This window comes from Chiloscyllium punctatum, chromosome 27 (assembly GCF_047496795.1).
Source record: "Chiloscyllium punctatum isolate Juve2018m chromosome 27, sChiPun1.3, whole genome shotgun sequence".
Classification (NCBI taxonomy): Eukaryota; Metazoa; Chordata; class Chondrichthyes; order Orectolobiformes; family Hemiscylliidae; genus Chiloscyllium; species Chiloscyllium punctatum.
This window is the reverse complement of record NC_092765.1, coordinates 78,663,802-78,807,980: the sequence shown is the minus strand read 5'-3', so window position 1 is coordinate 78,807,980 and position 144,179 is coordinate 78,663,802. Positions and strand designations below refer to the sequence as shown.

The 144,179-nt window shown below is 42.5% G+C and overlaps 2 long non-coding RNA genes across 6 annotated transcripts; one reads left to right on the top strand and one right to left on the bottom strand.

Annotated features, from left to right (window-relative positions):
• Nucleotides 1-42,688: 42,688 nt before the first annotated feature.
• Nucleotides 42,689-89,980, bottom strand: LOC140453323 (uncharacterized). 5 transcript variants are annotated; one of them, XR_011952361.1, is made up of 3 exons: nt 89,881-89,974; nt 61,547-61,642; nt 42,689-43,229 (listed from the first exon to the last, which is right to left on the bottom strand). It is a non-coding gene; the product is annotated as an uncharacterized lncRNA (long non-coding RNA). The 5 variants fall into 5 exon arrangements; XR_011952362.1 differs by lacking the exon at nt 61,547-61,642 and having other exon boundaries at nt 89,881-89,980; XR_011952359.1 differs by lacking the exons at nt 61,547-61,642; nt 89,881-89,974 and adding an exon at nt 89,440-89,553.
• A 1,207-nt stretch (nt 89,981-91,187) lies between these two features.
• LOC140453722 (uncharacterized) lies at nt 91,188-125,849 on the top strand. The gene is made up of 3 exons (XR_011952472.1): nt 91,188-91,306; nt 109,915-110,049; nt 125,792-125,849. It is a non-coding gene; the product is annotated as an uncharacterized lncRNA (long non-coding RNA).
• Nucleotides 125,850-144,179: the final 18,330 nt, after the last annotated feature.

The window sequence follows — 144,179 nt, the reverse complement described above, 5'->3', positions numbered from 1 at the left end:
CCATGACCTTGGCAGAGTGGGAGGGGGATTTGAAATGTTGGGCCACGGGGCGGTGTGGTAAGGCTGCACTGAGTGTTGCTTGGCTCAATGAGAGTGTTTTGGAGTTGGGTGTAAACAGAGTGAGGTGAGACAGGGAGAAGGTGAAGCTGAAACACCGTTTTAGTTCAGGCCGTTCAGAAATTCACAGTCCCAATTGGAACAGCCAGTTTTTAAGTGATACCTGCGGAGTATTAGTTAACAGTTTTTAAAATACTTTTCCTGAGGGCAGTTGAGAGTTAACCACATTGCTGTGGGTCTGGAGTCACATGTAGGCCAGACTAGGTGAGGATGACCGTTTCCTTCCCTACAGGACATTAGTGAACCAGATGGGTTTTCTAACAATCAACAATAGTTTCATCGTCATCATTCGCCTTTTCACTCTAGATTGTATTGAATTCCGATGCTGCCGTCAGCCATGTTGGGATTCTAACCCAAATCCTCGGAACATTGCACATATCACATATCTGGCAGGAATACCATTAAGCCATTGCCTCCCTTTTTAGCAATGTTTAAAAGAAAGTTCCATCATTCTACGTGTACAATGTGAGATAAAATACTGCAACGTCCATGTGTCAGCCTCTCCAAAAGGTCAATCAACAGAAATTTGTTTGGGGGCGAAATATTTCACTTTTTTGGGCCAGTTTATTAAACAAAAATGAATCTAAATAAAAATCTTAAGCCACAGACAAGTAGTTTCTGAAGCCGGAGGGGGATTACAGAGACAGGGAGGGTTGTGGGGCCAGAGGGGGATTGCTGTCCAAACATCACTGTGGTGTACATGGACTGCAGCATTTCAGGGAGGCGGTTAACCACCACTTTCTCCAAGACAAGTAAAGGTGGCCAATAAATACTGGTCTGGGCAGCAAAGGCAACCCCAGTGAATAAAACCAAGCAGTGACTTCTCTGAGCTGACTTGCTGTGAATTTAAAAACCTCTCTGGAAATGGAGTGGGCAGAGAAGAGAAACAGAGACATTTCACAGCTGCCCTCAGAGAGACCTCACCCTTGGAAGTACTCAGAGCCGGGGATCAGCTCAGTGAGTTTCAGTCTCTTCAAATATCAATCTTAGTCAGTTTTATTCTATTAAATCTACAGTAGTGAGTAAGGTGAGGATTTCTTTTTAATGTCTTAGGGTCTCTTGATTAAATGTTTAAGATATGAAACGTAAGCATTAAGTTATTATCGGGCAGTATTTTTTGAGCAGTTAGACTGTGCCTTTGTCTTGGTCTGTAGATTGTTAAGGCGGAGAGATGGCCTGTTGCAGAGTGGCGTGCTGTTCCTGTCGGATGTGGGAGATTAGGGAGACTTTCAATGATCCTGATGATTGTCTGCAGCAAGTGTGATTGCAAATCCTATTGGAACGCATGGATTGGTGGAGGAGTGATTAAAGGCCGTGAGGAATTGTCAGGAGCCAGGGGGTGTGATAGGTGGCAGTGTAAGGAATGCAGGATACTGCAGATACAGTCAGGTAGATGGGTTACCTCCAGGAAAGCTAGGAGGGGTAGGTCGGTACTGCAGGAGTGTCCTGTGGCTATCGCCATCTCGGACAAGTATACTGTTTTGGAAAATGTAGGTGGTAATAGACTTTCAGGGGAAAATAGCACTGACAGTCAAGTTACTGGTACTGAGACTGGCTTCTAACATAATGTGAGATATATCCAGTTCCACGCGATCGATGGTGAAAGGGGACTCTCTAATCAGAGGCACAGTCTGCCATTTCTGCAGCTGACAGTGAGACATCAGAATGGGTGGTGCTGCCCTGGTACCAGTGTCAAGGATGTCTCACAGAGGGAGAAGAATATTCTCAAAAGGGAAAATAAGTAGTGGGAAGTCATTGTACATTGGTACCAATGGCATATGAAGGGGAAAGATTGGGGTCCTGACGAGCAGGGAGATTTGCTAGTGCCACTCGGGAGGCATTAAAGCAGTGAGGGAGTCGGGGTAATCCTAAAGAGATAGTGAGCAAAGAGGTGAGCCTGAGGCTGGTAGTGTTCACGGGTTAGACTGTCAAGGCAGGCAAGAGGTGCGACGGACCAGTCGCACTGCATTTATTTCAGTGCAAGAGACCTGGCAGGTCAGGCAGGTGGGCTCGGGGTATGGTTTTGAACATGACAGCAATATTACAGCAATTACAGAGGCATCACTCAGGGATGGATAGGACTAGCAGCTTAATATTCCAGGGTATAGATGGGATAGCAAGGATAGAAAGGGGCCAACAGAGCAGGGAGAGAGGTGTTTTTGATTAGGGAGAACATTATGGCTTGGCTTCGGGAGAATATTCCTGGGAGTACATCCAGGCAAGTTACTTGGTTGGTACTGAGCAATAAGAAAGGGATGACGATCTTACTGGGATTGTATTATAGATTCTCTCCCAATCGTCAGCGGGGAATTGAGACACAATTTTACCAGGAGACCTCAGTTATCTGTAAGAATAATAATGATGCAATGATAAGGGGTTTTAACTTTGCCAACATGGTCTCGGAGTGCTTTAGTGTTAAGGCCTTGGATGGAAAGGTATTTGTTCAGTGTGTACAAGAACATTTCTGATTCAGATTGTAGGATGTACGTACTAGAGAAGGAACAAAACCTGGCCTGTTTTCTTTATTCATTCACAGGATGAGGCTGTCACTGGCTCGGCCAGCATTTATTGCTGCGTTTACTCAGAGGGCAGTTAAGACACAACCACGTTGCTCTAGGTCTGGAGTCCCATGCAGACCAGACCAGGTAAGGATGGCATTTTCCTTCCCGAAAGGTCATGAGTGAACCACATTGGTTTTTCCAACAATTGACAATGGATTCCTTGTCGTCACTAGATTAGTTTTTCCAGATATTTGTTGAATTCACGTACCAAAATCTGCCGTGATGGGATTCAAATCCGGGTCCCCAGAACGTTATCTGGGTCTCTGGATTAACTGTCTAGCGATAATTTCACTCCGTCATCACTGCCTCTTAGGAGATGAGGCAGGGTGAGTGACCGAGGTATCAGTGGGGCAGCGCATCAGCACCAAAGATCCCATAGTATTGTGGCTCAGTGGTTAGCGCTGCTTACTCAGCACCAGGGACCTGGGTTGGATTCCAGCCTCGGGCAACTGTCTGTGTTCAAGTTGGCACATTCTCCCCAGTGTCTATAAGGGTTTCCTTCGGGTGTTCCAGTTTCCTCCCACAGTCCAAAGATGTGTAGGTTCGTTGGATGAAACATGTTAAATTTCCCATAGTGTCTAGATGCAGTATGAGGTTTTGGGATGTGCAGGCAAATCTCTGCCTGATGTGAAAAGATCCTTTTGGGGTCTTGGACAGAGGTCAGAGGGAGGTGTGGCCGCACTTTTTACATTCCCGTGGCGGTAAGGGAGGGTCAAGGGTGTGGAGCGAGTGTTGGTGGGAGGGTGTGGACCGAACAAGGAAGGCGCAGCGGGAATGGTCTGTGCGGAACACAGATAGGGGTTGGAGAGGGAAATATGTCTCTGGTGGTGGGGTCTGACTTTAGGTAGTAGAAATAACAGAGGTTAATGTGCTGTATCTGGAGATTAGTGGGGTGGAAGGTGAAGACCGCAGGGTTATATTCTTTATTGTGGCTGGATGGCTGGGGTAAAGGCGGAGGTGCAGGAAGTGAAGGGTATGTGTTGGAGGGCATTGTTGATCAAGTCAGAGGAAAATTACGGTCCGTGAAGTAGGCCTTTCTGGGATGTCCTGGAGTAGGATTCAAAGAGATTAAACAAATATATCACAGACAAAAGATTAAGTGGATCAGAGAATAAGACCCCTTAAAGGTCAACAATGCTGTCTATGGAACCACAGGGGGTGCGAAAGATATGCAAATATTTCATGTCATTTTTACTGGAGAAGTATATGGAAGCTCGAGAGTTTGGAGAAATAAACAGTGATAACTTGAAAAGTGTCCGTGTTACAGGGGAGGTGGTACTGGATGTCTTAAATCGCATCAAGGTGGATAAAGCCCTGGAACCTGATCAGGTGTATCGTGGAACTTTCTGGAAATCTAGGGAAGTGATTGTTGGGCCTCTCCTGATTTAGTTTTATCGTTGATAGCGACAGGTGAGGTGCCATTATTTTTAAAAAGTGGTAAAGAGAGGCCATGGAACAAGAGAACAGCGAGCCTGAAGTCAGTGGCAGGCAAATTGTTGGAAGAGATTCTGAGGGACAGGATATCCATCTATTTGGAAAGGTAAGGAATGACAGGGAGAGTCAATGTGGTTTTGTACATGCACAATGGTATCTCACTAACTTGAGTGAGTGTTTTGAAGTGACAAAGAAAATTGATTAGCCAGGCAGTGAACGTTGATTATATGGACATTCAACAAGGTTCCACAAAGCAGACTGGTTAGCAGGGTTAGATAACATAGAATGCAGGGAGAGCATGCCATTACAAAACTGCCTTGAAGGTAGGAGACAGAGGATGATGATGGAGGGTTGCTTTGTGGACTGGAGGCCTGTGAGCAGCAATGTGCTGCAAGAATGGATATTGGGCCGTTAAATAAATGACTTGGATGTGAATATATGAGCTATGGTCAGTAGGTTCACAGAAGACACCAAAATTGGAAGTGTAGTGGACAGTGAAGAAGGTTAGTTCAGAATACAACAGGATCTTGATCAGATGGGCCATTGGAGCAAGGAATGGCAGACGGAGTTCAATTTAGATAAATGCGAGCTGTTGTATTTTGGAAAGGCAAATCAGGGCAGGACTTATACACTTAATGGTAAAGTCCTGGGGAACGTTGCTGAACAAAGGGACTTTGGAATACAAGTTCATAGTTCCTTGAAAGTAGAGTCACAGGTAGGCAGGGGAGTGAATGCAGCATTTGGTACGCTCCCCGTTACTAGTCAATGCATTGAATGCAGCTGTTGTGATGTCATATTGTGGCTGGACAGGGCACTGATTAAGGCCCTTCTGGAATTCTGTTTTCAGTTCCAATCTCCCTGTTCTTGGAATAATGTTGACAAACTTGAAAGGGTTCAGAAAACATTTGCAAGGACTTTGCCAGGATTGATCGGTTTGAGCTATTGGGAAAGGCTGAATAGGCTGGGATTATTTTCCCTGGAGGGTTGGAGACTGAGATTTGATCTTATAAAATCATGAAGGGCATGGATAAGGTGAGCAGTCAGGGACTTTTCGGTGGGTCCAGAGCTAGACGGTACAGGCTTAAGGTGAGAGGGAAAAGATTTAAAAGGGATCTAAGGGGCATCTTGTTCATGTTGAGGGCATTGCAAGTACGGAATGAACTGCCAGAGGAAGGGGTGGAGGCTAGTACAATTGCAGCATTTAAAAGGCATTTGATTGGGTACATGAAGAGGAAGGTTTTAGAGAGATCAGGGTGAACCGCTGGTAAATGGGACTCCATTAATGCTCTCCGTTATTGGTCAATGCATTGAATACAGAAGGTGGGACGCCATATTATGGCTGGACAGGACGTTGATTAATCCACTTCTGGAATTTTCAGTTTGAACTTCCCTGTTATGGGAAGGATGTTGTGAAACTTGAAAAGATTTGGACAAGATTTACAAAAACGTTGCCAGGATTGGAGGATTTGGGCTACAGGGAAAGGCTGAATCGGCTGGGGCCTAATTTCTCTGGAGAGTCAAAGACTGAGAGGTAACTTCATGGAAATTTATAATATCACGAGGGGCATAGATAAGGTGAGCAGCCCGGGTACTATTTCCTCAGGTTAGGTGGGTACAAAACTAGAGCACATGGGTTTACGTTGAGGGCAAAGATTTAAAACGGATCTATGTGGCAATGTTTTCAAGCTGAGTGTGGTGTGTGTATGGGAGGGACTACCAGAAGTAGTGGAGGCTGATAACATCACAACATTTAAAAGGCTTACAGTTGGGTATATGAATAGGAAGGGTTTTGATGGATACAGGTCAATAGATGGTAAATGGGATTCCATTAGTTTAGGATTCCTTGTTGGCACGGATGAATTGGACCGAAGGTCTGTTTCTTTGATCTTAATAAATTAAGATGCATTCCTCTATTTTGTGGAGAGCTAGCTGAAGCACAGATAATTATCCTTGGAGCTGAGAAGGTGAAGCAGTGTTTCGATCTGGTGCAGATATGGTTCCAAGGTCTTGAATTTGCAGAAGAGAGAGGAATTGTTAACAATTTTTAGTAACTACTTTCAAGTAATTGGCAAATAATACAAGGGAAAAATATGAAAACTATTTTACTCAGTAAGTTCTGAGCATCTGGAACAGTCTGAATGCCACAGATTCAGCAGGTATGCTGAAACAGACTTGGAATTTTACATTTCAAGGAAAGATTTGGGGGGGGCTATGGGCACATGGGAGGGGTATTGGAACAGATTTGCAGCATCTCCAGATGGAGAGAGTACAGCCACAATGGGCTGAATAGCCCCCAGGCCCTGTGCTCTGTGATACTGCCCCATTCACAGTGAATGATGAAGCTCATCCCAGGGCAGAGAGAGGGATTAGCCCTCCACTCTCATCACAATGGGGCCCAGCTGATTGACGGCAGCTCCAGACAAATGGGAGGAGAGTCTGTGTGGTCCTGCAGCCAATGGGATTGCATGAGGGGTGTGGCCAGCAAGACAACACATATCCTTGAGCTGTGCAGGTGCAGTGTCACTCTTTGGGGTTGGGAGAGACAGCAGAGACTGGGATAGAGGCTGTTGGACCTGAATTATAAGCTCCCGGTAAATTAAAACCAAAAGAACCGCGGGAGATGTAAATGAGAAACAACAACCAGGAGGTTCTGGAAAAGCTCAGCAGGTCTGGCAGCATCTGTGAAGAGAAATCAGAGTTAAAGTTTAAGATCCAGTGTCCCTTCCACAGAACAGATGTTACTGAGAAAAAGTCAGTTTATGTGCAGAAGATAGTGTGGGGGGAACATAAAAGGAGTAAAGGATAGGTGGGGATAGAGTGAGAAGAACGGTTGGATAAAGGAGTGGATAACGATCTGGCTGGGGGGGTGACTATCTGTTAATGGAGACTGTTAGTGGCTAACCATAGGTATTGTGTAATGGCAGGCTGTGAGAACAAGGCCTGGTGTGTGGGGTAGGGGGCTACGACATGAGGTTGTTAACCTATGGTTAGCCACTAACTGTCTCCATTGTAAGCTGTTGCCCACCTATATCACTCCATGATTGGAGTTGCCGAGGACACAAATCTTTGGAATATCCTCCCTAACTCCCTCTCTCCGCCTTAAAGCTGTATCTAAAAATCTTTCTCTTTAATCAATGTTTCCCTCATTCGTGAAGTATTTTAGGAGATTTGTCAATGTGAAAGGCTCCATACAATGCAGGTAGTTGTTGTTATTGTCTTACATCAGGAGAAACCGGGATGAGCCCTCTCTCTGAGACCTGATGAACAACAGCAAAAGCAGGAAGCACTGAGCATGCTCCAGCCCACAATGGGCCACGGATTATTGATGTCAGCGCAAGACCAATAAGAGTGGGGGAAAGGAGGCTATAGGTGCTCGTTGGTCCTTCAACCAATTGGAGTGAATGAGGGGCGGGACTATACTCAACCAATTGATAAACTTCACTGACAGCATAGTGTGGCCAAGGCATTGGAAATGTGTGAAGGTGAAGGGCAGGGGAAAGGAAAGATATATTGACCAGGAAGAGAAGGAAATTTTCACGATATGGGATGAGAGGTTTTACAGAACTTAGTGCACATTGTAAAACACAAATTTGAAAATCCCAAATTCTGCACCATTTTCCCTCCCTATAATGCATTTTGCACTCCCTGAAATACCAAATGTGTGTTTCTCCCTCCACAGCTACCAGTGATCAGTGCCAAGCCCCATTGCCTGTGGAGAAGGTGATGTTTGACTTCCTTGTATAGCTGCAGTTCGTGTGGTGAAGGTGCTCCCACAATGTGTTTGGGTAAGAGCTGTTATAGATTATTCACTCAGCGACAGTGAAGAGTTGACAATGTGTCTACAAATCAACGACAGTTTGTTTTTTTTATCATGTTTATAATTCCACAGAAATACTACTGAGAGCTTCTGACATAAGGCCACAGATGGGGGTATTAGGTCAGGTGATCAAAAGAATTGCCAAATAAACAGGTTTTCAGGAATATCTTAAAGGAGGAAAGCAGGTCTGAGGGGGTTCGGGTGGGAATTACAGACCGTGTTGCCTTGGCAACAGTCGAAACAGCCAGACAGGTGAAGCAAGGAATAAACACATCGTTGGGAGTCTGAAAGAAAATGAGTTGTCGGGGTCTCACAGGTTGCGTGGTGCAGGGGGACAGGGATGTTCACAGCCTGGAATTTCATCAAGGGAGAGAATTTTAAATTGTTGCTTGTTCATAGGAGCCCTTTGATGGATCAACAAGTTTTGGTACAAGTGAGCACTTGGGCAGTAGGGTTTTAGTTAATCTTTAGATTACATGTAAGTTGAATGTGGGAGGCTGGCCAGGAGTGTGTTTGGATAATGAAGTCTGGAGATAACACAGGGACAAGTATTTCAGTAAATGGGCTGAGACTAGGGTAGAGTTGGGTGATGTCACTAATGTAGGAACAGTGCTTTTGGAGTTGGGCTGCTCCTCCTCCTCATCACTCCCCCTCCCCAATTCACAGATATTGTTCCTTGTTCTATCTGTCTGTCTTTTCTGGTTATGTCCTTCTCTCCCATTCTGCTACAAACTAATATTTGACCCCACCGTTGTTGGAAAAACCTGCTCCATCCCGACTCTCCCTTTCCTTTCTGAATTCCTTGTATATTGTGTCCCTTTAGGATCTCTCCTTGGTCCCTCCTGTTTCTCACCGACATACTGCCAGGAGGGGACATCATCCAAATGCACCGTGTTAGGTTTCACATGTACACTGACAATGCCCAGCTCTCCCTCCCCATCATCCCTCTCCATTACTCAGTTATCAAACTGCTCATCACACTCCCATTACGCGATTGGCTGCAATTTCCTGCAACAGAACGTTGCAATGGTTAAACCCATTGCCTTCAGTTGCTATTACAAATTACTTTCCCTTACTGCTGTGCCCCTCCCTCTCGCTGGGAAGTATCTGAGGCAGAACTACACTCTTCACAATATTGTTGTCATATCTGACCCCAAGGTGACCTTCTGATCAGACATCTACGCAATCACAAACACCAGGAATTCCAATCTCTTAAAATGTTGCTTGTCTCCACCTCACACCAGCTCCATTGCTACTGAAATCCCTGACCTGTGTCGGTGTTGCCTTAAACTTGACGAATCCAAAACAGAACCCGTGATTCCACGACTATCCCAAAATTGTTTCCAGACTCCCTCATGATGGGAAACATCCTCTCAGTGTTTACCCTGTCAAACTCCTTAAGAATCCTACATGTTACAATGAGATCCCCTCTCATTCTTCCCAAATCCAGTGAGTAGAATCCCAACTTCTTCAGCCTTTTCTTAAAAGATAATCCCTGCAAACCAGGGTTCATCCCAGTCAATTTTCTGTGAAATGCCTCTGATGGAATGATGTATTTCCTTAATTAAAGGGACCAAAACTTCTGTCATTACTCCAGATGTGGTCTCACTCGCACTTTATAAAGTTCATCTCAGGTATATACTCCAAACAACTCCCTTTAAACTTGCACAGATGTTGTTGGAAATGCTCAGCAGGTCATGCAACATCTGTGAAGAAAAATCAGTTAAAGTTTCGGGTCTGGTCACCCTTCCTCAGATACGTTAACTCTAATTTCTTTTCACAGATGCTGCTAGACCTGCTGAGCTTTTCCAGAAACTTCTGTTTCTCTTCCGGGTTTACAGCACCTTCAGTTGGTTCGGTTTTCATATCCTTTAAACTTGCCATCTTTCTTCTAGAATTTGTCATTTCCACCTTGGAAAAAAGATTCACATTTGTTTGGTCTCCCCTACCCTGGGAAAAAAGAAACCCTGACTAGTCACCCTATCATTGCTGCTCATAATTTTATAAAGTTCGATAAAGCCACCTAAAGTGTAGAGTGTTGCAGGGAAATAGCCTCAGCCTATTCAGACTCTCCCTATGGTTCAAATGTTCCAATACTGGCAACACCCTGGAAAAACCTTTCTGAACTCTTGCAAGTTTCCCAACATCTTTCCTGTAACAGGGAGAATGGAATTGAAAGCAGTCTGGGCATTCCAAAAGTGGCCGAGCCAATAAACTGTACAACCGAACCATGATCTCCCAACTCCTATCCTCAATGCACTGCCCAATAACAGCGAGCATACCGCACACCATCTTCACCGACCTGTCTACCTTCAACCACACTTTCAAGGAACTATCAACCCACACTGCATGGTCTGTTTGTCTGTCAACACTTCCCAGGAACTTGTCACTAAGAGGTTGAGTCCTATTCTGGTAACATCTTTCTGAAATCGGGCAGACCACAATTGAATGCAATATTCTAAAACTGGCCTCAGCAATGCCCTACTCAGCCACAACGTGACCTCCTCATCCCTTTACTCAGTGACAGAATCCCTACAGTGTGGAAGCAGGCCTTTCGGCCCATGAGACCATACCAACCATCGGAATAGCATTCCACCCTAACTCTGTAACCTACCATTACCAAAGCTAATCCAGCTAACCTGCATGGCTTTGGATTTGTGGGAGGAAATTAAGAGCACCCAGAGGAAGCGAACGCAGACACACAGGGAGAATGTGCAAACACCACACAGACAGTTGAATTGTATCGAATCAGCTCATTCCATTCAATGTTAGTGTCCTTAATGCCACGTTCAGCACCTGATCTCCTTGAAACTCTACTTTCCAAGAACTATACAGTTGTTCTGAGCCCTTCAGAGGGAATTAGGGTCAGGAGGAGAAAACAGGAAGAGGATTGAGTTTTAGATATATAAAATAATTCTCCATCTTTCCCCCCCATCTCCCATGCTCTGTCTGTCTCATTCTCCCCGTCGCCCTGTCTCCACCCCCCCCCCCCCACCCCGGTCTGTTCCGCCTTTCTGTCAGCCGTTCCCCCTGTCTGTTCCCCTCCTCTCTAATCCCACTTTCTGTCCCCACCCGTCTCTGTGCCACCCCTCTCTGTTTCCCCCCTCTCTTTCCCCATCCATTTCGGTCCCACCCTCTGTCTGCCTACCCTCCATCCCAGTCCCCTAGTTCTGTACTCCCTCCCCCACTGCAGGGCAAATATCTTGTCTATTTACTGTATCCATGCCCAGCCTGATTTTAAAAATCTCTTTCGGGACACCACACAGCCTCTGACGCTCCAAGGAAAACAGTCTATCCAACCCTGGCAACGTGCTATAATTCTTTTCTGATCTCTTTTAAACTTTAGGAACATCCATCTGATAGGAAGGAGAACAGGATTATATGGAATATTGATTCAGCAACTTTTGCAATGTCCTGTACAGCCGCAATATGACCTCCCAACCCCTATACTCAATGCTCTGACCAATAAAGACAAGCAGACCAACTGCCGCCTTCACTATCCTATCTACTTGCTTGTCTACTGTCAAGGAACTATGAACCTGCACTCCAAGGACACTTTGTTTAGCAGCACTCCCCAGGAACTTACTATTAACTGTATAAGTCCTGCTAAAGTTTTCTTTTCCAAAATGCAACAGCTCGCATTTTTCTAAACTGAACTCCTCAGTCCATTCACCCATCTGATCCAGATCCTCTTGTACTCTGAGGTAATCTTTTTCACTGTCTACTCCATCTCCCATTTTGGTGTCATCTGCAAACTTACTTACAATACCTCTTATGTTCACATCCAAATCATGGATATAAATGGCGAAAAGTAGTGGATCCAGCACCGATCCTTGTGAGACTCCACTGATCACAGGCCTCCACCCTCTGCCTTCGACCTTGGGGCCAGTTCTGTACTCCATGCGATCTAACCTTGCTGACCAGTCTTCCATGAGGAACCTTGTTAAACACATTACTGAAGTCCATGCTCTGACCTTAGCAATCCTCTTTGTTACTTCTTCAAAAAAACTGATTCAAATTCATGAGATACGATTTCCCATGCACAAAGCTATTATTAGTATCCAGCATTTAACTCTGTACATTGGGGTCTGCGTTGCCCAGTTATACGTGTTAATATTCTGGATGAAGTTCAAGTACACCAGCATTTTGTCAGTGAGTCTGTATTGAGTCCTGTTAATGTCACCAATACAGGTGAGTTCCTTTTGAAAAGCAGTCCCTGTATCCCTTACCCACCAGGAAATAGTGTAAGTGTCCTTACCTCTGGACGAAGAGGATGAGGCTCAGAGTTGAGTGGCAGCATCTTTGAAGAGGCTGATTAGTAAACCTGCCCAAGCCACCAGGCCATACTGTATCCCAGCTGTCCCTGCCTGAGCCTCCAAACAGAACCTTCCTGTAGTTTCTCTCCTGTCAGACTCTCCCATTGCTCAGTTTGTCCAGGATCCCCTCCTGCTGCTGCACTGATCCTGTCCCTCACTGACCTGTCCATCCCCCAGTGTCCTCCACATTCGTTCACTGCTCACAATCCCATTGTCCCTGTCCTCCCGCCACGCCCCCTCCACTCTATAGAGACGGCTCAGTGGTTAGCACTGCTGCCTCACAGCACCAGGTACCCAGGTTCAATTCCGGCCACGGGCGACTGTCTGTGTGGAGATTGCGCATTCTCCCCGTGTCTAAGCGGGTTTCCTTGGGGTGCTCCGGTTTCCTCCCACAATCCAAAGATGTGCAGGGCAGGTGAATTGTTCATTCTGAATTGCCCATAGTATTAGTTACATTAGTAAAGGGGAATGTGTCGGTATGGACTTGTTTGGCCGAAGGGCCTGTTTCCATACTTTAGGGATTCTGATATATTGGGCAGCAGCTGCTGTCAATCACTGGACTCCTGTATGATCGGGAGCACATGCTGTAGGAGGGGAGACAAGTGCACGGGCACAGTGCTGGCAACTGTGGGAGTATGCGCAGTACAGGTCAGTGCCTGGGAAGGAGGCTGTGGGTGTGAGGGACTAATCTATCATTAGCAGCTTCATCCCTCTGGGAGCAGGACCCAGAGGAATGGCCCCTTTCTTGCTACCCTGACATGTGATCAGACTATCAGTGGTGCAGCATTTTGCAGAAAGTTATCAGAACTCTTTTGTGAAGATTCAGGGTTGTTATGGAAAGCGAGAAGGATGGGCCTGCAATTAGAATTCTAATTTGGCTCATTTTAGTAAGATGGGTCTTGGCCAGAGTGTGCAGGAAGCAGTGTATGCAGGATGGTTCTCATCAGGAGCTAGGAAACTGAATTAGAAGATAGAGTGTGTGAGAACTGGGTGTGGAGGAAAGGAGTGGGAGGATTGGTTTGGATTTCAGCTTACAGAAGTGAAACATTGTGAGACTGAGGTTTAAAGCTTTGGGGGAACAAGGAAACTGTAGTTTAATACTACAATTGTCTTATGAATTTCCATCCTGTATTAACAATGTAACTTGTGTGTTCTGTATGGTACTGAAAGGGTGGAGGAGAAATTCAAATTGAACTTCATGTTCAGATCTGACAGTTACTTGATCCGTGTTGATCTGAATATCATTGACCTTTTCATCTGGAAGGAAAGGTATGCATTCTGTCCGTGGGCGAATATTTCAAATGTCAGTGTGACTATAAAAGTACTGAGACACAGCCAAGTCCATGTCAACATGGTGAGTGTGGAGAGAGGTTTCATTTGTTTTTGAAAGTCTGGAAAATCATGGCACATTTCCCAGGAACAATTAAGCCACAACTTTGCTTTGTAGAAGGACAAGTCTTTAATTAACCATACAACCAGAAAGACACAAGGATACCTGCACCATGGGAAACACTATGAAAACGGGATTGTTGTAAAGGAGTTCATTCTCGATCATGGATTGTAATCCATTGGCGTTGTCACGTCGGTTCCAGCGCTGTGGGGAAATACTGGAAATATGATGAATGTAATGTAGGTTTCAGTTATTAAACTGTAAAAAGTGCAGAACAATTTACAAGGATGTTGCCAGGGCTCAGGGGTCTGACTTATAGGGAGAGGTTGGACAAGTGAGGACTTTATGTTTAGAGCAGAGGAAACTGAGGGCGTCCTTTTTTTAGCAGTGTATAAGACCATGAGAGGCATGGATAAGGTGAATGCACTCAGTCTTTTTCCCAGGAACTCAAGGATTGGACGGCTTGATTGGATCAGTTTAAGGTTAGAGGAGAAAGAATAAAAGGGAAGCTGAGGGGCAACTGTTTTACACAGAGGGTGGTATGTATATGGAATGAGCTGCCAGTGGAAGTGGTCCAGGCAGGAACACTCTCAACAGGTAAAAGGCATTTAGAGAAATACATGGATAGGAAAGGGTCAGAAGCAAATGGGCCAAGTGCAGAAAAATGGGGTGAGCGTGGATGGACATTCTGATCAGCATGGGCCAGTTTGGGCGAAAGGGCCTTTCTCTGCTGTAGGATTCTACAACTCTAAATGTACTTGCTATTTCTCCCACTTACTCTGTTGGTATCCTGGGACTGTATCCCCTGCGATGTCCACATGGAGACCATTGGAGGCATGGAGACCATTGATCCATACCACATGCTCCTTCTCCAAGGACACTCTGCTGTGTAGCCTTTATCCTCAATCATAGAATAGAATCCCAGCAGTATGGCAGGAGAGCATTGGTCCATCAAACCCCACCAACCATCCGAAGAGCATCCCACCTGGAGCACTCCATCCCTGTAACACTGCATTTCCCATGGCTGATCCACCGAGTCTGCATAATCCTGTACACTGTGGACAATTTTGCACAACTGAACCACCTAACCAACAAATCTTTGAACTGTGGGAGGAAACCAGAGCACCTGGAGGGGGCCCACACTATCATAGGAGAATGTGCAAACTCCACACAGGCTGTTGACCAAGGCTGGACTCCAACCTTGTACCTGGTGCTGTGAAGCAGCCGTGCTACAGTCACAATTGAAATCAAAACAGATGATCACTGCTCATTGGCACATTGCTGTTTGTGGAGACTTACAGCCCAGAGAGACATCCTGAGATTCAGAAAGTGACAATATAAAATCAGTCAACTCCTGCCGAGTTAATGTGATGAACAACAACATCAATACTCCAACAGTGCCATCAGACCTCGTACCTACTCTATCATTTACGATTTTTAACCCATGAAAAGTTTGTTACCAGCTTCGATGAGAGCCATAATGCTCTGACCACTGTGACGGAGCCAGTGCAAGTCAGTTCTCATAGTTATCAAGAGATTGAATCTAAACAGGATGCCCCACAACAGGAAGTGCTCTGACACTCAATGCCCGTAAGTCAAGGTCATTTTTCTAATACCACTCACGTCTGGCAATACCATTTGAAGACATTTTATACAGTAACCTTTCAGTCTCAATTGTCAGTTCCAGTCCATGAAGCAGCCAGTAACATGCACCAGTGAATTGAATTCGAACAGCAGCATTGCCCTGGCAGGAGAGATTGAGGAGCTTGAAGCTGTCTTCTCTGGAGAATCTAAACATGAAACACTTCAAATGAACAAAAATCTTCAAGAGCTCGAGAGGATAGATACAGGAAGGATGTGCTCCTAGGCTGGTGTGCCTGGAATATAATAAACACTAACTAAGGTATCTTTACCCAGCATCCCCTTTAGCTGCATCAATGTTTAATATTTATTTGCTGCTTTAATTACACTCCCAGTTTTAACTGCTGTCATGTTGATGACTGTGCAAATGTATAAAATATCATTTAATCCATTCCAAAACCTCTCTGTACCTGTGTCTCGCTTGTGTTCACCGAGAGACTCATTCAATCTGACCTCTTTATAAACCTTGCCCTGATATTTCCTTAGAGGGCTCAGATGAAATATTCACTGAATTGTTCCTGTGCAAAAAGAGGCTGATTGGCTCATCAGCTCTCCAAAGGATCACCTCACTGAATGCCATTCTTTCTGCCTTTACCCCATAAACCTTCCCATTCATCCTCTTCCAAGAACACCGGCGAGTTCACAAGTAACCACGGCGATTGGATTTGTTTTGTTTGTTCGTGGGATCATGGCATCACTTGCTGGGGCAGCATTTATCATCCATTCTCACGGCCCAAGAGATGGTTCAGAGTCAACCACGTTATTCAGTGTTTACATTCACATGTAGGCTGGACCAGGTCAGAATTAACAGTTTCTCAGACCCAATGACATGAAGAGTTGATTTCTAGCCTATTATCTTATTTCTGAAATGACAATGAATAATTTTTGCAGTTGAATTAAAAGTGAAAGACCAAAATGGGTTTTATTCTGATTGACCACGTCCTCCTATTTTCTCTGTTGTTATTGACGGTCTCATTCCCCTCGCACCAGAACCTGTTCCAGGGAGTGTTACAGAAAAGGCAGAATGATCAGCTGCAGGTGGTCACCTGACCGATCACTGGACCCAAAGGTTCACTCCACAGATGCTGCCAGATCTGCTTATTTTTTCCAGCAATTTCTGTTTTTGTTCCTGATTTCCCAGCATTTGCAGATGTTTTGTTTTTGAATATTAATCTTGTCTGTTGCAGAGGAGTTTATTGATGAGTTTGGAGAGTTTTGAACATTGCAACTTCGGCCACAAATCAGCCATGATCCATTGAATGGCAGAGCAGGGTTGAAGGGCTGAATGACTTCCTCCTGTTCCAATGAAAGTTATCCATCTGCAGCTTGTGGTAACATTTCCCCTCAATGCTCACTTAACCTCCATGTCTAACACACTGTTACCGACTGAACAAACCTCCTGTGTTTGAACTAAACCTGCTCATGTTCAGTGGTTCCCTCTCCCGCCACCCGGATTTAACTCTCATCATGGAATGCTGTCTTGTATTACTGCGGAAATGCCCACAAGGACTCATCCTGGAGTCTGTGTCCCCTGGGATCCAAAAGTCCTGTTTATTTCCTTCTTCCTATTTCATTCTAGCGTTGAACTCTCGGTTTCAATCCATCCTCCTGTCATGCTCTTCAACGTGCCCATGTGGGTGGGCAAGAGGCAGCTGGCACCTGAGATTGAATCTGCATCCCCCCACAATCAGGGATTTGTGAAAACACTCAGACAATGACATATCCATCCGATTGTTGACTCAGACAGATCGGCAGAAAGAAAGATGCACATTTAGATAGCACCTTTGATAACCTGGGGCAATGATCATGCTTCAACCCAATGATTTCAACCTCAAATCTCTGAAAACACAGACACAAAACTTCCTATTTGTACCAGGTTGTCTCTCAGAAACATCTTTTCTGAAGAAAAGAATTTTAAGCTGTTCAGCCTTTCCTGGTGATTATAACCACTATGTTTCTGTCAGATTTGTGACTGAACCTTTATTTTCCTGTTGTGAGTGATGCTAGTAGCAGAAACAGTTCCTGACTTGTGAGGGGTTTCGGTTGGAGTGTTTATATTTACACATTCATTCCCACCCTCCCATACAGTGTGAAATTGATGTAAAACAGAAAGAAAGGATTGAGTGAGCACCCACAGAAACACAAAAGGCAGCATGTGTCCCTGAGTTGAATGAACCTGGACTTAGGAAAATGTGACAACAATCACAACTAGTTAGAATTACAGAATCCCTTAGGCGCACAAAGAAACTATTTGGTCCATCGCATCTGCAATGACTTGCTGTCCCACCCTACCTCCATAACCCCACATTTACCATGGCTAACCCAACCCATCTAACCTACACATTACAGGCCATGTTAGCACGGCCAATCCATCAAACCTGCACATCTGTGGGAGGGTCATATATTATGTTTAAGTGCTCAGGATTGTGGATGAAGGCTCACGAATACTTGGCTCTGACGCAAATCCTCTTTTTTTTCAAAATAAAATCCGGGAGAAACTGCAGCCAGAAAGATTTCCGATTATCTCCTGAGGAAGAGAATTCAAAACTCGTGCCACTGACCCAGGGGGCGCAGTGAAGTCACAGAGATCTGGGAACCATCAGAAATGTAACATGTTGTGAGCAAGGTGGGGGTGAGACAAGGACAAAAAGACAGTCTGTCACACGGGGGAAGGCAGGAGACATTAAATTGCAGAAATTGTAGTCCCTCAAGGCCATGGGGAATGGAGTTAGGGCTGGGAAAGAAACAAGGAAACAAGGTGAGCAAGAAATACATTGAAAAACAGATTATAACAACATAGAGGGCAGAGTACGTAGTCTGAAATTGTTGCTCTCATTGGTGAGTACAGAATGCTGTAAAGCCTGGCTCATTCTATTACAGCTAACACATGCAGGACAGGCCAAGTGGCCTCGATCTGTGCTGTAATTCTCTGATAAATTTATTCTGACTTTTGGAATTCAGGTCGGATGATGTTCATAAATTCTCAAATTGGACTGGAGTTTAATATTCTGGAGAAATGTTAAATACATCACAATGATCCCATTCTGCAGACTTTATTCCGCAGCCCTGCATTTTCCAGCATCTCAGTTACATCCATGTCCTTTTCTTCTAATGTGATGCTGGTTACTCCCTCTGCCACCCATCAGTGAGTTCCTGCTCCCCACCATCTCCGAGTGAAATAAATTCTCTCTTCCCCTTCTTTCTGGGAATTAGTTTCAATCTAAATCCTCCAGTTTCTGATCTCTCAGTTAATGAATAGCTCCTTCCTATCCACTCGATCTGGATTCCTCAGCATTTTATCACTTCAATTAAATTTCAGCTCATCCTCCTCGGAAATCATCCACAGCCTATCCAATCTTTCCTCAGAGCAGAAATTTTCCAGTTGTCGAAACATTCTGATCAATCTCCTCTGTACCCTCTCTGGTGTGATCACATCAACCCTGGAATGTGGGGATCAGAAACGTGGGCAGTACTTTAACCGCAGTCAAACGAGTGTTCCTGACATTTCCCATGTCACCTCCGTGTTCTTGTGGTTGTCCCTCACACAAGAAGTGTCCTGGTTTTCCCACATGGAACTGGATGTGCACTCCATGGGGCTGGGATTCCCTACCATGTGCTTATTTGTTAACTAATCCTAAATTAACTTCAGATTAAAACAACATTATCAGCTACCTACCAATCAACTTCTTCCATTGTACTCCAGTCACCTTACTTTTAAAAATCTCTTTATAATTGTTACTATCTAAACACAACAGGCTTTAAGTTGCTGATCAAGTATTCAGATGTCTCCACTGTTACAATCACTTGAACATTATCTTTACCTTCATCTACATTTGGTGAATTGAACACTGACTGTAAATATATGAATATCAAATGGACTTGAGTTTTATGCTAATTAATCCAGTCTGACATTCATGTTGGTTAATATCTTGAAGAGAACTGTCCTCAGAACTCCAGCTGTGCTCTGACTTCATTCACAACTGGATGTGGCTGGACTGCAGATCTAAGATCTGTTCTGTTGTTTCCCAGATTGCTTTGCTCTGTCTATCAATTGCTGCTTATGCTGTTTGGAAAACAAGTAGTCCTCTTTGGGAACTTCATCAGGTTAACACCTCACTTTTAGGTATTCATGCTGCTGTTGCTGGCATGCTGTCCTGAATTCTCTCAGTTGAATGAGGATTGATCGTCTGGTTTGATGGTCAGAGGCAAGTTGGGGAATATGCTGGGCCGTGATTCTGTAAGTTTTGTTGGAGTACAATTCTAATGCTGTTGGTGGAAGGAAAGGGTTAAACTCTTGCACTGTAAGCCATATATGTAAGAAGCTACATGCAGTATCATGAACACTGATAGGCCAAGAAATGAAATGCGAGCATCACTGTACAACGATGCAGGATCACAACTGCAGCAAGGGGAGATTAAGAGCCAACTTGACATAGGAGTAGGGAAAGAAGCAGCTGATCAGATTGTCTCATTCATCGTCACAAAGAGACTCTGTGATTATTGTACTGTTGGAGGTGAGGATGGAGGAGGTCGGGGAGATGGAGAGTCCTTCTACAGAAACTAATCTGCCTGAGAGTTATGGGATCGACTTGATTGCCATGCATTTAATAGAAAGCTAATTGAAACTGTTTTTATCCCCAAAGGATAACAAGACAATAGAAACAAACCCCAGAATACATGGTTCAGAGATGGTTGTCAATAACCCATCAACATCCAGCTCCTGCAATTATTCAGCAAACGTATGTGTGATTACCCTGTTCTGATGAACCAGAAAACCACTGTTCACTCTGTGTCGATGGACAGTGATGTGGGGAAGTATTGGCCTAGTGGTATTGTCGCGAGACAGTTAATCGAAAGCCCCAGGTAAAGTACTGGAGACCTGAGTTCAAAGCCTGCTGCAGCAGATGGGGGAATTTGAATTCAATAAAAAATGCTCTGGAATTTAAGAATCTAATGATGACCATTAATTGATTGTCAGAAAAACCCATCTGGTTCAGTAATGCCCTTTCAGGAAGGAAGCTGCCATCCTTACCTGGTCTGGCCTCCATTGTGACTTCAGACCCACAGCAATGTGGTCGACTCTTACCTGCCCTCTGGGCAATTAGGACCCTCATCCTGTGAATGAATAAAGGAAAATAAAAGTCTTGACCCAGTGTGAATCTGTACATGTTCAACGATGTTGTGAACATTTCCAAAGCTAAGTTCTCTATATGCAAAACTTTATGAACTGCCAAAACCATTGTTCATTACTTGGTGACTTGGTGTGAACAAGAGAAAAAAAACTCCTTCAACTTGTGGTTATGAGTAAATTCACTGGTGTCTCAGCAGGATGGATGCCTGAGTGAATCCCTCCCCCTCACCCCCCCCCCCCCCACCACACACACACACACACACACACACACACACAGCAGGTGAACAGCTTCTCCCCAGTCTGACTGGTTTGGCCAGTGTCCAGGTGGGATGGCTAAAGAATTCCCTTCTGGTATTCCTAACATTTCCAGAGTCTGTCCCTAGTCTGGCTGCACTGGTGTTTTGCCATTTCACATAAATGCTGACAGACTGTTACACACACCGTTAGCATCCCCCACCCCCACCCCCCACCACCCCCAGAACCCAGTCTAATGCAGTAAACATTATCTCCTGCTGTGGAGGGACAGACTGCATTGGTCTGAGTAGGACCACTGAGCAGATTTACCTCAATGACAATTTAATTGGTGACCAGAGCAAGTTAAGCAAGTCCAAATAAAATGCATTATAGCACAGAAAGAAGCCCAACAAATCCAAGCTGGCTCTCAGTAGCGAATCCAACATTCTCATTCCCCATCCGTCCCCTAAACTCTGCGATTTTATTTCCCTCAGATCTGATATAATTGTTTTTTTTTATCAATCATTGATCTTCTCTACTTGTACCACCATAATAGGCAGCATGTTCTACATATTTCCAGCCAATACAGTCAGCAGAAACACTTACTCATCTCCCGCTGTCTCAAAACCTCACATCTGGTCTTAATTCTTGTGCCATCACCTATCAAATATAGATATTTTTCTCTGCTATATCTAGGTCTGTTATAATCTTATACAGCTTTATCAAAAGTATATTTAACTTGTTTATTTCAAAGAAAATAGCAATCTCTTCAAATCAATCCAATGACTGCATTTTCTTCATCAGTGAACCACTCAGTAAGTCTGTACTCCACACTCTGAAGATCACTTATATCCTTCGTTGTTAATGTCTGTTTTGTTCCACAAATCCAGATGACACAAGTTTTCTGTCCAACAGCAGTAGCTTTATTATCGGACAGCTGGCAAGAATTTCAATGCATCTCGAAAGTAGCCGAGTGTCTACTTGTACAGACTCATCTTCACGAAACTCTGCCTTACCCACAGAGACAGTATATTTAATAAGAATTAGACAAAAGCATATCAGTCACATGGGCGATTGCCATTACCTAGTTTAAAGCTGGTAATTATGCATTTACAAAGCTTGATGAATACCAATGTCCTGTGATAATGTGTGTTGAATTACAGAAACTGATTATCGTATTGTCCATGGTTGTGTGTTGATGGGAAGAGATTAAGGCAGAAGGGTTCTTCCTTCAGTAAATAGGGGATTCACTTACCTATGCTCATATGGAGGGGAGGTAAGACAATGGGAGCAGGAGGCAGTTTAACAGGGTGGTGCCCAGGGCTCTCAGTCTTGTCTGGAAAGGGCAAATTGCTCTATCTGGGGTTATGGTGGAATCCACATGTGTGGGTCCAAGAGGTTTTGTTTCGAAGATACAGTCCGCCTCACCCCGACTGAGGTGTTCAGTCTGTATTGGGAGAGTACAGGCCTTGTACTCTTACAATACGTCAGGGAGACCTTTGGCAGGAGAATGTTTAATCCTTGAGTCGCCAATGCATCCTGAAAGAGAAGCAAAGTATGGCACAGGCCCCTCTGTGCTATTTTAACTTCCTCATCCTGTCCAGGAATCTGTTGACCACAATTGGATGCAATGATTGACTGTGACCTAACTAGAAATTTGTCAATGGTCAGCATCTTTTCCATGAGTATGTTATCATTCCCTCAATTAATGAAGCCCAGAATGCTATACATTTACTCAAAACACTTTATGTTCTCTCTCCCTTAAGGATTTGTACACATTGTCCCGCATTCCCGCTGTCCTGCTCTCTCTGTCTGTGCCATTCAAATATATATTCCCTTTCGACATTGCTTCTATCAAAATGCATCAACTTACTGTGTATTCTAAAGAAGCGACATATTATACTCAAAATATTATCTCTCGCTCCACACATTCCCCCCCCCCCCAACCCCCCACCCCCGGAAAACAGAACAGCACAGCACCGGAATAATTGGCCCACCATGTCTGTGTGTATCATGATGCCATTCCAAACTGATTCCATCTGCCTGTATATGATCCATATCCCTGCCAACCCATGTCCGCTTATCTGTCTGTCCAAATGCCTCTTAAACATTGTGATTGTTTCTGCTTTTACCATCCCGAAGAAAGTACATTCTTGTCACTGACCACCTTCTGCATAAGAAACTTGTCTGACACAACTCCCTTTTAACTTGCACAGATGTTGTTGAAAATGCTCAGCAGGTCATGCAGCATCTATGAAGAAAAATCAGTTAATGTTTCGGGTCCGGTCCCCCTTCCTCAGAAATCTTAACCAATTTCTCTTCACAGATGCTGCGTGAACTGCTGAGCTTTTTCAGAAACTTCTGTTTTTCTTTCTGGTTTACAACATCTGCTGTTCTTTCAGTTTTCATTTCCTTTGAACTTGCCCCCTCTCCCATTAAATCTATGGCCTGTGAATTGGTACTTTCCACTTGGAAAAGGATTCAGATTATTCACTCTGTGCCTCTCGGATCACTCCACAGCCACTGACTTTCCAAAGTCAACAATCCGAGATTTTCCAAACTCTCCCAATCCAGGCAACATCCTGGTAAATACTGGGTTAGTGGTGCCGAAAGAGCACAGCAGTTCAGGCAGCATCCAACGAGCAGCGAAATCGACGTTTCGGGCAAAAGCCCTTCATCAGGAATAAAGGAACATCCTGGTAAACCCATTTCCACCCTCTCCAAAGCCTCCACATCCTCCTTAACATGCGGTGCTCAAAACAGCACACAATACTGCAAAGGTGGCCTAATGACAGTTTTATATTCAGTCCCCTGACAGAAGAAGGCAAGCCTGCCATCCACCTCCTTCACCACTTTCAGGGAGCTGTGAACTTGCACCTGAAGATCCCTCTGCATATCAATGCTGCTCAGGGCACTTCCTTTTAGTGTATACATTCCTCTTACAATGAGCTGCCCAAAACACATCACGTCACACTTGTCTGAATTAAAATCTATCTGCAATTTCTCTGCATAACCTTCCAACTGATCTCGTCCTTGATGTTTCCTTTGACAACATTCTTCACGATTCACAACTTCTTCACTTTGTGCCATCGACAAACTTGCTAATTAAATCGTTTACATTTTCAGGCTAATCATTTCTATATATTACAAACACCAGATGTCCCAGCTCTGACCCTTGTGGAACAGAGGCACTGGTCACAGACCTCCGGCCGGCAACATACTCCTGCACAACTGTTGCTGGGAGAAATATCAAAGAGGAGCCTTGAGTTTTGTGCTGAGCAGCACGACCAATGTTTATTCAGAGCTCCTTACTAATGCATGATGGAAGAGTTCCCTCTCTGGAATTTTGTAGCTCCCCCAGCCAAGTCCAGCATTTGGATGTGTTTCTTTCAGACGTTCCACTAATATTTCCCCCCTGACCCAATCTCCTGGTTTCGCGACGTCAGCTCCCTTTCCCAGTATCTGATTCTCTGTCCGTCTGCAACTTCCCCTCTCAGCTCATGCAGTTGCTTTGTCAGTCCTTTCACAAATTGTTTCACCCTATCCTTGCCATTGTACATCTCCTGCCCTCCCACTACCATACCCCCTGGCAGCTGCATAGTCCAAATTCAAAGGGGGATTGCTCAGTTCCCTTTGCTGGGGTTGACGTCAGTTTCATTAGGATTGTGGGGAGTACCCTAACCCATCCCTTCCTGTCTCTGTCAGGGCCTTAGTCAGACTAGATTTCAGTGTCTGCTTCATTCCTTCTACAGTCCCTGAGCTCTGGGGGTGGTATGTGAGATGGGATTTCTGCTCAGTACCAAACAGGCCACAGAGCTGCTTAACTTCGTTTCCTGGAACATGCGTCCCTTGGTCAGAATCTTCAGGGGAATGCTTCTACCCACTGAGTAAACCTGTTTATTAAGACCCAGCAGGATTCCCTTCCCTGGGAATGGGATGGGGGTGTATGTAAAATCCATCTGTAATTGTTCCCGTGGGCCCCAGGGTCCCTGCGGCTGTCTCCATTTTATCCTGATTCTCTTCCCTGGCTCACACTGTGTACAGACCACACCCCTTCGACAAAACCTTCTTGTTCCAGAACACCCCTGTAGTTGATCATCCGATATTGCATTTTATCCTGCTCAATATGGGCCAGCCCATGATATGTTTTTAATCATGTTTGTCTTGTACAGTGGCATTGCTGGATCATCCTATGTCCTATTACTGCCCCACCCTTTTCCCATTCCTGTTTCTCCTGCTATGGGACTGTTTCTGGAAATGTCTTGAAACTTTCCTTTCTCGCTTCTGTAGCTACTGCCACTGCATCCTCCTCAAATGTCTGCACTGTTTCAGTAAGTATGTTCACCCATGCTCACCAACTACCCCGTTGGTGTGGGGTTTCTACATTCCTGTGAGCTCTAATCTTCATTATTGCTGCTTCACTGAGAAAGTTAGCTGCTTCCACTAACTCTGTGACCTGTTCTTCATGCTCAATGTGGCCCCCAGACAGGGTGATATACCTTCACCGAGCCCAGTCATGAACTATACCAATGGCATGCTGACTGTGTGCATTTTGTCTCCCTCACCCCTGGTTAATGTCCACGCTTCTGCCAGGGCTCCTGATGGTTCTCTAGTTCTGGATAATTCCTCACAAAATTCCCACAATAATTAAATAATCCTAAAGTTTGCCTGATCCCTTTACGGTGTGTGGGTAGATAATTTTATAATCATAGTTTTTATTCCTTCTGGGACTGTTCCCTCTCCCTTCCTGATTTGATCTCCCCAATATGATGTCCCAGTTCCGTCTCTCCCTACCTTGCCAGTTGCACTCTCTGTGTGTTAATTTTAAGCCTGGCCTGGCTAACCTGATCCAATACTCTGTATAATATCTGGATATGTTCTTTCTCACCGCTTGAGGTGATGAGGTGTTGGTAAGATCAGTGTGACGAAATCCATCAAACACACATCGGTGAGATATACTGAAATATTGCGGGATCCCTGAGATAATAGCGTCCTGGTGGACTGTTCTCCTCGGTCAGTAATCACCACTCTCTTCTGCAATTCAATGTCCAAAGGTATTGACCCAGACTATTTCCAGCTTCTGTCAATCTATCACTGTCACAATTACTGCCTCCTCAGCCCCAGCTTTGATGAGATCCCATTTGTATGGGGAGTGAGAGGGCTCTCGATCTCTACAGAGTCGATAGATAACAACCCACTTTCCCGTCTGAGTTACGCACACTGCTGAGTGGGTCCGAACTATAACCCACTAGATTCTCTGACTGTCCCATTCTCCCTGCAATGTAGCTGCTCCGGAGAGGTTGCCTTTCCTTTTCTTTCTGTCCCAGTCCTGGCCGGAGCATCCCCATGTTTAAATTCGGGTGTTGACGTCAATAGTTGCCATTTTAGAATAAATAGGAGCAACTCCCAGAATGCTCTCTTCTAGAGTGTCACACCTCCATATATGAATACATTTTGTCACACTCCTGGTCGACATCGGGGCAGGTTTGCTTCATCCAGCTTCCTTGGTAACCTCTCCGACTGCTCTCATTTTAGTAATTGAGGGGGTGAGGGGTAAATCCTTATCGGTAACTGACAAAGATGCTCTGGTGTTAGAATCATGCAAGTGTTGGCCCCTTAACAGCACGTCAATGAATATTCATGGGCTATGCATATACCTACATGAACACAGGCCACTCACAATATGAACACCTATCTCCCTCTCTCTGCCTTCATTTCTTGTCTATGTGCCCTTTCCTGCTTCCCTTGTAACATTGTGGGTCTGATTACACTCCCTGTACTGCAGCTATTCCCCTGTGTTTCTGTGTTTGCCTCAGCTCTCATGGCCCAATTCAGAATGTCGTTAGAATTATCTCCCACTGCGAGTCCCATGTTTATAATTATAGTTAAATAGGGTCCCATGTCATCTTTTAAATGCATCAAACCTATTTCATCATCACAGGTTGGGGTTTGGTCATCCCCCGTGGCCCTTTCACACCTCAGGCTTCCTCTCTGTATGATCCTCGATATTACCCTTGGTTCCCTGAGTCACCAAGGTTATTTTAGCCCATTCAGCCTGTCCCCTCCCCAGTGTGTCCCTGCAAAATCTGTAAATGCCTGGCGCCATGGATCAGCTGTACTCTGGGGGGAACCGGCTCGCACCCCATCCTCTCATTGCAGGTGCAGTTTCTGCTGTACACTTCAGGGCATCTTGGGCCGAGGGAGGGTCCGTGCATCATCTTCGGTGAGACTGTGTACCTCTACTAATTCATCCATATTGTCCCAATAAGGCCCACTATTACCATTTCTCTATCAGGCTGGGTGTTCATTGACCAACATCTGTCATTCAGCGGGTGAACGGTTCAGGTTTGGTTTCTGTCAGTTCCCTTTGTTGCTCCCTACTGTCTAAGTTGAACTTTGATGCCCAATGGTGCCATAGGCAGGGCCTTCTGGACCTTACAGGGCGGTGGGTCATCCCATCCATTGCCGTCCCTCTGTCCATACGTGGGCGCTTCACCATCTAACCCATTACAGTCAGTGTCACCATCCTCACTGCTTTCTGAGGAGAGCGGGCCACTAGGTACCTCCTCCCCACTGTAACTACCACCTGGCGCTTTGGCTTTAAGGCCTCACGTCTGAGAGCTACCACCTTCACTTGTTCCTGTTTCCCATAATAATTCAACACATCCTGTAATTCCTGGTTTAAAACAGAGCAAAATGTGAATTTGGTTTTACTTGAAATATTATTAATTTGACATTCACTTTACATATCTATAAAGGTGAAAATTCTACTTTGATTATTTAAGTGAATTTAACGGGATCATACAATGAAAACAACAGATAATCAACGACAATGAACGAACTGAGTAATATGTGATATTTTGTACAAATTCTTGCAATGAAAATTCAATTTTATTTAATGGTTGTCACCCATTACACCATGGGCGTTCTTATTAGGGAATAAAGTAATGGAAGGATATCAGAGAAAATAAATAGACTTTAATTTTAGCTTCACTGCAATAATGAACCAAAACAATATTTGGAAATATGGTTGAACTACATAACAAAGTTTCCAGTGTCATTATTGACATGAAAACTATTTTAGTTTGCAAGTCGTTTTGCTCTAAGAATAATTGGAAATGAATGGTGATTTGGAAAACACCATTTAAAATATATTATGAAGAGAATAATCAAATACATTTTTGGAGGAAATTAGGAATGGAAATACATATATATTCATTGATATTAATAGTTTTAAAGTGTTGAGAAGTTGACTGGCATTATTTTAATTGAGAGAGGCTGCATGATTATAAAGACTAATTCGCCATTTTCATTGCACTGTTGGTTTCACTAGAATCTGTTGTGGTCTAAGCTCTTGTTGTGTGCAATGGACTGTCACTAATAGCTTAATTAACCTGCCAGTCCCTGATCAGGTTTCCTTTGTCTGTCAGTGAGCAACACACCTCCTTTTGTGAGGGGAAATAAGTGGCAGTTCACACTGAGAATGGTTTCTAGCACACGCCATCAGCAGGGAAGGGTTTTTTCTAAAGATTTCCAATCTCTATCTACAAATCTGATTTGTCAGTTTGTGGAGGATTCAGCCCCTCTGTTCTGAGCTGTTTTTATACAAGCAGTTGGTTCATTATGTCTTTGCCAATAATGTTGTTTACTTTTCCCTTTTACTGTGATGCTGCAGGTTCGGATATTCTGTGAGTCGATAATGTTCAGTAACTGAACATTGAATGATTTTGTCTCTAACAGAGCAGTGGCCTTGTTTTCAGCTAATTATTCACTTTCCATATCCTGGTTGTATTGAATGTTCCAGAACCAGACTCTGAGCAATGTTTCCATTCACCTGTGTTGGATTCACTGCCAGCCACATGGTCAGTCAGTTTCAGCAGTTTGAATTCAATAATCATCTAGAATTATGAGTCTATTGATGAAATTATTCTCGATTGTCAGGAAACATCCAACTCGGTCACTGATGTCCTTTAGGGAATGAAGCTGCCATCCCTACTTGATCTAGTCTACATGTGACCCCTGACCCACAGCAATGAGGTTGACTCTTACCTGCCCTCTGGATAATAAATGCTGCCCATAGCCAGTGGCACCTACATCCAGTGAATGAATTTTCAACAAAGCTCTTAGTCCTGTGTCATGTGAGAAAGAAGCAGAAGGTGAAGTTTCAGCCCCTCAAGTCCACTCCATCATTTAATAAGGCCAGGCCTGATCTGTTAGTGATTTGTGTTCCATCTTCCCCCAACGTCCCTGAACAAGAACCTATCAACCTGTATCTTAAAATACTCAGTGAGCCCACCTTCTGGGGCAGAGATTTCCAAAGTTGCACAGCCGTCTGAGAGGAAATAAATCTCCTCATCTCTGTCCTGAAAGGGTGAAACTAATTTTAAAGCAGTTCTCTCGAGTTCACGTATGACCCACAAGAGGAAACATCCTTTCCACATTCTCCTTAACAAACCATTCAGGATCTTAGACACTTCAGTCATGTCATCCCTCACTCTCCCAAACTCTGCCTGAAACAACCTACCTCATATAACCAAAAAGAATGGCAGAGAGAGATCAAGAAAAGTTGTTAGAAAATTTGTTGTTGCCTAAAAGGTACTTGTTCTGTTTGTAGAGATTGCATTGTAATTGAAGTAACCAGTTAATGAAAATTTACTGACAAAATATTTTAAGTGGAGTTGCTGCTGGTGATGGAAATGCTGCTGGTTGGTATAAGAGAGGGCTGGGGTGAATACTGTACTGATGAGAAAGTTGAACAAGGTAACCTTTTATCTTTGTCAATAAGAAGAGGCAGAGATTGCAGCTAGGACAGCGTTGGAGCTGTTTTGATCTTGCAGACATTATTTTAATATTTATTTGATGTGATTTGGTTGTCACTGGCTGGGCCCAGCATTTATTGCCCGTCCCTAGTTACCCTTGAGAAATTGGTGCTGAGCTGTCTTCTTGACCCGCTGCAGTCTACCTGCTTGGGTTGACCCACAATACCATTGGGGTGGGGATTTCCAGGACATTCATCCACCGACAGTGAAGGAATGGCAATATATTCCCAAGTCAGGGTGGGTTAGTACCTTGGAGGGAAACTTGAAGGTAGTTGTATTTCCATCTAGCTGCTGCCTTTGTCCTTCGAGATAGAAATGGCCATTGGTTCCTTGAGTGTTGTTAGGGCGGCACTAATCCAGGCAAGTGGGGAGTATTCCATCACACTCCTGACTTGTGCCTGGTAGCTGTTGGGCAGTCTTTCAGGAGCCAGGAGTTGAATTACTCTTGTAGCCACTGTGTTTGTGTGGTGAGACCAATTCAGTTTCTGATCAATGATTATTCCCAGGATAATGTTGATAGTGGGTGTTCAGTGATGGTGGTTAGGTCATTTCTTATACGTGATGGTCGCAGCCTGCATTTGTGTGGCATGTATGTTACTTGCCCCTTGTCAGCCCAAACCTGGATATTGTCCAGATCTTGTTGTTCTTGTGGTTGGACTGCTTCAGTACCTGTGGAGTTAATTGGTTATCAATGTTCAATAATTACAAAATTATGCAAATTCCTTTTTCTATCAAATGTCATGGACTGTATCTTGTAGTCACTCTGATATTAACTTTCGTTATCTCCTTATTTTCTTCCTAATTCAGACACAAATGTTTGAACATTGATCAGGATAAAATTAAATAATTTAAAAAACATCCGTTTCTACATGTAAACTAATTGAATGAAATACATTCCTTCTGTATTGTCTGCATTTTGAACAAAAGTCATTTCTTTTCAATAATTACTGAATGGCTCATTTATTGTCCTCAATCCATCAATCCAGCTGTTATATTTTAGTCTTCAGTTTACCGATCTTAATGATGTCTAATCAACATCAGAGCAAAGTGCTTTTAAAATGTTGAGTCAACTTATTTGTTCTGATTACAACATTTATTATGAATTCATTATCCTTATAATACTTACAGAATAATTTGTTTGTCTTTCTAACAGGTATAGTCAGATCCATATTTTAATTTAATCCATTGTTTCATTTAATCCATTGTAACAATACTATTGTTTTCAGGTCAAGTATCCCACAATGGAACCAATGATTTTGCACCCAACATGCTTTGAAAACTGACTTTTGCTCATTTGAATAATCGCAGTAATCTCAGCCTTATAAATTCAGAGAACTGTAATTACTTTTCACTGCAATGATTGCTGTTCATGTCTACACATTGCACAGTCACATAGCAACATTAAATATCTCCTTCTTTGAAGTGCACTGATATATATTCAAAAATCTATGTGTTACTAATATGTAACTATTGTTCAGTTCAGTAAGGGGCATAAATATGCAATAATAGCTCAGTACGTGAACTGATGTGAATATATTGCAGTGTACAAACTCACAATCATTGTGAAAATCAATTTTTATTTTAACCATGGAAACACAGTTGAAGTAATTCAATTATATTTCACTTTAATGCTCGCATTCATTGTATTTCTAATCACAATAAGAGTGAACTATTTCATGTGACACTATTATTTAAAATTCATGTCACTTTTTTATGGACACAAAATAGAATTAATACCCGTTTTTGCTTTCCTTTACCTATCACAGTTAAGTTTGAATTGTAGAAAGTTAGACTGATGCAGCACTGAAACAGGCCATTCAGCCGAACTTGGCATTCCGGCCAGGTTTCCGAAACTAAACTAGTCCCATTTTCCTGTGTTTGTCCCATATCCCTCTGGATGTTTTCTATCGATGTAACTGTCCGAAAGTCTTTTCGATGTTGTAATTGTACCAGCCGCTGGCTTTCCTGTCACAGCTCATCTCAATATGCCAAACACACGTTGTGAAAATAGTTGCCCCTCAGATCCCTTTTAAAACTTTCCCCCTCATCTTAATAACATTCATACTTTAATCAGTGACCTGAAGCAAATAAATTCAAGATATTGTGACCATTATAATCAACAACAGATACAAGTTGAGAAAATGTTGGATTGAAAAGTAATTCAATTGACACTTAGATATTTTCTAATCAACTCAGAGGTGCTTTCACACATCTCTGTTTAAGGTAGGAATTGAACGCCTGCCTCATGGTCTATTAGTACAGACATTACCAGAACCCTCCATAATGTTCCCATGCAGTAAGGGCAGGACTATAATCACATACTTACTGTGGTTACTCACAGGGAAAACTGCTCAGATATTTATGGTGATAATTGGACTAGGATTATATTAGACACTTCCAGTGTGTAATGGATAAAAAAGAATTCCTAATTTCTAATAATGATGGAACGAAGCGACAATGATCTTAAATAAATATAAGTCTCATGATAATCAAATAATTCAATATGTTTGAAGCAGTTATTCATATACATAAATTAACATTGACCTGCTTTGTAACGCACATGAATTGGAAATAAATATAATTCAACGTGACTACTCAGCGAAAGACAACTTTCCTCAGTTTCACAAAATTGTGATTTCTAAGAATTCAAGATTTATTGTAAAAGAATAGATCAACCATTTGTTAATTCAGGTTTGTGTACACAAGAAACACATGAAATTTAATTAATATTTAATATGAAAAATTGTTAGCTCTTTTGTAATAATCAGAAATATAGAAATGTTAGCATTGAAGCGAAAAACAATCAGTACAAGAACGCAAAACACTGTGGATGCTGGAACTCAGAAACAAAATCAGTAATTGCTGGAAAACAACACAGCACGTCTGGCAGCATCTGTGGGAAGCATTCAGTGTTAATACTTTGGGTCCAGTGACCCTTCCTCAGAATGTATTTTTGCTCACAGCCAATTCAATCCAACTAAGCTTCCATACTGAAAATTATTTTGCTAAGATTAAGAGATTCTAGAATGCAATATTGTTTGTCAGTTGATGTATTGAGCAATTGTTTCACATCGACAGCTGGATATATTGCATTTAAACAATGATTACCAGTTAAGCATTAGCAATAATTAGTTTTAAAATGGCTGAAACCAAATTTAAGGTTGATAAGAAAATCCTTATTGCAATGTAATTGTGCAGTATATCTGAAAAGACTGAAATATTGAAGTAAAAATTAATTAGCCATCTCTTAATTGATAAGGCTTATTAATAATCTTTCCATTAATACGAGAATTCAAATGAAAGAGAATGAGATAGTTACTATGAGTGTTGGGTGAGAAAACTCTGGTTGATTGCAGGTGTGTTGACCTGAAAAGAGTGTTAATATTTCATTGTGATACTGGCACTAAGAAATAATGGATTCAACTAAAATGTGAATCTCATGATGGTGTGAGAATTGAAATGACAATCAAATAATAATTAATGTTAGAACTCAACACTTAAAATGATTCAATATTTTCAAAGCAGTTTGTACTGGATATTCATTGAGATCAGTAAACTGAGAATTAAAATATTGGGTTAATTTAAAACAAAAATCACAACTTCAGAGATTATTCATCAGAATTGTTTTGTCATTGAAAAAAACACATTTATTCAAGAAATTTACCTCATTTTCTGTCTTTTTCCCACAGGGATCTGTACTGGAACCCTTCTGGTTACGATACAAATATATAGAAGTGACATGAATTAAAACCTAATTGGGTGAGTTAAAAAGCTTGCAGATGATACAAAGTTCAGTGCAGTTGTGAATAATGTAGAAGGTTCTCAAAGAATGCAACAGGAAAAAGATAAACTGCAGCTATGGGCAGAGAAATTAAAGGTAAAGCTTAATCCATACAAGTGTGAGGTGTCACACTTTGGGAGCTCAAATATTAAGGAAAAGTAGATAGTTAATGGCAGGACCCTGAACAGCTTTGTTGTTCAAAGGGATGTTGGCGTTCAAGACCATGGCTGCCTGAAAGTGTCCATGCAAGTAGATAAGGTGGTAAGGAAGGCAAATGGCATGCTTGCCTTTATTGGTCAGGGAACTGGTTACAAGAGCCAGGATATCATTTTGCAACTTTGTAAGACTTTGGTTCAGGCAAACTTAAAGTATTGTATTCACTTCTGTTCGCCACATTTCAGGAAGGGTATGGAGGCTTTGGAGATGGAACAGAGGGCGTTTACCAGGATGCTGCCTGGATTTGGAGAGGCTGCTTTTTTTGTGGAGTGGCGGTGGCTGAGGGCAAGAATTGATTGAAGTCTACGCAATCATGAGATACATAGCTAGGGTTGTCAGTCAGGAAGTTTCTTCCCAGAGTTGAAACGTCAAAACGTCAGGCATGCATTTAAGGTTGTTGGGGGGAAGTTCGAGGGGCATGTGAGGGGCATTTACGATTTACACAGGGAGTGGTAGGTATCTGGAATTAACTTCAAGGGTTGGTGGTGGAGGCAGATACATTAAGGCTATTTAATGTTCATTTAGATAATTTGGACGGATATGAACCAAGGTTAGGCAGAAGGGGTGAGTTTCGTTTGCGTTATATTCAGCACAACGTTACGGGCCAAAGGACCCATTCCTGTGCTGCACAGATCTTTCAGAGAAAACTAATACCTCACTCATATGACATTTAATCTAATCAGTATTTAGCCACTGGTGTCAGAAATAGGAAGAAAATAAGTAGAGAACGAACTTGACTATAATCTAAAGATAGAGTCAATGACATTTACAGAGGTAATTTTTTGATTTTTTTTTAATTATAAGATTAATAACTTTGGAGATGTGTTGAAAATGTTTGCAGTTACTGATGTGCTGAGCCAAAATTACCCTTTTTAAATTGAAGATTGGACTAGAAACCTGTTAGAAAACTTGAAAATATTCAGTAAGGTGTGATGCGCATCATGATTTAATCCATTGATTATTACTGCCAATACTACAATAAAAAAAATTCAGCTCTACACCAAAAAGCATCAACTTTCCATCCAATGCTCATTGGAAATATTGGAATACTACTCATTTCAACAATCAAAGTAATCACAGCCTCATCGATTAAGAGATATCTAATGACATTTCACCAATAATTACTGTTTATTTCGACACATTGCTTGTTCAAACGGCAATGTGAAGTTTCTCGTTAATATTCAGTTCACTGACAGCATGTTAATGATTTAGTTATTGCTAATATCTAACCATTGATCAATCCAGTCAGGGATAGAAAAGTGGAAATATGGCTCAGTACATCAACTGATGGAAAGATATTGCAGTGTTCACTCTGCCAATTATTGTGAATATCGATGTATCTTTTGATTTGATTTGATTATATTTTTCTTCAACACAAAGATTTATTGTAATTCTGATCACAGTAAGATTATTTAAATTTGTGACTTTTTTGTAAACAAAAAAATAGAATTTACAGGCGTTTGCTCTTTCCTTTATCAATCAGAATACATTTGGAATTGTTGCAAGTTATATATTTGTGGAAGGAAGAGAAGATGTCTGCAGCTGAATAGTCACAGTGAATGACCTTTTCTTCCGATTCCGTCCGACTGCTAAACATTCTCATTTTCTTTTTCTTGATAAGAAAAACTGCTTTAAACGTATTCAGCAGTTGTATTTTATAAGAATTTGCAATAACCTCATGATATGTCGATTTATCTTTCTTCCCATTATTCTGATATTAATTTGTAAGTAAGAGCATATGTGCTTAGTACCATTATTATAGTGAATTACTATTTCATTCTCAGTCCATTACACAGAAACAGTCTAATTAATACCCAGCCCAATTATCAGAATGAACACTGGTTAATTTTCTTTGAGGAATCCCATTGCTTATAATCCCAACCTTCGTTGTTGGGACGATAATGAAAGGCACTTGTGTATCTCTAGTCGTGTCTCTCCTAAGAGACCAGATAACCAGATGCAGAGCCATAGCCTTTAACGCTAGTGCTTATAAATAAACCTGTTGGGCTATAACCTGGGTCATGTGATTTTTAACTTTGTCCACTCTAGTCCAATACTGAGATCTCCAAATTACTGTTGCACAAAGGAATTCTCGTAATTTTTAAAAGAAAATATGACTTTAATTAAGATCTTACCACACGATTATTAGTCACTTCCTATATTCTTAAAATATAGTTGTAATTGAAAAAAAAATGCTCACTGAACACGGCACACACAGCTGCACAAATGTCTTCCTGGTCATCTAATTACTGCTCCAGAGAAAATCCTGAGTAAGTATCTTTTTGTTTCTGAGAACAAGAACCACAATAAACATTTGGTGAGCAGTTCCATCCAATAAATGCACTTGATTTCTTACATATCACTTCAGTAATTGCACACGAAATATTTCACTAAAACCAATAACAATGCTTTATTACAAATGAACGAGGACGCTAACGTCAGCATACAAAGCAGATTTCCAATCCAGTTGAAGTATCACAAAATAAAATAATGTATTTTGACTTAGTACAACCAGTAGGTGAAAACATTTTGAGCTTGCACCTTAAAAATCTGTACCTGCTTATTCAGAGAAAATAATGAAAGATGGCACTGTAAATTTATTTTGACTTCCACTCATGAAAATACTCATGTGAATCGCTTCTCATTTTCTTCCTAGTTCTGATAAAAATGTCGAAATATTTACAATAAGAAAACTTTAGGAATAATAAGAGTGTTCTTTGCAAGAACGACATGAAGATGTTCAAGGTCCTCGAATTCCTGTTGAGTAGAATACCGTTCATAAGGGTCTTACTGTCTCGCCCCGATGGTTTTTGTGACTGGTGACTGATGCGTTTTCAAATCATGTGCACTGCTGAAGGATTTTTTTAATTTTCAATTTGTTATGAGCAAAAAAACTGCTTTGAACATGTTGATTTACTTTTTTTACTCCAAAGTTATTCATCAATGTACAATCATCACAAAATTATGGAAGTTCCCTGTATCTTACGTTCACTGTCATACGTACTTTCACTATCTACTTATTAACTTCCTACTTCTGACAGGAATGTCGAAACATTGGTCATGATCAAAAGTATATAAATTAAAAGTACGTCTCAAGAAGCAAACCAATGGATGGTAATATGTCATTCTTGTAATCCTGCATGTTTGACTCAAAAACAATTCTGCTGAATAATAACTGAATTGCTGATTTTTGTGAATCCATAAAGCTAGCCATTATATTGTATTCCTCAGTTTACCGATCTTAATGAATATCCAATAATCATCACAGCAAAGTGCTTTTAGAATATTAAATCAATTTCTTTTTTCAGATTATAATGTTATTTTTTCAGTCACTACCATTACGATAATTGCACAATTATTGGAGTTAATCTTTCTAACAAATATCGTGAGAATCGCATTTTAATTGCATCAATTGTTTCTGAGTACGAACCCTACAATATAAAAATCAATTTACTGTTCAGCTGAACAATCCCATAATGGAATCAATGACTTCCCATTCAATGCCTCAAAGTAAATATTTGATGATTGCTTATTTGAATGATCACGGTAATCTCAGCCTGAAGCGTTCAGAAAACTGTAATTACTTTTCATTAGAATAATTCCTGGTCGTTTCTCCACATTGTTCAGTCAAATAATCAACTAAGATTTCTCAGTAATCTTAAATTAACTGATAGAATTTTGACAATCCAATTGCTGCTATTATCTAATCATTGTTCAATGTAATTCAGGGTATATCTGTGGAATTATGGCTCATGCATGAAATAATATAAAGATTTGCAGTGTGTGTTGTAAATATCAATATTTATTTTAACCCGAGCAAAAGTTGAATTGATTTAATTATGTTTCGCTTACAAGTTAACATTTACTGTATTTATAAACACGATACAAGTTAATCATTTTTCATGGAACAAAATCATTTAAAATTCTTGTGACGTTTTGAAGTACAACAAAAGGAGCTAACATCTCTATTTTTCCATGAAATAGTCACAGTACATTTTGAACTTAGGGAATTTGAACATTTTGGGAAAGAAGGGAAGTTGTCTTCAGATGATTAGTCGTATTGTGTGACTAATTCATTTATTTTCCTATTCATTTATGTTGCAAAAGCATTTTAATTTTCTTTTTATTCTGTGAAATCTTGCTTTGAACATATGGAACTATTTTATTGATTTTTGTTCATCAGTGTACAATGATCAAATGATTAGGCTTTTTTTCCTATCATGGATCTTCATGAGATTCATATTTAATTGAAGTCATCATTGCTTTGTTACAACTTTACTGTAAATTACTAATTCATTTTGTCAGTTCATTACACACAGGAAATATGTAATTAATTCCCATACAAATTATTACAATAAACATCTGATTCGTTTTCATTTGTGTTGCCACAGTAAGCATGTGACTATGGTCCTACCCTTCCGGGGGTGGGGACATTATGAAGGGTCCGTGTGGAGCTCTGACAGTGTCTCGACGACAAGATCAGAAGGAATGATTTCAATTCCCACCTTCAGCAGAGATGTGTCAGAGCAGCTCCAAATATTCATGACAAAATACCTGACATAAATTGAACCGCTTTTAAAACAACATGAAATATACTTCAATCTGCTGTGCATTTTAATCATCACCATATCTATTACTTATTTTCTTCAGGTCACTAATAAAACGTATCATATCTCCTAGCTCAACATTCCTTGAAAAAGTAATTGAGAATGTTGCAATCTTAAAGTTGCAAAAGTCTAAGAAATGATACTCACTAATTTATTTTTCTCTGTTTGAAAGAACCTAGTTCAGACATTTCAACCACATAAATCCTTATTCTCCAGTGTTATAAAGATGAAAAAATAAACAGTCAAAATTCCTCTTCAGCAAAATAACCAAATGCAACTTCATATTATTCATTGGTCAGTTGACCACCTACAATTTTAACTAAATATTGCAATTCATCTAAATATTGTTATGTGCTTTGAACAAATTAAATTTCTTATTATTATTCATTCTTGAATTATCAGGAATTTGTTTTTATTTTCCATCCACCAATGCATAATTCATAAGATTGATATACTTTCAAAATATCGACGTGTTCATTTGAACCTTTAATTTGTCTCTCTCTCTCACTTATCTCACTTCATGCATGATAGCTTCAATGCATTTTGCTAATTAACTCTACGAAACCTAAAAATGTTGTTGACTTTACTTCTTTTGTACGCAAGAAAACAATGTAGGTACACTCATTTGTTCTTAGCTCAAATAACACTAAATTTTAAATTATTCAAAAGACGACACTGGGGGAGAAAGAACGATTCTTCATCTCAAATATCACATTTAATGACACTTTTTCAAATCAATACAAAATGATTTGTATTTTAATTTCATAAGAAAAAAAAACTTTGGAAATGTTAGAATCTGTTTCTTTTACTTCCAGTATTAGTTGTCAATGAACAATAATCACGTAATTATCAGTCATTTTGTGCAAAGTAGTTTTCTGTACCAAATGTCATTTATTTGACCTTTTGTTCACAATAGTACTCATTTTCCTGGTCTAATTATTTTCTTCCTAATTCTGACATAGATGTCTAAACATTTATCACGAAAAAAATTTAAAAATAAACATGACTCAACAAAAAAACCCAATGTTGAACTGTGTCAATTGTTGCTGAGTATTTTTTAGAATTATTAAAGCGACTATTTATATATTAATTTTCTGTTTATCAATCTTAATTATGACACAATCGACGTCAGAGCAAAGTGCTTTCAAAATATTAAGTTAATTTATCTATCAATATTCTAGAAACAATCAACAATTACAATAATTACACAGCATGTTGTGCTTGTTACGAAGTCTAAGTTAATGTGTTATTAATATTTTCTATATTTCTTATTGTGAATGCTACAATATAAAAACCTGTTTGGTCGGGCCAATACACCCAGAAAAGACCAATAACTGCCCTTGCGACATCCTTTGTAAACATCTGACTTTTGCTCATTTGAAAGATCACAGTCATCACAGTCATTGATATTCAGAGAACACCAGTTACTTTACACTGCAATATTTCTCTTCATTTCTGCACATTACTCAGTGGAATAGTAAGATGAGATACCTCATTATTCTTAAATTCATTAATAGTAGTTTTAAAATCAATTTGTTGCTAATAGCAAATAATTGTTCAATTGGGCAAAGAATATAAGTGTGGAATTATGGTTCCGTGTAATAACTATTGCAAGGACTTAGCAATGTAGAATCTCTCAATCATTGTGAAATTGGCTTTTCATTTTAAACTTGGAAATACTTCTGAAATGATTTGATAATAATTCACTTCAATGTTAACATTTATTGTGCTTCTAATCACAATAATCGTTGAATATTTTTCTTGTGCACAATTATTTAAATTCCGATGAATTTTTTTGAAGTACACAAAAAAAGGATTGACATCTTTCTTGTTTCATTAAACAATCACGGGAAATGGTGGCATCTTAGAAATCAGACATTTTCAGAAACAATGAAAGTTGTTTCAGCTGAATAGTCCCATTGACTGACCAAGTCATCATTTTGTTCCAATTTACGTGTAGAACAAAAAAAAATTACGTTGCATTTTATAAAATGAGAAACTATTATGAACATGTAGAATGATTGTATTCATTTTTATTTATCAATTTACAGTAATCACACAAATCTGTCAAGTTGTCATTCCACGAATTATCATAAAATCATTTTTAATTAAGACATCTGTTAATGCCCATCATTATTGTAAATTACTATTTAATTTTAAGTGCATTATACATAGGATCCATCCATTTAATTCTAATCCAATTATCACAATAAACATCTGATTATTTTTCACTTGAATAACCACAGTGAGCATGTGATTGTAGACCTGCCCAGCCTGGTTGGGAACATTATGAAGGAATGTTGTGCAGCGCTGATAGTGTCTCTGTTACCAGACCAGGAGGTACAGTTTCAATTCCCACCTTGCACAGAGTTGTGTCAGAGCAGCTCTGAATGTTGATTAGAAAATATCTAAGAATCAAATGAATTGCCTTTCAATTCAATATTAGATGTGCTTCCATCTGTTGTTCATTCCAATAATCACAGTATTTGCTATTTATTTTCTTCAGGTCACTAATAACAGAATGTATCTAATTCCACTCAATCAATATTCGTTGAAAAATGTTTGAGAATATTGCAGTCATACAGATTAAATATACAAAGTAATGATATTAATTTATTTTATTTTGTTCTGAAGAGCTGAGTTCAAACAGTACATAGAACTTCATGCTCCAGTGCTATAAAAATGAGGAGAAAAAATACATTTCTTGTTCAGTCCAATAAACAAATGCCAATTCTTTTTATTTATCAATTTTTAATTATTGATGTTTATGAATTGTGTGAAATTTGTTTTTCATTTTCCACTCAACTATTTATATTGAATGTGAGATTGAACTGCTGTGAAAATATCCAAGTGCATTCATTTGAAATTTGACTTTGCATATTTATCAATGTGGGATATATATAAAGCAGTGTTACTTCTGCAATCATAATTGTTTACCAGTTTATAATTGTTTCAGCCAAGAGCTGAGTTAACAAGAATGAAAACTATGTGAAGGAAATATATTATTGCTTTTGTATTAGCTAAAATGTGCATACAAGAATGAAATGTTTCTGCAAATAATGGTAGATGTTATAGACAAATAGTCAAGGTGCTGTGAGGGGTGGGGGGGGGAAGGTTAAGCTAGATATGCCTGTACAAACAGTTACAAGCATCTGTTTCCCGCTTCAGCAGGAAGAAAATAACACCATCAAAAGATCATAAGGCTCGGTGTAAATAAAGAATAAAAAGAAATTATACTTTGGTTAGCACGGAAATAGATGGCAGTGAAGAAGGATAAATAACAATAAGACCACAGAGGGAGGTGGTCAAACGGCCTTGTGAGACCAGAGATAAACATTTTGTCAGGGACCAGGCTGGATGAGTTCAGAGATAAACAGCCGGTTTAGATTAGAAATAGTTGTAAACAGTAAAGGAGCAATGGGAGGAGGGCAGAGTAACGAATTACATAAATATTGTGTACTCGTCAAATTCAGTGTGTGCGTGTGCCTTGTGGACAGTGGACACCACACCCCTCTTGCAATAGTGTAATAAATGACATTACTGAAACTGGTCTTGTTCCGGACTGAAGTTATTGAAGTGACTGAACTTCATTTCTCACAATCACTTATCTCATTTATTGCATGATGTCAGAAGTGTATTTTGCTCAGCAATTCTATCAACTACTTAAAACGTCTAATCTTAAATAAGATCCTTAACACCCAATTATCAATCTATTCCTAATTCATGTAAATATCTCAATTTTCTTGAAGTCAATGTTCACACAAAACAGTGCACATAAAGCGACACAAAGATATTCATCATCAGCTGATTACTGTTCAGTGGAATAACCTGAGTATCTTATTGTTCCTGAGACTAATGACAACAGTAAGCATTTGTTTACTAGTCCATGCAGTAAGTGCATTTGATATCTAATATTTCAGTTCAGTCGTTAATGAAAATGTTTGTTGTTTAAACCAATAATTCTAATTTATCATGGATATTGACTGTAATACAATAACACTGGAAACATTTTTTATAATATTCTAACAATCTTTAAGCTCCTCTTCTGTTGTGTGTGTGCAAGAGACAATTCAAATTATAACCATTTTTGTTGCAAATTCAACAAACGCTACATTTTGAATTTATGAACTTCTTACAGTTTTGCAAAAAGGTTAGTCTTCACTGTATGTCATATTAAAAGACTGCTTTTTCCAAAGATGCGTGCTACAAAATGATTATTGCTTTCATTGTATTGTAAGAAAAGAAGTGTTGAATTTTTTTCTTGTTTCAATTATAACATTATTCATTATTGTACAATAATGACACAATTATTACAATCGCTTTATATACCACCCAGCAGTGACTTCATTGTTTGTTTATTTTCATGCTCATTTTCATGATCTATTAATTCTCTTCCTAATTCTGACACTTTGATTATAATATTAATCAACGTGCCATCTCTACAAGGAATCCAGTGGAAAGAAATTCGCAATTTGTATATTGCATATATTTTTGAGTTCAGAAAAGAATTTTGTTCAATAATTACTGAATGTCTCATTTTTTCTTTAATACGTAAAGCTAGCTACTATGTTTTATTCCTTAGTTCACTGATCTTAATAAATATTCAATAGACATCACAGCAAAGTGCTTTTGAAATATTGAATCATGTTAGTTCTTCATATGCATTGCAGTGTACAATCTCTCATTCATTGTAACAATCAATATTTATTTTACCTGTTGAAACATAGTTGTATTAATGTAAATATATTTCACTTCAATGCTAACAATTAAGATTTAAGCATTTTTCATGCAACAAAATCCAATGAAAAAGCATCAGCATCTCTTTATTATTTCATTAAACAATGACAATAAATTTTGAATTTTTGAAAGTTGAACATTTTTAGAAAGAAGGAATGTTGTCTTCAGTTAAATGTTCGCATTGAATGACTTCTTCACAATATCTGCTGTTTATTCTCTTTTCGGGTTCCCAAGAAAAGAAATTAACTAGTTCTGCTGGTTCTAAATTCCTGAAAAATATTTGAGAATGTCGTGGTCTTAAAGTTGAAAAGACTAAGTGATCGCTAGTGATTAGTTTTTTGTTCGAAAGAGCTTGATTCAAACATTTCGGACATTCACATTGTTATTCTGCCGTGTTACAAGGAGAGAAAACAAGTCGCTTTCTTCATCTGTAAAGTAAACATATGCCACTTCCAATTATTCATTATTCAGCTAATTACCTACATTTGTTATTAAAAATTGCAATTCATCTAAATATTGGAATGACATTTGATCAAATTAAATTTCTAATTATTTTTCATTCGTGAATTGTTGGAGTTTTTTTTGTTTTCCATTCATCTATTCGTATTGAATGTAAATTTTATGTGCTTTGACAATAGCGGAGGGTGTTTATTTGAAATTTGACTTTGCATACCTCTCACTGATTTTACTTATTGCATATAGTTGCACAGGGGCTCAGTCATTAACACTGCTACCTCACAGTGCTAGGGATCTCGGTTTGATCCAATCCTGGGGTAACTGTCTTTGTGTAATTTGCCCATTCTCTCCAAGTCTATGTGACTTTGCTGTGGTTTCCTCCCACAATCCAAAGACGTGCAGGTTAGGTGAGCTGGCCATGCTAAATTGCACATTGTGTTCAGGGATGTGTATATTAGTCAGCAGTAAATTTAGAGGAATATGGTTGAGAAAGTGTTTGGCTGGGTTATTCTTTGGAGGGTTATTTTTTTCAATAAAATGACCTGTTACCACACTGTGCTAACAGTGATTCTACAATAGTTTAATTGCGTTTCTCTAAACAATTCTAACTTTTTAAAAGTTGACTTTAGTTAATACCTTTAACACTTGATTATCAGTGTTCCTAAATCTTGTAAAATATCTCAATATTTTTGAAATCATTGCTCACACAAAACACTAAACATGAGGCCACACAAAGGTCTTCATGACCATCTAATTACTGTTCAGTGGAATAATCAGAATAACGATCTGATTGTTCCTGAGATCAATCCCCACTGCCACAGTAAGGATCTGGTTATCATTCCCTCCAATAAATGCAGAAGTTGTCCTCTGGTATTTCAGTTCAGTAATTACACACGATACTGGTTGTTCAAAGCAGTGGTTATTCTTTATTATGAATGGCAAAGGATTCTAACGGAAGATGTGTTCATATGTCCTAATGTGTTGCATGATCACAAACAATTTTCAGTCCAAATATTGCACAAAAAAGTGTAAATTTAGTTTTGTTCAACTGCCGAGGCGAACATTTTCAATTCATGTCCATTACAAATATTTGGAGAAAGTGAGGAAAGTAGATGCTGGAAATCAGAGTCAAGAATGTGGTGCTGGAATAGCACAGAATGTCAGGCAGCATCTGAGGAGCAGGAGAAACCATGTTTCAGGCATAAGCCTTCATCAGGAGTCTCCGGCTCTATGGATGCTGCCTGGTCTGCTGTGCTTTTCCACCTCCACACTTTTGACAGAAAAAATATTTGCTTATTTGGAGCAAATACTTTCTGTTTCCTCTGTAATTTAAATTTACTGTGCTTTCTATTCACTCAAGTTCTCATTTTAATAGCTCCTCGTTTTCTTCTTAATCTGATACAAATCTCAAAACTCCGGGCACAATAAAAGCGATATGAATTATAAATTAGCATCTGGACAAGAGAACCAATGAACAGCTACATAGACCTCTTGAACAACAAAGATATTAGAATGAAAAAGCAATGCCTTCCAAAAAAAAATCTCTGTACGTCTGTATCCTTTTTCAATTCAATAATCCTGCAAATAGCTTATAATTGCCAGTTGATCTCTCTTAATGACTATCTAATCAATGTCATTGTAAACCACTGATAAAATTGAAACATTTTATTTGTTAAAATGCAAAGATTCATTCTCAATTCGTTATTACAACAATGAGTGAACCATATTTTATCTGTCCACTAAGGTCAAGTGACCTGTGGCCCATAATTGAACATTGTAAATATTCCTACAGTTGGGGAAAGCAGAGCTAAAAAGGTCAAACTAAAGGAAACAGTAGACAAAGTAACCAGCTCCAGAAAACAGTGGAAAGCCCGGTCAAAGAGCTCACAAAGGTTCGGGAGACCCTGTTACAACCAGCCCAAGAGCTGTGTTTTGGAGAGGTTGAAGCAGACTTCCTGGCACCTTGACTTCCAGTCAGTGCCTGAACATTAGACACCTCACTTGAGAATGATGACAAGTGAAGGGTGTTTGCACGAAACCCATTGAATGCTTAGAATCCAGAATTTTGGTAAAATGTTGTGAAATATTTCCCAGATCATGGAAATCAGCTCAACATTATTGAAATCAAAGTACTTGTAATGGTCTTCAAGACCACCTAATTACTGTTCGGTGAAAAACACTTTGTACGTACCTTATTGTTCTCAGGATGAATAATCATAGCAAACATCACAGTCTCACCAGATCCAAACATATGTAAGAGACATCTTATTATAATTTACACACTTCATCTTTCCCAGATTATTGATAACACCTTATTACTTATGCCCGAGGATACTACGTGTAACATGTATCGAGATGAAGCAAGTCCTGAATATAGGATTTTTTTTCTGATAGATTGCCAATCCAAAAATTATGATAAAAATGATATTGTGGTTCATTACATTGTCAACAGATGCCCATTAAACGTGTTTAACCATTTATTCAGAGACAATATTGAAACAAATACGTTGATAAATGCTGTTGACTGCACGCTTCTGTGAAAATAAATCTTCCTTATTGACATATGTTCATTATAATTCTGACTCAAATGTCTAAATATTGATGATATGAAAAATTGCATTAATTAAATACAATGCAGAATTTGTTCTTATTATATATTATATTTCTCCAGAAGAAAGGTAGAGAAACCAAGTATAGAAATCTTGAAGATCTGAGAATTTTGAATGACAAACCATTTCTGATCAACGTTCACTGAATGTCTAATGTCTTTCCATGTCATCATGCAAGAATTTGCATTCTCAGCTGACAGATGAAGAAATATCTAGTCAACATCAGAGCAAATCCATTTGGAAATATTGAATCATTTATTTTGCCAAAGTTCTAAAATTAATTATCAATTCATTGCCATTCCAAAAAACACATAGTAATTCAGTTTAGGTTTTGTAACAAACATCGTGAAATTCACATTTTAATTTAATCCAATATTTCTTAGTGTCTATATTAAAAAAATATAGTTCTCTTCTTCCAGGATAACACAAACTAATTAATGATTCCCTATCCAATACTCACAGATAATATCTGTTCCCTTCTCATTTGAATGTTCACAGAAATCATTGGATTAATATTCGGACTTACATATTAAGAGACGTGTGATTATTTTACACTCCAATAAATGCTGTTCATTTTTATACATGACGGGCATCTATATGAGATTTCTAATCATTTTTAAGTTTGCTATGAAATGTTTTTAATGTTAATTGTTGCTTATATCTAATATTGAAGAATTGATCAAATCCAGTATATCTAGCTTTAAGTGTGAAATTAAGGCTCAGTAACGTAAACGTATTGCATTGTACAGAAACCAATGGCAGCGAATGGTGATTTTTATTTCAATACTTGAATCTTAGTTGATTTGCTGTTGTGGGCATGGTCTGCCCCCACCTGGAATAGAATGGTCCATATTGGCTCATACAAAATGCCTGGCAATCAAAAACAGGCAGCCTACCTTAGAATTAAAATACAAGGTGTCAGGGGGTGATAAACTAGACTATAATTCTGTTCCAGCCTTAAATTAAAAGAAAGCACACTTCCAATGGACCTACTCCAACGCCAGGACTACAGCATTACAAACATTTCTTGATAAGAGCATGCCGATATACAGACAAATGACCAATCCTGATCTTCATAAATGAAAGTATAATTGTCCCAGTAAATGAATAAACAGCAGCTGCAGGGTGCAGCCCAGTTAACTCACTAAGCAGCTATCATAACAACAGAAGAGTTCATTTGTCAGATATAGTTATTATTTTACAGTTACTCAAAATATTAAACATAGGTTCTAATTACAGATTCTTGAGTATAATAGGGGAAATTTGCAACATAGGTTTGATATATGTAACCAATGCCTACTAAAAACATTATGGAAAAGCATTTAGACAGAGATTTGAAGTTAGCTAGTTTTAGGAATTAACTTCACGGCATGATGTTGACTGCTCATTAATTTTAAAGTTCAGACAGAAAGAGTAGCTGTATAATTGTACACAATATAACAAACTTTATAACACAAGTCATATTACTAATGCAAGTAAGCTAAAATCAACTGTCTTTTCTATTTCTTTGTACATATATAATTAAGACTGTGAACAATATGAGAAGTTATTGGCTTAGATAAAATAAAATTAAATGAATGGCAGAACTCAAAATGTCTCAACTGATAAGGTATCCTGAGATGCCCGAGGGAGTTCAGGTATAACTTTGGAATCTAAGTCAATAAGATGCATGGAAAGATCCCAAAGGAATCTCGGGATGTCCATGAGAATGCCCATCTGCGATTATGTGTTTCAACTGGGAGGCTAGATGAGGAGGGAAGGGCTGTAATCAAATTGCATGTGGCCATTGTGATGCAGAAAGTCCATAAAAATGCTGCTTTTTAACTGTACATGTTACAGTGTGTTATGGGTCTCCCTTCCGAGATTGGCATCGGGGGACGATCCCTTCATTAACTGGTTGCTGCATGATTAAACATGTTCCACATGCCTGAGCTCAGATTGCCTCCTGAGTCCTCATTCCCTGCCAGGTGAAAACAATTCTACAGCTATGATGACATTTCAATTCAATACAAATATTTATTGTGAAATTATTATATTCAGAGTGATATAATTTTCATAATAAAATTGCATTATATTTACTTTTTTGGTGTACAAGAAAACATTTCGATTATATCCATTTGTTCTTTCGTTCAACCAACACTAAGTTTTAAATTATTGTAAAGACTACAAAGGGGGAAACGGGAACGTGTCTTCAGCTCAAATGTCATATGAAATGACTGTTTCCTTTTTTCAAACAAATTGCCCTCCAAAATGATTTTTATTTTTAAATCATTATATGAAAAAAATTGCTTGAAAATGTTGACAATTCTCCTTTTCCTCCCATATTAGATGTCAGTGAACAATAATCACACAATTATGAGAATTTCTTTCTGTATCAAATGTCAATGACCCTGTATTTTGTTCACAATAATAGTCACTTTCACGGCCTAATTCTTTTCCTCCTAATTCTGAAATAAATATCAAAACATTTATTGTGGTAAAAATTACATCAACAATATTCACATGACTCTTCAAGAAAACTATTGGAACCATATAAATCTTGCATTGCCTGCAATTTTAAACAATTTTTTTTTCAATTGCTGCGGAATGATTTTTTTCACATCATCCAGCTAAGTTTTATGCTTTAATTTTCAGTTCCTTAATCTTAATGAATATCCAATCAATATCAGAGCAAAGTGTTTTCAAAATATTAAGTCAATTCATCTGTCAGGATTCCAAAAGCAATTATCAATTACAATAATTGCACAGCAATTTAACATAGACTTGGTAAAAATGCAGTGTTTTTAAAAAAATGTCATTCATTATTGCTTATTGTCAATGCTACTATATTAATACCTATTTGTTCAGGCCCATGCACATACCAAACGACCAATAATATCCCTTGCAAAATTCTTTGTAAATGTCTGATTTTTGCTCAGGTGAAATGTAACGATTATCTCAGCCTTTGAAATTCAGAGAGCTCCAATTCCTTTTCCCTGCAATATTACTCTTCATTTCTACATATTACTCAGTCTAATATCAAGATGAGATATCTCATTATTCTCAAATTCACGAATATATATTTTTAAAAATCCCTTTGTTGCTAATATATCTTATATCTAATAATTGTGCAATCCAGTAAGGGCTACAAATGTGGAATTATGCTTCTGTACAATAAATACTGCAAGGACATTGCAATGTACAATCTCTCAATCATTGTGAATATTGCATTTATTTTAAACTTGGAAACATCTTTGAATTGATTTGATTATAATTTATTTCGATGCTGACAAATACTGTATATCCAATCACAATATCAGTAGACTATTTGAAGGTATCATCATCCATTCCAATAGTCACAGTATCTGCTATATACTTTCTTCTGGTCACTCATAGCAAAATGTATCTAATTCCACTCAATCAAGATTCCTCAGAAAATATTTCAAAATGTTACAGTCATAAAGCTGAAATATACAAAGTCATGAGAGTCATTCATTTTCTGTTGTTCTGTAGATCTTAGTTAAAACAGCACAGAATTTTATGCTCCAGTGCTATGTATATGAGAAACGATCCATTAATTCTCAGTAAAATAAACAAATGCCACTTGCTATTATTTATCAATTTTTAATTATTGGTCAGTTTATGAATTGTGTGAGATTTGTTTTTAGCTTTCCAGTTATCTATTTATATTGAATGTGATAATGAAATGGTGTGAAAATATCAGGGTGTGTTCATTTGAAAGTTCAATTTGCATATCTCTCACTTATCCCGTTGATTGCATGGTGGTTTAAGAACGTTTCACACAGCGATCCTCGAAAAAAATCAAAACCTGTCTGATTTTAAATCATATCATTCACACCCAATTATCAATCTGTTCCTAATTCATGCAAATATCTCAATTTTATCGAACTTAATGTTCACACTAAACAATACACATCAAGCAACAGAAAGACTTCCATCACGATCTGATTCTTGTTCAGTAGAATAACCTGAGGAAGTAACTTATTGCTCCTGAAACCTATGATAACAGTAAACAATTGCTTACTATTCCATGCAACAAGTGCAATTGACATCTTCTATTTCAGTTCAGTAGTTAAAGATGATTTATGTTGCTTAAAACAATGCTTCTACTTTATTACTTATATTGACTGTAATGCAATCATGCAAACAACAAATGTTTGTCATTCTAAAAATCTTTAAGTTTACTTATTTTAAATTTGTGTCAAGAGATATTTCAAATTATAACCATATTTTTTGTATAATTCAGCAAAGCTAAATTTTGAATTTGGGAAAATATCCATTTTTGCAAAATGGAAGTAGTTTTCAATTTATATAACACATTAAATGACTTTTTTTTCAAAATCACACGCTCTGCAAAATGATTATTGGTTTCATTTAATTGTAAGAAAAGAACTGTTTTGAACATGTTGATTCTTTTTGTCTTTTCTATTCCAACATTATTAATCACTGTACAATAATGAACAATTATTATAATTCCTTTATGTACCAAATGTCATTGACTGCATCATTTGTTCACTTTCATGCTCACTTTCATTATCTATGAACTTTCTTCCAAATTCTGACACAAATGTCTGAACTCTGATCATAATATTAATTATCTCAATTAAAATAACATGTCTCTTTGATAAAACCATTTGATAGAAATTCATGTTTCTTGTGTTCCCTTCATTTATTAGTAAAGCAAGAAAAAACTTTTCTGTAATCACTGAATGGCTCATTTTTTCTTCAATTCATAAAGGTAGTTATTATATTTTATTCCACAATTTACCAATTTTAATAAATATCCAATCAACATAACAGCAAAGTATTTTTGAAATATTGAATCATTTTAATTGCTCATATAACAACATTATCAAGTCATTGTCATGATAATAATTGTGCAATTATTTAAGAAAGTGTTTTGAACAAGTAAAGTGAGACTCACATTTTAATTTAACCAATTGTTTCTGAGTACCAACACTGCAATATGAAACTTTATTTTAAGGTCAAGTTTCCCACAATGGATCCAAGGACTTCCCATCCAACATTAATTATGAATGTCTAATGTTTGCTTATTTGAATGATCTCCGCAATCACAGACCTGCAATTACTTTTCATTGCAATAATTCTTGTTTGTTTGCACATATTCCTCAGTCACATAGCAAAACGAGATTCCTCATTATTTCTAAATTCATTGATCGAATTTTATAATTCATTTGTTGCTCATACCTAATAATTATTCAATCCAGTACGTGCTGTGAATGTGGAATTACGGCTCTTTACATGAATAACTAATATAGTGTGCAATCTCTCATTCATTGTTTATATTAATTCTTATTTTACCCGTGGAAACATAATTGAATTCAATTAAATATATTTCACTTTGATGCGAACATTTACTGTCTTTCTTATCATCATAAGATTTAAGTATTTTTCATGACACAAAATCAAGTAAAATTCCTGCGTTTTGTTAAGTCAAATGAAAAAGAATGAACATTTCTGTATTGTTTCATTAAACAATGACAATGCATTTTGAATTTTTCGAAGCTGAGCATTTTTGCAAAGAAGGGATGTTGTCTTCAGCTGGATACTCACATTGAATGACTAATTCACAGTATCTGCTGTTTATTCTCTTCGAGTTCCCAAGCAACCAAATTAACTAATTCTGCTGGTTCTAAATTCCTGGAAAGTATTTGATATTTTTGCAGTCTTAAAGATGAAGAAGTCAATGTGAATTTACTGATTTTTTTTTATTGGAAACAGCTTAATTCAAACATTTCAGGCACATACATTGCTATTCTGCAGTGTTACAAAGATGAAAAGCAAGTCAATTTCATCATCAGTGAAGGAAACAAATGTCACTTCCCGTTAATCATTAGTTAGCTAATTCCCAAATTTATAATTAAATAATGCAATTCACCTGAATATTGTTGTAGCCTTTGATCATATTAATTTTCAATTTATTGTTCATTTTAGGATTTGTCAGGGATTTCTATTTTTTGTTTTCCATTCACCTATTCATATTGAATGTAAGATTGGTACGCTTTGGCAACATCAGAGTGTTCATTTGAAATTTGACTTTGCACGTCTCTCACTTATCTCACTTCTTCTATGGGGGCTGGGCATTGAGAACAGAGGATCAGTAAAGTAATTGAGAATGTTTGAGTCTTAAGGATGAAGAAGTCGATGTGATTGTACTGATTTTTTTTAGCTCATTCCCAAATTTGTTGTTAAACAATGCAATTCACCTGAATATTGTTGTGTCCTATGATCATATTAATTTTCTAATTATTGTTCATTCATGATTTGTCAGGAGTTTTTATTTTGCACATCTCTCACTTGTTTCACTTCTTGCATGGGGGCTGGGCATTGAGAACAGAGGATCAGTGGTCAGCACTTGTGACTTACAGTGTTATGCACTTGGGTTTGATTCCATCCTCGGCCACATGTTTGTGTGGAGTTTGCATGTACTGGTTTTCTCCCACAATCCAAAGATGCGCAGATGAGGTAAATTGGCCATGCTAAGCTGCACGGTCTGTTCAGGGATGTGTAGGTTATATACATTAGTCAGTGATAAATGTCCAGTAATCTGAAAGCAGAATGGTGCTGAGTGGATTACTCTTTAGAATGTCAGCGTAGACTTGTCGGGCCAAATGGCCTGTTTCCACACAGTAGGGATTCCATATAATTAGAATTGTGTTTCGCTAAACAAAACTGACAATTTTTTTAAAATGCTGCCTTTAAAACTTAAATTTAACAGGCAATTGTCAATCTTGTAAAATATCTCAATGTTACTGAAATCAATGTTCAAACAAAACACTGCACATAAAGTCACACAGATATCTTCATGACCATCTAATTACTGATCAGTGGAATAATCACAGTAAATATCTTACTGTTCCTGAGATCAATCACCACTATCACAGTAAGGAGCTGGTTATCATTCCCTCCAATAAATGCAATCGTTGTCCTCTGGTATTTCTGTTCAGTAGTTATAAAACATACATGCTATTCAAAGCATGGTTATTCTTTATTATGAATGGCCAAGGGTTCTAACGGCAAGAGATGTTGTTCGATCTGATTTGTTGCATGTTCTCAAACAGGTTTTCACTATAAATATTGCAAAAAAATGTGTTAATTTGGTCTCGTTCAACTGCTGATGCGAACATATTCAGTTCGTGTTCATTAAACATATTTGGAGAAAGTGAGGAAAGCTGTAGCATTGGAAAAGGGCAGGCACATCCAAAGAGCAGGTGTATCAACCTGTCGGGCATTAGGCCATCATCAGAAAAGATTCCTGTCGAAGGGCTCATGCCCAAAACGTCGATTCTGCTTCTCCTTGAATGCAGCCTGACCTGCTGTGCTTTTCCAGCACCACACTCCTTTGACATTAGAAATGTTTGACTGAATATTCAGAGATAATACTAAAAGTTGCCTCTGTCAATTTAATTTACTGTGCTTTCTATTCACTGAAGTTTTCATTTTAATTGCTCCTCTTTTTCTTCTTAAATCTGATACGAATTTCAAAATACAGAACACATTAAAATTCACATGAATCATAAATTTGATTTCTCGACAAGAAAACCAGTGGAAGGCGATATAGAATTCTTGAACAGCCTACACATTTGAATGAAAAAGCAATTCCTTCCAAAAAATGTTTGGACGTCTGCATCTTTCTTTCAATTCAATAATCCTGCAAATAGTTTATAATTGTCAGTTGATCTCTCTGAATGAGTACCTAATCAATGTCAATGTAAACAACAGAAACATTAACAACAGATTGATAACTGGGTGTTAAAGGCCGTATTTGAAGCGAACAAATGTTTGGAATTTACTTGAATTCCACCAGGAAACATTCTTGAATCATAATACAAGAAATGAGATATGTGAGAGATGTGCAAACCTTATTTTCAAACGAATAAACTCCAATATTTTCAAAGCATTTCAACCTTACGGTCAAAGTGAACAGGTGAAAGGAAAAGTAAAAACAAGTTTCTGACAATTCATAAACTGAACAACAATTACAACTTCACTTTGATCAAAGGACAGTGTAATATTTAGCTGAATCACACCATCAGTTACAAAGTAGGCAAACAGCTGACTGACAAGTAATAGGTGGTAGCATTTGTTAGTTTACTGAAGAAGCTATCAACTTTATATCCAATTTATAGCACAAGATAATAATGTTTAATGTGTTTCAATTGTTTCGACTTGCCCCTTTGCAACAAAAAAAGATCAATCTAATTACTTAGACATCGTAATCTTGAATTCTGCAACATTTTCAAATATTCTCCAGGAACTTTTCAGCGACAGAAATAGATACAGGTATTCCCACTATCCGAAAGTAGAGCGTTATTATGAAACCTTTCCTAAGCTGAAAAGGCGTAAATCGAAGAAGCATTAATTTATATGGGAAACATCTCCTCTTTTTTAATAAAAGTGAAAATCCTCTTCATATTTCTTTCAGTTAGAGAAAACAGGGACAGATATAAGTCTTTTGTAAAAGCAAAGTGGCTAAAGCAAATTTTCCAACACATATTTCTTTGTAACCTGACTCAAATAAGTATCAGATTTTGTGATTATTGATATAATAGATAAAAGCAGATCTAATGTTGGATTGAAAAGCAGTTCAATCTGTGCTCAGGTACTCTCTAATCAACATTCAGAGCAACTCTTGATATATTTCTGGGGAAGGTGTGATTTGAAACCTTCCCTCGGGTCTAGTAATAGAGGGACTACCACAGCTCCACAAGCTGCTTTCATAATGTTCCTACTCAGGACGGGCAGGACTGCAATATTGTGTTTCATGTGGTTTCTCAAATGAAAACTGATCAGCTGTTTATTGTTGTAATTTGAATGGGAATTAATTTGGTAGTTTCTGTGTGTAATGGACTGGAACTTAAGCAATATTTTACAATAACAATAAAATAAATGAATGTTACTCTTAAATAAACAGGAATCTCATGACAATTCTTTGTAAGACAAATTGACAAAACTGCGTGATCATTGTACTTTGATTTAAAAATGCATCAGTCATTCAATGTGAATATTCAGCTGATGACAATTTCCTTTCCTTTCAACAATGTACAACTTCCACTATTTCAAAATGAACAGTCATTGAAAAAGGAAGGAACAAGCAGATGATAATTCTATTTTCTGTACATAAACGTGCGATGCATTTTAAGAAAGTTTTATATATGTAATAATGAAACTCTTATTGTGGTTCGAAATACAATAAATGTTAGCTTGAAGTGAAATATTATCAAATCAATTCAACTATGTTTTCTCAGTTAAAATACAGTTCAATATTCAAAGTAATCGAGTGATTGTACACTGCATTATCTTTACATTAATTTAGTGCTGAGGTGTAATTCCACATTTATACCCGTTATAGTAAAGCACGCTTGTGCCAGGAGTCAGAGGCGGTAGGGGAGGTTCTTAATGAGTACTTTGCTTCAGCATTCACGAGTGAGTGGGACGTTGTTCTTTGTGAGGACAGCGTGAAACCGGCTGATATGGTCGAACAGGTCGATGTTAACTCTGAGAATGTGCTGAAAATATTGAAAAGTCATGGGGATAGATAAGTCCCCTAGGCCAGAAAGGATAAATTATAGGTTGTTATGAGAAGGGAGGCAAGGGATTACTGTGTTTTGGCGATGATCTTTGCAAACGCACTGTCCACTGGAGTCATACCAGATGATTGGAGGGTGGCAAATTATTCTTATTCAAGAAAGGCAATTGAGATAATCCTGGGAATCATCGATGAGTCGGTCTTATAACAGTTGTGGGCAAATTATTGGAGAGCATTCTGAGAGACAGGAATGACGATGATTTGGAAAAGTATAGATTGATTAGAGATGGTCAGCATAGCTTTGTGAGTGGCAGGTTATGCCTCACAAGCCTCAATGAATTATTTGAGGATGTGACAAGCACATTGGTGAGGACAGAGTAGTGGATGTGGTTTATATGGATCTTAGCAAGGTGTTTGATAAGGTTCCCCATGGTAGCTCATTTAGAAAGTAATGAGTCATGGGATACAGGAAAACCTGGCTGGTTAGATAATAAATTTGCTGGTCCATAGAAGACAGGGTGAGATTACATAGATAGTTTTCAGCTTGGAGCACGGTGACCAATGGTGTTCTGAAGGGATTGGTTCTGGGACTTCTGCTCTTTTTTGATTTTTACAAATGACTTGGATGATGAAGTGGAAGGGTGAGTAAGGAGGTTTGCCAATGACACGAGGGTTGGTGGAGTTGTGGACAGTGTGGAGGACTTTTGTAGGTTGCTGGAGGGCATTGACAGGATGCAGAGCTGGGCTGAGAAGTGACAGATGGAGTTCAACCTGGGAAAATATGAAGTTATTCATTTTTGAAATTCAAATTTGAATGCATATTTTGAGATTAAATGCAGGATTCTTGACAATGTGGAGGAACAGTGGGATCGTGGGGTTCACGTCCATAGATCCCTCATAACTGACATCTGGTGGCACAGTGGTTGGCACTGCTGCCTCACAGCGCCAGAGACCCGGGTTCATTTCCCGCCTCAGGCGACTGACTGTGTGGAGTTTGTACGTTCTCCCCGTGTCTGCGTGGGTTTCCTCCGGGTGCTCCGGGTTCCTCCCACAGTCCAAAAATGTGCACGTCAGGTGAATTGGCCATGCTAAATTGCCCATAGTGTTACGTAAGGGATAAATGTAGGGGTATGGGTGGGTTGCGCATTGGCGGGTCGGTGTGGACTTGTTGGGCCGAAGGGCCTGTTTCCACACTGTAAGTAATCTAATCTAATCTAAAAAAAGGTGATAGGGTTATTAAGACGGTGCATGGTGTGTTGACTTTCATTAGCAGGGAGATTGAGTTTAAGAGGCATGAGGTTATGCTGCACCTCTATGGATCCCTGGTGAGACTACACTTGGAATATTGTGTTCGATTCTGATCACCTCATTACACATTGGATGCGGCTGCTTTAGAGAAGGTGTAGATGAGATTTATCAAGATGTTGCCTGGACTGGAAGGCATGTCTTATGAAGAAAGGTTGAGGAAGCTGGGGCTTTGATCATTGCAGTGAAAGAGGATGAGAGTTTATTTGATAGCTTTGTGTAAGATGATGAGAGGCATAGATAGAGTGGATAATGAAAGATTTCTCCCCACAAAATGGCATAATTTTAAGGTAAATGGGGAGATGTCAGAGATAGTTTCTTTTTAGGTAATGATGGGTGCATGGAATGCACTGCCAGTGGTGATAGTAGATTCAGATCCATCAGGGACATCGAAGCGATTCTTGGATAGGCACATGAATGATCGTAAATGAAGGGCATGTTGGTTAGTTTGATCTTAGAGTAGGATAAAAGGTCGGAACAACATCGTGGCCAAAGGGTCTGTAATGTGCTGTACTGTTCTATATTCTATGGACGGAAATGAACATTTATATATTAGCAACACATAGATTTTCAAAATTGTATGAGCATACTTACGAATAATCATAAATCTCATCTTGTTATTTGACTGTGCTATCAGCAAAAATGAGCAGGAATTGTTGCAGGGAAAAGTAATTAGGTTTTTCTAAATTTATAAGGCTGGGATAACACAGATCATTCAAATGAGCAAAAGTCGTATTTTTAATCGTGCGTGTTGCATCAGAAATAATGGATTCTTTTGTAGGTGTGTGATTGGAAATATAATGGATTTTTCTGTTACTGTTTAGGTACTAGGGAAGATTGGATTAAATTCAAATCTAAACTTCAATGTGGTTGTTAGCAAGATAAACTAAAATATTTAATAATTATTGTCATGAAAATTCTTTAATAACTATTGTTAGAAGCCTGAAAAAAGGATATACTGTACCATTTTTAAAACAGTCAATAAATTAAATTGTGAACCTCAGTATACTTGTTACCCAGACCAATTATTATGCAATTATTGTGATGGTAATGACTTAATAACTAATGCTAAAACCTAAACAGATACATTGGTTCAATACTTTGTAAGCATGTTGCTCTGAAATTGATTGGATATTTATTAAGATCGGTAAATTGAGGGATCAAATATAATAGCTCGTTTGATAGAATTGAAGGGAAAAAAATGAGAGTGTTTATTGAACAGGATTGTTTTTGTTTACAAATGCAGTTGATGCAAGAATAATATATTTTCCTCCATTGGTTTTCTTGCAGAGACATGTTCTTTTAAAAAAAATTGTCATGATTGAATGTTGAGACACTTGTGTCAGAGTCGGCAAAATGGAGAGTGAGGGAGAAAGAAATTTTTAAAAAGGAGAAATGAAAGGAACTGGCGAGCAGAGGAGCTCCAACTGTAGTGTCTCACCCTGCTAACATCTTATTGGGCGAGCTGGAACGCAGGCTAGTCAAGCAACAAGCTGACACAGTCATACGCACAGAATAATAGCTCACAATGTCCTAGACACCATCGTCACCATCCCTGTATGCCCTGTCCCACCGGCAGGACATGGATGTAACTGAAATGCTGGAACATGCAGGGTAATGGACTAAGATCTGCAGAATGTGATCAATGTGATTTATTTGACACTCCTCCAGAATATTAAACTCCAGTCCAATTTGAAAAGTTACTAGCGTCATCAGACTTTAACTACAAATGTCAGAAAAAAAATTATCAGAATGTTACAGCACAGATCGAGGCTACATGGCCAATCCTGTATGTGTTGGCTGTAAACTCCCCAGGCTTTCCAGCTTTTTGTACTCACAATTGAGAGCATCAATTTCAGACTGGACTCTGCCCTCTATGCTTTTATAATCTGTTTTTAACATATTTCTCTGACAGCTGTACACCTTGTTTCCTTGTTTCTTTGCCAGCGCTATTTCTATCCCCCTTGGCCTTGCGGGACGATCATTTCTGCTATTTAATCTCTCCTGCCTTCCCCCGTGTGACAGACTGTCTTTTTGTCCTTGTCTCACCCCCACCTTGCTCACAACCTGTAACATTTCTGATGGTTCCCAGACCTCTGTAACTTTCACTGCGACCCCGGGTCAATGGCAAGAGTTTTGAGTTCTCTTCCTCCAGAGATAATCAGAAATCTTTCCGGTTGCAGTTTCCCCCAGATTTTATTTTGAAAAGCAGAGCACTTGTGTCAGAGTCAAATATTTGTGAGCCTTCATCCACAATTCCGAGTATTTGGATGTAATTTGTGACCCTCCCACAGATGTGTAACGTTACTGGATTGGCTATGCTAACATGGCCGCAGTGTGCAATTTATGTGGGTTGGGCTTGCCATTGTTAATGTGGGGTTATGGGGGTAGGGTGGGTGAGCAGATCATTGCAGACTCGATGGTCCGAATACACTCTGTCTGCACCTATGGGATTCTGTGATTCTAACTCGTTGTGAGTGTTGGCCCATTTTCCTAATGCCAGGTTCATTCAACTCAGATACATATGATTCTGTGGGTGCTCACTCACTCCTTCCCTTCAAATTTACATCAATTTCACACTGTATGTGAGGTTGGGAATGGATTTGTAAATATAAATACTCCAACTGAAACCCCTCACAGGTCAGGAACTGTTTCTGCTACTTTCATCATTCACAAGGAACAGGAAAATAAAGGTTAAGTCACAAATCTTACAGGAACATAGCGGTTATAATCACCAGGAAAGGCTGAACAGCTCCAAACGCTTTTCTCAAGAAAAGAGGAGGCTCAGCGACAGCCTGGTACAAGTAGAAAGTTTTGTGTCTGTGTTTTCAGAGACTTGAGGTTGCAATCATTGGATTGGAGCATGTTTCATTGCCCCAGATCTTTAAAGGTGAATTTTAATGTGCATCTTTCTTTCTGTCTGTCTGAGTTAACACTCAGATGGACAGGTCAATGTCTGAGTGTTTTCCCAAATCCCTGATTGAATCTGCCTCCCCCATAAACTCAGGTGCCTCGCCACTCACTAGGACATGGAGAAACTCTGCCCTGACAATGAGAACGATCTTTGCTGTCGCCTCTCCTCGTGCTTCTGCCTAATCCCCACTTCCCTTCATTAAATCCCAGCTGCCCCTCGTCCACCCACATGGACATGTTGAAGAGCATGACAGGAGAATGGATTGAAACCGAGAGTTCAATCGCCAGAATGAAAGAGGAAGAAGGAAATAAATGGTGATTGTGGATCCCAGGGGATACAGACTCCAGGATTAGTTGTTGTGGTTCTGTTCGCCGAGCTGGGAATTTGTCTTGCAAACGTTTCGTCCCCTGTCTAGGTGACATCCTCAGTGCTTGGGAGCCTCCTGTGAAGCGCTTCTGTGATCTTTCCTCCGGCATTTATAGTGGCCTGTCTCTGCCGCTTCCGGTTGTCAGTTCGAGCTGTCCGCTGCAGTGGCCGGTATATTGGGTCCAGGTCGATGTGTTTGTTGATAGAGGCATGGCACTCATCCACAGACTCTAGGAATTCCCTGGCTGTTCTCTGTTTGGCTTGTCCTATAATAATGGTGTTGTCCCAGTCGAATTCATGTTGCTTGCCATCTGCGTGTGTGGCTACTAAGGATAGCTGGTCGTGTCGTTTCGTGGCTAGTTGGTGTTCATGGATTCGGACCATTAGCTGTCTTCCTGTTCGTCCTATGTAGTGTTTTGTGCGGTCCTTGCATGGGATTTTGTGCACTACATTGGTTTTGCATGCAAGGACTGCACAAAACACTACATAGGACAAACAGAAAGACAGCTAACGATCCGTATCTATGAACACCAACTAGCCATGAAACGACACGACCAGCTATCCTTAGTAGCCACACACACAGGTGACAAGCAATATGAATTCGACTGGGACAACACTACCATTATAGGGCAAGCCAAACAGAGAACAGCCAGGGAATTCCTAGAGGCATGGCACTCATCCACAGACTCTATCAACAAACACATCGACCTGGACCCAATATACCGGCCACTGCAGCGGACAGCTCGAACTGACAACCGGAAGCGGCAGAGACAGGCCACTATAAATGCTGGAGGAAAGATCACAGAAGCGCTTCACAGGAGGCTCCCAAGCACTGAGGATGTCACCTAGACAGGGGACGAAACGTTTGCAAGACAAATTCCCAGCTCGGCGAACAGAACCACAACAACGAGCACCCGAGCTACAAATCTTCTCTCAAACGTCAACATCCAGGATTAGTCCTTGTGGGCATTCCTGCAGTAATACAAGACAGCATTCTATGATGAGAGTTAAACCCGGGTGGCAGGAGAGGGAGCCACTGAACATGAGCAGGTTTCGTTCAAACACAGGAGGTTTGTTCAGTCAGTAACAGTGTGTTAGACATGGAGATGAAGTGAGCAGTGAGGGGAAATGTAACAATAAGCTGTCGATGGGTAACTTTCATTGGAACAGGAGGAGGCCATTCAGCCCATCAATTCTGCTCTGCCATTGATGATGATCATAGCTGATGTGTGACCTAACGTACAACTTTCAAAACGTTCTAATTTCATCAATAAACTCCACTGAAATACACAAGATGAGTATTGGAAAACTAAACATCTGCAAATGCTGGGAAATCAGAAATTGCTAGAAAAATTCAGTAGGTCTGGCAGCATCTGTGGAGAGGGAACCGTTCGTGTCCAGTGATCAGTCAGGTGACCAGCTGCAGCTGACCATTCTGTTGTTTCTGTAACACTGGAACAGGCTCTGGTGCGAGGGGAATGAGACTGTCAATAACAAACGAGAAAACAGGAGGATGTACTCAATTAGAATTAGGAATTCACTTACCCCTCCCAGTGGGACACCCACCGACACAGTCACACTGCAGAGAGGCCGTTCACTTGCCCCACGTATGGGAAGGGATTTACACGATCTTACAACCTGCTGAGGCACCAGAGATGACACAGTGGATTTAGACCCTTCACCTGCTCCATGTGTGAGAAAGGATTCAATCAAATCTCTCACCTGCGGATACATCAGTGCATTCCCATCTGGGAGAGGTCATTCACCTGCTCAGTGTGTGGGAAAGCATTCACTCAGTCCTCTGACCTGCTTAAACACCAGCGAGCTCACTCTGGGGAAAGGTCATTCACTTGTTCCCAGTGTGGGGGGAGTTTCACTCAAATGCAGCACCTGCAGAGTCCCCAGTGAGCCCACACAGGGGAGAGGACATTCAGATGGTCAATGTGGGAGAAGGGATTCAGTGATTCATCCCTCCTGCTGAGACCTCAAGGAGCCCACCAGAGGAGAGGCCATTCAGATGCTCAGTGTGGGAGAAGGGATTCAGTGATTCATCCCATCCCCTGAGACCCCAGCGTGTTCAAACTGGGTAGGAGCTGTTCACCCCTCTGTGTGACAATGGATTTGCTGCATCTTCAACACGATTGAGAGACCAGTGAGTGCTCACAGGGAAGTGGTCATCCCCCTGCTCCGTGTGGACTGCAGGACTCTGATTCTGATGTTACTGCCCATCAGAGTCAGGAGTGGACCTTGTACATGATGACACTGTTGGAGTATTGATGTTGTTGTCGTTAACCACATTAACTGAGCTGGATTTGACTGAACTTACATTGCCACTTTCTGAACCTCAGGATGTCTCTCTGGGCAGTAAGTCTCCACAAACAGCAATGTGACAAGGAGCAGGGATCATCTGTTTTGATTTCAATTGTGACTGTAGCACGGCTGCTTCACAGCATCAGGTACAAGGTTGGAGTCCAGCCTTTGTCAAAGCCTGTGTGGCGTTCCCACATTCTCCCCATTATAGTGTGGGTCCCCTCCAGGTGCTCTGGTTTCCTCCCCTAGTCCAACAATGTGCAGGTCAGGTGGATCAGTCATGCTAAATTGACCACACTATCCAGGATTATGCAGACTCGGTGGATCAGCCATGGGAAATGCAGTGTTACAGTGATGGAGTGCTCTGGGCGTGATGATCTTCGGATGGTCGGTGGGGTCTGATGGGCCAATGCTCTCCTCCCACACTGTAGGGATTTTATTCGATGATTTTATTCTAAGGTTACACAGCAGGGTGTCCTTGGAGAAGGAGCATGTCGTGTGGATCAATGCTCTCGATGCCTTTAGGTAGAGGTGGGCACCGCAGGGGATACAGTACTTTATCTCCATCACTGCCCCCTCCCCACAACTCTACTTTGAGTTAGTCCCTTCTCACTCTGTCACTTGTAATGGTTTGCTTGACCCGTAATAGGCTTTGTTTGGAAATATTCAATTGGTTACACAAATGGTTTACTGCTGGTGATTATATGTCTAGATTAGAGTGGTGCTGGAAAAGCACAGCAGGTCAGGCAGGATCCGAGGAGCTGGACAAATCAACGTTTTGGCGAGAGGCCTTTTCCAACACCACCCTAATCTAGGCTCTGGTTTCCACCATCTGTAGTCCTCACTTTTGCACTGCTGGAGATTATAGGTTAACCAAAAGCAAAATGGCATAATGATAATTTTGATGGTGGGAAGGTTGTTGTGCTCACATTTCGGAGTCAGAGAAATAGGGACAAAGTATGCTTCACACCTCACAGAATGACAACTGAAAAGCAGTTAAATCAAACCAAAGGTTCAGACAGGGAGGGAATATTTCCCTGGAGTTTAAGTCGCAGGAAAGTGATGGTGTCTGGGAATAGACAGGATTTTGTTTTACAGGAGGTTGAAAGCTTTAAAACTATTATATTCAGACAGTTTACGTTATTTTCTTTAATTTTATTTGCTGTGCAAAAAGCTTTTGCAACATTTTAAAGCCAAAATTTAGAAACCTTGTGTTAAAGATAAATGTTAAATAAAATCCATCAAACCATTCCTCACTGAAAACTGTTGTGGAAGTGCAATCGCCTGGATATTCCCTGCCTACTTCTTCCTTCACGGGCTCCATGACTATATACATACCTGGAAGATAGCAGCAGGAGGAGGCCATTCGGCCTTTCAATCCTGCTCCACCATTCAATGGGAAACAGCTGACCATCCAGCTCAGTCTCCTGTTCCTGTTGTGTTCCAATCCCCATTCATGACTTTACCTTGAAGAACTATATCTAAGTCCTCATTTAGCTTCACTGCCTTTTGTTCCAGAGGCGTTGTGGTGTCACTGTGTGGATGTAGGCAAGTGTAATGTGATGGTGCTGCCTTCTGGAGGACACGCTCAGCGTCCCTCATCATCCTGCAGTAACATCAACTAGGTTTCAGCAACGAGAGATAGAACCCATTTCCAGGTTATGGGCATTACTGGCTCAGCCAGCATTTATTCCCCATCTCTCGTTACCCTTGAGAAGATGGTAGTGAGCTGCTGTCTTGAACCATTCACAGTCCATTTGTCACAGATAGACTGACAATGATGGGAGAGAGAGTGTTGCAGGATTTTGGCCGAGTGATTCTCCATCTTTGGTTCATCAAATGCTGGTCAACTTAATCACAATCTGCACCTGATTTTGAGATTTCAGTCTGCAAATCTTCACTATCTAGCACAGTGTGAAATGCTTTCTGCTGGTTACTCCAAAGAACATGCTTCAAAACCCGCCCACATTCTGTACATGTACAATGGTGGGTTTCCCCACACACGTGTGGTCCCTGGCTGAAGGACTGTGGGAGTTGTAGTCCCCATGAAGCCTCTGGAGACCTGTCCCTGGAAAGTAAAAGAAAGTGTGGGCTGGATGGTGTTGTGTACAGGATATCCATTCAGACACACAGGACATGTGGGCTGTCACGGGGATTTACTGAGACATCTGCTTAGACACCTCGATTTCTGACAAAAGGAATATACATTCCGCCAATTGCGGGGTGGGGAGGTTATTAATGAGCAGCAGATTTTAAGCAGAGGTGGCTCAGTGGCTAGCACGGCTGCCTCACAGCGTCAGGGACCCGGGTTTGATTCCAGCGTTAGGCAACTGTGTGGAGTTTACACATTCTCCCCATGTCTGCATGGTTTTGTTCGGTGCTCCAGTTTCCTCCCACAGTCCAAAGATGTGTATGTTAGGTGGATTGGTCATGCCAAATTGCTCACAGGGTCCATGCGTGTGTTGGTTAGGCAATTAGCCACGGGAAAATTCCTATCCAGTTATTCCTATGCAGCAGGGTTTAGGAATATGAGCACACAGCAGTCAGTCTTCACAGTGGAGGATACGAAGAACATGCCAGTAATTGATAAGGAGACTGCGGAAGGTGAAGGTGAAGGTTACAGGGAATGGGTGGGTCTGAATGGGATGCTCATCATAGGGTTGGTGTGGAATCGATGGATGAATACCCTGTTTCTGCACTATAGGGATTCTATTCTATTCTCATGAGGAAGAATGTACCTATCTCAATGTGTTGTGAACTGGAAAGCTGAACCCAAAACTCACCACCTTCACCAAAGGAGATTTTCAGAAACAGCAGGATAGTCAGGTGGATTATCATTCCAAACTTAGGTAGTGAGGAAGCTTGTAGGAGATAATGATTTTGCAATTTTAAATGGAGGGGTGATAGTGATTTATGGTTTTAGACTGTGTAGTACATTCACACCGTCCAGAATACTCTGTTGTGAATATCTATACTGTACTTTGTTGCAAAGCCAAGGTCACTGACAATGAAACCAAAACACCCACGAAACATCGCCTCCCCTTGTAACCTGATAAAAAGACGTGTCATTAATCTGGTAGAATTTAGAACACAGATGGAAAGCGGGAAGATTAAATCCAATCCTAAGATACTGTGCTTAAACAAAGGAGACTGCAATAGGAGGAGGCAGGAGTTGGCTAATGTAGACTGGAAGCAAAGACTTTACTGTCGGACAGTTGATGGACAGTGGAGGAATATCAAAGTAATTTTTCAAATTTCTCAGCAAAAGTATATAACAGTGAAAAGGAAGGACTGTAGGAAAAGGAGTAATCTGCCATGTCTAAGGCAATAAGGGAGTCTATGAAATTGAAGTAGAAGGCATACAAATTGACAAAGACCAAGGATAAATTCGGAGATTGGAAAAACTTCCAAGCTCAACAGAAAGCATGATGGAATTGGGGATAAAAAGTGATGAGTAGCTATCACCAGGGACAGAATAGCACTTTAACCTGCTGGAGGGAAACCTATTGAATGGGAGACATATGGCCTCTGTAATTGTTGAAGCACTTAACTGTTACCATAGAGATAATCCTGATCAAGTTAAAAATCACAGCACACCCCAAAAGCCTGTACTTCCAAATAAACCTGTTGGACTATAACCTGGTGATGTGCGGTTTTTAACTCTGTCCAACCCACCCCAACCCCAGATCCTCCACATCAGAATCCTGATAGACAGCCCCACTGAAACTGAAGTGCCTGTCAGGTACTTGAGGGAGCCACAGGGGTGTGGGGGAGGGGTGTGTGGTTTAACCACAAAGTGCTAAACTGAACTAGACTTTTGAACTGCCGTTGCCATGGACATAATATTGAGAGACAGTCTGTATTCAAAGTCACAAACCACAAAAGGTATAAGAAGGGAAGCCATACATCGGACAGGCGGGGAGTTATCTGATGCTGCCTGAAGGCGTTTTGCATGCACACTATCCAGGGAGTTGCCGTGTCTCATCAATAAAGACTCAGAAGACCTCTCAGAGTTCTGTGCCCAGTTATTCCTATCCAGCAGGGTTTAGGAATAGGAATACACAGCAGTCAGTCTTCACAGTGGAGGATACGAAGAACATGCCAGTAATTGATAAGGAGACTGAGGAAGGTGAAGACCAAGAAACAACCATTATCACGAAAGAGTTAGAGCTGGGCAAGCTAATGGAGCTCAAGATAAACAAGTCTCCTTGCCCTGATAGAATACATCCCATGATGCCAACAGAGTTAGGGGGAGAAATAGCACATGCACTTAGAGTTATAACGTCCTGCAGCAGAGACAGGCCCTTTGGCCCATACTGGCTCATGCCAATCAGAATGTCCATCCACACTAACCCCATTTCCCTACACTTGGCCCATCTGCTTCTGAAACTTTCCTATCCATGTATTTGTCCAAATGTCTTTTACTTGTTGTTAATATACCCACCTCAACCACTTCCACTGGCAGCTCATTCCATATACATACCACCTTTGTGTAGAACAGTTGCCCCTCAGGTTCCCATGTATTCTTTCTCCTCTAACTTTAACCTGATGCCCTCCAATCCTTGAGTCCCTGGGAAAAAGACCGAGTGCATTCACCTTACCCATGCCTCTCATGGTCTTATACACTACTATAAAATATTCCCCCGTAGTTTCCTCTGCTCTAAACAAAAATGTCCTCACTTGTCCAACCTCTCCCTGTAACTCAGACCCCTGAGCCCTGGCATCATCCTTGTAAATTTCTTCTTCACCTTTTCAGTTGAATAACAAACCTACACTGCACTTATCAAATTTCCTGTGTTTCCCCACGGCACTGGAACCGATGTGACAACGCCAATGGATTACAATCAATGATCGATAACTCACTCCATTACAACAATCCCATTTTCATATATTTTTCCATGATGCAGGAATCCTTTTGTCTTTCTGGTTTCATGGTTAATTGTCCTCATACAAAACCAATCTGTGTCTTACCTTTTCCAGGGAAATGTGCCATGATTTTTTAGACTTTCAAAAACCAAGTCCCCATGCTAACATGGACTTCGCTGTCTCAGTACTTTTTTTTCCAGTCACACGGACATTTGAAATATTCGTCCATGGACAGAATGCAAACCTTTCCTTCCAGATGAAAAGGTCAATGATATTCAGATCGGCACGGATCCAGTAACATGAAGTTCAATTTGAATTTCTCAAATGCAAATCCCGCCTTTCAATACTCTATAACAGAGAAAACAAAGCGCTGGAGATCCTCAGCAGGTCTGGCAGCATCTGAAATGGTGACAGATGCAGGAAACATTGCAGCCTTGAAGAAGTGTTGAGATGATCACACCAGGCATGTGTGCTTGATGACCATTATGGATAAGATGGGGGCAGGGATCCCTTTCTGGAAGGGCCTTGGTGAGACCACACCTGGTGTACTGTATACACCTTTGTTCCCCTTTTCCAAAGAAGGCTCTCCTGGTTATTGAGAGAGTGTAAATGAGGATCACCAGATGAGTCCTGGGATGTGAAGATAATTAAGGACTGCAGATGCTGGAAGTCAGAGTCTGTACAATGTGGACCTGGGGAGGTGCAGCAGGTCAGGCAGCATCAGAGGAGCAGAAAGGTTGATGTTTTGGGTCAGGACCCTTTGTCAATCTTGATAAATAGCCCTGATCCGAAACGTCAAGTTTCCATCCCCATCGTATTCATGCTGGTCATTAAGCACCTATTTATTCTAGTCCCACGTTCTGGCACTCAGCGTGTAATCGATATTGTAGTGCTTGGTGGGACCATCTGAACACTTCTTTAAGGCTGCAATGTTTCCTGCATCTGTCATCATTTCAGATGCTGACAGACTTGCTGAGGATCTCCAGCACTTTTTGTTTTTATTGCAGATTTCCACCATTTTGCTGAAGCACAGAGTCATAGACATGTACACAGCTCCATATTTTGTTGAGTCACATTCCTGGGATGTCAGGACTGATGGCTAAGAGAGACTCAATCTTCGTTTAATCCTCCTTTCCTTTGGCTTTCTGAGCCGCTAACGACATCACTAATATTCTACCTTCCATTCCCTGTCCTGAATCTGACCCATCTAAGCCTACACTTTAGTTCACACCCCCCTGCTAGACTAGTTACAAACTCACCAATAGAACGGGCAAAAGCCCCCACCGGATTTGTCTCAGCTCTGCCCAGGGGTAACCGGTCAGGCTGATACAGGTCCCACCCAGAAACAGTCCCAGTGCCTGAAGAATCAAAACCCTTCTGTGGTACAGCATTTCCCCAGCCACACATCAAGCTGATCTACCTTCTCATTCCTGCTCTCATTAGCACATGGCACTGGGAGTAAGTCTGACATTATTACATTTCAGGAGCTACATTGTAATGTATCTCTGCTCTCCCTATATCCAGCTTTCAGGCCCTCATCCCTCTGTTTAGCGATATTGTTGGTATCTGTGTGTTCCACGACCACGGGCTGTTTACCCTCCAGCTCCAGAACGTCCTGCAGCCACTCCATGATATCATGGACCTTGGCACAAGGGAGATTGCATACCATCCTGGATTCATGTCTGTGGGCACAGAAGTGCCTGGCTGTACCCCTGATTATTGAATCCCCTGTCACTATAGCCCTGCCACTCTTAGTCCTCTTGTTCTGATCAGCAGAGCTCTCTGTGGTGTCATGAACCTGGCTGTTGCTGATTTTCCGAGAAGCTACCCCACCCATTCACGCCCTTACAGAATCCCAAGCGGTATACAGTATCTGTATGAGAAGGGGATAACAACAGGGGACTCCTGTACCCGCTTCCTGAGCCTTTTACTAGATCTGATGTTCACCCATTCCCTTTCTGCCTGTGTAACTCTCATCTGCAGGGTGACTAAGTCACTAAACGTGCTGTCCATAACATTCTCAGTAATGCAGATGCTCCACAGTGAGTCCACTCACAGCTCCAGCTCTGAAAAGCAGTTTCCCAGTAGCTGCAGATGGGAACCCTTCCTGCACAAATAGCTGTCAGGGACACTGGAAGCGGCCCTTATTTCCCACATTGTGCAAGAGGAGCACACCACGGGTCTGAGGGCTCCTGTCACAACGTCTCTCTACATTCATCTAGTTACTCCCATTAAGAGAATTTAAATGAGTGAGCAACCTTCCTTCCGTTCAATCATGTCCATAACAAAACAAAACTTTACTTAAGCTGATATGTCATACTTTAAAAACTTAAACACCCCGCAGGTATCACTGACAAATTGGCTATTCCCATTGGGACTGTGAATTTCTGAAAGGCCTGAACTAAAACTGAGTTTCAGCTTCACCTTCTCCCTGTCTCACCTCACTATTTACACCCAACTCCAAAACACTCTCATTGAGCCAAGCAGCCCTCATAGTGCAGCCCTGTCATTTTCATTGTCTGCTCACACCTACACTTCCCTCAGCCTCCTGTACTGTTCTAACACATCTCAATGGGAGCTCAGACAAGCATTGCATCTTTCAATTTAGCCCAATTCAGACTCAATTCAGAGTCAAAATGGACTTCAGCAGTTTCTGAATGAACAGACAGTTGTCAGAATCTGGAACGTTCCACCTGAAATGGAGCTGGAATTTGAGTCCACGAGAAATTTGTGGAGAATTGGAACTAGGGAGTTTAAGGATTAACATTATAAAGTGGATGATTGAGACTAAATCTGACAGTTCCTGCAAAAGGACGAGGTGTAATTTGGATAAATCTCTGCTCTCTCTCAGGCCAATACCTCCTTCCGCAGCCACAGGGCCAAGAATTGAACGCAAGGGGGATCCAACCATGAACTTGAACATCTTTCTGCTTTTGGCTTGACAAAAATATTGAAGATATTTTCCCACAGACAGAACAGACAAACTTTTCTCGTTCCAGTTAAATGCCAATGATATTCAGATCCTGATGACTCCGCTGACTGTAGAAACTTGTTTTTTGAAGATCCCAGTCTCAATTATTCTGAATTAATATCCTATAAACTGAATTCACAAAACAAAGCTCAGTCAGTGCAAGATGAATAGTGAAGACAAACACTTCTCTTGGTATGTGTTTGATGTGTAAATGCTCCTCTTCAAATCACCCCGCCCCCACCCAGGAAGAGGATACGTGCATGCTCCTTGCTGTACCTTGCCCCAAATAAAGATGGTGGCCAGAACCCAGGACCTCTCACTGCCTGAGGCCCAAGCCATCTTCCCCTTTGCTGCAAACGTGGGACCAAGTGTTTCTAATTCAGGCTAACGACCTGCACAGAGTGCAACTAAACCCTCCCAGTCTACACTGATACATTTCATCCCGTTTCTGGTGCCACTCTCCCCTTTCCCATTTCTTCCACCTGCACACACCAAGGGCCATCATGGGTCCAGTGACCCTTCCTCAGAACCGATGGCAGCTGGGAAAATTAGAATCCCCACAGGAAACAGGCCCTTCGGCCCAACAATTCCACATCCACCCAGACCCATTCCCCTACCCTAATACTCACCATTTCCCCGGACTAATGCACATCCCTGAACACTACGGGAAATTTAGCTGGGCCAATTCTCCTAACCTGCACATCTTTGGACTACTGGAGATAGGGGTTAAACAGTAAATAATAGGTGGGGAGAGAGCCCAAACATTTGGACACAGGACAGAGACACAGGAACATTTGGAAAGATAAAGGAATGGGAAGGTGGAAAGCTGTTTTTGGAGGAGACAGGAACCTTCTAGCATCTCAGTGGCAGTGGTGGAAATGGTGGCTCATGATCTACATTGTGCCTGCAAAAAAGACCCTCAGCTTCCAGTTGCCTGCTCTTTAACACACAAGACTGTTCCCTGTCCAACATCACTGCCTCATGCTTACTGCGGTGTTCCAGTGAAGCTTGATGCAAGCTGGAAGAACACTTCAGAACATACCAAATGGCTTCGTATTTCAAGGGCTGCAATTTCCCCTCACATGTGGTCAACAATGCCCTCCAGTGTATCTCCTCCACTTCACACACCACTGCCCTTGAACCCCACCCCTCCAAATGCAACAAAGATGGAATCCCACCATCCTCACCTTCCACCCATAAAAAACGCATCATCCTCTGCTCTTTCCACCATCAGATCCAACCACCTGAGATATATTTCCCTCCCCACCCCTTTCAGCATTTCACAGAGACCATACCGTCTGTAACTTCCACGTTCGATCCACGGTCCCCACCAACCCACCCTCCACTCCAGGCACCTTCGCTTGCCACTGAAAGAGGTGAAAAACCTGTACCCACACCTTCCCCTCACCTCCAGCCAAGGCACCACTGGATGCTCCTACATCCAGCAGAGATTTCCTTGCCCTCCCAAGCACCTCACCTATTGTGTCCCATGCTCTCAGGACACCAAATTGTGGAATATTTCACAATTTCTGGGACACATGCACCAACCAACCCCACCGCCCTGTGGCTGACCACTTTGGCTACCCCCCACCCCCTCCGTCACCATGCTGCCAAGGACATGCAAGTCCTCCATCCCAAATCCGAGCCACCCGACACCTGGAGGAAGAACACCTCATCTTCCACCTTGGGAACTTTCAACCACACGGCATCAAGGTTTCCTCATCTCCCATTCCCCAACTTATCTCAGATTCAACCCTCAAACTCAGCACTGGCCACTTGAACAGTCCCACCTGCCCATCTTCCTTTCCAATTGTCCATTCCGCCCTCTCATCACTACCCTCCATCTGCAACCACCTATTGCCTCCCTAGCTCCCTCCCCCCAACCCCAAACACCCCTCCATATTTATCTCTCAGCCGTATTCCACCACCCACATTTCTGATGAAGTGCTGACATGCCCAATACGTCAATTCTCCTGCTCCTTGGATGCTGCCTGACCTGCTGTGCTTTTCCAGCGCCACACTTCAACACAAACCGGAAGAACAACACCTCATCTCCCACTCGGGGACCCTGCAACCCTCTGGCTTCAACATAAAATTCAATAATTTTAGGTCCTGAACTCTCCCACGTCCTAGTGTCTTTCCCCCCTACCCCACATACCAGGCCTTGTTATTACGTAGCCTGCCATTACACACTACCTATGGTGAGCCACTAACAGTCCCCATAAACAGGTATTCACCTTTCCCCCGTCAGATCGTTATCCACTCCTTTGTCTAACTGCTCCTATCTCTCTCTTTTGACTCTATCCCCACTTATCATTTACTCCTTAACCCCTACCTTCTGCATAAAAACAGACTTTTTTTTCTCAGTAACATCAGTTCCTGAGGAAGCGTCATTGGATCGAAAATGCGAACTGATTTATTTTCACAGATGCTGCCAGATCTGCTGAGCATTTCCAGTACCTTCTGGTTGTTGTGCGTGATTTACAGCATCCGAAGTTCTTTAGGTTCTAATTTACCCGGAGTATCTAATTCAGGTCCAGCAGACTGAAACAGTCCACCTTCCCAGTCCACACTAACTCCATCTCTCTCCCAGTATCTGCTGTCTCTCCCACTCCTTAACATTCAGTCCCCCGTCACAGTGACACTGCGCCTGCAAAGCTGATGGTCGTGTGTTGGCCTGCTGGACCCACCCCTCATTCACTCCCATTGGCTAGAGGATCATGCCAACTCTCCTATTGGTTTGAAGCTGTGTCAATCAGCCAGGCCCCATTGTGACATGCGTGATGGGATCCTCCCAGGTGCATCAGAGGCTGAGGGGTGACCTCAGACATTTATAAAACCATGAGGGGCATGGGTAGGATAAATAGACAAGGTCATTTCCCTGGTTTGGGGGAGTCCAGAATGAGAGGGCATAGGTTTAAGATGAGACGGGAAGAATTTAAAATGGATCTGAGGGGCAATATTTTTACCCACTGATGTTGGTGCGTGTAAGGAATTTTCTGTCAGGAAGTGGAGGATGTTGGTACAATTAAACCATTTGGCATCTGGATGGGCATATGAATAGGAAGTGTGTAGAGTGATATGTGCCAAGTGTTGGCAAGTGGGTCTAGACTAGGTTGGGATATCTGGTCAGCATGGACCAGTTTAACCAAAGGGTTTATTTTCATGCTGTACATCTCTACGGCTCTGCCCTGTGATGAGCTTCATCATTCACAGTGAATGGGTCAGTATCACAGAGCACAGGGGCTGGAGGCCATTCCGCCCATTGGGGCTGTACTCTCCCCCTCTGGAGATGGTACCAGTCAGTCCCAACTCACCTTCCATTTGCACATAGCCCTCCAAATCCTTCCTTAAAAATGTTAAATTTCAAATTTGTTTTGATAATAATTACTGAATCTGCATCCAGCTGTCCGTCAAACTGTTCCAAATGCTCAGAAATTAGTGAGTAAAATAATCTTCACATTTTTCCTCTGCATTATTTGCCAGTTACCTGAAAATAGTTACTAAAAATTGTGACGTTAAAAATTTCTCACTCTGTCTCTCTGTAAATGAAATACCCTGGAAACAAATCAACTCCAGGTTGAAATCACTGCTTAACCTTCTCAGCTCCAAGGAGAATTGTCTGGCCTTCTGCTAACTCTCCATAAAAGAGAAAACTATCTTAATTTTAATTGATTAGTGCCATAGAGATGTACAGCACAGAAACAGACCTTTCAGTCCAACTTGTCCATGCCGACCAGATATCCTAAATTAATCTCGGCCCATATGCCAGCACTTGGCCCATAGCCTTCTAAACCTTTCCCAATCACATATACAGTGAGATGCCTTTTAAATGTTGTAAATGTACCGGCCTCCACACTTTCTCTGGCAGCTCATTCCATACACATACTACGTTCAGCTTGAAACTTTGCCCCTAATATCCCTTTTCAATCTTTTCCCTCATGCCTGTGCTTTCTAGTTTTGGACTCACCTAAACAGGAATAAGACCCTGGCTGTTTACCCTATCCATGCCCCTAACAATTTTATCAACCTCTATGGTCACCTCTCAGCATCCGATTCTCCAGTGAAAACAGCCTCAGTCTATTCAGCCTCTCCCTATAGCTCAATCCCTCAACCCTGGCAACATCTTTGCATCTTTTCTGAATACTTTCAAGTTTCACAATATCATTCCAATAGCGGGGAGACCAGGACTGAAAGCAGAATTCCAGAAGTGGCTGAATGAATGCCCTTTACAGCCGCAAAATGACGTCACAACTCCTGAACTCAATGCACAGACCAATAAAGGCAAGTACACCAAACACTTTCTTCACTACCCTGCCTATCTATGATTCCACTTTCAAGGAATTATGAACCTGCACTCCAAGATCTCTTTGTTCAGCAACACTCCCTGGACCTTCCCATTAAGTGTAGACATCCTGCCCTGATTTGCTTTTCCAAAATGCAGAACCTCACATTTATCTAAATTAAACTTCATCTGCCACTCCTCAGCCCATTTGATCGGAGCCTCATTGTACTCTCAGGTAACTTTGCTGTCCATTGCACCTCCAATTTTGGTGTCTATTGTAAACCTACTAACCATAGCTCCTATATTCACATAGAAATCATTTATATAAATGGCAAAATGCAGTGGACCAAGCACCCAGCCTGACAGCATATTGCTCATCACAGGCTTCCTGTCCAAAAAGCACCCTCCACTTTGACACTGACTGCTCAACAAGGTTAGAGCTCATGGCATACAGGGAGATCTAACCATTTGGATACAGAACTGGCTCAATGTCGGAAGACAGAGGGTGGTGATGGAGGGTCGCTTTTCAGACTGGAGGCCTGTGACTAGTGGAGTGTTACAAGGATCACCTTTCGTCATTTATATCAATGACTTAGATGTGAACATAGGAGGTATAGTTAGTGAGTTGACACCAAAACTGGAGGTATAGTGGACAGTGAAAAAGATTACCACAGAGTACAATGAGATCTCGGTCAGATGGGTGAATGGCTGAGGAGTGGCATTTTGGGAAAACAAATCTTAGCAGGACTTATACACTTAATGGTAAGGTCCTGAGGAGTGTTACTGAACAAAGAAACCTTGGAGTGCAGGTAGATAGGATAGTGAAGGCGGCATTTGGTATGCTTGCCTTTATCGGACAAAGTATTGAGTACAGGAGTTATGAGATCATGTTGCAGCTGTACAGGACATTGGTTAGGCCACTTTTGGAACGTTGCATACGAATCTGGTCTCCCTCCTATTGGAAGGATGTTGTGAAACTTGAAAGGGTTCAGAAAAGATTTACAAGAATGTTGCCAGAGTTGGAGGATTTGAGCTAGGCTGGGGGTTGAATAGAGGTTGGATGGACTGGGGCTGTATTCCCTGCAGTGTCGGAAGCTGAGAGGTGATCTTATCTATGTATATAAAAACATGAGGTGCATGGATAGGATAAATAGACAAATCTTTTCCCTGGCGTGGGGGATCCCAGCACTAGAGGGCATAGGTTTATGGTAGGAGGGGAAAGACTTTAAAGAGACTTGAGAGGCAACGTTTTCACACAGAGGGTGGTACGTGTATGGAATGAGCTGCCAGAGGAAGTGGTAGAGGCCATTACGATTGCAACATTTAAAAGGCATCTTCATGTGTATATGAATAGGAAGGATATGGGCCTGGTGCGGACAGGTGGGACTAGATTACATTGGGATATCTGATCAGCATGTACTGGTTGGACTGACGGGTCTCTGTTTCTGTGCTGTCCGTCTATAATTCTTTGACCTTCCAGCCAATTCCGTATCCAAACAGCTAGTTCCGCCAGAATTCTATGGTACTGAACCTGCTAACCAGTGTGTTATGTGAAACCTTGTGTCTTTCTCAAGTCCAAGTTACTGATTTCAATGCACAAAGCCATGCTGACTCTCCCTAATCATTTCTTGCCTTTCCAATAACTTGTAAATCCTGTCCCGGAGAATCCCTTCCAACAACTTCTCTGCCACTGACTTCAGGCTCACCGGTCTATAGTTCCCTGGCTTTTCCTTACCACCTTTCTCAAATAATGGCACCCATCTTCCAGCACCTCACCTGTGGCGATCAATGATACAAATATCGCAGCGAGGGGCCCAGCAAAAGCTTCCCTATTTACTCACAAAGTTCTGGGATACACCTGATCAGATTCAGGGATTTATCCACCTTTATGCATTTTAAGACATCCAGTACTACCTCCACTGTAATATGTACACTTGCCAAGTTATCACTATTTATTTCTCCAACTTCTCTCACTTTCATATCCCCTTTCAGTAAAAACTGACATGAAATACTTATAGAATCTCTCCCACCTCCTGCTGTTCCATAGACAGTCTTGTTGATCTTTGAGGGTCGCTATTCTCTGCCTAGTTATTCTTTTGTCTTTCGTGTATTTGTAGAATCTCTTTGGATTCTCCTTAAACCTATTTCCCAAAGCTATCTCATGTCCCCTTTTTTGCCTCCTGGTTTTCCACGAGTATACTCCTACTTCCCTTATAGTCCTCTAGGGATTGACACAAACACCTGCCATATCCTTCCTTCATTTTCTTGACCAGAGCCTCAATTTTGCAGGTCATGCAGCATTCTTGACGCCTCCCAGCCTTAGCCTTTACGGGAACATACTATCTGCGTACTCTCATTGTCGCAGGCCTATGGAGGCAATGGCAGATGAGGACAGAGAAACAATCATTATCAGTAAAGAGGTCGTGTTGGGAAAGCTAACAACTCATCCTTATCTCTATAATTCTTCTCTAGCCTCAGAACTACCACTATCTCTGGTATCAAAAACATCTCAAAATCTCTGCAATATCCTCCAACCTCTAATCTCTTCCAGTCTCAACACACTTTCTATCTTTAATCTTGTCCACCCTCTCAAATCTCTGTGATGTGCCTTTCTTTAATTCCAACCTTCAGGATAACCCATTTTTATTTCAGATTCCTGCACCCAGAGCTCCACAATGTCCCGCTTAACCTCTGTCACATTTTCCTCCAAAAAACATTAATCAATCACGTATCATCTATTCTAATATCACCTTCTCTGACCTGGATTCTATAGTGGCTTGTCATATTCCTATATTATGCGTCTGTGGTCTACATGACAGAAAACGGTTTTGTGGTCCATTGGGTTTATGCTGCAAAGAAATCTACCAGCTAACTATTTTAATCCCATTTTCCAGCACAGAGCACAAAGACCTGTCAGCCTTGGCCTTGCAAGTGTGTTCCTAAATAGATTTTAAATGCGTTCGGGATTTCTGTCTCTCACTCACTTCCAGACAGTGAGGTTTAGTGCAACTGTGGCTCTATGCTATCACCCACAGGTTCAGAGCAGCTAGGTCTGGGCGAACCACAGGTCGCCCACACATTGTGAAGGATGGCAGGGTCCCTGAGACAGGGCATAGGAGATTTACCAAGATGGTTCAAGGAATGGGGGATTTTAGTTGCAGAATTTGTGGGGATTTTTTAACATTAATTGTTCACGTGACATGTGTGTTGCTAATACACATCAAGAATAACCATCCACAATTAATGGACTATCCTTTTCAACCTCTCCCCTTGCCTGTGCTGTGGTAATATTCAGGTTGACCACTACCAGACATCTCTCTCTAATGAGCTCTAATGAGCACAGTAGGACAATGCTGACTTGAACTTTTACACAGTGATGCCACTGTGCCTCGAGGGAATGCTGAAGGTGGTGGATGGGAAACTACTCAGGTACAGTGCTTTATCCTGGAGGATGTTCACTTTCTTTAATATTGTTGTGGGGGGGGGGGGGGGGGAAGGGTGTGCACTGATGCAGGCAAGTGGAGAATGTTCCAATACAATCCCGATGTGAACCTTATAGAGAGCAACCAGACATTGGGGAATCAGCAGTTTAGAAAAACTGAGTGTGCTCTCCTTGTAGCAAAGGAAATTTGGGGAGCTGTGACAAAGCGGTTTACAAAAGTTACATATTATAATAAACCTTAGACCCTTCAGCTCATTATACAAGGATTACTGGACACATGTTGAAGATTTGGGAAGATCTATTGAGAGGATGGTTTGATTCAAAGGAGAACTTTTATTCAGCAAATGGTATTGATCTGGAACACAATACTCTCACACAATACGAATATCCAGGGCCTGATGTATTGAGTAATTCTGTCAGAGTTTGGCGTTACAATGACTGAAATTACCATCTGAATATCTGCTGTAATACAAGTTTATAAAATCCGTCACTGTCAGTTCAAGTTTGAAACTCATACAATCCCCTCCTCCTGGCCCAGGAGGACTGTACACATTACCCCTGGTGGAGGTTAGCAGGCAATTCAAGGACAGATCTATGTGGGTTTCTATGAGTTTCCACCTTGGGACTTCATGTGACTCAACATGGGACAGAATGTTCCAAGATTCAGTGAGATATGGAGAGCAGGATTTGCTTCCTTTTCTTTCCTTCCATTCTGCCCCTGTGCCTCCTCAATAAGACATGGGGTGTGAAAGGCTCATGCACCTTGATGGGCAAGTTGTCTCCATTCTGACCAATGGGCAGCAAGCTCCTCCCAGTCATGAAACAGAGTATCCCTGAAAGATAGCAACTGAGCATGCTTCCCACTGCCCAGTGCTCACAGTACATGTTTCAAATAATGAGGGGGGAAATCTCCTAGAAAAGGCATAACAGGAAAGTTCCAAAAGGTTATAAACAGTTTACAGAGAGATATTTACAGTATACCTGGGCAACAAGTTGGCAAATAGAGTATAACTTGGGATAAACTGTAGAAAGCTGCACCACAAAGGGACTGGGGGAAAATGAGCAGGAAACACAGAAAGCGAGCACATAGTTACAACATGGAATCAGGAAAGAGAATGGAATGCTGTCCCTTATTTCAAAGAGTTTGGAATATATATCTTAGGGCAACTAAACAAATGGCGAGTGAGACCACAACTGGAGTAACGTGAACAGATTTGGTCACTTTAGTTCATGAAATAGAGCAGTTTATTGGAGGTATTTCAGAGAAGATCCATTGGGATGATCCCTGTTTTGAAGGGATTATCCTGTAAGCAAAGGCTGAATAAGTTGGGAATATACTAACTGGACTTTGGAAGAATGAGAGGTGATCTCTTTGAAACATACAGGATTCTGTCAAGGTTTGACAGGGTAAATATGGAGAGGATGTGTCCCATTACGGGTGAGTCTTGAACCAGATTCTGGGTCAGTCGCGGAATTAAGGGTGCTGTTTCAGATTTGTCAAGTTAAAGGCAACACCGACGCAGGTAAGGGGTTTCAGTAGCAATGGAGCTGGGGTGAGAAGGGGGACAAGCAACGTTTAAGAGATTGGAAATCCTGGTGTTTGTGATTGTGTAGATGTCTGATCAGGAGGTCACCTTGGGGTCAGAGATGAAAGCAATATTGTGAAGAATGTAGTTCTGCCTCAGACACTTCCCAGTGAGAGGGAGGGACACAGCAGGAAGGAAAATGTATTTGGAATAACAACTGAAGGCAATGGGTTTAACAATTACAGTGTTTCATTGGAGGGAATTGCAGCTAATCGAAGCGTGGTAAGCAGTTTGATAACTGAGTAACCGTGGAGTAATGGAGAGGGATGATGGGGAGGGAGAGCTGGGCATTGTCAGTGTACATGTGAAACCTAACACGGTGCTTTTGGACAATGTCACCTCCTGGCAGTGTGTAGGTGAGAAACAGGACGAACTAAGGATAGATCGTGGAGGGACACCAAATACAATGAATTCAGAAAGGAAAGGGAGAGTGGAGACGGAGCAGGATTTTCCAATGATGGTGAGGTCAAATATTAGGTTTTAGCAGAATGGGAGAGAAGGACATAACCAGAAAAGACAGACAGATCATGGAACAATATCTGTGAATTGCAAGGTGGGGGCGGTGGTGGAGGGAGGGAGGGAGGGAGTGCGGTGACAAGCAGGAGGATGAGACAGAGATTTGGAATGTCCATGATTTAGCTACACTAGGGTAAATGGTCAAGATGACCTCTAATAAGGCTTGACAAGGGACTCGAGGAAATGCAAGTTTAGGACTAAAATGAGGAGCACCCTTGTGAGGCAGTGTGGCTCGGTGGGCTAGTGGAGAGGGAGGAAAGAAGCAGAGGCAGCTGATTGGATTGTCTCAATGTTATTGACAGAGAATCTCCACGTGCTCCTCACTCTTGTTGTTGGGGGGGGGGGGGGGGGAGGATGGAGGAGACAGGATAATGGACAGTGTTTTTATTTCCAAAACAATAAACAAAACCTGTGATAGTGATTCTAAAAATAAGTGAACAAACCTGACATATTTATCATTTATCAAGAATATTAAAATATACAACTGAAGTTCAGGTTTGAATCCCAAATCGGTAGAGGGTGGCTCTGAATTCAAGAAAAAAATAAATGGAATGAAGAATCTACTCTTTGCCATGGAACCATTGGGGATGTTTTTTCTGCCATTGACAATGTCCTTGAGGGAAAGAAACCCGACAGTGGCCCATCAAGTCACTCATTAATCACTGCACAGTCTCAACAAAGGAATGAAACTGGATGGACCACATTACATCTACCAATGCACTGGCAAATACAACCACACAATCAGCCCTCTTGACCCTCCAACTTCTGTCTCACTGTGGGCCAACAACAGCAGCAGAACTGTACTCCAGCCCAATCTGAAATCTCATGGCCTGATATCCCCCACTTAACCATGAACATCAAGCCAGGGGAATCAACCCTGGTTCAATGGTGAATGCAGGAGTGCATGTCAGGAGCAGTACCAGGCATACCTAAAAATGAGGTGCCAACCTGGTGCAGCTACCAAACCTGCATGCCAAACAGCACAAGCAACACCAAATAGAACTAAGTGATCCCATAACCAACAGATTAGATCGGAGTTCTGCAGCTCTGCCACACCAAGAATAGTGATGGACAATTAAACAACTCACTGGAGGAAACATCACAGATATCCCCACCCTTACCGATGGAGGGGTCTCACACATTCATGCAACAGATAAGAGGACAGCATTAGCAGCGATTTTCAGCCAGCAGTGCCAAGTAGATGAGCCTTCTCCATTGGTCCCTGACATCACAGATATGAATCGACTTGGTTTAAAACTCATCCATTTCTTGATCTGATTTGAAATAAGTAGTGTAAAGGTATGGGCCCTGCCAATATTCTGGCAATAATACTGTTGGCTGTTGGCTCCAGAACCTGCTGCCCAACAAGACAAGTACTGTTCCAGCTTGACTTTGTGGAACATTGCACAGGGATGTTCCAACACAAAAACACAGGGCAGATCCAACTCAGCCAATTCCCCTCTATCAGTCCACACTCGCTCAGCAGTGAATTGATGGAAGGTGTCATCAACAGTGCTGTCACACAGCTGCTCAGCAATAACCTGCTCAGCGATGCCCAGTTTGGGTTCTGCCAGGGCCACTCAGTTCCTGAGCTTGTTACTGACTTGATTCACAAACTGACAAACAGCTGAATGAGGTGAGTATGACAGGCCAGCCCCCCTCCAAGTCCACTATTTCGACTTCAGTGATATCACCTGACCTCACCACAGTCTCAGCTCATTTGCTGAAACTCTCATTCATTCCTTTTGTTGACTCTAGATTTCATTATCTAAACCCACTCCTGGCCAGTATCCCACATTCACCCTCCCTATAATCTCAAGAATATTGAAAACTCTACTGCTGAAGTGCTCACTTGTACCAAAACTTGCCGATCAATCAAAAGACTCCCATTTGTAAGCAACAACAATTTACTATCGCACCTTTGAATTAATTCCTGCACCACACACCCTTTCATATCTCAATAATATCTCATTTTAGTTCAGACTCTCAATGATGTGTTTATTTTTGAGTTCACCTGTGTGACGGTTTCTATAGACTCCAAGGGAACATGTTCTGGAATCCCCACTCTAACCCTCTAAGATCTACTTTCTTCCTTTAAGGCATTCTTGAAAAACTGCTTATTTGGCAATGGTTTTGGTCACTGGACACAATATTCTCCATCTGTAGCCTTATGTCAAAACTTCTCAATAATATTTTTGTGAAATTAAAACCATGATGATTTGTACAGATATCGTCTACTCTTCAATATCACTGAGTGAATAATCTGTAATGTCTCTTACCCAACAACCTTCACCATACAAACTGCAGCAGTACAAGGAAGTCAAACATCACCCTCTCCACAGGCAAAAAGGCTTTGGCATTGATCACTGGCTTTTGTGGAAGGAGAAATACACAGTTGATGTTTCAGGGAGTGCAATATGAATTACAGGGAATGAAAATGGTGCAGAATTTGACTGTCAGAAAATTGAAGGAAAATGCACTCGCTTATTGGATAAAAGAATTCTTGACTGTCAAAGATATTGTGGAAAAAATAAACTGATAATGGAACATCATACGGTCAGGAGCCAGGCAGCAGTGAACAATTCATTTACATTCCTGAAGAAGGGCTTATGCCCGAAACGTTGATCCGCCTGCTCCTCGGATGCTGCCTGGCCTGCTGTGTTTTTCCAGCTCTACATTTTTCAAGTCACTTACAAAGCAGCTGTGAAAGTCATAGTAAAATAGTATACAGAGCAAAAATCTCCCCATGAGAGACTGAGGAAGCTAGATAATGAACAAGTGGACATCAGAGAACCCAGAGGTGAACCAGAGCAGAGTTCACTTTTATGATCCCACAGTCAAAGATGTCTAGCACAGAAACAGACTTCTTCGGTCCAACCTATGCCAACCAGATATCCTAATCTAATCTACCTAAATTAAATCCTATCTGCCTGTCCTCAGCCCATTGGCCCATCTGATCAATATCCCACTGTACTCTGAGATAACCTTATTCATTGTCCACAATACCTCCAATTTTGGTGTCACCTGCAAACTTACTAACTATACGGCCTCTATTCACATCCAAATCATTTAAATGAATGACGAAACAAATCCAGAAAAAAATACATTTCTCTGGGTTTGAATATGCTGTGGAAATCCTGCCCTATGACTCTTTTTACCAGGGAAGGCTGTACATACATCCCTCTGAATTTTGCCCCCTACAAAGCTGGCGGCCGCGCACGTGTCCAGTGAATCATTGCCACAAATAAAGATGGCGGTGCTCACTCGGGCAGATGACTCAACGAGGCATCTTCCCATTTGCTGCAAAAACGGAACTGTAAGTTTCAAATTTGTATTTTCCGATGTGCAGCAAATGTTTGTAAAATCTCTCAGACCATAAGAACACCATTTCCCTCCCGTTTCCTGCTGTTTATTTATTTCCTTACCGACAGCACTCCGCGCGCACACATTCCGAACATCCGCACCCACCCCGAGGATGATCACGTGATATAGTCTAGTTCCGCCTTTATTCACTGATTGGCCGGAGGACCAACTGCCCCGCCAGGTCCTCCAGCTCCGCCCCTGCCTTTCCATTGGTCCGCCGCTGACATCAATCACTTCTTCGGTCCAACCTGTCGATGCCAACCAGATATCCTAACCTAATCTATCTAAATTAAATCGTATCTGCCTGTCCTCAGCCCATTGGCCCATCTGATCAATTTCCCACTGTACTTTGAGATAACCTTCTTCATTGTCTACAATACCAACTGTTGGCTGGAGCTTGCGCACTGCTTCGTGGCTTTTGTTGCTGTTTCTCAGTTACAAGAGTGAGGGACAAAGTTAAAAATCACACAACCACCTGATGAAGGACCGGCAAAATAGTGCTTCCAAATAAACCTGTTGGACTATAACCTGGTGTTCTGTGAATTTTAATTTTGTCCATCCTAATCCAACACCAGCACCTCCAAGTCACGAGTGACAGAGGCATGCATAATATAAGAACAAAATATCTAGGAAAAGGAGAAGGCCATCCTGCCCTTCGAGCCTGCTCTACCATTCAATAAGATCATGGCTGATCATCTTGTGGCTGCAGAACCATTTACCCACGTTCTTACCATATTCCTTAATTAATTATTTCTTTTTTAAATAAAACTAACTTAGCTTTAAAAACGTTTACTGAACTAGCATCAACTATTTCGCTGGGCAATGCATTCCATCGAAGTCAAGAAGTTCCTTCTCAATTCAGTCCTAAATTTGCTGCCTCTAATCTTGAGGCAATGCCCTCTTATCCTAGCTTCACCTGCCAGTGGAAACATCCTCTCTACTTCTATTTTATCCATTCCATTCATTATTTTATATCTTTCCATTCTTCTGAATTCCAATGAATATAATCCCAATCTACTCAGTCTCTGTTAAGCCGAACGCCTCACCTCCGGAGTCAACATAGTTAACCTCCTCTGCACCCCCTCTAGTGCCAGTACATCCTTGAGCAAGAAAGGAGATAAAAACTACATGCAGTACTCCAGGTGTGGGCTCACCAGCATCCACTATAGCCCACCTCTGCTTTTAAACACAATCCCTTCAGCAATGAAGGACAATATTCCATTTGCCTTCTGAATTTATTGTTGTACCTGGTGACCAACCCTCATACAGAAGGATGTTCAGGTGCCTCTGCATAGCAAATAATGCATTTTTTAAAAATTCAAGTAATAATCTTTTTACTAATATTACTCCAACCAAAGAGTATGACTTTACATTTATGAACATAATATTCCACTTGCCAAACCATTGCCCACTCACTCAATGTATCTCAGTTCCTCTGCAAAGTTTCCCAGTCCTCCGCACACTTTGTTCTGCTACTTATCTTAGTGTCATATGCAGCTTTGACACCCTACATGTGGTCCCCAACGCCAAATCATCTGTATCAATTGTAAATAATTGCAGTCCCAACACTGATCCAAGAGGCACGCTACTAGTTACTGATTGCCAGCCAGAATAAGGCTTATTTATCCCCACTCTTTGCTTCCTGTTAATCAACCAATCTTCTATCCATGATAATACTCTATCCCATGCACCCTTATATAATGCAACAGCCTCTTGCACAGCACCTTGATGAAGGCCTTTTGGAAATCCAGGCACACCGCATCCACTGGGTCCCCGTTGTCCACCTTGCTCGAAATGTCTTTATAGAATTCCAAACGATTTGTCAAGCATGACCTGCCCTTCATGAATCCATGCTCTGTCAGTCCAATGGGACAATTTCTATCGAGATTCCCTGCTATTTCTTCCCTGATAATAGACCGAAGCATCTTTCCCACATCAGAGAATAAACTAACTGGTGTAGAATTCCCTATCTTTTGTCCACCGCCTTTTCTTACAGTCCTTCCTTTTCACTGGAATATGCCTTTGCTGAGCACTTCCTAAAATGTCTTTGAAAATCTTTCACTGCTCATCAACTGTCCCACCATAAAATCTTTGTTTCCAGTCTACTTTATCCAGGTTCTCCCTCATTCTATTTTAGTTCCCCGTGTTCAAGCACAGGACCAAGTTATTAGATTTTATCTTTACACTCTTCATATGTGTTCTAACATCAACCATACAGTGATCACTTCTTCCAAGAGGATCCCTAACACTGAGGTCATTAATTATTCCTGTCTCATTGCACAGGTGCCAGATCTTGGATAGCTTGCTCCTTGTCAGTTCCATTTCATACTGTTCAAAAAAACTATCATGGATACACTTAATGAACTCCTCACGGCTACCCTGACTGAGCTGGTTCGACCAATCTACATGTAGATTAAAATCACCCATGGTAATAGACATGCCATTTTTATAGGCTTTAGTTATTTTTTTGTTTCTTGCCCATCCCAACGTGACGTTATTATTTGGCCTACACACTGTGCCTATCAATGACTTTCTTGTTAGAATTTTGAAAGCATCATTCCTGTTTCTCCTAATGTATGGCAATAAAAACAACTGCTTGCATTGTATGGAATCTTTCACAATAGCAAACCTCCTAAGGTGCTTCATGGATGATCAAAGCATTGATTAAAGAGAATGATTTTAAATTACATCTTAAAAGAGGATAGAGAAGGTTAGGGAGGGTATTACACAGACTTCTATCCTTGGCAGCTCCAATTGTGGAGCGATGCAGGTGGGGTGGGTTGGAAAGGGAACGTGCAATGGGGAAATCGAGGAGCGCAGGCAGTGCATAAGTTCTTAAGGACAGAGGAGGTTGCAGACTGAATCTGTCTGTCATACAGAGTATGGCTGCCTCATGGAGTTTGAAACACCGCAATGGGCCCATGCATGTCATGTTAGTCAAGGATAGTATAACGGTGGCTGAGGGAACTTTTGATGAGGACTTGTCTACTGAAGTAGTGTGCGCTGAGGTTAGAAACAGGAGAAGGGAGGTCACACTGCTTGGATTTTTATATCGGCTGCTGCAGAGTTCCAGGGAGGGGGAAGAGAGGATTAGCAAAATTACACTGGGTAGGAGTGAAAGTAAAATGGTGGTCATTATGGGGGACTTTAACTTCCCAAACATTGACTGAAAATGCTATAACTCTAGTATGTCGGATGGATCAGTTTTTGTCCAATGTGTACAGGAGAGTTTCCTGACACAGTATGTCGAAGGGCCAACAAGAGGGGAGGCCACATTGGATCTGGCGCTTGGTCATGACCTGGACGAGGTGTTTGATTTAGTTGTAGGTGAGCACTTTGGAGAGAGTGATTAAAATTCAGTTATGTTTAGTTTAGCGATGGAAAGTGATAGGTACATGCAACAGCTGAAGAATTATTGATGGGGGCAGTGGCAATTATAATGCAATTCAGCAAGAATTAGGATGCATAGAATGGGGTAGCAAAATGCAGTGGCTTCAGACACTGGAAATGTGGAGCTGGTTTAAGGAACAGATATTGCGTGTCCTTGATAGGTATGTCCCTGTCAGGCAGAGAGGAAGTGATAAGGTAAGGGAACTGTGGTTTACCACAAAAATTGCATCTCTTGTTAAGAAGAAGTAGGAGGCTTATGTGTTGATGAGGCAAATGGTACAGATGAGGCGATGGAGACTTACAGATCAGCTAGGAAGGATTTAAAGAGAGTTAAGAAGAGCAAAGAGAGGACACGAGCAGTCTTTAGTGAATAGAATAAAGGAGAACCCTAAAGCTTTCTATAGGTATGTGAGGAATAAAGGATAAGGTAGGAATAGGGCCAATCAAAGACAGAAGTGGGAAGTTGAGTGTGGACACTATGGAAATCGGAAACGTGCTAAACGAATATTTCTCATTGGTTGTCACTCAGGAAAATGAGAATATTGCAGACAATAATGAGGTAGAAGATGTTAAACGAGAAAGGATCGAGGTTAGTTACGAACAGGCGTTATCAATTCTCGAAGGATTGAAAGTAGACAAGTCCCCTGGGCTGGATGGGATTTATCTGTGGACTTTCTGGGAAGTTAGGGAGAAGATAGCAAATACTTCGGCTTTGATATTGAGTCGTCATTGCCTACAGGTTCAGTACTATGGGACTGGATGTTTGCAAATCTTATGCCCTTGATCAAGAAGGACAGTTGAGATGACCCAGGTAATTATATACCAGTGACCCTTACTTCTGTTGTAGGAAAGGTTTTGGAAACGATTATAAGAGACACTATTTGTAATCATCTGGCAAACAACAATATGATTTCAGATTGTCAATATGATTTCGTCAAGGGCAGGTCGTATCTCACAAACTTCATTGAGTATTTTTGAGATGGTGACCAAGCATATAGATGAGGGTAGGGCAGTTGACGTGGTATACATGGACTTCAGTAAAGCCTTTGATAAGGTTCCAAATGGTAGGCTCTTAGATAAAATGCAGCGACGTGGAATTGAGTGTGATTTAGCAGTTTGGATTAGAAACTGGCTGTCCTGAAAGAAGGCAGCGAGTGGTGGATGATGGAAAATAATCAGCCTCCAGTGCAGTTATTAGTGGTGTGTCACAAGGATCTGTTTTGGGACCACTGTTGATTGCAATTTTTTATAAAAGTATTAGATATAGGCATAGGTGGATGGATTGGCAAATTTGCAGACGACATGAAAGTCAGTGGAGTAGTGGACAGTGTGGAAGAATATTACAGGTTGCAGGGGGACTTGGATAAACTGCAGAATTGGGCTGAAGGGTAGCAAATGGAGTTCAATGCAGCTAAATGTGAGGTGATGCACTTTGGGAAGAATAACAGGAAGACAGAGTACTGGGTCAATGGAAACATTCTTGGTAATGTAGATGTGCAGAGGGATGTTGGAGTCCATAGATGCCTGAAAGTTGCCACCCAGGTGTACAGTACTGTTAAGGTGGCATACAGTTTGTTAGGGTTCATTTGTAGGTGGATTGAGTTCTGGAACCACAATATCATGCTGCAACTATACAAAACACTGGTGCGGCAATATTTGGAATACTGTGCACAGTTCTGGTGCCCATATTTTGGGAAGAATTTGGAAGCATTGGAAGAGGTGCAGAGGAGATTTACCAGGATGTCTGGAGAGAAGGTCTTATGAGGAAAGGTTGAGCAATTTGAACGTGTTCTCATTGGCAAGAAGGCGGCTAAGAGAGGATTTGATAGAGACATGCAAGATGATCAGAGGCTTAAATAGGGTAGACAGTGAAAGTCTTTTTCCTAGGAAGATGACATCAGTGTGTATGAGGGGGCATAACTACAAATTAAGGGGTGATAGATTTAAGACAGATGTCAGAGGCAGGTTCTTTACTCAGAGACTGGTTAGGGTGTGGAATGCACTACTACTAATATAGTTAACACAGCTACATTAGTGAGATTTAAACAATCCTTTAGATAAGCACATGGGTGATTTTGGGATAGTGTAGGGGGACGAGCTGAGAATAGTTCACAGGTCGGCGCAACATCAAGGATTGAAGGGCCTGTTCTGCGCTGTGTTGTTCTCTGGCTATTGTGCTACAAGAGATTTTTACTGTCTTAAACGGAGTGATGAATCTTGTATTGTGAGCTTACGAATTGTCACTGATCTCTACCAAACATGTACGAGGTAGAGAATGCTGCCTGACCTGCTGCGCCTTTCCAGCAACACATTTTTCAGCTCTGATCTCCAGCATCTGCAGTCCTCACTTTCTCCATGTACGAGGTAGTTTCAAGAGATAATAATAAGAGGCTGCAACAGGAGGGGGACAGGTAGCTCCATACAAAACCCCACTCCTTCGCAACTGTTTTCACCACAAGAAACGAACGCCTTCCAGAAAAGCACCTCTATATCCCACCACAACATTTTGCCCCACAAACGTGGTATCTGGTTGTGCACAAAGAGCAGTGCAACAGTCTGTACTAGGACCCTGAAACGCTTAGTAAAGAGTCAAATCATCTGAGCATTGAGAGCCCCATCGCATTGCATGCATTTTCTATTGTTTTCTCTCTGTTCCTGACTTCCCTTGTTTTTCCTAATTAACCTGCTAAAAGTTGTTGTTACACACACCTGCACAAGCTGTGAATTGAACCCAGGCCTCTCGGTCCAAGATTCGGGATAATTTCACCGCGTCACAAAACATCGACTTGAACTTCCTTTGTCCCTTGCCTGCTAAGTCACGCCTGAATCAACTCTGCAATTGGGAAGAAGGGGCGGAACAGTAGGACCGAGTAGCGGCCGGTCCTCAAACCACAGTGAGTGAGGAGCGGGGCCAAAGCATTCTCGGGGAGTGAACGCTTCAAGATTGGTCAGAGAGCAAACTATTTTGCAGGATTGATCATTCTCACGACATAGTGGAGCATTAAATCGCTCTCATAAATCAATGTGAGATTTTAAGAAACCCTGTAGTTGAAATGTAAATCTGATAACGTACATATTTCAAATCGATTTGCATAACTCGAGGTAAGAAACTTCTTTTCAAACTCCCAGAACGATTGGTAATTTACATACCTGGCCGTTATGGTTGATTTGGACCAGACAATCTATTTGCATGCTAGACATCTCTATCACTGTAACTCGATAAAGCAATTGTTAATGACAAATATTTTGCCCATCAGTCTGTGCAGATATGAATATTCTCTATGAACTCACCGATAACCTCTGGCGCACGCGCGGTTTGGTTTCTATGCAGAGCATGCGGAGTGTCACATTGGTCAGGACAGAGAGAGAGAGACATGGAGCTGTTTTTTCCGGCAGCGGCTGCGATCGGCTTCAGAAAGCAGCTCTCAGAGCCGGTGTAGGGGAGCCTCGCTGGGAGAAAGGAGCGGAGAGATTTCACAAGTCCCTGATAAAGCTTAAAAAAAAACCTGAAAAGACCCTCCAGGCCCGGGTAAGGATGTGGCGGTCTCTGATCAAGGAAGGGGCCCAGGTTCACGGCCGCCATTTGTTTGAGGGAAGAGGGAGCGCGGGCCTGAGGGCCACCATCTTGAGAAGGTCAAGGTGCAGGAGGGCGGGGCTCTCGGGGTCTGTAGAACAATCAGAGGAAAGGGAAGACCCATTGTTATTGATTAATTCCACGAACACAGCTTCACTGGGCGATCCTGCAGGAATATCCTCACTCAGTCCTGCTGGGATGTATCACCCAGTCAGAACCAGCAGCTCTCCTCCTCTCTCAGCTCCCCTTCTGTCCTTCCTGCAGCATCTGTCCCCTGGAACATTGAGCTGCCTGTCCTGTCCCCCCCTCAGCTGTTGTTCATGTAATACCTGTGATATCCCAGTCCCATCTTTGATTACTTCACTAAAGACAGGAATGCACCCGATGGATTTTTCTTAACATCACTAATTGTTGAATACTCACTTTCAGGTTTTTAATTTCATCTTTTTTGAAGCATTTAATTCCCATTCAATAATTTGCAATGGTGGGATTTGAACCTGTGTCCAGAGAACACTTGCTAAGTTTCTGGATAAATTGCCTCACAATAATGCCACTAGGCCATCACTTCGCCTGCTCACAGTTTGTATATCCCAGTGCAACATGAATCAAACCCCTTTCTTCCTGCACAATTGTTTGAACCTGAACTCTGGTAATATCACTCACTGTGTGGGTCTAATTGATCCCTCTGTCAGCGTCTCTCACTCTTGCAGCTACTCCAGATCCTGAGCCAACAGAATTCTCCACTACAGAGAGTTGAGGCAGTACAGGCCAGGATTGGAGACTGGGATTTTCCAGATCTCTGTGGGCTCAGTGCCATTCTACATCTGTAATCCTCACAGCATCAGTCTAATTTCCCATTCTGCTTATTTTTGTGTCTTCTACAGGTATTTGGCGAGTTCCTGACTCAATAGACTTGCCAACTGCTGGTTGGGAAGATGATTGGTCATCCAGAGAGACAAAGGTCAGGGGGGATCGGGAGCCTTTAATAAATCCTGCCGCCAGGTAAGATCACTCACAGTGCACAGAGCAAAGAGCAATGAGAGGGCTCCAAACATCAGCTAACAAGACATGACATAGACATAGTGCTGGAGGGGGAGCACAGTACAGACACATCTCAGGGTCAATCACCACCTCTACTTTAAGTTTTTTTTGTACTGAGACAGCACCCGGAGTTCCCAGTTTTCAATCCAAACGTTTACTGTCTTGGTGAGCACCAGGATAACAGAGGGGAATGCAGGCCTGCAATGAGAGGGTGGTAATACTGCCTGGGATCTTTCTGTTCCCTATTCCCTCTCCAACACTGTATCTATGGCTCATCTTGTGGACCAGTGTCTTCAATCATTCTAACTCCCTTAACAGTTCCTATCTCTGTCATCCCCTCCCCTCTTACCAATTATTTGTCTGATTTGAAACCTCCAGTCCAGACGACTATCCATATCGATGTAACTTGCTTCAGTCTTTACAATATGTCTTGTCTCGATAGTCTGCTCCTCCAACAACTGGAGACATAGAGTCTGTTTCTGTGCTGCATGACTCTGTGTTTGCGGTTTCCTAAATGGAATGAGTTGCATTTGCCTGTGTTTGGCCCATATCCCTTCAAATCTTCTCCTCTCCATGTACCTGCCGGAGTGTCTTTTCCATGTTGTAATTGTACTTGTTTTTACCATTTCCTCTGGCAGTCCATTCCATCCATGCACCATCCTCTGTGGAAAATGTTGCCTCTCAGCTCCCTCTTTAAATCCTTGCTCTGTCACCGCACGTTTATGACTCTAGCTTTGGACTCACCTACCCTTGGCTATTCACCTTACTTTGGCCCTACATGGTTTCATAAACCTTTATAACGTCACCTCGTGGCCTCCTCTGCCTAGGAGAAATATTGACAACAATGTTACAAATATCTCCAACTTATGTACTCAATGCTCTGGCCACTGATGTCAAGTGTCCCAAATGCTGCTTTCCCCGCCCTGTCCCCCTGTGATGCCACTTCCAAGGAACAATGTAACTGCACTTCTTGGTCCCTGTCTGTTCGACAACACTGTGCAGGGCCCAACCATTAACTGTATTCGTCCTCCCTGGTTTGTCTGAACTAAATTCAACACCTGAATTAAACTCCATCTTTCATTCCTTGGCCCACTGGCCCAGTTGATTAACATCCCCTTCGATAACTATATTCTCTGCCCACTCTTCCACTAATCTTGGTATCCACAAACATACTAACACGGACTCCCAAATTTTCACTCAAATTGTTTGTGTAAATGATGCACAACAGTGGCCCCAGCACCAATCCTTACAGCACACTGCTGGTCAGAGGCCCCAGTCTGAACAACAACCCTCTACCACCACCCTCATCCCACTGTCATCCAGTTGTATCCAGTTGGCTAGCTCTCCCTGATCCCTTATGATCTACCCTTACTAACCAATGTATCATGCTACACCCTGACCAAGGGTTGCTGAAGACAGAAACAGCGTCTGTTGCTCTGCCTTCGTCTATCTTCTTGGTCACATCTTGAACAAACTCCAGTCAAGTTTGTGAGACATGTTTTCCCACGCACAAAGCCGTGCTGGCTGCTGTAATCAGTCCTTGTCTTTCCAAATGCATGTAAGTCCTACCTCTCAGAATGACCTCCAATAACTGACCCACCCTGATGTCTGGCTCATCAGTCTGTACTTCCCGAGGTTCCTCTTGCAGCCTTTCTTAATTAATGACACATCATTATAATCATAGTCAGAGAGTCATATTGCACTGCTTGGTTAACGCTAACCATACTCTAAAACTGATCTTGTCCCACCTGTCTGTTCCTTGATCATATCCCTTCAAACCTGTACTAATCCTAATGTCTTTTAAACATTGTAATTGTCCCCAAGTTCACCCCTTCCTTGGGAAGTTCATTCCACACACAACCCACTCTCTGTGTAACAATGTGCCCCTCATGTCTTTTTTTTAAATTGTCTCTCCTCTTACACTTAAAAATGTAGCTCCTAGTCTTGAAACTCCCCTGTCCACAGGAAAAGACAACTCCCATTAATTCTATCTATCCCCCTCGCTATTTTATAAACTTCTATGAGGTCATCTGTCAACATTCAGGTTTCAGTGAAAAAATACCAACCTATTCAGCCTTTCTTTATAACATAAAACTTCCATAACTAGCCACATCCCAGTAAATCTCATCTGAACCCTCTCCAACTTAATAATATCCTTCCTATAACTGGGCGGCCAGAACTGGACACAGTATTCCAGAAGAGGATTAACCAATGGCCTGTATAATCTCAATGCGACTTCCCAACTCCTATATCCAAAGGATTGAGCAATGTAAGCAAGTGAGGCAAGCACCTTTTTTAAACGATCCTATCTCTCCATGTTGCAAACTTGAAATAATTATGAGGGTCCCTCTGTTCTACAACACTACCGAAGGTCCTAGCATTAATTGTGTAAGCCCTGCCCATGTTTGTTGTACCAGATGCATTACCTCACATTTATTCAGATTAAACTCCATCTACAGTTTTTCAGCCGTTCACGCATTTCATCAGGATCCCTTTGTAATCTCAGAAAACCTTCTTCAATGTCCACAATGCTACCCTCCAGTCTAACAGACTATCACACATGGTCCAGATATCTCTGCTAGGGGCCCTACAATTTCGTCACCAGCTTCCCACAATGTTCTGAGATACATTTGATCAGGGCCTGGGGATTTATCTACCTTTGTGTTTTAAAACTTCCAGCATCTCCTCTTCGATAATGTGGACTCATTCCAAGACATTCAATCACACAGATGTATAGCACGGAAACAACTTTGGAACAACTCCTGCATGACGTATCTAGTCACTCTTGCCAGAGCTTTGCCAGTATCGCTCTAAACCCTTCCTGTTCATATACCCATCCACATGCCTTTTAAGTGTATTTCTATCATCCTCCACTATTTCCTCTTATTCCATCGACTCTGCCGGAACCAGTAGTCCTTTAGGTCCCTTTGAAAACTTTCCCTCCCACTTTAAAGCTATGCCCTGTCAGTTTGGAATCCCCCAGCCCTGTGGAAAAGACCTTGTCTATTGACCCTATCGATGACCATCATGATTTTAAACACCTTTATCAGGTAACTCCTCAGCCTCCCATGTTCAAATGAAAACGGCCCCAGCCTGCTTTTCCCTGAAGCACAAACCCTCCAACCCTGGCAGCATCCTTGTTCATTTCTTCTGAAACCTTTCATGTTCCACAACATCCTTCCGATGGCATTGAGACCCAGAATTGCACACAGTATTCCAACAGTGGTCAGACCAAACACTGTTTAGTTCCCTGAGCGCCCCAGTCTTTATCCAAAGTAAGTTCCAAAGTGAAATATTTGTTTCGGATCTTGTAGTTTCACACATCGTTGCCTTCATTGATCATTAAGGAGACCGGGTTTGTCCCGAGCTCTTCTTTTGCTCTTAATACACTTGTAGAGTCTCTTTGGATTCTCCTTACCTTTCTCTGCCAAAGCGATCTCGTGTCCCCTTTTTACATTCCTGATTTCCATCCTGAGTGTATTTCTACAGCCCCGATGCTCCTGAAGGAATTCCCTATGGTCAGCCAGTTATATCTGACATGTGACCCCTTTTTTCTTGACCACAGCCTCGAATCTCAGCCAGTGTTTCCTAATTCAGTCAGCATTGAGCTGCACACTAACAGGAACACGCTGGCGCTGAACGCTCCTTTTATCTTGGTTTTAAAATATTCCTACTTGCCAGACTTCCCTTTATCTGCAAATAGAATCCCCTGATCTACTTTTAAAATTCATGTCTAATACTATCTTGCTCAATTGAATAACTTTAACTTGTGGACCAGACCTGTCCTTTTCCATCGCTATTTTCAAACGAATACAATTGTGGTAACTTTCCAAAGTGCTCCCCCACTAACACCTCAGTCCCGTTCCCGACCTTGTTTCCCAAGCGGAGGTCAGGTTTAGCCCCATTCTCCAGTTGGGCCATTTACATAATGACTGGGTGTTTTCAGAACACACTTAACAAATTCCTTCCATCCAAATGCTTAACTTAGTAGCAATCCCAGTCCAGGTTTGGAATGGTTAAGATCCCCTATCATTACAACTCTATTATTCGAAGAGATATCTGAAATCTCCTGACATTTTTGCTCCTCCATCTCCCATTGCCTATCGCTGTAGTACGACCGTAGAAAACTAATGACCAATTTTTATTTCTCAGTTCCACTAATATCTGGGCGATCCTACATGAATACACCCTCTAGGTACTGCTGGGATGTTTCCCCCAATCAAACCCACCAGCTCTCCTCCTGTTTTGCCTCCTGTTCTATCCTTCCTGTAGTATCTGTCTCCAGAACATTGAGCTGCTGCTCCTGTTGCTCCCTCAGCTGTATTTCTGTAATATCTATGGGATCCCAATCCCATGTTCCCATCCATGCTCTGGGTTCATCTGCCTTATCTGTCTGGCCCTTTGCATTGAAATAACTGCAGTTTAATCCACCAGTTTTCCCTGATTGTCTGCTATGTTCTTGCCTGCCTTGTCTACTTATATTGCTCTCGTGAACATTTGTACCAGCCTCAACTTTCTTTCTGGCCTTACGATTCTTTGGGGTCACACAGCCCTGCCAGACGAGTTTAAATCCTCTCGAGCAGCTCCAGCAACGCTCCCCACCAGGATGTGGCTCCCCCTCCTGCTCCCAGTCCAGGTGTATTCCCCACCCTGTCTACCTGTGCTGACGCTTCAGAGATCTCAGGAGTTGCCCACCAAGATCCCTGTGTTCCTCAGTTCTCTAGGAGGACCTACCATTCATGATGTATACCATTCGTTTATTAGACTTCCCACAGTGCATTACCTAACAGTGATCAGAAGTAAACTTTGTCTGTGTTTACTCTGCTCAGTTTATCATCTGATCGATATCAGACTGCAACCTGAGTCCATCCCCCTCACTGTCGACAACGCCCTCACCTTTCATGTTATCTGCAAACCTACTAATGATTCCTTCTGTTTTGATATCCAAGTTATTAATGAACGTAACAGCCAGCAATGTTCCTGCACAGATCCCTGTGGTACACCCGCTGGGCAAAGGCTTTCAATCACAAAAACAACCCTCCACCAGTTGAGGACCCAATTCACCAACTTACCTTGGATCCCATGGGATCTCCCCTTTTGGACCAGCCTTCCATGTGGGACCTTGTCAAAGACCTTAATGAACTGCATATAAACCACAACATCTGCACTGCCCTCATCAATATCAGAGGACAGACGTCTGGCAAATCCATATAGACAATCCCTAATGAAATTGCGGTGGTATCCATTTTTGGCGAATACATTGTATAGGTGTTCTTCTTCCTCTTTTTGCAGTTCTGGTGTACTGCAGTGTGTTGTGGCTCTTTTGAACAGTGTCTTGGTGCAACTTCTTTTGTGTGTGTTGGGGTGGTTGCTTTCGTAGTTCAGGACTTGGTCTCTGTGTGTGTCTTTCCTGTATACCTTTGTGGTGAATTCTCTGTTCGGTTTTCTCTGTCCCGTCACGTCCAGGAATGGGAGTTGGTTGTCCTTTTCTTCCTCTCTAGTGAATCGGATTCCTGTGAGTGTGGCGTTGATGAGCCGGTGTTCGTTCTCTATTTCTGTGTTTTTAATGATTACAAAGGTGTCAACCACATATCTGACCCAGAGTTTGGGTTGAATTTGCGGTAAGACTGTTTGTTCTAATCTTTGCATTCCCGCTTTTGCTATGAGTCCAGAGATGGGTGAGCCCATGGGTGTTCCGTTGATTTGTTCATATATTTGGTTGTTGAATGTGAAGTGTGTTGTGAGGCACAGGTCCAGTAGTTTGAGTATGCCGTCTTTGTTGATAGGTTCAACGTCCTGTTGTCTGTTCTGTATGTTCAGCAGGTTGGCTATTGTTTCTCTGGCTAGGGTTTTGTCGATAGAGGTGAACAGATCTGTTACATCGAATGAGACCATAGTTTCTTCCTTGTCTGTGTGTATTTCTGATGATGTGCAAGAATTCCTGTGTCGATTGTATAGATTGTCTGGGTCCGCTGATCAGGTGTTTCAGTTTCTGCTGTAGTTCTTTAGCCAGTTTGTGTGATGGTGTCCCTGGTAGTGATACTATGGGTCTGAGTGGGATGGCTGGTTTGTGCACTTTGGTAGTCCATAGAATCTGGGGGTGTTGTTGCTTTCAGGTTTCATTCTTTGTAGGTCAGACCTGGTTATCTGTCCATTATTATTTTGTAGGTTTCTCAGTGTGATGTTTATCCTATTGGTGAGCTACAGGGTGGGGTCAAACTCCACGCAATTTCGTCCACAGATGCCTCAGGGAAAGACAACGGAATGAAGACATGTCACGACCCAAAGGACTAGCCACACTATCATACATCAAGAACATTTCGGAACTGACAGCCAGACTACTGCGACCACTAGGACTCATATCAGCACACAAACCAACAGCCCTCTCCAACAACAACTCACCAGAACGAAGGACCCGATACCCAACATGAGCAAAACCAATGTAGTGTACAAAATCCCATGCAAGGACGACACAAAATACTACATAGGACAAACAGGAAGACAGCTAATGATCCGCATCCATGAACACCAACTAGCCACGAAACGACACGACCAGCTATCCTTAGTAGCCACACACGCAGATGACAAGCAATGTGAGTTCGACTGGGACAACAGTACTATTATAGGACAAGCCAAACAGAGAACAGCCAGGGAATTCCTTGAGGCATGGCACTCATCCATAGATTCAATCAATAAGCACATCGACCTGCACCCAATAAACTGGCCACTGCAGCGCACAGCTGGAACTGACAACCGGAAGCGGCAGATACAAATCACTATAAGTGTCACAGGAAAGATCACAGAAGTGCTTCACAGGAGGCTCCCTGAGGAAGTCCCCTGGACAGGGGACGAAATGTCCCTCCCTCACTGTGTCTGTGTGAGCATGTCCCTCCCTCAGTGTGTGTGTGAGAGCATGTCCCTCCCTCACTGTGTGTGTGTGTGCATGTCCCTCCCTCACTGTGTGTGTGTGTTTGTGTGTGCATATGTCTGCGTGTCACCCTGCTTCACTTTGTGTGTGTCCCCTCTCGCTTTCTGAATACATGTCCCATCCTCGCTGTGTCTGTGTGTCCAAACCTTGCTGTGTGTCCGTGTCCGTGTGTTTCCCTCCCTCGCTGTGTGTGTGTGTGTGTGTGTGTGTGTGTGTGTGTGTGTGTGTGTGTGTGTGTGTGTATGTATGTTTATATCCGAGTCACACGGTCACGGTATGTGTTTGTGTGTCCACCCTTCACTGCGTGTCCCTCACTCGCTGTTTGTGTGTGTCACTCCATCGTGTTGTGTGTATGTGTCTGTCTCTTGCTGTGTGTGTGCATGTCTCTCCTTGCTCTGTGTGTGTGTGCATGTCCCTCCCTCGCTGTCTGTGTGTGTCCTTCCCTCGCTGTGTCTGTGTGTGTCCCTCCCTTGCTCTGTGTGTGTATGTCCCTTCCTGGCTCTGTGTATGTATGTGTCTCTTTTCCTCGCTGTGTGTGTGTGTGTGGTCCCACTCTCGCTGTCTTTGTGTGTGTCTCTCCCTCGCTGCGTGTGTGTGTGTGTGTGTGTGTGTGTGTCTGTGTGTGTGTGTGTGTGCGTGTCCCACGCTCTGTATGTGTCAGTTGCCCCCCGTATGTATGATTGTGTGTGTATGTGTGTGTCCCTCTTGCTGTGCGTGTGTTAATACATGTCCCCCCTTGCTGTGTGTGCTTGTCCCTCCCATGCTGTGTGTGCATGTCCTTCTCTCCCTTGCTCTGTGTGTGCATGCGTGTCCCTCTCTTGCTCTGAGTATGTTGCCCCGGAGGTCTGTTTTATATCTTTCCCCTCTCACCCTAAACCTACGCCCTCGAGTTCTGGACTCCCTGACCCCAGGGAAAAGACTTTGTCTATTTATCCTATCCTATCCATACCCCTCATAATTTTGTAAACCTCTGTAAGGTCACCCCTCAGCCTCCGAAGCTCCAGGGAAAACCGCCCCAGCCTGTTCAGCCTCTCCCTATAGCTCAAATCGTCCAATTCAAGCAACATCCTTGTAAATCTTTTCTGAACCCTTTCAAGTTTCACAACAGTTCTTCCGATAGGAAGGAGACAAGAATTGCACAAAATATTCCAACAGTGGCCAAACCAATGTCCTGTACAGCTGCAACATGACCTCCCATCTCCTGTACTGAATACTCTGACCAATAAAGGAAAGCATACCAAATGCCGCCTTCACTATCCTATCTACCTGTGACTGTACTTTCAAGTAGCTATGAACTTGCACGCCAAGGTCTCTTTGGTCAGCAACGCTCCCTAGGACCTTACCATTACGTGTATAAGTCCTGCTAAGATTTGCTTTCCCAAAATGCAGCACATCGCATTTATCTGAATTAAACTCCATCTGCCAGTGAGCCCATTGTCCCATCTGGTCTAGATCCTGTTGTAACCCTCTTCTCTGTCCACTACACCTCCAATTTTGGTGTCATCTGTAAACTTACTTATGTGCGAGATAAGTGGCTGTCCGGCCCTAGCTCCGGCACTTTTATTTCCCTTCCCTGGAACAAAGACACGGAGGAGTCTGTCCAAAACTTTTTCATTCAACTTTGCAAAGTCGGGTGTTGTTCCCAAAGGTACACACACAAGCATAGTAGTCTCCACGCAATATATACACGTATATGTGGGCTGGGACACCTACTGCTGTCTTGACCAATGAGTGCTAGGGTTCCCCACTGTTTTCCTTATTTGGGTTCGGGTGCCTGCGATTATTTTGTTATTCACTTGGCCAATCAGTGTTCGAGCTCCCCGTTCTTTCCTTATATGGATGATGTTGTACAACTGTGGTTATGGGCGGTCTCTCAACTATCGAGGAAAGCTGTTACAATTGTTTCATTCATATAAACATGGGGGAGGTCCGGAAACAGTTTCGAGTGTCTGCTTGTGTTTACTATAAGGTAGAAAAGACTAAAATGCAGCTAACCGTTTAAACATTACACTACCCCCGACACTTACTGTGCCTCTTATGCTCGCATCCAAATCATTTATGTAAATGACAAAAAGTAGAGGGCCCAGCACCGATCCTTGTGGCACTGCACTGGACTTGTACAATTAATATTCGGGCCCTGGGTACTATTGTCAATCAGTGATCCAGGGATGCAGGTACACAGTTTTTTGAAAGTAGCGTCACAGGTAGACAGGCTGGTGAAGCAGGCGTTCGGGATGGTCACCCTTCATTGGGAGGAGCATTGAGAGTAGGAGTTCGGATGTCATGGTGTATCTGTCCAGGGTATTAGTGAGGCCACCGTATAAGCATTGTTGATTATCTGATAAAAATCAACTTGTTCACGTATGTCCATGAGAGAGGGATATCTGGCATCTTACCTGGTCTGGCTCACATGTGACTCCAGTCCCACAGCAATATGGCTGACTCTGAGCTTCCTCTGGGCAATTAGCAGTAGGGTAATGTATGCTGGTCCATCCGGTGACATCCTCAGGCCATGAATGAATCAATGAAAATACAGATGTCCATCCCTACCACTGCAAACAGCTCTAGCTGCAGCAATTCGTACTGGCTTTGTAACATTGTGCAGGCCTTTGCCCCTCTCTGTAACACTCTCACCACCTCCAGCACGTTCAATTCTCCCTGTTCTGATCATCTGATTAAACGCTGACAACGTTTCCTCTTCCGACAGCACTCCTCCTGCTAGGAGACTCCCTAGCGATCGCTTTAACAAATGTGTCCACATTTCTAAATGTTGGCTTCTTCAGAATTGATAGGTTTTCTTTTCATCTCATAATAAAATCTGTTCAGTCCTGGACCAGGTTCGTCCAAAGTCGGGGAGGAACATTGGGAAGGTGTCGAGCACCTCGAGACTTTCTGTGGGGAAAATGGGAAACCAGGAGCAAACACCACAAGGAACACGCTGTCATATCAACGCCCCACCCACCCCCTTCCCATGGCCACCTTCTGCGCCAAGTTTAACAGAATCTGTGGAAGGCCACATCGGACTGTTAAGCCTACTCCAGACCTCCTCCCCTCTCCCCCTCCCCCCCGCCTCCACCCCACCCCGAGAGTGGGAGAGAGTCAGCCTCGTCTGTGACCCACCGCCAAAGAGATGATGAGATAGGAAGGTTGAATCCCTTCACAATTATCCCAGTGCCTTTGTTACAAATTCAAACAATTCCCTGTTAATACAGTGTCTAATACTGTGATATCACTCAGTATCTCTCCATGTGGTATCCCTCGCTGTGTCGGTCTATTTGCTGCCTCTGTCAGCATTTCTCCCTCTTACAGATGGTCTGAGATCCTGAGTCAACAGAATTGTCCACTCCAGAGAGACGCAGCAGCACAGACAAGGGATGGAGAATGGGATTTTTGAGATCTCTGCTGGACTCTGCATGTGTTATCCTCATTGCTTCAGTCTAATTTCCCATTCTGTCTATTTCTTTCTTCTGCAAGTAATCAGCATGTTCCTAACTCCTGTCTCATCCATCACCTCATTGAAACTGGTTGGTCAGCCAGAGATCGATGGAAAGGGAAATCTGGAGCCTTCAGTAAATCCTGCAGCCGGTAAGATCACTCACAATTAGCAGCACAGGGTGGAGGAAGTCGACTTCTATATTCAGACCTGGAAGACCGGACATAGATACAGAGCTGGTCAAGGAACAGCAACATTCTAGGTTTCATTCGCACCATCTTCTGAGGGTCCTGCTTTCACCTTTGCTGTACTGCTCCTCGTTGCGACAGCACAGGGGATCGCAGGCATCAATCCTGACCCACACTGTATTCGTGATGTCTGTAATATCCTCCAGTCCCGATAATACTTCCTGTCTTTGGAATCTCCTCTCGTCCACACCACACCTCTGTCTTTATCTCTGTCAGGTTCTCCAATCCCAAAAACACTAATTCCTAACCTTCTCCAGTAGATACTAAATTCCTTCATCCCTGTAAACCCTGACAGTCCTGTCTATCCCTGTGAGCCCCTCCTACCAATAGCACCCTCCATGACAATGTATTTGTCTTTAACCTCTCCATCAGTCCCTACCTATGTAATCTTCTCCAGCTCCTACAACCCCTCCTTAGCTGTGAAAAATTGTAATCTCCTTATCCTTCTCCAATTCTTTGATCTTTACATTGTTAAATTTCATCTTCACTCCAGACACCATACCGCTCCCGACCACAGGAATCTCTTTCACTTTGTGCAACCCTCCCCATTTGTGTAACTGTCTCCATCCCAGTAACCTGGCATTCTCCATTGCCTTCCAATCACTGTCGCCTCCAGAGTCTAGAAGCTTTCTTATATCTGTAAACGTCTTCAGTCACAACAACGTTCCGTATCTCTGTTAGTATGCACAATACTCTCCTAGATGAAACAGCCCCCTGTCTGTGCCTCTCAGTCTGCCTACCTCTTCCTTTCTCCATTCCTATCCCTATCTCCAGAATCTAATCGAGCTCCCTCTATCTCTGAAAATTTCTCCAATCCCCAAACCCGTTTGTCCCACTGACATTCTTGAGCCCCTGTAAGCCCCTCTACCTCTGTAACCTCTACACATCTGTTCAACCTCCCACTACTGAGGAATGACTCCCTGTATTCGCCATGAGGCAGATGAAATGACAGTGAACAGATAGGATCGAACTGTCTTTCTAGAGATTTAGCTGCAGAATGACCATCGCTGGGAGGTGAACACTGAAGGGTTGTTGGGATAAGAGTCCTAGAGTCAGAAAGATGTACAGCATGGAAACCGACCCTTCGGTCCAACCCACCCATGCTGAGCAGATAGCCCTACCCAAACTAGTCCCAATAAGCAAACTAGGCAAAAAGCCAACAAGTTGTGAAGGAAGGATGAGGTTAATGCAGTCATGTGGATCTGAATATGAAAAGTGGAGCTGAGAATAAACAAGCAGCAGCAACCGTTAGCAGGAATTCTTTTGTAGGCACCAAACAGTGATGGGAATGTCAATATGGTTACAGTCGGGACACTGAATGTACTTATGGCAAGGGCAGTACAGTAACTGTGTGTGGCAGTGGTCTCCATGCCGACTGATACAGCAATGAGTATCAGGAATCCTGGATTGGATGTGAGATGGTTTTCTATGACATATCATATTTGTAGATCAAATGCTGTGTACTAATAAATATCCAATAATCTCATTTTAAAGGGGTTCTGTGAGCAGAGACCCATTATATTATGCAGGATATATTGAGTTTGTGCTCAGACCACGAGATGTAGGAGGGGAATGAGACCATTTGGCCCATTGAGTATGCTCTGTCCTTCAATCAGATCATGGCTGATCTGATACTGTTCAACTCTACTTTCCTGCCTTTTCCACAAAACCCTTGTTTCCCTGATTCATTGACATCTGCAGGAGGTTACAGAACAGTTGGAGAGATAGACAGAAATGGCAAATTGAGTTTAGTCTGGACAAGTGTGAGATGATGTCCAATTCAGGAAGAACGTTAGCATACTGAGGGATATTGGTATACAGAAGGATCTTGGTGCAAGTCAGTAACTCCCAGAAAATGGCAACTACAGTGTTTCAGAATGGAAAGACAGCAAATGGAGTACTAGCCTTCATCAGTCACAATGTTGAGTATAGTTTCTTGCATCTGTTTTGTAATTGTATAAACTGTTTGTTTGGCAACACTTGGAGTACTGTGTGCAGTTCTCACCTCCACACAATAGAAAGGATGGGGAGGCTTTGGAGAGGGTGCAAAAGGGGTTTATCAGCACGTTGCCTGTGTTAGGGTTTTTAAGGGTGTGTTAGGTGTAAGAGGAAATTAAACAAAGTTGGATTGTTTAGTGAGAGTATCAGAGGCTGACAGGTGACCAGATACAGGAATATAACATTTGGAACAGGGATAGATAATGTAGATAGTCAGAATCTCTTTTCCAATGTGTAAATTTCAAATACGAGAGTGCATAGGTTTAAGGTGAGACAGAGGAAGTTTAAACGAGATGTATGAGGCAAGTGTTTTTTTTCACATAGAGAGTCGATGTTACCGAGGGAGGTCGTAGAAGCAGAAATGAGTTAAGTTTTGAAGTGGGATTCAAACAGAAACATGAACAGGCAGAGAATAGACTGATATGGACCATGTGCAGGCAGATGGTATGAGTTAGAATAGTATCTTGGACAGCATAGACGTGGTGGGCCGAAGGGCCTGTTGCTGTGCTTTACTGTTCTATTTTCTAACTTCCCAGCATCTGCCCGATCAGAACCCCTCAGAATCTTGGATGTTTCATTCCATTCCTCTCTCATTATCTAAACTTCAATGGATTCAACCTCCACGTCCTCCACCTCTTCTCTTTAGAAAATCCCTGCATTCCAAGGATTAGCCGAGTGAACCTTCTCTGACCTGCCTCCAATGCCTTTCCTTCAGGCACTCACACTGTTCACCATATTCGAGGTGTGGTCTGAATTGTACCTTGCATAGTTTTAGCTAGACCTGCCCATTTTTTAGACTCCATTCCCTCTGTAATAAATGGCAGCGTTTGATTTGCCTTCTCTATTACCTGCTGACCCTGTAAGCTACCTTTTTCAGATTGATAAACAAGAACTCACTCAACCCTTTCTGCTGTTATTCTGAAACCAAATAGTGTTAGCCTGACAGTAAGTCGGGAGCATACGGAAATTGTTAGAAAGGATATATCAATATACAATAACTGGCCACTTAGAAAGCCAATTGATTGAAAGAGAATTTGTTTTTGAGCCTGTTGAATTTAATTTGTTGGTGTGAATATAAGTGGCAGAATTGTAAGGGTGTAGGAGGGTGTGGTTGTACGGGGGATATGGTGTATTTCATTTATCAGAAGCCTTAACGCAAGTTTCAATAAGGGCTAAAGAGTAACTTGGTAGAGAATAGGGCCCCTTAAAGATCAATAAGGTCACCCATGTGTGGAACCAGTGGAGATGGGTGAGATATTAGACAAAATAATCTTGTCAGTATTTACTGTGGCGAAAGACATGGAAGCTCGGGAACTTGGGGAAATAAACAGTGGTGTCTTGGAAAGAATCCCCACAAGAGAAGAGAAATTGCTGAAATCTTATAACAAATAAAGGTAGATCAATCCTCAGCAGCTCATTAGGTCGATCCTAGAATATTAATGGAAGCTAGGGAAGAGATTGCAGTTTCTCTAACAGATATATTTATATTATCATCAGACACAGTGAGGTGTTGGAAGACTGGAGGGCGGCTAATGCTGTTCTATCACATAAGGGCTGCAGGGAAAAGCCAGGAAATTACATGGGGAATTTTTTTTTAGATTAGATTAGATTAGATTACATACAGTGTGGAAACAGGCCCTTCGGCCCAACAAGTCCACACCGCCCCGCCGAAGCGCAACCCACCCATACCCCTACATCTACCCCTACCCAACACTACGGGTAATTTAGCATGGCCAATTCAACTGACCTGCACATCTTTGGACTGTGGGAGGAAGCCGAAGCACCCGGAGGAAACCCACGCAGACACGGGGAGACAGGTGAGACAGAGGAGCTAAGCTATTCTCATTGGAGTGAAGAAGGATGAGGGGTGACATGGCAGAGGTGAACAAGGTGATGAGAGTCATAGATAGAGTGAATAGAGAGAGATCCTTTTACCCTGGCATAAATAGCTATTACAAGGGGTTATAATTTTCCGGTGATTAGCAGATGGTTAAGGGGAGATCTCAGAGGCAGGTTCGTTACATATAGAGTGGGGTATGTGGAATGCACTGCCAGCGGTGGCGGTAAAATTCGATGCATTAGGGACATTTAATATTCTTCTGGATAGACACATGGATGATAATAAAATGAAGGGAATGGAAGTTAGAGTAATAGAGATGTACAACATGGAAACAGACACTCCCGTTCAATCCGTCCATGCCGACCAGATATCCCAACCCAATCGAGTTCCACCTGCCAGCACCTGGTCCATATCCCTCCAAACCCTTCATATTCATATACCCATCCAAATACCTCTTAAATGTTGCAATTGTACCAGCCTCCACCACTTCTTGTGGCAGCTCATTCCATACACGTACCACCCTCTGTGTGAAAAAGTTGCCCCTTAGGTCTCTTTTATATCTTTCCCCTCTTATCCTAAACCTATGGACTTCCCAACCACAGGGAAACTACTTTGTCTATTTACCCTATCCATGCCCTTCATAATTTTGTAAACCTCCATAAGGTCACCCCTCAGACTCCGACACTCCAATGAAAAAAGCCCCAGCCGGTTCAGCCTTTCCCTGTAGCTCAAATCCTCCAACCCTGGCAACATACTTGTAAATCTTATCTGAACGCTTTCAAGTTTCCCAACATCTTTCCAATAGTAAGGAGACCATAATTACAACAATGGCCTAACCAATATGCTGTACAGTCGCAACACGACCTCCTAATTCCTGTACTCAATACTCAGACCAATAAAGGAAAGCATACCAAACGCCTTCTTCATTATCCTATCTACTTGCGACTCCACTTTCAAGGTGCTATGAACCTGAACCCCATGGTCTCTTGGTTCAGCAACACTCCCTAGGACCTTACCATTAAGTGTTTAAGTCCTGCTAAGATTTGCTTTCCCAAAATGCGGCACCTCGCATTTATCTGAATTAAACTCTCTCTGCCACTTTTTTAAAATCTTACGGTCGGATAAAAGATTGACGTATCATCATGACTGAAGGGTCTTGTTCCATACTGTTCTGTATTCTACATGTCGTATGGAAAGCTGGGTAATAAGCTCAGATCAGTGTAAAAGGATATGGCATTCAGGAGGAGCTAGTCAACTGGACAGAAAATTGGGTTTGATGGTAGGAGACTGAGGGTGATGGGAGACATATTGTTATGCTGACTGCAGGCATGTGACCAGCGGTGGAGTGGGTCCCCTGTTGTTTGTCATATGGATAAATGGTTTGGATGGGAATATTGTTAAGTAAGTTAAGTAAGTTTTTTGGTGAAATGGTGGTAAACTGGTCAGTGATGAATGTTTTCTGTGATACAACAGGATGAAGTGTACTGCTGGGATAGTGGGCTGAAGAACAACAGGTGGAGTTTAATTAGATAAATGTGAAGTGTGTCATTTTGGTGAAACAAACCTGGGTGTTACTTGTACAGTTAATGTTAGAGCCCTGGGTCATGTTGTCAATCAGTGACCCAGGTACACAGTTCTTTCAAAGTGGTGTCACAGATAGACAGGCAGGTGAAGAAGGCATTTTTGATGATTTCTTTCACTGGGCAGAGCATTAAGAGTAGGAGTTGAGACGTCATGTTGTATCTGTACAAGACATTGGTCAGGCCACCATAAAAGCATTGTTGATCAGTGGGAAGAACTCATCTGGTTCACTGACCTCCTTTTTGTGTAGAACATCTGACATTCTAACTTGGCCTGGCTAACATGTGACTCCAGACCCACTGCAACATGGCTGACTCTGAGCTGTCCCCTGTTTAATTAGCAGTGACACCCACATCGCATGAATGAATAAATAAAAATACATATGTCCCTCCCTACCTCTGCAAACCCCTCCAGCTGCAGCAATCCGTACTGGTTTTGTTACACCGTTCAGGTCGTGACCACTCTCTGTAACACTCTCACCCCCTCCAGCACATTCACCTCTCCCTTTTCCTTTTGTGACATTAAATCCGTACAATGATTCCTATTCCCACTGCCAAACTCCTGCTAGCAGACCCTTTGCAATCCCTTTAACACTTACCCATAAAACATTCTCTCACTTCAGGAATTTAAATACTTTTTGGTGATCTTCGAAGTCTCATAATCTAATTATCAATTTTGTCCTGAATGAGGGGCTGTTGGGAATTTCTTGCTGAGATTTTGTCTGTTTCAGTGAAATGTTCTTTTGTTGAGTGATTTACACTGTTCCTTCAAACTGTTCATTTACAGGCACATATTTCAGTCTCTTTCGCCTCATTGCCATGGGCAGTTCTCATCGCAAACCCATGTAATTGGCTGTTTTTGTTTCTATTTGTAGTGTATCATTTCTGTGATTCACTTTAAAACTGTATATTTCTTTAAAATGCACTTTATCACAACCTCCCAGAGGACCTCTCCAGGTGACATTGCTCATTCACTAAGTTTCATCACACAACGGTCGCTCTGAGATAGTTATGTCCCTAGCCAATTGCACAATTTGTTAGTGAAAATAACACCGAAAAAATAATTTTCTGAACTCCTCTTCCAATATCACTGTTGTCAGTATGACTGTCCAGATTATGTGAATATTGAAGTTTCCCAAAATTATCACAATGCCTTTGTTAAAAAATTCCAATGAGTTCCTGTTTAATGCAGTGATGAGCAATGGAATGCAGTTCGGTGGCTAAACCTGTTCTGCTGCTTGTGTCTTTGGCAAGTAGTAGCCAGAATTTACATTCAGACTGACTCTACTTGATGATCTGAGGTCAAATGATTTCTCTGTAATGCTTTTGTTATACATTATTGTTAGCGTTGCCCATTTTGCCTGAGTTTGCACAAGGTGGTGATCCATTGAATATTTATGCCCACCTTTTGTTCGCCCTGTATGCATGTCTCTCTGGTGTCTAAATCTCTTTTATCTCTGTGTCACAAATCAATCTACCTTATTGAAGCGACTTTATCCATTCCAAAAAAAAACATAATTTACTCTTTCCAACAATTTCCCGTCACAGACCGATTCCCTGATGTACATTCCCTGATGTAATTAAACTCTGTCCCATCCTGTTCATTTCTGCTTGTCTTCAGTCACATTCCCATGCTGCTCCCATACTCCACCTTTTCTCTTTGCATTTGGAAAGCTCCTTTCACCTGAACCCTTCCCCTGCATCCTCTCTGTCAGTTTAAAGCACTGTCCATAAACCTACCGACATGATTGGCCAGGACACTGGTTCCAGCACAGTTCCAGTGGGACCATCCTAATGCACTATTTATTAAATCAGGTATGGGATGTGGGTGCCCCTGGCTGACCAGCCTTTCTTGCCCAGCCCTAGCTGCCTTCGAGCTAACTAACTTGCTCAGCAATTTCAGAGGGTAATTGAGAGGCAAACACTTTGCTGTGGGCATGTCGTGTAGACCACGTGATGATGAGCAGATCTCCTTATCTAAAGGACAAGTATTTGGTTTTTTTTTGTACATCAACAATGGTTTCATATTTATTTATAGATTGTGAATTACTATTTTTGAAATTATTAATTTTAAACTCCACCATTTCTGATGGTGCGATTTAAACCATCTTCCCCCTGAACATTAGCTGAGATTTTGGACACATACTCTAGCAATAATACCACTCGGCCATCACTTCGCCTGCTCACTGGTTGATCATCCCTGAACACTGATACCAGAGCATCATGAAGCTAAACCCATTCTTCCACCATGACTGTGTGATCCTGAAGTCTTGCAGCACTCTGGTGATATCACTCAGTCTCTCTCCATGTGATATCCCTCACTGTGTGGGTCTAATTGCTGCCTCTGTCAGCGCCTCCCGCTCTTCCAGTTACTCCAGATCCTGAGCCAACAGAATTCTCCACTCCAGAGAAATGCAACAGCACAACTCAGGGATGGAGTGGAATTTTCCAGATATCTATGGGGCTCATTTCCATTCTTCAAGTGTCACCCTCACCGCATCAGTCTAATATTCTATTCTGTTTATTTCTTTGTCTCCTGTAGGTATTTAGGAAGTTCCTGACTCAATAGACATCCCAATTGCTGGGGGTCTCGTCCAACACCTCAATGAAGATGGTTGGTCAGCCAGAGAGACAAAGGGAAGGGAGATGTGGAGGCTTCAATAAATCCTGCAGTGAGGTAAGATCACTCAGAGTGCACAGAGCAGGGAGCGATGATAGAGATCCAAACATCGCGAACAGGACATGACATAGATACAGTGCTGGATGGGGAGCACAGTACAGTACAGACACACCCCAGACTCAATCACCACCTCTACTTTAATTTACGTTGCACTGAGACAGCATGGGGAGTTCATAGTTATCAATCCAGACCTGTGCTGTCTCAGTGAGCATCAGGACAGCAGAGGGGAGAGTAGGGCTCCGACGAGAGGTTGGCAATGCTGCCTGGGATCTTTCTGTTCTGTGTTCTCCCTCCATCAGTGTGCTAAGACTCACTACTCTGCTACTCTGTGCCTATGGCATGGCTTCTGCACCAGTGTCTTCAGTAATTTTTAACTCCGATAATCGTTCTTGTCGCTGTAACTACCTACCTTCCCGATAGTCCTCTACATATTTTAAATGTACTGCATTCGAGACTACCATTTTTATCGCCATAAATAGCTTCAGTGTCTACAACATGCTTTATTTCTGTACTGTAATCCTCTTTAACTGGATTCAGAGTGATACAGCACGGAAACAGAACCTGTGGTACAACTCATCAATGCTCTCCAAGTTTGCTATAATGAATGAGTCTCATTTGCCTGCGTTCGGCCCTTAGCTCTTCAAACCTTCTCCCCTCCATGTACCTGCCCAAATGTCTTTTCCATGTTGTCATTGTTCTTGTTTCGCCCATGTTCCCCTGGCAGTCTGTGTACCATCCTCTGTGGATAATGTTGCCCTTTAGCTCCCTCTTTAAATCTTTGCTCTCTCACGTCCCGTTTGTACTCTCGAGTTTTGGACTCCCTCACCTTTGGCCATTCACTAGTCTTAGGCCCAATCCTTGTAGCACTCCACTGGTCATAGACCTCCAGTCTGATAAGCAAACCGCCACTACCACCTTCTGTCTTCTACCTTTGAGCCAGTTCTGTATCCAAATGGCTAGTTCTCCCTGAATTCCATGAGATCCAATCTTGCTAATCAGTCTCCCATTGAGAACCTTGTCGAACGCCTTACTGAAGTCCATATAGATCACATCTACCGCTCAGCCCTCTTCAATCCTCTTTGATACTTCTTCAAATAACTCAATCAAGTTTCTGAGACATGATCTCCCACGCACAAATCTCTATCTCTAATCAGTCCTTGCTTTTCCAAATACATGTCCATCCTGTCCCTCAGGATTCCCTCCAACAACTTGCCCACCACCGACGTCAGGCTCACTGCTCTATAATTCCCTGGCTTCTCCATACCACTCTTCTTAAACAGTGGCACCACGTCAGCCGACCTCCAGTCTTCCGGCACCTCACCTGACAGTATTGATGATACAAATAATCAACAAAAGGCCCAGTAATCACTTCTCCAGCTTCCCACAGAGGTCGAGGGTACACCCAATTAGGTCCTGGGAATTTATCCACCTTTATGCATTTCAAGACGTCCAGCACTTGCTCCTCTGTAATATGGACATTTTGGAAGGTGTCACCATCTATTTCCCTACATTCTATATCTTCCGTATCCTTTTCCCCTGTAAAGATTGATGCAAAGTATTCGATTAGTATCTCTGTCTTTTAAACGTTGTAATTGTAACCACATCCACCCTTCCTCAGGAAGTTCATTCCACAATCAAAACATCCTCTGTGTAACAATTTGCCGCCATGTCTTTTTTCTGAACATCTCTCTCTTCTACCCTGAAAAATGTGGTCCCTCCTCTTGAGACTCCGCCATCCTACGGAAAAGGCAACTACCATTAAATCGATCTATAGCTCATTTTTAAAAATAAACTTTTATAACATCACATCCCAAACTCCAGGCTCCAGTGAAAAAAAGACTCAGCCTGTCCAGCCATTTTTCAGAACTCAAGCTTTCCATATCCAACAATGTCCTGGTAAATCTCTGCTGAACACCCTGCAGCTTAATAATATCCTCCTTATAACTGGGCGACCAGAAATGGACAGAGTATTGCAGAAGAGGCCTCATAAATGCCTGCACAATCTCAACATGACGTCCCAAATCCTCCACTCAATGGACTGAGCAATAGTCAGGCATGCCAAGCACTGTCTTTTCCATCCTGTGATGCAAACTTCAAGATTTCTGTACCTGAACCCGGAGGTCCCTCTGCTCCAAAACACTAACCGAGACCCGAACATTAATTGTATAAGCTCTACCCTTGTTTATTTTACCAAGTGCATTACCTCGCATTTATTCTGATTGAATATCATCTACAGTTTTTCAGCCCATTGACCCATTTCATCAAGATCCCTTTGTAATCTCAAAAATACCTCCTTCACTGCCCACTATGCCAGTCTCCAGCCTTTCCAGCACATCACACATGGCTGTCAATGGTACAAATATCTTTGCTCGCGGCTCCACAATTTCTTCCCTAGCATCGCACAATGTCCTATGATACACTTAATCAGGTCCTTGGTCTTTCCATTCATTTGTGTTGTAAAATCTCCAGCACCACCTCTCCTATAACATGCACTCTTTTTAAGTCATAGAGATGGGTAGCATGGAAACAGACCCTTTGGTCCAACTCATCTATGCTGACCAGAAGATCTAAATACATCCATCCCATTTACCAGCATTAGGCCCATGTACCTCTAAACCCTTATTATTCATATCCCCATCCAGATACCTTTTAAATGTTGTCATAGTATCAGTATCTGCTACTTTCTCTCTCAGCTCATTCTATACATACATCACCGTGTGCATAAAAAGAGCTGTCCCTTCAGTGCCGTTTAAACCTTTCCCCTTCAACCTTAAACCTATGCTCTCTAGATTTGGACTCTCGAACCCGTGGGAAAAGACCTTGACTGTTTACCTAATCCATACCCCTCATGTTTATACAAACCTCTGTCAGGTCACCCCTCAGTCTCCGATGCTCCAGGGAAAATAACCCCAACTTATTCAGCAACAACCCTGGCAACATTTTGTTAATCTTTTCGGAACACTTTTAACTTTCACAACCTCCTTCCTATAGCGGGGATGCTGGAATTGCAGAGAACTCCAAATGTTTTCTAACGTATTACTCTTGTTCCCTGAGTTCCCCAGTCTTTGTCCACAATAAGTTCTGGAGTAAAAAAAAATGTGTTTAAGGTCTTTGCCATATCCTGCGGTTCCACACATCAATGGTCTCATTGATCTTTAAGGGACACGATTCTGTCTCAAGTTACTCTTTTACTTAATATATTTATACAATCACTTTTGGATTCTCCTTATCATTCTCTGCTGAGGCTATTTCATGAACCCTTTCTGCATTCCTGATTTCTACCCAAAGTGTATTGCTAAAGACCCTGTGATCCTCAGGGATTCCCTTGATCCAGCTGACTATACCTGACATGTTCCCTCTTTTCCTTGACCAGACCCTCAGTAGACAGCCAGTGTTACCGAATGCTGTCAGCATTGTCCTGCACACAAACAGGAACATTCTGGTGCTGATCGATCAGTTTATCTCACTTTTAAAATATTCTCACTTGCCAGACTTCCCTTTCCCTGTAAACAGACCAGCCAATCACCTTTTGAAAGTTCCTGGCTAATATTATCAAGATTAGTCTGGCCCCATTTTATAACTTGAACCTGTGGACCAGCCCTGTCCTTTTCCATCGCTATTTTCAAATTAATAGACTTGAGTCACTTTGGCAAAATGCTTTCCCACTCACACCTCAGTCCCTTTCCCGATCTTGTTTCCCCAAGGGGAGGTCAGGTTTTGCTCCTTTCTCTTTTCAGGCCATTTACATATTGATTGGGAGTTTTCTGGAACACAATTACCAAATTCCTCCCTTACAAACACTGAACACTGGCAGTCCCAGTCTAGGTTTGGAAAGTTTAAAAACCCCAACCATAACAGCCCTATTATTATGATTGATATTTGAGATCTCCTGATATGTTTGTTCCTCAGTCTGCCACTGATTATTCGGGGTCAGTAGGACAATTGTGTCAGAGTGATGACCCATTCTTATTTCTCAGTTCCACTAACATAGCTTCACTGGGTGATCCCACAGGAATATCCTCTCTAAGTACTGCTGTAATGATTCATGCAATGAAAACCCACCACCACACGTCCTCTCTAGCCTCCCCTTCGATGCGTCCTGTAGCATCTCCACCTTGAAACAATGAACTGACAGTCCTGTCCCTCCATCAGCTGTGTTTCTGTAATAACTATAATCTCCCAGTCCCATGTTCCAATCCATGCCCTGAGTTCATCTTCCTTAGCTGTCAGGCCCCTTGCATTGAAATAAATGCAGTTTACTCATCAGTTCACCCTCCCCCATTTCCTACTATGTTCTTGCTTGCCTTGTCTGCTGAAATTGCTGTCTTTAACTTCACCAACCTCAATCTTCTTTCTGGCCTTATGAATGTTTAAGGTGCAACACCCTGCCAGATTAGATGATATCCTCTCAAGCATCTGTAACAATTCGCCCCATCAGGATATGGGTCCCCCTCCTGCTCCCAGTTCAGGTGTCTTCCCACCCTGTCAACCTGTGCTGACACCTTCAGACATCCAGGGACTTGCCTACTAAGGTCCCGGTGTTACTCAGTTCGCCAGGAGGACCTACCCTTCATGATGTATATCATTCGCTTATGAGACTTCCCACAGTGCATTACCTCACAGTGATCAGAAGTAAACTCCATCTGCCATTACTCAGAGTGTAAAACTCTGAGTATGACTAACTTCATCCAGTCTCCCCAACCGTCCCTACCTATAATTGTCGAGAGAATGCACAACCATCCCTATTGCGTTAACCTCCTCCAGGCCCGCTCATGGACACCATCTATGTAAGCTTCTCCTGTTCCTGACTATATTTTCCTTCTGTTCCAATAAACCCTTGTGAACTTTGTGACCTAGTCCAATCTCTGCAGTGCTCTATATAATCAGCCTCACTGTGCCTGGAACCTGGCTTCAATTCCAGCCTTGGCCGACTGTCTGTGTGGACTTTGCATGTTCTCCCCACGACTGTGTGGGTTTCTTCCGGGTACTCTGGTTTCCTGCCATATCCAAGATTTGCACGATACGTCATTGGCCATCATAAATTGACTGTAGTATTCAGGCAAGTGTGGTTTAGGTGAGTTCACCATGAGGAATGCAGGGTTTATTGTACCGGGAGAGGAATGGGTCTGGTTAGGATGCTCTTTAGAGGGGTTGGTGTGGACTTGATGGGCCTAATGGCCTTTTTCCACACTGTGGAGATTCTATCCAGGCTATTGTCTAGTCCTGTCAACCATCTCTGTCTCTTGGACCTTGCCTCATCCCCAATACTCTCCTTATATGTGTAATCTCCAACAGATTCTAAAACACTCCTTGGCGATGTAAGCTTCTCCAGTCCTTACCACGATAGATATGACTGTCACCTCTTCCTGCTTTTAGAACCCTCTCTATAAATATTGCCATTCGTGACAGCACTCCTAATCACTGTTCCATCCTGAAAGCCCCCAAAACATTTCTATCTCTGTAAACTCATCTGGACTGTCTATACTTCCTTTTGACAATCCCGTTCTAACACTTTCTCGATATCAAAAAAGTAATTTAGTGTAGGTAACCCTTATTATTGTAACTTCCATTCAGCCATACAGCACCGAGGATCTGTAGACAATCTTTTCAACTCGACAGCCATCTCTGTGTCTGTAATCTCCTCCACTCCCCATAATACATTCTCTCTGAGCTCCTCTGTAGTCCATTAAACACTCCCTAACACTGTCTGTATCATTGTAACCTTCTCCAAAGACACAATCTTCTCTATCCGTGTAAATCCCTACACCAGTCCTACCCTTCTAAGCTCCATCTAAAAATACAACCCTCCATGTTTGTGTATTCATCTTCAGTCCCTACTCACCTCCCTATCTGTCTAACCTTCTCCATGCATTTTTGCTACAGTCTCTTCAACTGTCCCTGTCAGTGTGATATCTTCCAGTCCCGAAAAATACCCTCTCTTTAACTTTCTCAGGCCACATAAATCTCACTATCTGTGACCTACTCCTGTCGGAGAACCCTCCCTCTGTAAACTGCTCAAACTCTTCAACTCTCCATAAGTTCTTGCAGCTCTTCCAGGCCTCCCTATCTACCAAACCTCTTCCAGTCCCTAAAACGCCATCAGTCTGTGGAAACCTTACCACCATCCCTATCTGTGTTATCCTCTCAGGTCCCTGCAACACTCCCGATCTGTAGATCCCACTCCAATGCCTGTGCGTCTCCCGATCCTGTTCCGACAAGACTCATTAACAGTGTAACATCCTCCCGTCACTATCACCCACACTGTCAATGTAAGCTCCTCTTGTATCTCCAAACATTTACTCATCTCCATAACCTTCTCCAGCTCTTACCCCCATCTGTGTAAACATCACTCTCCACTCGAACCCTCCCTTCCGCAGGAACATCCTCCTGTTTCTGCTATGCTCCATTTTCTGTGAAACTGTCTCCAACCAAACTTGCTACCCAATCTCTCAAAAAAGAATCCAGATTCCACATCCTCCATGTCTAAATAACCCCCAGAACCATGGCCTTCCTATATCTATAAACATGTTCAGTCACGATGACCCTCCATATCTCTGTTTGTTCCGCCAGATGATACAAACATCTTTATCTCTGTAATCTGCTCAGCTCCCTAAAACAGTCCGTCTGTGTAATCCTGCCCTGTCCTACAAACATCCTTATCCCTGTAAACTTCTCTATCTTTCCCAGCATTCCCAACTCCATGAACCCGTCAGCCCTACAGCTCTCCACATTTCTATAACCTCCTGTGGCTCTATGGTCCTCCCACCCTGTGAAACCACCTCCAGTCCCCATGTCCCTCCCAATCTGGGTCCTCTGCTCCAGATCAGACCATTGCTGTCTCTGTACACACCTCTACTTCTGACAATTCTTCCCTTTTGTGTAACCTCGTTCAGACCCCATACTCTCCAGTTTCCTAAATCCTCTTCCTGCCATTGCAACCAAAACCATGTTTATGTGACATCTACCAGTACTTAAACCTCCCCGACTCAGTAACGTCTTGAAGTCTTAACGAAACATCTAAACTGTGAAACCTCTCATTTCCCTACAATCCTCCCTCCCTCCCTCCCTCAAATGCCTTCATCTCCATGAAATCTCACAGTTACTGAAGCCTCCTTTTGGCACTGCAAACCTCCTAATGTCTGCAAAATCCTCCTGTCCTGATATTCCTCTCTATTTCTGTAAGCCCCACCACCCTCCAGTGCCCTTCTGGGGAACATGGCAGAGGAGAGAAGATTTGTAAAGTCCGAGCCATGTTACGGAGGTAGAATACTGGAAATTACAGATTTGATCTAATGTTTGTGGTGTGCAGATTATTGACGAGGACTCTAAAGAAAGGATTTATGACTACTTGGAAAGACATAGTTAAATTAGAGACAGCATGGGTTTGTGAGGGGCAGGTCATGTCTCACAAACCTCATTGAATTCTTTGAGGATATGACAGAATACCTTGATGGCTCATTCAGAAAAGAAGGATGATTGGGATACATGGAAATCTGTCTGTCTGGATACAGGATTGGTTGGCCCAGAGAAGACAGAGAGTGGCAGCAGATGGACAGTATTGAGCCTGGAACTCAGTGACCAAAGGTGTTCTGTAACAATCAGCTCTGGAACTCTGCTCTTTGTGATTTTTGTAAATGATGTGCATGTGGATGTTGGAGAGCGGGTTAGTAAGTTTGCCAATCACACCAAGGTTGGTGGAGTCATGGGTAATGTGGAGGGTTGTTGTAGGTTGCATTGGGACATTGACAGGACGCAGAGCTGGGCTTGAAGTGGCAGATGGAGTTCAATCTGGAAAAGTGTGAAGTGATTCATTCTGGAAGGTCGAACCTGAATATAGAATACATTTTTTAAAGGCAAAATACATGGCAATGTGGAGGAACAGAGAGATCATAGCGTCCATGTCCACAGATCCCTCAAAGTGGCCACGCACGTTGATAGGGTGCTAAAAGGTCATGTGTTGTGTTGGCTTTCCTAAGCAAGGGGATTGATTTCAAGAGCCGTGAGGTTTTACTGCATCTTCATAGCATCCTGGTGAGACCACACTTGGATTATTGTGTTCAGTGCTCGTCCCATCTTTACAGGAAGGGTGTGCAAGTTTTAGAGAGCATACATAGGGGATTTACCAGGATGCTGCCTGGAATGGAGGGCATTTTTATGGAGAAAGGTTGAGGGAGCTAAGGCTTTTTTCATTGGAGTGAAGAAGGGGTTGGGGTGACTTGGTAGAGGTCAACAATGTGATGAGAGGCATAGAGAGAGTGAATAGTCAGAGACTTTTTCCCCTATGGCATAAATGGCTATTACAAGGCGGCATAAGTTTATGGTGATTGGAGGATGGATAATAGGATAGAGATGGTAGGTGGTCGGATGGACTGCCAATGGTGGTAGTAAAATTAGACACATTCGGGACATTTAATAGACTCTTGGACAGACACATGGATAGTAGTAAAATGAAAGGTATGTAGGCTAGTTTGATCTTATAACCGGATAAAAGGTTGGCATAGCATCATGGCCGCAGGGTCTTGGGTTGAACTGTTCTGTGTTCTATGTTCTGTCTGGTAAACTGGGTAGAAAGCTCAGATCAATGTAAAAAGGATATGACATTCAGGAGGAGCTAGGGAACTGGATACGAAATGGGCTTTGTGGTAGGAGACAGAGGGTGATGGATGACATGTTGTTTTTCTGACCGGAGGCATGTGACTAGCGGTGTAGTGGGTCCAGGGTTGTTTGTCATTTGGATAAGTGGGTTGGATGGGAATATTAGTTTCCTGGTAAGTAAGGTTTTTGTGTGTCACTGAAATTGGTGCTAAAGTGGACAGTGAAGAAAATAATCTATGATACAACAGGATGACCAGTACTGCTGGGATAGTGGGCTGTAGAATAGCAGGTGGAGATTAATTAGATAAATGTGAAGTGTTCCATTTTGGTGAAACAAACCAGGGTGGGACTTGTACAGTTAATGTTTGGACCCTGGGCAGTGTTATCAATCAGTGACCCAGGGATGCAGGTACACAGTTCTTTGAGTGTGGTGTCACAGGTAGACAGGCTGGTGAAGCAGGCGTTCGGGATGGTTACCTTCATTGGGGAGAGCATTAAGAGTAAGAGTTGGGTGTCATGTTGTATCTGTAAAAGACATTGGTGGGGCCATCATAAAAATATTGTTGATCAGTAGGAAGAACTCATCTGGTTCACTTACTTCCTTTTAGCAAGGACATTAAATATTGTAACCTAGTCTGGCCAACATTTGACTCCAGACACACAGCAATATGGCTGACTCTGTTCTACCCTCTGCGTAATTAGCAGTGGGGTCAAAGAATGTTAGTCCATGCAGTGACAGACACATCCCATGAATGAATAAATAAAAATACATATATCCCTCCCTACCTCTGCAAACCCCTCCAGCTCCAACGATCCGTACTGGCTTTGTAACACCGTTGAGGCCCTGACCACTCTCTGTAACACTCTCAACACCTCCAGAACATTCACCTCTCCCTGTTCCTATCGTGGCATTAAACCATGACAATGATTCCCCTTCCCACAGCCCTCCTCCTGCGAGCAGACCCATTGTAATCTATTTAACATTTACTCCTAAAACACTCTCTAACTTCATGGTTTTAAGTACTTTATGTTGATTCTCTCAGCCTCATAATCTAGTATGAGGTTTGGTTTGTTTCACCAAAATGGAACACTTCACATTTATCTTTTGTCCTGAGTGCGGGACCAGTGGGGATTTCTTGCTGAGGTTTATACTGTTTCAATGGAATGTCTTTCTGTTGAGTGTTGTACACTGTTCCTTCAAATGTTTTCTGCTGTCCATTTACAGCCACATGCTTCAGTCTGTTTAGCCTGTTTACCTTGGTCAGTTCTCCTACACACATGTAATTGACGAGTTTTGTTTCTAGTTGCAGTTGTCCTCTGTGATTCACTTTAAAACTTTATATTTACTTAAACTGCACTTTATCACAATTCCCTGAAGGATCTCTCTCGGTGACATGACTCATTCAATAAGTTTCATCACACGGTCGCTCTGCGAGAGTTATGGCCCTAGCCAGTTGCACAATGTGTCTTTCAAAGAAATACTGAAAAAAATTAACCGAACTCTTCATCCAATATCAATGTTGACCGTGTGTTTGCCCCAGATTATTCAAATATTGAAGTGTTCCAAAATTTTCACAATGCCTTTGTTAAAAAATTCCAATGAGTCCCTGTGTAATGCAATGATGAGCAATGGAATATTGTTCAGTGGCTAAAACTGTTCTGCTGCTTGTGTCTTTGGCAATAGTAACCAGAATTTATATTCAGACTGACTCTCCTTCATGATCTGCAGCCAAATTCTTTCTCTGTAATGTCTTTGTTATCCATTATTTTTAGCATTACCGATTTTGCCTCAGTTTCTACAAGATTGTGAATCATTGAATATTTTTGTTCACCCTGGATCCATGTCTCCCTGTTGTCTAAATCTCTTTTATCGCTGTGTCACAAATCCATCTACCTTACTACAGCGACGTTGTCCATTAAAACCAAAACATAACTTACTCTTTCCCACAATTTTCTGTCACAAATCTATTCGCTGATGTAAGATTTTAGTTAAAGTCTATGCCTTCCTGTTCCTTTCTTCTTGTCTTCAGTCCCCTCCCATGCTGTTCCATTGTTTCACCTCTTATCTTTGGATTTGGAAAGTTCCTTTCAACTGAATCCTGTCCCAGCATCCTCTTTGTCAGTTTAAAGCCTTGTCCATAAACCTACTGACATGATCGGCCAGTAACCTGGTCCCAGAACGGTTCCAGTGGGACCATCCTAATAGATTATTTATTAAATCAGATATGGGATGTGGTGTCTCTGTCTGACCAACTTTTCTTGCCCAGAACTGCGTAACTGGCTCGGCCTTTGAAGAGGGTAATTGGGAGGCAAATACTTTGCTGTGGCTATGGCGTGCAGACCACGTGAAGATGGTCAGATGTTCTTCTCTTAATGACATAGCAGCCTGGGATACATTTTATTTGGGCATTGGGGATTTCTCCACTTTTTTGCCTGTGAAAACATTTAATTCCCCCTCCTTATTGATCTTAACATGTTCTCGAGCCTCAGCATCCCAACTGAAATCCCCAGCTACACTGCCTTTCTCTTGTGTGAATACAGATGGGAAGTATTCATTGAAGACCTAACCTGCTTCCTCTGGCTCCATGCACAGATTGTCCCTTTGGTTTCTCACAGGCCTCCCTCTTTCGCTGGGAATCCTCTTACTCTCACGATGCTGATAAAATACCTGTGGCTTTTCCACAATCGGATCTGCCAAATATATTTCATGACCATTGTTTGTTCCTCATTTTCCACAATCCCCTTGCACTCTCTATACTTGTGAAGGGCTTCACCTGATTTTATTGCACTGTATTTTCTTTATAAACTCACGATATGACTTGATCAGTATTCTCTGGACTTGCTGCATTTACTATTCACTCTACAAGGAGCACACGGGCCCTGCGTTCTCACTGCATCACTTTAAAATGCACCACTTTCCTAATATGGACCCAACTGCAGGGAGTTCCTCCCTGTCTCTGTTTGCCAGATTCTCTCTAATCATTGTGATATTGATAGGAGGCACAGTTGTGAGGGAGACAGACAGGAGACTTTGTGGCTGCAGAAGAGACCCAAGGATGGTGTACTGCCTCCCAGGTACCAGGGTCAAGGAAGTCTCTGAGTCGTTATTGAACATTATTAAGGGGGAGGGTGAACATCCAGAGGTCATTGTGCACATCGGTCCACATGACAGAGTTCACAAAGGGATGGGGTCCTGTGAAATGAGTACAGGGAGTAAGGTGAGAAGTTAAAAAAGCAGGATATTGACTTCAATGATCTCGAGATTACTCCCAGTGCCAAATGCCAGTGAGGATAGAAATAGAAAGGTAGGCCGGATGGATGTGTGGCAGAGGAGCTGGTATAGTGGGCAGGGTTTTCAGTTCATGGGTCATTGGGATCTCTTCTGGGGTAGAGGGGACCTATACAAAGGAGATGGTTTGCATTTGAAGTAAAGGGGCACAATAATCCCAGGCAGGAGATTTGCTAGTGTTACCCAGGTGGATTTAAACTAGTTTGGCAGGGAGTTGAGACTCTGAGTGAGAGAGGGACCATCGAAAAGTCAGGGAAATACATCAGCCATCAAGAGCAAGTTACCTATTCAGGATATCCAGGGGCACAGTCGAGGGAGGGAAAAGACATCTGGTTTAAAGGGCATTTATTTCAACACACGAGGCCTGATCGGTAAGGCAGACGAGCTCAGAGCATGGATTAGCTCTGGAGACTGGGATATTATCGCCACAATGGAAACATGGCTGAGAGAAGGGCAGGACTGGCAGCTCAGTGCTCCAGGATACAGAAACTACAGGCGTGACAGAAGGGCAAGTAAGTGAGGAGGGGGAGTTGTCCTTTTGATTAGGAAGGACAGAACAACTGTGAATCAAGACAATTCTGTTAAGCAGTAATCAAATGAGGCCATAAAGTTAAAAGTTAGAAACAAAGAGGGGATGGTAAGTTTGCTGGGATCGTGTTCTAGACCCTCAAAAAGCCAGCGGGTACGAGAGGAGCAAATATGTAGTTAGTTTGCAGATACCTATAAAAATAATAGAGTAGTATTGGATGGAGATTTTAACTGTCCCTGGATTGACTGGGTCACCCAGAGGGTAAAAGACCCGTACTGGGTGGAATTTGTAAAATGTGTCCAAGAAAGTTTCCTAAACCAAGGTATAGATGGATTTACGCTACTCAGGCGGGTGCAACACTGGGCCTGCCATCAGAAAACGAGGTCAGGCAAGTGACTGAAGTATCAGTCGGAAAGCACATTGCGTCCAGTCACCACAACTGTCTTTGTTTAACATAGTTGTGGAAAAAGATCAGACAGGTTGACAGATTTAGGTCTTATACTGGAACTGGGCCAATATTGGGGCCATTCAGCAGGATCGAGCAGGGGTTTATTGGGTGAAGGTCAAACTCACACAACACCAGGCTATAGTCCAGATGGTTTACAGAGGAACCTCGATTATCTGAACGAGGTGGACGGGCACTATTTCGTTCAGATAATTGATTATTCGGTTAATCCATTCAATGCCTTTCCTCTGGGTCTCGGAGTTTTCAGTCCAGTCTGATCCCTGTTCAGGTGACGAGGCAGCAGCAAGCCAAGAGTGAGTCCCCACACCCTGTCAGACCCCAAAAACCCCGCTAGCCTCCAAACCCATTCGACACCGCCCCCACCTGCCTCTCAACGTCCCCCCCAAACTGACCCAACAGCGAATCCTGCCCCCAAAACCGCCCGACAACACCCTCCACCCATCACCTGTCCCCACTTCCCAGACACGTCCGACATCACCCTCAGCCCGTCCCCAAACACGTTCAACACCACCCCCCGACCACCACACTCACCGACCAATCCATGTCCACGCCCATGCCCCCGTAAGTGTTACCTAGGTAAGTGGATAGTGAAGAAGGTGTTTGGTATTCTTTCCTTTATTGGTCAGAGCATTGATTATAGGAGTTTGGAGGTCATGTTGCAGCTGTACAGCACATTGGTTAGGGCACTTTTGGAATATTGCATGCAGTTCTGATCTTTTTCCTGTTTGAAGGATGTTGTGAATCTTGAAAGTGTTTAGAAAAGTTTGACAAGGATGTTGTCAGCGTTGGAGGATTTGAGCTACCGGGAGAGGCTGAAACGACTGAGACTGTTTTCCCTGGAGCGTCAGAGGCTAAGGGGTGACATTCGTGAGGTTTATAAGATCATGAGGGGCATGGATAGCTTAAACTGACAACGTCTTTTCCATGGGGTAGTGGAGACCAGAAATGGAGGGCGTAGGTTTAGGGTGAGAGATGAAAGATTTAAAAGGGACTTAAGGGGCAACTTTTTCACGCAGAGTGTGGTTCTGTATGAAATATACTGCCAGAGGAAGTGATGGAGGCTGCTACAATCGCAGCATTCAAAAGGCATCTGGATTGGTATATGAATAAAAACGGTTTATTGGGATATGGGCCAAGTGCTGGCAGATGGGACGAGATTAGGAAAGGATATCTGGTCGGCGTGGACGAATTGGACCGAAGGGTCCGTTTCTGGGCTGTACGTCCCAAGGTCTCTCTGGCTCTAAATGCTTTCCACTGTTCATTTACAACCTGACATTTCAGTCTGTTTCCCCTGTTTATCTTGGTCAGTTCACTCTCAAAATCGTATAATGGGCTTTGTTTTTGATGCTCGGGTGTGCTTTATGGTCACTTTAAAATGTCATAATCTCTTTGAATTCTGGTGTAATTTATTGGAGGATCTCGGTGTGATATTACTCATTCACTCAGCTTCATCACCCAACAGTCGATCTGAGATAGTTATATTCCTAGCCATTTGCACAATGTTTTATTTGAGGAAGTACTGACAAAAACATTCAAGGAGGATCTCGGATAATATCAATCTTGCCAATGTGTCTGTCCCAGATTATACAAAGATTGAAGTCTCCAAAAATTATCACACCACCTTTGCTACAATTTCTAATGAATTCCTGTTTAATGCAGGAATGAGCAATGAAATACTGCAAGGCAGCATAAAAACTGTTCTGCTTGTGGTTTTGACATGTGACACCCAGAATTTGCATTCAGGCTGATTCAGCTGCATAATCTGAGGCCAAATGCCTTCTCTGTGATACCTTTGTTAACCATTAGTGTCAGGGTTCCCATCTTGCTTTTCCATTCTGCCTGAGACCCTGTAAGGTTGTTTACTGTTGAATATTTATGTTCCACCTTTTGTTCACCCTGTAATCATGTCTGTCTGGTGACTAAGTCTCATTTTTCTCTGTGTCACAAGTCTATTACCTTATTGTAGATACTATGTCCATTCGAAAAAAAAGCAGCATTATATTTTCCTCTTCCCCACAATATCCTGTCACAAACCGATTCATTAATGTACAGTTTTAGTTAACCTCTGTCCCTTCCTGTTCTTTTCTGCTTGTCTTCAGCCACATTCCCATTTTCTCTTTGGATTTGGAAAGCTCCTTTCATCTGAACTATGTCCCTGCACCCTCCATGTCAGTTTAAAGCTCTGTCCATAAACCTACCGACAGGATTGGCCAGGACACTGCTCCCAGCAGTGTTGATGTTAAATCACTCATGGGATGTTGCTGTCTCTGGCTGGCCAGCATCGCATGCCCACCCTGACGAGCCGTGGAGTTGAGTGGCTTGCCAGATCATTACAGTGGGCATTTGAGCGTCAATTCCATTCCTCTGGGTCCGAATTCATATGTAGGCCAGACTGGAAGCCTATAACAGATTTGCTTACTGAAAGGGTATAATTAGCGGTTTGATGGGTATCCCTGACTCTGGCATTAAATTCTGGTTGAAGAGTCTAGTGAGAGTAACACGACGCCATTGCCTGGTCCACTGATAGCTCCCTCATCCCTGAGTACTGATCCCAGTGCACCTTCTTCCTGACCGTGATTTGATCCTGATAACTTCCTGCACTCTGGTGATATCGCACACTCTCTCTCCATGTGGTATCTGTAACTGTGAGGGTCTAACTGCTGCCCGTGGCTGCACCTTTTGTAGTTACTCCAGATCCTGAGCCAACAGAATTCTCCACTCCAGGGAGACGCAGCAGCACAGACCAGGGATGGAGACTGGGATTTTCCAGATCCCTGTGGGACTCAGTGCCATTCTCCATGTGTAACCCTCACTGCATCAGTCTAATTTCCCATTCTGTCTGTTTCTCTATCTCCTGTAGATACTCAGGATGCTCTTGACTCAGCAGAATTCCCAATTCCTGTCTCGTCCATCACCACATTGAAGACAGTTGGTCATCCAAAGAGATGGAGAGTGAGATCTGCAGCCTTCAGTAAATACTGCAGCGAGGTAAGATCACTCACAGTGAACAGAGCAGCGTATATTTATGGGATCGAACTTTGGTCCAGAAGAGATACACAGATACAGTGTTGAAGGGTAAACACAGAGCATGATGGTCCCCGGCTCAAACTCCACTTCATGTTAATTTACATATCTACTACACTGAGCCTTCCTATGTAAATACAGTAAGTTGACAGTTATCAATCCAGGCCTGTGCTGTCTTAGTGAGGATCAGGACAACAGAGGGGAAAGCACGCCTCCCTTTAAGAGATGGTATTGAAACCTGGGATCTTTCTGCTCTATATTCTCCCTCTCACACTGTCTCTTGTCATGTGATAGAGTCATACAGCAAGGAAACATGTCTTTCTGTCTAACTTTTTTGTGTCAATGTCTTGAATGCATGTAATTCCCAGAAATTTTCCTATTTCTGTAACCTCCACCCCTCCCAAATTCCCACTATATATTTGAAAACTGCTCCAATGTTGACGACTCTCCCTATGTTTAAATTGCTCCAATGTCGATAACATGCCCATTTTCAATAATCTCAGCCTGCACTCAGTACAATAAACCCTATTTCTGCAGTTTTGCAAAATACTTACAGTAACCCCGTCTCTGTAAAATTCTCCAGCCTGGAGCAAAATACCCACCTGTGTACTTTCCTCAAGCCCCAAGAAAACATGATATCACTGTAACCTTCTTCAGGTCCGATCACACTCCAGCCTCCTGGCCTGTAGCACCACATGACCACAGTAACCTTCTCCCAACCCTACCGACCTCCTTACTGATATAAACACCTCCAGACCCTATTCAAGCCACAGCAGCACTCCACATCTCTGTTTGCTCGTCCACTCCCTACAGTCCTCCCAGCACCTCAAACACTCTCTCTTTGTGTAATTCTGCAATTCGGGCAGCACGGTGGCTCAGTGGTGAGCGATGGTGCCTCACAGTGCCAGGGACCCAGGTTCGATTCCAGCGTTAGGTGACTGTCTGTCTGTGTGGAGTTTGAACCTTCTCCTTATGTCTGCGTGGGTTTCCTCCAGGTGTTCCAGTTTCCTCCCACAGTCCAAAGATGTGCAGGTCAGGTGAATCGGCCATGCTAAATTGTCCATAGTGTTAGGTGCATTGTCGGAGAGAAGTGGGTCTGGGTGGGTTACTCTTTGGAGAGTTGGTGTGGACTTGTTGGGCCGAAGTACCTGTTCTCCTGCTGTAGGGAATCTAATCTAAACTCTCCCTCTGCGTTCCATATTACTGCCCCTAAATATATCCATCTATCCATAATCAGCCCCAACCCCTTCAAACCTCCGAGTTTCTGTGAACTCCAATATCCCTCCTTAACTGTGTAACCTTTCCCAGTCCTGAAACACTCTGAAAATGTGGACATCCTACAAACCTCCCTTTCTGCATCATCCTCTCAGGTCCCTGTAAAACCCCGATCGGTGAAACCTGCTCCCGATCAGTTTCTACAGGACTTACTATCTATGTAACTTTCCCCCGTCGCTATCACCCGCCCTCTCAATTGAAGCTCCTCCAGTCCCCCCACCAATCTAATCATCTTCATAACCTTCTCCAGCTGTTACACCCCTAACTGTGTAAACGTTACACTCCCCGACAATCATCCCTAAAACAGAAACCTCCTCCAGTGTCTGCAATACTCCCTATCTGTGTTTGTTTCTCCAGGATCTATTGCTGTTCCTGTCTCTGTAAGCTCTGACAGATTGTACAGCTTGCCGGTCCGTATAATTTCCAGAACCTCAGCATCTGACATCAACAAAAGTCTTCATTAACTACAGCCTTCCATATCTCTGTTCGTCCCTCAATTCTATACAACTCTTTTAATCTCTGTAAGAAGCACAATTCCATAAAATACCCCATGCCTGCGTAAACTGACCCAATCCGACAGTGAGAAGCCTCACTGTCCTTTTGATCACCTGTTGTCCCTTCAGATTTCCCTGTATCTTCCCTGAATCCATTGAATACAGCCCATCTCATGTTAAAACTCCTCTAACTCATGTGTTACTCCCCATCTCTGTGATATTCTTCAGTTACTGCAATTCTCATTCTTTATCTCCAGAGCTTCCAATCCCCCTGATCGATGTAAGATTTTGATCACTTGCAGCAGGTTTAAAACCTGTAGCAGCCTCCAACTCTTCAGTGCTTCCTGTCCTGTAACCTCCTCAAATACGACAGCTCACTGTCTTTGTAATATCTTCCAGTATCTGCAACCCTCTCAATTTTTGTAACCGACTCCAGAACAGCACTCCACATCTCTGTGTAACTGATGAGAATGCTGCAAACTTGCCTTCACAGTCCTCACTAGCTCTCTGAACTCCTGCAACTCTCAGTATCGCTGGCTCCTCCAATCCCTACACTTCTCCCTGGCTGTGTGAACTGATCCAGCCCCTTGAACCCTCCCTATCTCGCACACTCCTGCAGCTCCACTCTTGTCCATGTCATGAAATTCCCAGCACCGACAACTCTCCCAGTCTCTATAAATTCCTGCAGCTCCAATTACCACCCCTACCTCTGTACTCTCCAGTCCCTCCAATCCTCCCTTTCTCTATAAACTCCTGCAGCTCCAACTACAGCCCCAATCCTTGTAATCTCCAGTCCCTCCAATCCTCCCTTTCTCTGTAAACTCCTGTAGCTCCAAATACTACCCCATCTGTCTACTCTCCAGTGACAATAACCCTCCCTTTTTCTAAAAACGTCTGCAGCTCCAACTACTACTGTGTAATCTCTAGTCCCTATATTCCTCCCTATCTCTGTAAATGCTTCAGAACTGATAATCCTGTAACTCTCCTTGACATTTTTCAGCCCGACAACCAAATGATCTCTAACCACCAATCGTGATCTCAAACCACGGAACTCTGTACCACCCTCCATTGTCTACAGCCCAGCTTTTCTCTGTTAGCTTCTCTGATAACTGTAGTCCCCTTCATCTACGGTTACAGATCCTTGGTCAGGGAAGCAATGTCTCAGTACCGAATCTGTAAGAACACAAGAATCTTTGGTGTATCAATAAATTTGCCTCATTTTCTAAATTTTAACAACTGCAAGTTCAACCTTTTCCACCTCTTCTCATCAATATCCCTTCATTGTGAAGATCAGCCTGGTGAACCTTCTCTGGGCTGCCTCCAATGCAAGGGCATTTTCCTTCCAGATATGGGACCAAATCTGTTCACAGTATTCTCAGTGTGCGCTGACAGGAGTCCTCTATATTTATTACAAGCATTCCCTATTTTTATTCTCTATTCCCATTGAAATCAATGCCACCATTCCATTTACATTCCCTATGTCGTGTTAGCCCTGTATGCCACCTTTCTGAGATTTATACACAAGGATTCCCACGTTACTCCGTGGTGTAGCTTTCTGCAGTTTATCTGAAACCAAGAGCTGACAGCAATAATCACGACAGTGCTGGAATGTATGGTAAACGATATGCCAGAAATGCTAACTGCACACTGAGAAACCTATGGAATAAGCGCAGTTCGTAAGACCATCATGTATAGGGGTAGAATTAGGCCATTCTGTCCATCAGGTCTATTCCACTATTCGATTATGGATGAATTGTTTCCCAACCACATTCTCTCACTCCCATTAACACTTGATCTCCTTATTCATTCAGTACCTGCTTATCTCTGAGTTAGATACACTGAAACACTAAGCATCCACACCTCCAGCGGCAGTGAGTTCCACAGGTCCATCACCCTCTGGCTGAATAAATTCCTCCACTTCTCCATTCTGAAGGGTCATTCCTTCACTCTAAAGCTGTGGCCTTGACCTCGAGTCTCTCCTACAAGTGGAAACATCCTGCCCACGTCCACTCCATCCAGCCCCTCAGTATTCTGTAAGTTTGAATGGGATTCTACCGTCGCCTCTGAAACTTCATCAAGTGCAGACCCAGAGACTTCACCTGCTCCTTATACGACGCGAATTTCATCCCTGAAATCTTTCTTGGAAACCCATTTCTCATACCCCTTCACATCCTCTGTCCAGACTCTGAATGTATAACGTGTAGAGTGTAGTCCCAACACTGACACCTGCGGAGCCCTCCCCATCACCAGATCCCATCGTGACAAAGACCCCTTTCTTCACACTCTCTGCCTTGTGCCAATCAGACAAATCCTCTATCCATGCTTAGCATGTTGTACTGAAACGGAAATTTCATTTCACACCAACTGGTGGATTTATTTTTCTGTCTGGCTGTAAACAGCAGAGTTTCATCATTACCTTCCCATCTGTAATTCCCTGGAGAAGGTGGTGGGGAGCTGCCTTCCTGACCCATTGCAGTCCTTTGGGTGTAGGGACAGACACAGTGCTGGGAGGATGGAGCGTGCCTTGGAGCGCACGTTGGAAATGCTGATGTTCCCGTGCATCGGGAACTCCTATCCTTCCAGGGTATAGAGGTTCCGGGTTTGTGAAGTACTGTTGAAAGGGCCTGCCTGAGTGACCTCAGTGCTGCTTGTAGATCTTTTATTCCTTCAGTCATTCATGAACATGAGCTTTGATGGATGAGTCAGCATTTATTTGGACTTGTCCCTGAGAAGGTAGTAGTGAGCTGCCTTCCTGAGCCCCTGCACCAGCCGTTGGAACTACGGCTACAACACTCCTAATGTCTGTAACTGCACACAGACAATGCACCTCTCTCTGTATATGTTACATCCTCCCCGCCATATAAATCTGACAGTTCCTCACAATATCTCACCTCCTCCATTCCCATCTGTGCCTGAGATCAGTAAAATCTTTAAATTGTTGTTTAAACTTCTGATCACCCAAAGTTTCTCCCTTTTAAAATTTGTAACCCCTTCAGTTTCTGTTTCTCCATATAACTGCAATCAATGATAGCATAGGTTCCCTTCCAAAATCTCAATAATTACAATGGTTGCGTGTGCTAAATTGGCAATTTTCTTCCGACTTATACATCTCAGGTCTTCCAACCCCTACAATCCCACTATTTCGAATGCTCCCATTCTCTGCATCTCCTCATGTCCTAGGAGTACTTGAAAACCACTAGTGTCCCAAAGTTATTCCCCCCAGTTACTGCAAGTCTTCTAACTCTCGAACATCCAACAGTCTCCAGTACCATACGAGACTTGCTGGCTCTCAATTCGCATGTGTTGAAGTCTGCACATCTTGTAAGCAACTCAGAAAAAGCCCTCTAGACTCTACAAAGCTCCGTCATGAACAAGGCACTATCTCTCTATTTCCTTTGCCTTCTTCAGTGTCTGCAACTCTCGCTGTATCTTCCAGTAACGTTCTTCAGTTACTGCAGGTCTGCCTAGCTCACCAGATAACCTGTTCCATCCCATACAACGAGCTCAATCACTGTAACACCCGCTGCTCTGTCTAATCCTCCTCTTTCCCACTGTCTTCCAGGCACAGCAGCGATCCTATTGGGGGCAGTGAGAAATGGGATGTTATAAATCTCATGAGGCTTGAGGCCTACCATTACATGGGAGTCACAAAGGGAGAGAAACTGAGAGAGAACAGCACATAGCGGGAGAATATTAATCAGTAGCGGGGATTGTGGTTGAGTAGGACTTGGAGTTGGAGAAGCAGCAGAGCAGGAGGCTCGAAATCAGCACCGAGTCACAGAGGGAGTGATCATGTGAGGGGGCAACTTGGAGCAGGGGCATGAGGCTCACTCACATTTGGGAGTTACAGAGGCAGCAAAATGGGAGGATATAAATCGGCACTGAGAATCGAGGCCTAGTCATACCTGTGAGTCACAGAGACGGTGAACCTGTGAGGGAGCAGAGTGGAGTGCGAGTTGAAGGATTACACGTACCTGGGAGTCACAAGGACGGTGACCCTGTGAGGGAGCAGAGTGGAGTGGGAGCTGGAGGATTACACGTACCTGGGAGTCACAGAGACGGTGAACTTGTGAGGGAGCAGAGTGGAGTGGGAGCTGGAGGATTACACGTACCTGGGAATCACAGAGACGGTGACCCTGTGAGAGAGCAGAGTGGTGTGGGAGCTGGACGATTACATGTACCTGGGAGTCACAGAGATAACTTTCAGCTGATGGGACCTGCCTGCACTGAGTTTGGAAGAAGTGCAAGAGCCATCGCAGAAAAGGCTGTAAGTTAATTGGCTGATAAATACACCGTTATTAACGACTGTCAGTCAATTGCTATAAGTCAGCAAAGTTATTTTTTCAATTTCTGAAGTAAGGATTGATCTCAGAAATAAGAGAGAATGTGAAATTCTGAGCCAATATAGTGAATTACCCTCAGTAAACCACAGTGGAATAAGGGACTTAACCATATTGTTATTCCCGGATGTTAACTTCATTCTGAGTAATTCATTAAGTTACTCTAGATATGTTGCATTTTTCGACATTGCAAGACAAGTTTGTCAGATGGTAAATGTGTTCTGTTACATTGGGAAGTCATAGTCACTGCTCATGTCCAAGATGAACACTGAGTCTTGCAGATCAGACAGTGCTAGAGACTCTGTGATGTTGAGAGTTATGGGGATAGCACACGCACAGAGCAGATCACCCTGCAGACATGACAGCCTGGAATAAAGAAGGGAATGGGGGAATAGACAATCGAAGAGAAACAGTCAGTGAATACAGGAATACCCTGATATCTCCCTCCCAATTCAGTTTCCCAGTTTGGAAGCTGATGAAGGTGTGGCCTGCTCAGTGGAGGACAGTCAGAGCCATGTCTGTGGCACCACAAGTAGCCTGACTGTACAGGAAGGGAGGGAGAATGAAGGAGGAGCAATAGGCACAGGGGAGGCAGGAAAGTGAAGAAGGTGTCAGCGTGTCTGTAATTCCAGGATAGTGGGGTCAAGAATGTCACTGTGTCTGCAGGACATTCGTCTGGGGGACAGTGAGCAGTCAAAGGTCACGTCAATGTTGGTAGGAATGACCTGGGTAGGAAGCGTGAAGTTGTCTGGGAATCAGAATTTAGCGATCTCGGTGGATGGTTAGCAAGCAGGTCCGCAAATGTAGCAAGATTTTGGTCAGTGCCAGTGCTGTGTCCAAGTGACAACAGAACTCAGAGTTTTAGGTAGATGAGAGTGTGACTGAAACGATGGTGCAGCACGAAGGGCTTCAGATTCCTATGACATTGGGTTTCTGGTGAAGGCAGCAACTGTACAAGCTGGATGGGCTAACGTGACAGAGCTGGGACTGAATACCTTACGGGGTGTTTGGGAGGGATTGAAAATAACTTGGCCTGTGCTTAGGATCCATAAAGGAAAGTAGAGGAGACTACCAGGATTCTCAATAACAGGGAGATACAGTTGGTACTCATTTGCAACAACAAGTTTAAGAGTGGAAGATGGAGTAAGAAAGAAAGCCTTAATATGAGGTTCTCTGCATGGACATGAATACTCGGAGTGTGCAGAGTTACAGATGCAGATAGGTGTGTGGAAATTTGGCTGAAAGAATGGCAGGATTGGGTGTGAAATATTGATGATAAAGAATTCCAAAATTATAGAAGGCATGGGAAAGGATGAAGGGAGAAGTTTAGATTAGCATTACTTAAGGAGTCCAAGAGAAAGATGATCCGTCCAAGGACAGAATTAATTTGGCTGGAGTTACAGAACAAAACGGAAACAATGTGGTACAGTCTGTTCGCCAGCAACCAAAGAGATGATGGAGAGAATAAATATTCAGGCGCGTTGGAGAGCCATGACAATACGACAGATTAATTATACTGAGAAACTTAAATTATCCAGATATTAACTGCTTCATTGGTGTTGCAGGGTCACGAGGTTCGAGTATTCCTTGATAACATGGAGGAGAGCTTACTGCAGGAGTATGTGTCCAGCCCAAGACAGCATGTACTGTCGGACCTGGTCCTTGGGAAAGAGGTGAGGCAAGTGGATCCAGTGTCAGTAGGGGAAGAGATTGGGGGCACAGCGATCATTTTATTGTAAAGTTCAGGATGATAGTAGAGAATGATATACAGTAATTGAGAGTGAGAAACATTAGTTGACTGAGAGCTGCCTTCAATGGGGCAAGAATGAAGCTGGGAAGGTTTGACTGGAACACCAATTTGGTCAGAAAATGACAAACTGAACCATGGCTCCCTGCAAAGAGGAGATGGCTTGGGTCCAATCGAGGAATGATCCCTCAGATAGGAACGGCAGGATAAACGACCCCAATGCTCCCTCGGTGACAGTGAAGAACAATAGAGTTCGTGTCAGATGGAGAATTGAATTGGGAGCCACGAAGAATGCTGGAGGTTTAGAGGGGAGATGGTAGAGCAGAGCGGGATTATATGAAAACTGAAAGTCACCATAGAGCTGTCTCAGAATCCCCCTGTGAGCCCCTCATAATGAGCGTGTTAAAATATGGAGTAAGGCTGCATCAAAATTAGAAAAAAGGATTTATACCTGGAAAAAAGATCTCCACAAGTAGTTAAGATGAACTTAGATGCGTTATATCTGCATGTTTGACTGAAACATTCAGGAGGCGATTGGATAATTTTTAAAACAAAACCAACGTGAGGATGTGAGTGAAGGAGAAGAAAATTACTCAGCAAAGAGTTCAATTGAAGAGCTGGGATAGCCATGTTCGGCCATATGACAACCTTCTGTGTCAAAAGGCGTCTGTGTCATTCAGTGTGATGTCTTGAGAGTCCTCCAAATCCATAAATATCCCGTCTTTGTAACCTCGCCGATCCTGTATGACACATTCTAATCTCTGCAATCTCCATCAGTCAATGTTGCCCTCCTTATCTCTGTAACTCATACAGGCCATATAAACCTTCTTTCTCAGGAATCTCCTCCAGCCCCGATAACTTTCCTCTCTATAATATATTTCTCAAGTCTTTACAGATCTCCCCTTCTCTGCAACTACTCTGAGCCATAGAAACCTAATCTTTCCAATCTCCTCCAATCCATACAACAATCAGCGTTACTAACCCCCATCATGCACTGACAGATTGCAGTATCTTCATAAACTCCAGCCACTACAGTATTCATTATATTTCCAACGTTCTCCAGCACTGTCAACTCTGCCCATCTCTTTTCTTTGCTACGGTCACTACAATTTTCCCTGTTGTGTAACCTACTCCAATGCCTACCAACCTGTGTAACATCCTCTAGTACCGACCAGGCTCCTGAATTTTTAACCACCTTCTGCCACGACATAGCTCACTGTCCCTGCAACTTCTAGATTCTAAACCCGTCCTGATCTGTGAAAATTTCCCCAGCCCTCCCCCTCTCTGTAATATCTACCAGATGTTAAAACTGCAATAATCCACAGAGGCTGGTATCCTGTTACCAAATCCCCTTTTATTTGTCCATGCATGATCCATGGCACTGACCCACGCTAGCTCAGAGCTGGCTCCAATATTGAACAGAGCCCCGATGCTTCTGTTTATTTCTGAGCCAGGATTCCCTGATTTGAGCTGGTTAACAGTCCCAATCAGGTGACACGTAAAATGAGGTTTACCTGACTGACCTCGTTCCAATCGCAATAAAAACACTTCACGTATCTCTAACGTTCATGAACACCTACAAATCCCGTAGTCTCTGAAACCTCCCCCAGTTTCGCCAATGCTGTCTCTGTCAATTTCCCCAAGGACTGTCCTGTACCTTTTCAGTCGATCCACCTGTTATCAATCTCATGCAGGGCCAATACAAGCTCTGCTCTTTTTTTCTGTTTTCTACAAACTCGGTCTCAATGTTCTCAACTCTGAACGTCTCTTACTAATCACTAACTGGTTCCAAAGACACAGTCTGCCGTTTGTGTGTGACCTTCTCCATAAGGAGGAAGGGGGTTTTGAAGCAGGGAGCTTCATAAGGGCATGGAGCCCTTCACACAAATAGGAATGTTTACAGAGGCGGGAAGGGTCATGGAACATGAAGGATGTTTCAGAGACTGGCAGTTTGTAGGCACATTGGACAGAATTTTTATTTCTGGAGCCGAGAGATAAAGAGAAATAAATCATGTGCTAAATTGTCCAGGTAACATTTTCATCAGGTGTCGGGGAGGGTTTCTCTCTACAAGGCTCTTGTAGCCTGAATATTGATCTGGCTGCTCCAGCTCCATTTTCAAAACCTGAAACTACTCTTGTCTTAGTAATCTCCTTCAGCCTCTAGAACAACCCATATCCCTGCAATATCCCATAACCTTCACACTGTTTCCTATGTCTGTTACCTCCTCTGGACCCTTCAGCTATCCTGGACTTCGCACTTGCTGCCATCTCTGAATTCCCTCCTAAAGTTTCAACAAGGCAAATGAAATGGTAGCTTTAAACAGCATGAACCAGGTCAGATGGGGCTGCCATTATGGAGACGTGGCTGCAGTGTGACAACGACTCAGAACTGGATATATCAAAGGGGTTTAACCATTTACACAGGAAGGATATAAAGGCTAAAACAGGGAAGTGCACTGTGTATAAAGATTGGGATCAGTCGTATTGTGATGCTAATCAATTCACATACTGCTCCTCCCTGCTTTCTCCCCTCATTCCTGTGTATTGATCCTATCAGATATTGGTAACCCTTGAAAACTTCTTAAAATAGTACAGTATAGAGGAAATCACTCTGCACACTGTCTACATTGGACAAAATGTAATGTTATTTTTAAAGCCCTAATTCTGCCTCCTCAGAGACGATAGGCTTTCAGGTGCAGCTTCCGGCACCTTTTTAAAATGGTTTGAGAGTTTCTGCTTCTACTCCACTTCCATGCGTGACTCCCAGATCTCGACCATACTCTGGGTGAAATAACAACCTTCCTCAGCACTTTGCTAATATTTCAACCAATTACATTTTATATTCACCGTTGGTAACGCAATTCTTCAACAGGAGCAAGATGTTCGCTCCTTTTTGACCCAGGCTCATGGCAATATGTGCACCCCAATCAAATCTCCTCTCAGCATCCTCAATTCCCCTATCTTTCCCCATAACTGCACTTCCACTGTCACAGGGTGAAGAATCTCCTCTGTACCCTCTCCAGTCCAATTCCATCCTTCCATGTGATGGGTTGACCAGAACTGCACACAGTCCCCAAGCTGTGACTGAACTCATCATTTATACAGTTCCTGCATAATCTTCCTGTTCTGAAGTTCTGCACTTTGGAAAATAGAGTTACCGTATAGTGGGAGGTATTTGGGGCCATGCTGGAAGTTTGTCACGCCGTGACGGTTACTGGAGATTGGGAGGTATGTCGGTCCGTGATGGTTAATGTACAGAGTGAGGTATGTCTGGCCGTGATGGTTACTGTACAGTGGGAGGTATGTTGTGCCGTGATGGTTCCTGTACAGTGGGAGGTATGTCGGTCCAGGAAGTTGCAAACTGTATGAGTTGTACAGAATGTGATTCTGTTGCTGCAGATGGTCCATTGTACCTCATGGATGCATCGTCATTGGTTGCTTAACCTGTTTAAAGTCTGTACCATTCAGTACATAACATGGTGAGGTGGGTCGTCAAAATGTGAAGTTAGCCCTTGCTCCCCATAAGGACTGTGCAGTGACCATTCTTACCGATATATGAAATGGAGTGGTGTATCTACAGCACGCAGATCGATGATGATGTGGTCAATTATAGGTTTCCCTATATATAGCAGTCTAGCCACCACAGGATCCAGGATCCAATATCATTATATTGGATTCCCTACAGGGTGGGAACAGACCCTTCTGCCCAACCAGTCCACGCCAACCCTCCGAACAGGAAACCACTACCATGGCCAATCCACCTGAGCTACATGTCTTGGGACTGTGGGAAGAAACGCAAGCAGACACGGGGAGAATGTACAAACTCCACAGAGGCAGTTACCATAGGCTGGAGTCAAACCTAGGTCCCTGGTGCTGTGAGGCAGCAGTGCTAACCACTGAGCCACGATGCCACCCATTTTGTCTATATGTCAAGGAGCTGTCCCCCTCTGCCTGGCTGTGTCCTGTCAGTGGGACCGAACACACCACAGAGGATGGTGATGCTGCCTGGGACATAGTCCTGTTAACATAATCTTGCTTTCCAGACAATATCTGATTGTTGCTTGATTCGTCTGTGGGAAACATACAACAGGTCACTTTTACATTTTGTATAATTAAGAGTTAATACCACTTTATTTCTTACATATTTTAAAATAAACTAAGCATCATTGTTTTTCAGTTGAAAGCAATTGAATTGAACAATAATTGATTTACCTGCGCGCACACCTAACTGCAGTAAACAGCCAATTCATGTTCAGTTAAATGAACACACCATCTTGCAGGCAGCAAAGCTATTGGAAATGTCATTGCAAAAAAGCCTGAATTCAGACAATGTGTTACTGGCCCACACCTTGACCTCCAAAACACTGGTTATCTACAAACTATGTTCAGAGAGATTCCTAACTTGAGCTGCACAGTTACTCACACAATCCCTCACAATAGACTGGTGAGAGACATAATCTGGATTAGTGGTGCTGGAAGAGCACAGCAGTTCAGGCAGCATCCAAGGAGCTTCGAAATCGACCTTTCGGGCAAAAGCCCTTCATCAGGAATAGGGCTTTTGCCCGAAATGTACATTTCGACGCTACTTGGACGCTGCCTGAACTGCTGTGCTCTTCCAGCACCACTAGTTCAGAATCTGGTTTCCAGCATCTGCAGTCATTGTTTTTACCTTGGTTAGAGACATACCTGAACTACAGGGAGATATGTGTGGGGCAGACTGTTCAATGGACTAACACATGGCGCTGGTCCAGACGCAGTTCAACATTTGTAACAATGACCTGTAAGCAGCCATGGCTTGCAAGTATATCTCTTCTTCTGTGCCACGTAAATTCTGTAATTCTGTACCTTGGACCCGATCCTGAATGAAGGTGTTATAAAGGTGATGGACTCCTGCAGCACATGGCATCTTACATTGAATCCCTCATAAACCATATCCAGTGTATGTTATTTCCACAGTGTCAGTATCCAAACAGAATTGGCTGGCATCATCCCAGCCCGACATCCTTGTGTGTGACTTGAGCTGGAAATCTCTGTGTAAATGTTTGCAGCATTGGTCTAACCATTAACAGCAAAGTCTTATCACTGAAGGTCCGACATCCTTTCGTAATACCAACTTTTAGATTGTCCAATAAACACAAAATTCTCCCTTTATTCAGTTCATTTTTATAACAATATGTTGAAAGCAGTGCACAACTCAAAGGATGAAGCATTGAAATAATGGGTCTCAGTTCCACACCCAAGAGGAAGTTATTATTAAGTGCAAGGACTTTGAAAATAGAGCATAGAATATAGAACATAGAACAGTATAGCACAGAACAGGCCCTTCAGCCCATGGCGTGGTGCCGACCACTGATCCTCGTATCTGCACCCTCAAATTTCTATGACCATATGCATGTCAAGTAGTCTCTTAAATGTTCCCAATGACCTTGCTTCCACAACTGCTGCTGGCAACGCATTCCATACTCTCACAAATCTCTGCGTAAACATCCCGCCTGTGACATCCCCTCTGTCCGTTCCTCCAACCAGCTTAAAACTATGACCCCTCGTGTTAGCCATTTCTGTCCTGGGAAATAGTCTATGGCTTTACACTCTATCTATGCCTGTCATTATCTTGTATAGCTCAATTCGGTCCCCTTTTCTCCAATGAAAGTATTCCGAGCTCTGTCAAACTCTCTTCATAAGATAAGCCCTCCAGTCCAGGCAGCATCCTGGTAAACCTCCTCTGAACCGTCTCCAAAGCATCCAATCTTTCCTATAATAGGGCGACCAGAAATGGATGCAGTATTCCAAGTGCGGTCTCAACAATGTTTTATAGAGCTGCAACAAGACCTCACGACTCTTAAACCCAACCCCCTGTAAATGAAAGCCAAAATATCATATGCTTTCTTAACAACCCTGTCCACTTGGGTGGCCATTTTATGGCATCTATGTACCTGCACACCAAGATCTCTCTGTTCCTCCACACTGCCAAGAATCCTTTCCTTAATCCTGTACTCAGCTTTCAAATTCGACCTTCCAAAATGCATCACTTCGCAGTTATCCAGGTTGAACTCCATCTTCCACCTCTCAGCCCATCTCTGCATCCTGTCAATGTCTCGCTGCAGCCTACAACAGCCCTCTGTACTGTCAACGACACCTCCAACCTTTGTATCATCTGCAATCTTGCTGACGCATTCTTCAATCCCCTCATCCAAGTCATTAAAAGAATTGCAAACAGGAGAGGCCCAAGGACAGAGCCCTGTGGAACACCACTCGTAACTGACTTTCAAGGAGAATATTTTCTTTCTACTACCACTCGCTGTCTTCTGTAGGCCAGCCAATTCTGTATCCAGACAGCTAAGTTCCCTGGTGTCCCATTCTTCCTGACCTTTTGAATGAGCCTACCATTGGAAACCTTATCAAATACATTGCTGAAGTCCATATTCACCACATCCATAGCTCAACTCTCATCATGACCTGCCCCTCACAAAGCCGTGTTGACTGCATTTAATCAAACCATGCTCTTCCAGATGGTCATAAATACTATCCCTCAGAATCATTTCTAAAACCTTGCAGACGACAGATGTGAGACTTACTGGTCTGTAATTGCCGGGGATTTCCCTATTTCCTTTCTTGAAGAGAGGAATTACATTTGTCTCTCTCCAGTCCTCAGGTACGACTCCAGTGGAGATCGAGAATGCAAAGATCTTCGCAAGTGGCGAAGCAATTGCATTTTTCATTTCCAAAGCAGCCGAGGACAAATCTGATCTGGTCTTGGCAACTTGTCAATCTTAATGTTTCTCTTCGGAGGGTCTGTGTGGACTTGTTGGGCCGAAGGGCCTGTTTCCACACTGTAAGCTAAAATGTGCTTTAAAAAACTGTGTGTGTGTGTGTGTGTGTGTGTGTGTGTGTGTATCACCATTTTGATTCAAACCTCGACCCACAAAACCTCATTTGAAGACCCTTCCAAGATATTGTCCATCATTTCAGCAGTAACTGATTTGTTAATTAATAAAGCAACACCACACACTCTTTAACACCCTGTCCTGTCCTGCCTATAATTCCAGTACAACAGAGTATTGAGTTGTTAGCCCTGACCTCCCTCAAATGCGCCTCTGTGATGGTAAAAATGTCACATCTCCTGGAATACCCTGTACCTCGGAGTTCTTCAGTCATTTCTTGTTTGTTCTTAAGCTGCTCAAACCATGAACCATAACTCTAACTCTGGGACTGAATGAATATCTGCGGAATTGTATTTTTTTTAAACGTATTCATCAAGTGCAACTTTCCAAAATTGAGCAGTCAGCTCCACATACAATGATTTTCTGATGGTTAATTGCCCACTCAGTGTGCAGAGGGGACAGCTCTCAATAATGGAGAAAGTGAGGACTGTAGTTGGTGGAGATCAGAGTCAAAATGTGTGGTGCTATAAAATTACAGCACGTCAGGCAGCATCCGAAGTGCAGAAGAGTCGATGTTTCGGTCATAAACTTTTATCAGGAAGGCACTGGTGTATTCCTTTATTTTTTCATTCCATGATTCACATGACATTGTGAACCATACTTACTCAGGAAGGCAGCACTGTGTATTGCACTGAAATTGAAAGCAGTCAATCAGTTGGTTGGACAGGGTGTTGAAAATTTGAAGGGACATATCCACTGATTGAATGAATTACAAACATAAGGATAGGTCAATTCCCTGGGGCAGATGGGGTTACCCTAGGTTACTCCAGGAAGTGATGGGAGAGATTGGCGTGCCTTTGGCGTTGATCTTTGTGTCCTCACAGTCCACTGAAGCAGTGCCAGCCAGATGATTCGAGGGTCACAAATGATATTCCCTTGTTCAGGAAATGGAATAGGGATAACTGTGGGAAAGACCGAACAGTCAGTCTTACGTCAGTTGTGGGCAAATTATTGCAGACGTTTCTGAGGGACCGTATTTACAATTTGAAAACGAGAGTTTGATTAGACATAGTCAGCATGGCTTTGAGAGGAGCAGGTCATCCCTCACAAACCTTATTGAATTCTTTGAAGATGTAAAAAAACACGTGGGATAAAAGGCTGGCAAAACGTTGAGGGCGAAGTGCCTGCACTGCGCTGTACTGTTCTATATTGCAAGTTTCACTCAGCTTGTGGATTCTCGTCAGATGGTGAATGTGTGAGGGAGTGAGGGAATGGAGTTTGTGAGGGAGTGAGGTGTGTGAGGTCAGGAAGGTGGGGAGGGGCGTTAGACCAAGACTTGCAGTTTTGATGTAATTGTTACATTCACCTGAGTGTCAGCACAATATGTGTGGTTATCTAGACCAGACAAAACACACAAGTTCAGTTATTAAAACGATTTTGGCTTGCTGTTCGCTCCTGGTTTCTTCAGATACATTCTGCTGGGTGACCCATGAATTAGTATCTGACCATCCACAGACATGTATAATTTTGGTTTGATACAGTTGAATGTGAAAGTACATTTATTGTACTTATTGGATATAGTTTCAGAGGGTTCACTGTAAGACACAAAATGCTGCAATAGACTGTCAAATGTGAACGTTTTCACCCAGTGTCTGGCCCAGGGTGCAGATGTATGCAGGCTGGGGGACATGCCAGATGTCATCCCCATAAGTAACGTGTGCGTTGTGATTCTGAGACTCCATGTCCATACATCTGCTCCCTGGGCCAGGCGCTGACTGATGATGAATTTGTAAGGCTTGGTTCCTGGTCAGTCATTGGTATCTAACTTAGACAGCATTTGTACCTACACTGAGAGCAGGGATAGCCTGTAGGCTAGTTTCCTCCTGCTCAAGGTGGATTCCAATTGAATCTCTGTACGGGAATGCTTGAATGACTGACCTTACATCAGTTGGAAACTCTCTGGACAGATTCAGGACCAGGCCAGTGTCTCTCTGAGTGCTACATGCAGCTGTGAGGTCCAGTAACACTGTACCCGAATTCAGGCCTTTTAGAATTCACTTTTAATGTCGGTCATGATGCAAAGTGATGGGTTTACTGACCTGAACAATGACCAGCAGTTTGCCATGTTTGTGAATTAGGCAATAATAAGGTATGAGCTACTGTTATTCAACTGAACAATAACTGCATCATCTCTGAAAACAATGAAGTTGATTCGAGATTGATGGAATTAAAATATAAACACCAAACAACCTTTTATGACACAAAAGTAAAGAATGCACATTTCGATATGTATCGAAAAAGGACATGTTGTCTGACGATGCTAGTGATCACAATTACACATTGAATCTCAGTATTCGAATGTATACATTGTCACTCTATCATTTGCAAAATGGTTGACCTCTGACTGATTGAATATTCAGCGTGAGCAAATGATTGAACAATCAAATAGAATTATAACTATTACACATTTAAATATGATCAATCGATTTAATTTCTCACATGAAATGTGTGAGCTTCAGTTCTTTGCCAACTATTCTATTAGTTTTAAAATAATGATGGAAAAGGATAGACAAGATCTAAATGCTGAAGGTCTAAATTGGAGAAAGGCCAATTTTGATGGTATTCGGCAAGATCATTCAAAAGCTGATGGCGGCAAATGTTCGCATGTAAGCGGACGGCTAGTAAATTAGATAGCCGGAGTCCAGAGACAGTATATTCTTGTTAGCGTAAAAGGAAAGGATGGTAGATATCGAGAGTGCTGAATGACTAAACAAATTGAGGGTCTGATTAAGAATAAGAAGGAAGGATATGACAGGCACAGGCAGGATAGATTGAGTGAATCTTTAGAAGTGTATAAAGGCAGGAGAAGGATACTAAATAGGGAAATCAGGAAGGCAAAAATGGGACATGAGATAGCTTTGGCAAATGGAGGTAAGGAGAATCCAAAAGGATCTTACAAATACATGAGATAAAAAGGATAAACAGGGAGAGAATAGAGCCCTCAAAGATCAGTTAGGTCCCTTTGTGTGGAGTCGCAGGAGATGGGAGAGATACTAAACGAGTATTTTGTATCACTGTTTACTCAGGAGGAGGACATGCGAGATGTAGACATACGGAGAAATAGACGGTGATATCTTTAAAATGTCCAGATTGCAAAGGAAGATGTGTTGGATGTCTTGAAACGCATGAGGATGCAAAAATCCCAGGACCTGATCGGTCAGGTGAAACTCGAATGGGTTCAGAACAGAGTTACATGCATGTTGCCAAGGTTGGAGGGTGTGAGCTATAGCTGGAGGTTGAAGAGACTGGGGCTGTTTTCCCTGGAACGTTGGAGACTGAGGGGTGACCTTATAGAGGTTTATAAAAACATGAGGGGTATGGATAGGGTAAATAGACAAGGTCTTTTTTCTGTGGTAGGGAAGTCCAGAACTAGAGGGCATAGGTTTTGGTTGGGTAGGGAAAAAATGTAAAAGAGATGTAAAGGGCA